The sequence below is a fragment of the Dermacentor variabilis genome, chromosome 7, assembly GCF_050947875.1.
Source record: "Dermacentor variabilis isolate Ectoservices chromosome 7, ASM5094787v1, whole genome shotgun sequence".
In the NCBI taxonomy this organism is placed as follows: Eukaryota; Metazoa; Arthropoda; class Arachnida; order Ixodida; family Ixodidae; genus Dermacentor; species Dermacentor variabilis.
Window position 1 is genome coordinate 82,588,222 of NC_134574.1, and position 144,179 is coordinate 82,732,400.

At 46.9% G+C, this 144,179-nt stretch overlaps 1 long non-coding RNA gene across 1 annotated transcript; it reads right to left on the reverse strand.

Moving 5' to 3' along the window:
- Nucleotides 1–23,375: 23,375 nt before the first annotated feature.
- LOC142586883 (uncharacterized) lies at nucleotides 23,376–86,677 on the reverse strand. The gene is made up of 5 exons (XR_012829278.1): nucleotides 86,531–86,677; nucleotides 60,905–61,053; nucleotides 60,783–60,844; nucleotides 44,815–44,910; nucleotides 23,376–23,704 (listed from the first exon to the last, which is right to left on the reverse strand). It is a non-coding gene; the product is annotated as an uncharacterized LOC142586883 (long non-coding RNA).
- Between the last annotated feature and the right edge of the window lie 57,502 nt (nucleotides 86,678–144,179).

The window sequence follows — 144,179 nt, forward strand, 5'->3', positions numbered from 1 at the left end:
AAAAATAAACAGAAAGGCTCACCAGTATACGCGCGAATTAAATTCACATATGTGGATGGTTGGCGCGATGCTTTATATCTGCGCAATTTAAGAGAACATATAATGCATGGACTGGAGAAGCACTCGATCGTGAGCTGAAAGGCACAATTGTTATTTTCCTGCAGTGACGACAAGCCGTGAATAGTTCTCACGTTGTCGTCTACGTTGTTTTCTTCGTTAGTCGTAGCAAGGAATGGAAATGATGCAAACGCAAACGTATTCCAGCACACTGCTGAGAAACTCCACCCACCGCAGGTGATTCCGCAAATACATTTGGTATATATATTACCTCTAAAATAACACCACTGGGCGTGGTGGGGCTGTGGCCAAAAGCGATGCGAAAAGCGATGATGAGACTAAATTGCAAAAAGTGGACGGATATCGGCCTATCTCCTTATGCAATGTGGATTATAAAATTTTTGCTAAGGTATTAGCTAACCGTTTGCAATTTTAATAAGATCTGTGGTCGGCGATCATCAAAAATGTGGCATCAGGGGCCGGTCCATTCAGACGAACATTCATGTTGCGAGATCGGTGCTAGAGTGCGTAGCTGAGGGGATTGGACAGGTGGCAATGGTATAGCTAGATCTGGCTAAGGCGTTCGACAGGGTGAATCACTCATTCCTGTTTACTGTACTAGAGCACATAAATATCGGATCTCTGCTCCTTAGAGGTATCAGGATATGTTATGCTAATGGATCAACGAGACTGATAGTGAATGGCTCTCTCTCCGATCCAATTAGGCTTTTATCATCAGTACGACAGGGATGCCCTTTGTCACCGCTTCTGTTCTCTTTGTATTTAGAGCCACTTTGTATGAGCATTCTTAAAGAAAAAAAATTCCAGGTGTTTAAATTACTGACTAATGAGGTTCGGGTTCTTGCGTATGCAGACGACGCGGCCTTTTTTGTACCGACAAAAAGAGTGTAGAGACTGCTCTTGCAATTACAGAAGAATTTTGTGCGGCGTCTGGTGCAAACGTTAATTTTGAAAAAAGTTCAGGTTTTTGGTTTGGATTATGGGCCACAGTGCCATCACATTACGCAGGCATTCAATGGAAAGAGGATCTTTGTTACTTAGGTGTGCCTCTCTCACAGTATAGAAATAGCAACGCTCATTGGTCGGGAGAGGTTGGCAAAATGCAACGTAAAGTGAATTCATGGCGAGGGCGGAATTTGTCAATGTTCATTCGTGCTGAAGTGTGCAACGTGTTCTGAGCTTCCCGTCTGATGTATGTGCTGCAAGTACTGAACTGCTCACGACTTCGCCTTCAGGCAATGCATCGCGTATTTGCAACATTTATTTGGAGTTTGAGCTGTGAATCGATGGGGCGCGACAATCTGTTCCTCCCCCTTGAACGTGGTGGCCTAGGATTAGTACACCTCTTTGTCAGAAAAACTGTTTCTCGCCTGTTTTTCTTTCGAGACAGTGACCATCCGTTATTGCGTGAAATTTTGCAACTCCGTTTAGTTCAGTATGTTCCTAATATAGTAGTGTCATCAAATGTAAAAGATGTCCGACGGGCTCCTTGGGGCTTTCTCAAAGAGGTTGTTGACACATTTCTTTTCTTGAAAGTTAAATTCAGCCTGAAGTATGTGTTCACTGCAAGTCGAAAAGCAATTTCTGCGGCACTGGTGGACTCTATTTTCCCAGATCCCTTGTATCGTGCACCTTATTTAAGCCGACCTTATCAGGATGTACCTAAGCGCGCCCGAAAAATGTGTGTCCCTCCTGGAGTAAAAACATTTTTCTTTAAATTACATTCAGAAACACTTCCTGTGAAAACTTGGTTAAATTCGAGGGTTTGCGTTGTGCCATGGACAACAAACTGTCGGCTCTGTCCACGTGCCGAAACCATAGATCACTGCTTCATAGACTGTAGGGGCGCTGTATTTTTTGGGACATTCTCCAACGGACGCTTAAAAAGGACATTGACATAACTCCATATTCAGTTAGGTTTCTACCGTTTAAGGTTACGGGTGGTCCTCCCTATGACATGTTCATTACACTTGGCTTATATAGCCTGTGGAGAAGTAGACTGTGTGATTGCCATGCCGAAAGCCCGCGATCTACAAAGTCCTTTTTTCGTGAAAGTGCTGCCTATGTAAGAAGTGTGTACGCTGAGCAGGAATCTCCACCAGACTGGATGCACTTGTTGGACGCATGTGTGTGTTTGCCTGAGTTTTAAGTGTGTAGTTGTGTCAGCATTGTAATACAATTTAAGTTTTGTTTTCCATGTAGTGTTGGGAACTCAGCGCTGACGCCCGTTGTTGCACCTGGGTCGCAAGCCCCAAGGGTAGCGTTGGCCTGGCGGCCTGGGGCACAACTGGAAGCATCCGAAGGTCCCGGCAAAGCATGAGTCGACTGGTAACAGAACAACTTGTTTATTCTAGCAAAGCATAAGAGCGGGCGGTCAGGTCGACCGAAGTGGAGAGACGGGAGAGCACGTTACTCAACAGAAGAAATCGGAGCCTCTCTCTTGGCATCCGGGGGCAGCTGCTTTTATACTCTCGCAGTTGAGGGCAAGAAGGAACGCCTCTATAGACGCGCACGTGACTTCGCCGCTCGGGCACGTTGGGATGAGTAGGTGGCGCATCCGCCGGGCCGGCGCCGCTCGGACACGTTGGGACGCGTAGGTGACGCATCCGCCGGGCCGGCGCCGCTCGGGCACGTTGGGATGAGTAGGTGGCGCATCCACCGGGCCGGCGCCGCTCGGGCACGTTGGGACGCGTAGGTGACGCATCCGCCGGGCCGGCGCCGATCAGACCTCCTCGCTTCACAGTTGGGGGAGCTCCTCTCCCCGGCTGCCGCGCTTCGACAAGCGTGGGCACCAACATGCACACACACACACACACACGCACACGAAGACACGTGGCATTGGAACATGCCTGGACACGCTTGGCGGGGAGGCGTAGCGGCGGCGCCGAACGGGCCAAAATGTCTGCTGCTTTCAACGAAGCCCCAGCGTCCGTTGCATCCGCGCCGGCTATACCGCGCGTCGTAGGCGAAAGGTAACAGACCGCCCCGCCGGGGGAAGGAGATCCCGATGGTCAGGGGACTGCATCCGCTGTCCGGAGGGATGTCGCCCGATGATGCTCATAACCGAAGTCGGGCGTCCCTCGACGTTTCTTGAGCGCAGCGCACAGAGAAGGCCTCGTTCTCTCGTTCAGGTTCACACAGGACACTGCAAAGTGACTTCGGGAGAGTTCACATTTTTGTTCTCGTTCCCGGCAAGCGTTAGAACTACGCTGAAACTCAACCGCTCAGTCAGCAAGCACGGCACAACCCTCACTAAGCCCTGCCAGGCTCTTTCCCCTTTTATACCACTGCCTAGTTCCTTACAGTAGTCTAGCAGCACTCAGAACGCGTCCACAAATTGGAAAATTGCACTAGAAAGCATGTCATCACTTTGAAACACTAAACAAAAGCAATATGTTAAAAATCCTGCCTCAGGAAGAAAAACATCAGTAACAAACAATTTTGTTCTGATTTTCTTCTAACTTTCCCGCATCGGGAATTTCCTCTCCAGTATCTGGTGCCTTTAACGCTACAGACTCAATTTTATTCAGTTCGGGCGTGCTCTGAATATCAGCTTGCTGCGCCTCTGACACTTTTTCATTGTTTGATAACGTCGGCCCCGCAACTACCGCCTTTGCAGTGAGCTCCCGAACCTTCGATCTGGTTAAGGCCTGAACGCTAGCCTCACCAAACAAAAGCCCCTTCTCGCGCAGGAGGTGATCGGACCTGTTCGAGAATAGGTACGGGTACTGGGGGGGCAGCATAGATGACACTGCCGCCTCCGTCTCAAGCGCTCTGAAAGGTCCTTCAATGAGCACTTTTGCTACCGGCAGACACACGCTATGAGCTTCCACAGCTTGCTTGATCCATGCGCACTCGCCCGTGAACATATGGGGTTCTACGTAAGAGGGGTGAACTACATCCATTGTAGCTGCGGAATCGTGAAGCACTCGGCACTCTTTCCCGTTCACGAGGAGGTCTCGCATGTAAGGCTCGAGAAGCTTCATGTTCTCGTCAGTGCTGCATAATGACAAAAACACAACTTTTGGTTTTGTTGCCGGACACTGCGCCGAAAAGTGACCCGGCCTCTGGAACCTATAACAAACGCGCGCTTGCCTCGTCTCGAACCGCTTTCTGCGTTCGGCTTCGGCTGCCGCCGTCTCCATACGTTCGGTCGGACTGCTTTCACTCGCATCCGCACTACGTGTGTTCCTCTTTGCTCTCATGGGTGTGAACTTTGGCCTCTCAAACTTGGAGTCAAATTCACCCTTTTGACCGTCCTTAGCTCCGCGAGCCCGACGCGTCACAAACTCCTCGGCTAGCTCGGCGGCTTTAGCCACCGTACAAACGTCTGGCCTATCCAAGACCCAGTACCGCACGTTCTCAGGTAACCGACTATAAAACTGTTCCAGCCCGAAGCACTGCAGAACTTTATCGTGGTCACCAAACGATTTCTCTTCTTTGAGCCACTCTTGCATGTTTGACATAAGCCTGTACGCAAACTCCGTATATGACTCACTTCTGCCTTTCTCATTCTCCCGAAACTTCCGACGGAACGCCTCCGCTGACAGCCTGTACTTTTTTAGCAGACTCGATTTCACTTTGTCGAAATCCTCTGCCTCCTCTCTATTCGAGCGAGCGACTACGTCGGCCGCCTCGCCGGGTAACAAAGTGAGCAAGCGCTGTGGCCACGTTTCCCGAGAGAACCCCTGCTTCTCGCACGTTCGCTCAAAGTTAACCAGGAACAAACGAATGTCCTCTCCAAGCTTAAACGGCCGCATCAGGTCAGCCCTGTTGGACAATACTCGTTCTCCTGCACCTTGTGCCTGACTTCCATTACGAGCGCGTTCCAACTCTACCTCGAGACGCTTCATTTCCAAAGCGTAGTCGCGCTCTTCTTTTTCTTTTTGTTTTTGTTCTTTTCGTTCGCGCTCCTGTTTCTCTTTTTGCTCTTTAAGTTCGCGCTCCTGTCTTTTTGCAGTCTCCCTCTCCTCAATGGTCTCAAGGCATTCCGACAGCTCGTCATCCTCAGCTTCTAACTCAAGAATAGCCCTCAGCAGTTCTGGTTTTCTGAGTTTGTCTGAGACATCCAGACCCAACTCTCTTGCAAGCTCCAGCAATTTCGGTTTGCGCAACGACTTCAAATCCATGGCTGCTCTGAATGCTGCTTTCTCTACTGCCTCCTATTGTCTTGCCGCAAACTAACCCGGCAGCAACGACAACCACAATTACCAGCTCTGTTTCTGACACTAACAAAAGCCTGGCAAAACTCAGAAGAAGAAAGTCCCGCACTCACCAAACCTCGCAGCCAAGAATTCAGCGCAGTCGTTCCGCTGCAGGCAACCAGTCATCACACAGGGCTCGTTGCACTGCTCCCGGATGGTCGTTGAGCTGCTCAGCATACAGTCAACTGCATATCTTCGCTGCTGGCCTCCGTTGTCGCGATCTCACCGCTGGCAGACAGTTGTTGGGAACTCAGCGCTGACGCCCGTTGTTGCACCTGGGTCGCAAGCCCCAAGGGTAGCGTTGGCCTGGCGGCCTGGGGCACAACTGGAAGCATCCGAAGGTCCCGGCAAAGCATGAGTCGACTGGTAACAGAACAACTTGTTTATTCTAGCAAAGCATAAGAGCGGGCGGTCAGGTCGACCGAAGTGGAGAGACGGGAGAGCACGTTACTCAACAGAAGAAATCGGAGCCTCTCTCTTGGCGTCCGGGGGCAGCTGCTTTTATACTCTCGCAGTTGAGGGCAAGAAGGAACGCCTCTATAGACGCGCACGTGACTTCGCCGCTCGGGCACGTTGGGATGAGTAGGTGGCGCATCCGCCAGGCCGGCGCCGCTCGGGCACGTTGGGACGCGTAGGTGACGCATCCGCCGGGCCGGCGCCGCTCGGGAACGTTGGGATGAGTAGGTGGCGCATCCACCGGGCCGGCGCCGCTCGGGCACGTTGGGACGCGTAGGTGACGCATCCGCCGGGCCGGCGCCGCTCAGACCTCCTCGCTTCACAGTTGGGGGAGCTCCTCTCCCCGGCTGCAGCGCTTCGACAAGCGTGGGCACCAACATGCACACACTAACACACACGCACACGAAGACACGTGGCATTGGAACATGCCTGGACGCGCTTGGCGGGGAGGCGTAGCGGCGGCGCCGAACGGGCCAAAATGTCTGCTGCTTTGAACGAAGCCCCAGCGTCCGTTGCATCCGCGCCGGCTATACCGCGCGTCGTAGGCGAAATGTAACAGTAGTAAAGAAAAAAAGAGGGGCTGTGGTGTAATGGTTAGGATGTGTGCTTTGAATTGTATAGATGCGAGTGTACTCGGGTTCGAATCTACGTGATGTACAGAGTATTGTGATTCTTCATGTGCATGTGATCGTGTTCTAATTAGGTTATATGACTCCTGATTGTGAAATTTGCCAAGATAATTGCGGGTTAAGTGTTAATTCGTTTTTTTTCTCCGCAGTGGCGTTCAGGACGCATACGCATAGGCCACCTTCAGAGCAGTCACACCTCGTGGTAGGCAGCAAATAGCCAGGAAAAATGACTCAAATCCTGCATATCTTTGCTCACGCCTATTCTGAAGGACGCTTGTAATTGGGCCGCTGTTTCTGGGAAGCCGCCCAGAGAATGGCATATCAGCGGCCGTAATTTGATGTGATTTATCTGCCTGCATGCGTGGATTCTAGCCAGGACTTGGCTAAGAGGGTATTGGGAAGAGTACTAGCACTCTGTTCTGAAGGAGTACAAGCACTCTGTTTGGGGGAGTAGAAGTACTCGGTCTGGTGGAGTACTATTACCCCTGCGGGGAGAGTATTAGCACTCTGCGGAAGAGTACTAGCACTTCCTGTGGGAAGAGTATTAGCAGTCTGCGGAAGAGTACTAGCAATCCCTTGCGGTAGAGTAACAAAACTCTGTCAGGGCGAGTTGACCTACTCTCTCTCAAAGAGGGGCGATCTACTCTCGAAAAGAAAGTGAAATATGGGACAAGCAGCTACTCCCTCAAAGAGAAAGCCCGGAACTCTCTTTGTTTTTAAACTGTGCGGTATACCCCGACATGTTGCACGACCCTGCCGCCGTCGCATGCTGAAGTCTAATGGCTTTGTGCAGACACCTACCTACGCCGACGTGCAACCTTCGCACCAAGCTTATTTTCATCAGCAGGCGCGCAGCCCACCAGCCGAGCGCCCGTTACTGGAAAGTCGTTCATTTTCCCCGCGTTGCCACTCGTTGCTTCCCATGGGTAGGCGTCCTCCACCCATGGAAGCGGAAAACTAAGGGTCGCAGTTCAGGAGGCCGGCACTGCTCCGCCATCAATCTCTAAAAATCCTGCATTGTCGCCTTCGAACGCTATCAACCTTACTGTTGTCGGCGTCCCTAGCGTTACGCGGACACTGTCGCAGTGTCCGCGTAAAAAAAAGAATACGGAGTTATGAACCCCAATGATACACCGATAATTTCCGACTCTTCTGACAACTGAGAAAAAGATTGAAGGGTGTTGTTTAAATTATTTGAATGGAATATGGCGTGGCCTTGCACAAAAGCTTGGACGGTGAAATCTTAAAATATCCGTGAGGCCTCTATTGCGGCATTCTGTAAAGAATGTTGCAATAATTAACCCGTGTAATGGCACCCGCCACAATGCGAAGATGCCTAGCACAGCCTGAAATCCACTGATTGTCCACAAGTACTAAATGCTACTTGGACTTTGGATGCGTGCTGCCAGATGACCAGACAACGTTGGAATTAAGCTTATGCCCGACTCTACAATCCTATTTCGATGTTACGAAATTCAAGGAACGTTTTGTGAACGCAATCCTAACGTCGCCCTACTTTTGTAATCAATATTCCGAGGCATGACTGTGATATCCAAGCAACCTTGTAACGGCAATCCACTATATTTATAGCAAAATTTACAGCTTGTAAATATTGTTATGTGAACGAAGGATTAAGAACTGGAGACTATTTACAAAGTGTAGTTACAAAGGATAATGCAGCGCTTAGCAGTTCAACCGACAGCTCGAGAGCCGAAAAGCGTTCGTCGTCTTTGTCGGGGTGCCCGCGTGCATCGTCCAAAAGAATCACGCAAAATGCATGTATCACTATCCTCGGTGGCAGAAGCACAGTCCCGATGCATCTAAATATATCACTACATATAGTAGGAAACACACAATTCCGGCAGTACCAGAGTCTCGATAAACGTTAATTTTCATGTAGTTAGCATTCAAATTATGTAGTAACACAAATGATTGTCACCACAAAAAAGCACCGCATATGAGCCAGGGTTATTTATCGTGCTTCTATCCAGAATCGCTACGGCATCCAAAGGCGCCGCCCTGAAGTCCGCCCGTGGTGCGTGCGTGAGTATTAATCTAGAGACAGTAGGCACAATATAGTCTAGGTAAAACTTTATAGGAGATTTTCCTGCAATTGAACGGAAACTCCCTGCACAGTATCCAATGTTCGCATGAAAGATTTTCACTAAATATCGCATACACAGTGACTCGTACTCACTGACTCTAGTTGGCGTAAAGGAGGTTCATTAAAGAATGACACATACGCATGGTCACTTTACTTACCCAGTCACCCAAGGTGGGCGCATGGTTGCTTCCAAAACCGGTTTATTGACCACTGCCAACCGGATGCTGTAAAAAATATTCTGAACCTGGTTGCGTCAGCACAGCCAGCCCGTCACTGTGTTGATTCAACTCTGAAATACCGAGTTGCCCGTTTTGATCTGGGCAGTGACACCCCCCATATATATATATATATATATATATATATATATATATATATATATAGAGAGAGAGAGAGAGAGAGAGAAAGCATATAAATAGATAGATAGATAGATAGATAGATAGATAGATAGATAGATAGATAGATAGATTGATATATAATGCCAGAACGTACGGGAATGATCTTAAGAATGCAGGTTGCATTACATAAATATGTCGCAACGCTGGATTTTTGACGAATTGGTAATAATGGGTCAGCATTCTTCACGCACTTTTCCGGTGCTGTCTATGTACGTTTGTATCTAACCCTGTCCCGCCTATGTGGGTTACTGGGTTACTAGGTGGGTTACTGTTCATCGAACAATGGACAGCACAAGCAGTCCTCCGCTGAGGTAACAGGGTTCAATCCCAACAATCGCACCAACTTGGATCATTGGGTATGCGGAAATTTGCACATACGCATCGCTATTCAACAAAGCTCTTGCACGCTGATATGGGTCGCCGTAGACCTGGTTGGCATCGCTGTCAGAAGAAACTCTTGGACGTCAACTTCGAGCACTTCGCATGTACCATACACTTTGTGCTGGTGTTCAATGAACTTCTCTGAGGCCAAATTGGGCCACTGGGTATGTGCTGATAAGTGTGTGCCGCTCTTCAATGAACGCCTTTGACGCGCATTTGGTCGACTGGATAGCAGTCGGTGGGAACTTGACGCTCTTGAATGACGAACAATATCTGTTAAATTATCAGATGATGAGTGGAATTGAACTCACATCATAGGGTATCTTCGTGTACAGCAACCACACGCACTGGGTATGTGCTGCTTTCAACGAACTCCCTTCAGACCTGTGGTTTAGCGACCTGCAACATGAAAGTACTGGGCGTGTGCTGCTCTTCAATGAATCTCTCGTCAGCTTAGGTCACCTAGCATGTGCTTCTCAATGTGCGGCAAGCAGGGAGCTATTCTCACCACTGGGCTGCACTTCAGGTTTCAGAGGCCATGCGCGGACTTCTCGGCAGTGCCACTAGATGGCGCAGCGCGTCCAGAAAGAAGTGTGCCAGAGGAGCTCAGTTGCTGCATGATTGCGTTTCTGAGCGCTCACACGCACCGGTGTGCCATGCATTTCGTGGGGCACGTGCAGGCTTTGTGACCGCAGTGTGTCTGTCGCGACAGAATAGTGGCGCTGCAGTAGGCGCGCCAGGCATAATTCAGTTTGACGGTTATAATATGTTATGTTACTATATTGATTCAAAGCTAATGCGTTACCATCGACAGTAATCGTAAGATGAATTCAGCCGTTTTCCTTTCCTTTATATGCTTAAAATGCGGTGCGACAAAATACATTCGCACCAGTATGCCGATGCAAGAGGACGAAACACCTTACCGATGGTGTACAAATTGTACACCCTTTCCTCTCATCTTTTCTCATACATTATGTTTTCTCACTGCCCAAACTCTATCAAGACATTCTATGCACTTAAATATATCTTACCGATGTAAACATTTCAGCTACAGGATGAGTCATCCTTAACTACGCTTACATCGTAAGGCTTCATGAGGACGAAAGAAGAGACTAGGACAGAGAAAGCACTAACTTCCTACTGAATCTTTAATTACCGCAAAAATACTTACTTGCCTTTTCATAATGAAGTGGAAGCACAGGTACACTGCCGCTTTCTAACCGCAATAAAGTTCGCTGCGCTTAACCCATTAAAGACCAGCGTGACCATATGGTCACGTTAGTCTGCACAGTCGATTTCGTTTAATTAAGATTAACAAAACAGCACCAAAATCGCCTTTGACATGCCGTTAGACAGATGAGAGTTCCCTTTCTGTATATCAAGTGGCAGCAGGTGTCGGTCGTTTTGTGGGAGCCCCTCGCTAAGGCGGGAATAAGTGTTGCTGTGCAAGTAGCGTCGCCATGCATCACTTCAAGGGGTAATGTGTTTTTTTTCACTAGTTGTTCAAGCAATAGTCCGATATCCTTGGCTCCATATTTCTCTTCGAATATGTGACCTTCCATGACCATTTGTGAAAGATTTATGTTTGATTTATTCATCAATGAGCGTGTTATCTTGCGCGTTGCCATATGGTCACGATGGGCCTTTAGGCTACCTAACTTTTTATTTTTTTTTAAACTGCATTCTCATCTCTTGCATGGCTGCTGGCGTATTCCCGCAGTGGTTATTCCTTATTTTATTGTCTTAATAGGTTGATGTTGGGATAAATAGCGAAGATACTCGAAGAAGACGATGACGACGTGTCAGTGATATATATCGACCCGCGAGATGCTAGCCCCTATTCGGATGAAGAGTCGGCCGATGAAGACTCGGGCCGGCCCATTGCCAATCTAATCTGGCGGCAGCTATGAGCCGGCGCTGAAGCTATTTTCTCTGACGGACGCCGCATTGGTGGACCCGACTCGGACGATGACGACCCCAGGCGGGCAAGGTGAAGGAACATGAGAGGTTTCTTCTGCCGTAGTTGATGCGGCCATTCCTGCGAAATTATCCACTGCTTCTAAGTGGACGAACGGTGATCTCCAGAAAAGCCTTGGCATATTTGCGTACCCAAACTTTGCCGCTTACAGGGGCTTTTCCGCTGTAGAGTTGTTCGAAATCTTTTTGAGGAGCTGCTAGTCGAACAAAAAAGAAAGTATGCGTTATTTTTCAATATGCCCGATCCGGAGATTACCAAAGATGAATTAGGTTTTCTTGGAGTGCTCGTTTTGTCCGGCTATAACCGCTTGCCAGGGAAAAATTGCTATCGGGACAGAGGCTTGGATATGTGCAACACGATGGCATACAATGCTATGCGGAAAAATCGCTTCGTACAGATAATGCGATTCCTGCACTGTTCGAAATGCAAGCCCAACGCTTAGTGACAAGTTGGCAAAGTTGCGTCCATTGATGGCACTGTTGCAAGCAAGGATTCTGGAGCACTTTCAACCTGTGCGTCACCTGAGCTATGACGAAAGCATGATTGAGTATTATGGTCGTCATGGCTGTACACAGCATATACGCGGAAAGCCTACCGGTTTCGGGTATAAAGTATGCTGCCTAAACGCCAAGAACGGATACCTTGTAAACTTCAAAGTGTATCAAGGCAAGCAGGGTATCCTTGAACATCTGAAAAATATGAAAAGGACTTCGAAAAAGCAGCGGCGCCACTTCTTCAAATGGTGGATGAACTCGCAGCAGAGACGCACGACCTCCTTTCTTTTTCTATTTTGATAATTTATTCACAGCATGCCGCTACGGTGACATATCAAGGCAAAGGGCTACGAAGGCAAGGGCACAGGGAAGCAGAACCGTGTTCCCAAAGAGTGCCCTATCGTTCGACCCCAATTCGTCAAGCGCCAACCTCGCGGGTAGCAAGAGCCCGTGCTGAGCGACAATGGGATAATTTTTGTCCGCTGGACGGACAATTCTGTAGTAACGATTATAAGCACCATTCACGGCGTAGAACCAATGTCATCTGCAGACAGGTACTCTCGTGTTCAGAAGAAGGAAATCGAGGTAGCCCGCAAAAACACTGTTGCTGAGTACAAGTTTTATGAGAGGTACGGACCAGATTGATGCAAATGCAGGCGCCCACAGGATTGTAATCCGTGGCAAAAAGTGGTGGTGGCCGATTTTCACTTGACTTTGTGATGTATCTATCTGCAACGCTTGTGCGCTAATTCGTATAACAGGGTTCAACGTCACGCAGGTGGAATTCCGCAAGCAAATTGCACAAAGCTACCTGATGCGATGGCACAATAAGCGTAGAGGTCCTGGTCAACACAGAATCCCAAAGACTGGTGATGTCCTGACTGGTACACGGTATGACCAAGTGGGCCACTTCGTTGCACCCATACGTAATGGCAAGAGGTGGAGGTGTGCATGAGATAATTGTAACAGCGCAGTGCACACACAATGCACAAAGTATGACGAAGACATGTGTATTCCATGATTAAAACGATATCACACTGAGTAAGTGCTCGACTATTCGCTATGTATGTTTTTTGTGATGTTTCATGGCTTGAAATAAATGTTTATCACTTCGCGTGTTTTGCTGTAGCGTAAGGGCCCAGTGTGACCATATGGTCACGGGCTATATTTCAAAAACTAATTAGGCAAGAGTAATAATTTTTTTGTATGTGAATTATTAGTACAAAGAAAAGGTTATATATTAGAGTTATTTCAAGATTAAGGACGCAGGTTATGTTCAGAAAAACGTACAAGAGCTGTTGTCACGTAGTCGTGCAAAAGGTAGTTATGCTTGATATGAAGTACATGGATTACATTCTAGTTGCCTAGCTCTACGTCGGTTCGGGCATTTGATGGCACGCTGTCACAAATGTTTCTATATTTTGCCATCTCAGCGGCCTCGATAATTGATCTGGTTGGTTTTGAGCACTTTCTACCTGCAGACCTCAAAATGAGGTCTGCAGCCAAACTCTGCACTGAATTTCCAGGTGACCTGTGACTTGGGTGATACAACATCGGTTCTGCCAACAAGAGCGGCATTTTGTAGGCAATACCTTCAGCGCATGCGACATATGATTTTATGTTTGACTTGGCTGCCACATCGGGCTATCCCTTCCTGCTCGTTAGTCTTGCATAACGGTAGCTGTTTTTGAAAAACCTAGATCAAGACTCCGATGTTCATCCTCTGACCTGAACGTTTCAGGCCATTATATAAATTCAGGATAGAATGCACAACTGCCGCCTTTTGCAGCAGTGTGTTTCGCTGGTTTGCTTGTCCTTCTGAGGTTTTGCATCGCGTTTTTGTTTTTTCTGAATATATCCGGCGAGACAGAATCCCAGCGGTGCTTCGGCTATCGGGAAATAACCTAGTGGTTGACCGGTTGTCAGAAAACGCTTTCAACCATTTGTCAACATCACTTTGTAAGTGCATTATCGAAGCACAATAGAAGTCACAATCAAAAAAAGGCACAATCTCAAAAGGACACCAATGTTAACTCCCGCTGTATTTTGAAAACGAAACTGACCCACGCAGTAGACGCTTGCATTAAGAGCAAATATATTCTTATGATGAGACACCGAGTAGCGCACCTATCTGATCTCTACTGGAACACCTGCGACTCTTCCATCGACTCATTGGCAAGGAAGAAATTACATGTGTTGAGCTTTTCACAAAGTACAGATTATCAGTGCCTAATGCATTCAATTTGTCTTGTATAAAAGAGGCCATATTCGTTCACCAACTCCTGTTTTCTTACACGATTACACGCAATGGATAATCAGTTTGTGGGTTTTTCAGCGAAAAAAATTTCGTGGGTTTTCCAGCGAAAAACATTTCGAACCAGAAATTTCTTCATGTCAATACTACGCGTCGTCCTGGTTAGGTTGAACTCGTTGCAGAGATTTTCAGCCTCAGCTTTTACATTAGATAGGGACACTTCATTTCAATGATTCGAACTCCTAAGAATGGCGTAACGCGCCTGCTAATTCTACATTAGGGAGCACCATGAACCAGCTTTCTTTGTCAGTAAGAATAAGCAGTAGTTTATTTATATCCAAAAATTCACGACTATAGGTGAGCTAGCGGAAGTGCCAACTCAAGCGGCCGTTGCTTCATTAATTACCCTACCTTCATATATGTAATTTGAAGGGATTCCCTACAACCTAGCTTAATACATCTAGACGACACGATATCCGGCGAATGTTCCTCCATGGAATACAGATCTATGATTTCCGGCATCTAGCCACATGCCCTGATCGATACTTACGATGCCTGCAGTGTCCCTCGCTATTCAATAAGTAACATATCATGCCGTCCGCACCACTGTTGTTGTCCAAGACATTATGTCATTCATCTTAACGCTTTTGCTGTTATATTATTAAAAGCACAAATGACAATAAAAAAGCCTGCAGATATCATGCGCTTTGGAGATTGGTATCATAGCAAACGGCAACTAATGCTTCATTTCAAGCCACCTGCAAGAAGTTTTTCAAGTTTTACAAGATAGATGAACGGCAATGCATATTTGCGATATGAGCTTGATCGTGACGACTGCAGCCAGACGAAGACGAGGACAACATTATGCAGGCGACGGTGCGACGTCTTGTATTTTGTTACAATGTTCCTTTATAACGTGGACCACACCCGACGTCGGTACATGTCGCCGTGCGTCAAAGTAAAAAAGGACTGGAAAAGGCGAGACAGGGCCGAGCACGGTGCCATATAATAGAGACTTTTAGCGTGTCCGCTTTTCCGGCAAACCGGGGTGGTTTGAGCGGATTACCGGATGGTCGGGCGCGTAAACGTGAGCGGCCGGAGCGGTGCAGCCGCCTGGTGTTGTACAGCTCAATAAGAAAAACACAGAGCTAAAATTGCAGTAACCTACTCTATTCTGCTTCGCTGCTGGTGCAAATTATCGGCAGCGGCGTAATTGTGTTCACAAATACGCCGCTGTCGAAAACTTACACCCCAGCTAAGAAGAATATAGTAATTGGCTCTATGTTTAGGTGGTTGAGCTCTGCACCACCAGTTGGCGCCACCAATCTGGCCGCTCACGTTTACGCCCCCGACCATCCGGTAATACGCCCAAACCGCCCCCGTTGGCCGGAATAGATGACTAGCTAAAGTCTCTAATATCATCACAAAGCGCTAGCTCTCATGACTGAAGCATTGGAAAATGTGGCATGCTGCAGAGAAAATATTTTTCCAAGCTTGAACGAAGCCCGGGATACACGCAAAATTGCCATGTGACTGGCCGCTTGCCTGTTTCGCGGGCTTCCATCAGACTCCGAAAAGCACGTTTATGTAGCACGTATTGGGGAAGAGAAAGCGGTATCGATAATTTTTCATGTTGTTCTTCAACTTCCTCATTGACACTTTCCATATAATTATAGTATCTGAGAAAATCAATAATTGTTTTGGCTAATTATGTAATGATGCGGAATGAAAAAAAAGCCTGAGTATCATAAGCGATGACAAAGCAACATTTTCTTGGTTATGTCCAGCTACGTGACATTTGCTTAATTTCAAATATTGCTGCATGGTAATGAGGACACCCTGTATACCAAGCCAGCACATTGCATGGGCTGTGTTCAATATGGGTTTTGAGTTGGTAATTGTTGTGCCTCCGAAGGCCACTTTTTCCTCTTTAATGTCATTGCTGGTAATGTCACTTCGCCATGCATCCAGCACTGTTGCTGCCTTGCCGATGAATGTCCTCTAATGGCTAAGCCGGGCGAAGCAACCGGCTATTCAAGGCCTGCTTTGCCATTATGGTACCGTTATTGTCTGCATGTCTCTAAACTGTGGTTTACAATGTCCGCTAAGTGTCATAGGCATTGCTGCGTTGTCTCTCAGTTCTAATTCACACTCCCATACCAACTTCTCAAGCACAGTGGCACGTCAATATAGTTTTCCAGTAGCACAGACTGGTAATTCCACAGTATTTGTGTAATGCACCACGCTAGATTTATTTAATTTTTGAGCGCAGCTATTAGGCGTCGTTCCTGCGTTGAGCGTAGGCGTCCCTCGGAGCAACTGTGCGAGCGTTCTCCTGCGAGTGCTTTCGCACTCATTGTCGTCCGATGCCGCTCACCATGCCAGTATTCCTACACTGCCTCTCTCTTTGGATAGGCGCCGATGGCCACTCCCAGTCGGCGCGGTCATTTCGGTCTCAAATTCCTTTCCTGAGTACACGTACGCAGCAGCGCTCAAATTTCGCATGACGAACTATCGTAATCGTCGGATATATCTTTTCACCGATCAAGCTACTACAGCTAGACCATTCTCGCCATTCTTTAGTTAACGATTTCTTATGTATATTCTGTATATTTTTTTTGGTTTTACTGCGAACGCAGTTACAACGGACGTCATTTCATGTTGTGATGCATGGTTCGATGGGAGGTTAATGACAAGTGGTGCAAGGGCACTGCATTATAAACGCCTCAATACGTGCCACGCGCTTATATGCTCGATTGGCGCGTTAACAAATTCATTCATAATTCAACAGCATTCCCAAAAAGAAGCCAAAAAACAAATTAAAGCATGGTTACTTCATCCTCAAAATACTTGACAGGCATTGTGTACGTACGTTTTTTAAGCAGTTCCTATCATTATTTGCACTACTTTCTTGTAAAAAAACTGCGATGTTTTCTATATATGTATTTCTTTACCGTTTCCCAAAGAAATAGCGGGAAATATGATTTTTTCAAATTATATTTTTTCTCACGCTACTAACACAGTAATATATTCATGTTCAGTGTTACTTATTGTGTACTTATTTACATACATCATGTTCAGTGTAAGTGTGTACTTATTTACATACATCACGCTGCATGCCAGGCCAGCTAGCGAGCCGACACAGTTTCTACCATGCCTTTGGTGCATTCCCTTGGCCATGCTGCAATGCTGCTATGCTGGTTGTCTAAGCTGGCGCGGTATGACGGCTTTGAATCTCTCGTTTGAGCCTTTGCCTGGCACATTTTTCAGCAAAGCTGCACCCGAACAAAGCAAATAGTTTTCCAGCACACCGGCAGCTATCCCGGCTGTCCTAGAATCCGCACCCACCGTCTTACCGACGGTTCCCAAGCACTATCCGACTTCTCTCTCCGCGCCCATGTCTTGCCTCACACTGGTGAGCAGGTTTTGACCAAGGGTGTTTGAGTTTGAGCTAGGATGAGTTGATCCCTGCTGGCAATCTCGAGGGGCTTGCTCAACCCAGCGAGATGCACGGGCTATTGGGGCAGTACCGGCGAGCATTTCCTTTATCCCTGGTTTCCTCAGGATGAGAGCTGATCGGCTGTCCCTCCTGTTACTCGTGACGTGACCGGCTGGTGGCAGTCATTTACCGGTGCCCATGACCTTGCATCGGTGACAACGTTCGTGGTTCCTTTCGATAGTGGACCTCGAATACGAAGTGCTGCAAGGTCAGGGCCCAACTCGCCAGCCACCCACTAGTCTCGCGGTGGTGCGTCAGCCACTTCAAGGCCTTATGATCGGTCTCAAGCGTGAACCCTTTCCCCCTTACACACGTCTCGAATTTTCGGAGCACGTAGATGACTGCCAAAAATTTCTTCTGCGTCACTGAGCAGTTGCGCTCTGCCGGTGTCAACACGCGTTTCGCGAATGCTACCGGACGCAGTTGCGTCCCTTCCGCCTGAAGGAGCACTAAATCAATTTCGAAATAGCAGGTGTCTGTCTGGACAACGAAATGAATGTTCAGGTCCAGTAAATTCAGTGAGGCTTGGTTTGGGTACGGGTTGGTTGGTATTCCATTGGAAACTTCACTCAAACACGCACATAGAAGAAGGAACGATCCCGTTAGTTTTCGGTCGGTTTGTCTGTGTACGCCCTCTAAGTGAAGTTTGAAATTTCAGTGAGGTTGTGTCTGCGATGGGGGAGGGGGGGCTTAGCCAGATGGTAGAAGCTTTTCCGTTGCTCCTGATTACCATTCCCAGCCATGTCCTTGTTTAACAGTTCTATCGAGGGGTGTGCATACGTAGGCAATTGCGAATGTACTGCTGGTTGCAACCTACGTTTGCAATAGCTTTCAAAGAGAGTTGCGCTACCGCTAGAAATGTTATCTGGCTCCTAGCACGAGAAAAGGCGAAGAAAGTGTTTGCTCTCCTCACGTCCGTAGCGTGCGCAGTAGCGCGGGAAAGTATGAACTTTATTACCTTCCTTCCCTAAAGCCACAATAGTTTCATAGTAATAATCAGTTATTGCTGGCGATAAAGAGACCGCGATGAAACCACCGTCGCCGCGTCGCGTCAATGCCGTAACAAACAAGGAAAGGAGTGAATAAAGGACAAAAGAAAAATTCAAGGTCATTCCGCTCTGCGAAGGGGGGGGGGGGGCAGCGGAGCTGTAAACATCGGGGTCCGGAAACGTGTAGTAAAGACATGACTCCCTCTTACTTAGTAACGACGGTCACCATGGTTTTACAGTCCCTGTCATATACCCTGATCGACATACTCGCATCTGCAGACAGATTCTTTGATAATGTCACATCGATGCACGTATACCGTTGGGTGGTCGGTTGGGCCGGATCGGGCTGGCATCGCAATCGATATTTTTGCGACACTATTAGCGTTACCTACTCCCTTTCCCGTAGCGACGCATTCACGTTGAAGTCACCGACAACCATCACAGTGTTAGTGTCATCGCAACTAACCCACCGAAGTGAGTAGCCATGAACCTTACGGGGCTGTGAGCTGTTCCATCTTTTTCGTGCTTGCCAGAGTATGAGCCACTGACGATAAGAGTTTTCGACTTGTTTTGTATAGTGTATGGATAATTAGAAAGAAGGTAGGCTGTGTTCGCTTTACTTTGCTGAGTGCTTATAGCCTCTGCCTTATGGGACTATGAGCCACTCCATTTTTTGCTTGCTTAAAGGGGTGTGAGTTCTTGCGGATGTATGAGCCATTGACGATGATAGTTCTTGTGCGCAGACACGAAAATTTCATGCTACCTTAACCATACACAGCTTTGCTGTAAAAAGAAACAGCTGTGCTGAAACCTTTGTGACAGCGTTCTAGCTTAGTTGATGTGATCGCCTTGTAGGGGCTATCAGCTTCCTGGCAACCCGTCTCCACACAGTATTTCATTCCTTTGGCACTGGAAATGCGACAGGTAGACATGCATAGGCTAGGAAAAGCAAGTAAGTAAAAGCGAAGAAACAGCTGAGTCAGAGAATGCTGATCCCTTAGACGACAATTCTTAGAATTTAGAATTCCATAGCATTGTCTGATACTCAAGCGCAACTAATCCAACTGCACCCCTCAGCAGTGTGTCAGTTTGGAGAAATACTTTGAGTACTTGGCTTTATTAGTATTTCTCGTAAATCTTAATAACATCCTACCGCTCATATATAACAGTGTCAACGCGTGGAAAGAAAACAGCTCATGTAACCCTATTTCTGATCATTTGAGAATATTTTTTCAAGCTATGAACAAATAATGGCCAGTTGCGTAACATCTCTTTAGGACTCACGAATGTTTAGCATGTGAGCAATCATATTCTTCCTTCTGCGTCATCACCCATGTTTTGGAATTTGCCAAAACGCATTTTCATTGGAAGTTTGAACCTATCGTGTGAATTCGTTTGATAAAAACTTTGTTGGGCTGCGTATAGAAATTCTTGAGAATGCTGCTATATAAAATGTTGTTTTCTGGAACAGCGCAGTTCCAGAAAACCAGAATTCCAGAATGTAGAATTCCATAGCATTGTCTGATACTCAAGCGCAACTAATCCAACTGCACCACTCAGCAGTGTATCAGTTTGGAGAAATATTTTGAGTACTTGGCTTTATTAGTATTTCTCGTAAATCCTAATAACATCCTACCGCTCATATGTAACAGTGTCAACGCGTGGAAAGGAAACAGCTCATGTAACCCTATTTCTGATCATTTGAGGATATTTTTTTCAAGCTATGAACAAATAATATCCACTTGCGTAACATCTCTTTAGGACTCACGAATGTTTAGTATGTGAGCAATCATATTCTTCCTTCTGCGTCATCACCCATGTTTTGGAATTCGCCAAAACGCATTTTCATTGGAAGTTTGAACCTATTGTGTGAATTCGTTTGATAAAAACTTTGTTGGGCCGCGTATAGAAATTCTTGAGAATGCTGCTATATAAAATGTTGTTTTCTGGAATAGCGCAGTGTTTGCTCTTTTCTTGGTCATCTTCGATGGGATGGTACCAAAAAAAACTTGGTTTGATTAAATAAAACATGCTATAGTTCTAAGTCACTGGTGTTTGAGCAGTCAGCTTCTGTGAGTAAGGAGTACCGATATTTTTATTTAAGAAATAATGGTTCGCAAAGGTTTTGTAGACCCGGAATATATTTAGGTACAAACCCAGCACTATTGCAACGTTGTATGCACTGTGCCAATGTCATCACTGCCTTTGCCCGTCACTACGAAAGCAATTAACGTGCTGCAATTATTTTTCGTGCAAGCGAATTTCGCAAAATGAAAATATAGTTGTGGCATGCAAAAAAATTATAAAATAATTTTACGTGAAGAAAATTAATGTCCATAATGAGCATACCATGCGGGTCTTATTTGATAACCGAAATTTATCTTAAGCCGCGCGTTATTTTCAACACTGTAGGGAAATTAAAAACAGTCATCTGTGGATGCGAGATTGATAACTCAAAGGGGTAGGCATTACGCATGAGTTATCAAAACGCATAATCACCTAATTCACAATCCTTGAAAAAGGAACTTTTTATTTGAATACCATTCTACACATATTGTCGCTCCCCGTGGCCTTCGCCTCTAATTCGTCCCGCCATGATACCGCTGCCTTTTGCCCTTTTACCTCATGGTCCGCTGCCACCCTCACTTGCCATTTGACATACTGCTTCCTTCCTCGTCGAATACTCCACCGAATACGCTCAAGACGTCTTCGCCCGCACTTGTACGGCACAACAGATTGGCAGCTCCCGGCTTAGTGAGTCTCAGGCCGCCCAGATGATCCGGTACAACAGCCGACATCGGGACGTTCTATTTCCTCCTGGATCAGTTGTCCTTCTAGGGACATCATGTCACCGTTTCTGCTTGTCTGAAAAGCTGCTGCCGCGGAACACGAGGTCCTACATCATATTGCGTCAGCTTGGCGATGTAAACTATGAGATCGCTCCATTTGACTCGCCTGTCCCCACGGACCTTCTGCATGTGTCCCGGCTGAAGCGCTACTCTGCTGCAAGTTCACGTCACTCAAAGTTAGTTATAGTTATACACGGCGCCTTTGGTGGCGGTGGTTATGTTACGGCGCAACCAAGAGTGGCGCCAGCATGATGAAGACGATTTGACGTGTAAAGGGGAAATTGGTCTCGACAGCCCTATCGTTTATGCATGGTTGTCTGTCTCGTAAATATTGTATATAGATCTTTGTACCTCGTTCCTGCAACGTAATTATATTACAACCCATGAATTACAGTTGGTAATTTTGCAAGCAGCATTCACTTGGAAGTAATTTTCAGTATGATGTCATTTTTGTGAAGTTCATGCGGAAAGTGCGCGATGAATTACATGGGCATTCCAGTTATTTTGGAGATTCAGAGCACGAAACGGCGGCTTGCACAATATAAGTAGAGAAACAATGAATGTTTACCGGAAGTAAACCCAGAAGCCGTGCGGGCCTTAGAAATAATTGTAGGTCGAGATACCTTGAAAGCTCACCTATTACAACTCATTAATGACGATATGTGCCGTAAAACGTTTGCTTAAAAATATCAGCGGATTTTTCTTAATAATCTAAGTAGCATTTCTGCTTCTCGTACAATTGATGCACGCAGTATTCCAGTCCAAGCACTGCGGTGACGCTTGCTTCAACAGAAAATTGTGACATTTCTCTGTGGTTTACAGACGCAATCACATATACGAATACACACGCGTAGCTTGATGCTGAGTTTGACGTCAATCCGTTCCGCATCCTAGCCCCTTAGCGTGCGTCCCTCGTTTACTATTTGCTGCGAGAGACATAATTTTGGGCCCATAGATAAATTATGTATGTTTTCTTGCTGCCGTAATAAAAAAAAGTTACAAAGTTATGTTCATACTCGCAAACGATATGGCCTACAATATATTGGCTGTTTCACCCGATGAGGAAATCATCGCCGTGATAACAGAGTTTAGCGTTGCGTTTAAACTGCTTGAAAAGCTTTCGCCTATTGATGTATATGACCTGTTGGTGCGACACAATCCTGTTGAGACAAAAAATAAAGAAATTTGTATAAAGAAGAATGTAGTGAGCAAAATATATCAACACATCCTACACTCTGTGAACTATCTGAATACGTTTTCGTAAAGGCGCTGTAGTATTCTTGTTAGCTACATTCGTCCACCCGTGTCTAGCGCATTTTCTTTGTGTACGCGTCTTTTGTGTTTCGCTCGTACAATGGGCCGAAGAGCTTGCGTTTATGAATATTTGTTTGAATGATAATCTTTCTGCTGAATCCTTTTTTTACTGTGCTTGCCCTACCTTTTGTATTTTCTTAGGATGGAAGTTGAATTCTCAAGCACTTTCCCTCAGAAAAGCTCTTCACCATTCGCCACGTGCTTTGGCTATGAGTATACGCAGTAAGGGCTTCCTTTTGGCGTTGCGAACAATAACATAAAACCTCTTTCGCAAACTTGGCTATACTTCTTGAGGCTCACATATACATGGGGGTACTAATTTAGAAAGTTAAGTGTATGTTGTTTTGATTGCGCTAAAATACTTTCTGGCCATGGCGTCGTTGATAGTTGCCTACAGGGCTGAATCGTACAAGCAGCACCCGGTTTAACTGACACACAGCTGCCATTTTTCTCTAACGCGATCATTACTATAATATGGTCGGTTTATTAAGGTATAATAAGCGAGCAATATAAGTTGCTTTACAACTTTATTTTCACTGAGAGCTTCACGCAGAAATAATCTTCTAATATCACTGCTGTGTGAACCACTGACACTATCGCCGTTATTTATATGACCACTGACGGAACGCTTCTCCAAGGCAAAAAGAGGAAGGCCATTCCCGTGTGCTTATTTTCTTTATGTTAATCTGAAGTAGCAACTCGTCCTCCTTCTCTTCATCCCATCCATGTGCACATGAAATGAAGATACCCATGCCTGAAGTGTATTTTATTTCAACCCAAATTTTCTACGTTCTTAAGAATTCCAATATGTGCTTTTCATTTTGAAACACCGAAATTATCACTCATTTTAAAGCCAAAGCTATCCCAAAGACTGTTATCCTTTAGGAACCGTATGTGCCTTTCCATGCAGCTGTTGCTGCATCTGCGAAGGTGCATTCAGGTTCGCAAGTATTTTCTGGCACTGGTGTTTGTAAATGACATGTCCGTGACTTTCCACACTGTGGTAGTACTTTACACATTTTCGGGATGGGCCGATGTTAATGGAAGAGTTCCAGACTCGCAGGTCGGTCCTACTACGGCCTAGAAAAAAAGAAACAACAAATAACGACGAGACAGTAATAATGTATCATAAAAAGTAAATATGTATTGTGTGCATCACTATCAGTGTCACTATTAAAGGTAAAATGAGGCATCCACACAATCGTAACAAGTGCTACAACAGAAAGCCATGCGGGTTCCCAGAAAGAAAAAGCCTCGCAGTTGAAGAAACATTCCTTCCGGTACCGTACTCGAGCCGGGAACCACCGCCTGTCCGGGGCAGCCACTCTACGATCTGAGCTCACCAGGCGGTTTGCTGATTGCAAAGTGTAGCCCAACCTATGAACAACTCAAAGTAAAGGCAAACTCTTGCTTTTGCTTCGATTTAGCAACAGAAGCACCAAGTGGACGAAGCATCTGGCCGCTTACACCACGAAAGCTTCTATGACCATGCAAAGAAAACATCACTTTACGAAAAGACGGTTGTAGAAAAAAAGGCCCATAACAGATTTCGTAGCTCCAGTGTCCACCAAGGCCATCGGGCATACATCGTCAATTAACGGTACAGCTTTGTTTCGCAGCATCGTAACTCGCAGAGGAATCTTTGTAGTACCCTTTCCAGCGACCTAGCTTCCACTGGTCACGCTGGCTAGTTTTCCGGTGGGGATGAGGGCGATAATGAATGTGGCCGCGACAAAGGAGAGTGATGCTGGCATGAAGCTAACGGAGGCAAGCTGCGGTCAGAAACAAGAGAATCACTGCGGTGATTGCGTCGTGAAACAGTGTTGGTGAAGGTTGTCCCAACCCGCCGTGGTTGCTCAATGGCTATGGTGTTGGGCTCCTGAGCACGAGGTCGCGGGATCGAATCCCGGCCACGGCGGCCGCATTTCGATGGGGGCGAAATGCGAAAACACCCGTGTGCTTAGATTTAGGTGCACGTTAAAGAACCCCAGGTGGTCAAAATTTCCGGAGTCCTCCACTACGGCGTGCCTCATAATCAGAAAGTGGTTTTGGCACGTAAAACCCCAAATATTATTATTATAAGGTTGTCCCAAATGATCTTTGAGACCACGGATGGCCGCGGTTTCGACTCTCGGGCCAAGATGGCATTCTCACGTGGTGGTGGCGTTCAAGAACATAGTAGCAATACTGTAAAAAGACAAAACTAACTTTTATTGGGCGAACCTGTGCCCACAAAACAGGCTACACTTATAGCACAACGATAGCGGCGAACATGGTCGGCGATTGTCGAAAATTTGATCAGCGGGTCAAGCGCGTCGGCTTTTATACAGCAGTCGTCGAATGTTCCAGACTAATCTTTGGGAACCGCGTGCCTTCCACAAAGTTCTACACCATTCGCGTCACAAGATGAAATCTGATAACACAAGGTTCGGCGAGCACAGACAGCCGGATGGAAGCATCGATAACTTTCCCGAAACTTCGGATACATGCAGGCGCGTCCCGCGCTGTGCGATAACATTTCTTAGGCGGCGAAACGTGGTCGCCCGATAAAGATAAGTACACGTGTCAATACCGCCCTCTTAAAAAGCATCGACTCGATGCTGCATACAAAGAAAGTATTGAACAAAAACACCCGTAGCAAAGAAAACAACAAAATAAGGAAATTCGTCTGCGTCCGTAAAAGGGTTCCAGACGCACCACGTGGACCACTTCAGATTGTGCGCGGCGCCGCTGTGAATGCCAAAATTCCGTCTGGCATGACCTCATTGCCCAGTGCGCCAATACGCCGAATGACCTTGTAGGGTCCGAAATAGCGGCGCAATAATTTCTCACTCAGTCCTCGTCGGCGTATCGGGGTCCAAACCCGAACACGATCGCCGGGATGGTACTCGACGAAGCGTCGTCGGAGGTTGTAATGCCGGCTGTCGGTCCTCTGTTGGTTCTTGATCCGTAGGCCGGCGAGCTGTCGGGCTTCTTCGGCGCGCTGGAGATAGCTGGCGACGTCAACATTCTCTTCGTCAGTGACGTGGGGCTGCATCTAAGACAAACTGCGCTTAAATTCCCTAGGCACAACGTCGGTGTTCCCTTCCAAATACTCGACGAGGCCTTTTAGCTCCGGGTCTGCTCGTTGCTGTTCAGTGAAGTCTTAGGCGCTTGTTATCCCAAGGAAGGCTCGTCGTCTTGTCGTCTTGCGGCAGGGGATCGATGGGGGCGCATGATAAGCATTCGGCGTCGGAGTGTTTTATTCCGGACTTGTATATTACCGTGACGTAATATTCTTGCAGTCTGAGGCTCCACCGCGCCGGCCGTACTGAAGGTAAGGGTGGGTAAGGGTATAAAGGTAAGGGTAGGGAAAGGTAAGGGTAAGGGTATAAAGGTAAGGGTGGAATTTAGCTGTAGCCCAAATGATGGCGAGGCACTCCTTTTCAGTCGTAGAATAATTGCTTTCGTTTTTCACAGCGACCAGCTAGCATACGATATCACCCGTTCAAGTCCTTCTTTCCTCTGGACAATGACGGCACCGAGGCGTAGGCTACTGGCGTCAGAGTGGATTTCGGTATCGGCGTCCTCTTCGAAGTGTGCAAGTACCGGCGGCGACTGCATGCTTCGTTTGAGTTCTTTAAATGCTTCGGCGTGCGGTGTTACCCACTTCAACTCGACATCACATTTGGTAAGATGTGTTAACGGCTCCGCGATGGGTGAAAAGTCCTTGACAAAGCGCCTATAGTAGGCACACATGCCAAGGAATCTGCGCACTGCCTTCTTGTCGGTTGGTTGCGGGAACTTTGCGATGGCAGCTGTCTTCTGTGGGTCGGGGCGTACTCCTGATTTGCTGATGACGTGGCCTAGGAGCAAAAGCTCATCGTAAGCGAAGCGGCACTTTTCCGGCTTCACAGTGAGCCTTGATGACTTGATGGCCTCTAACACTGTCGCAAGCCACCTAAGGTAATCGTCGAAATTTCCCGCGAAGACAACGACATCATCCAAGTAAACAAGACACGTGTGCCACTTCAATCCTGCTAACACCGTGTCCATGACGCGCTGAAACGTTGCAGGCGCCAAGCACAGTCCGAATGGCTGACCTTGAACTCGTAGAGGCCGTCTGGCGTGATGAAGGCGGTCTTTTCGCGATCTCTCTCCTCGGCTTCTATTTGCCAGTAGCCAAGCTTGAGGTCCATCGACGAGAAGTATTTAGCGTTGCAGAGCAGATCCTATGCGTCATCTATCCGTGGAAGGGGGTACACATCCTTCTTCGTGATCTTGTTCAGTCGACAATAATTGACGCAGAAGCGTAGGGTTCCGTCCTTTTTCTTCTCCAGGACTACAGGAGAGGCCCACGGGCTTTTCCATGGCTGGATGATGTCGTCGCGCCGCATTTCGTCGACTAGTTGCCTGATAGCTTCACGTTCTCGCGTCGAAATTCGGTAAGGGCTCTGGAGGAGTGGTTGAGCGCGCTCTACGGTTATTACGCGATGCTTTGCAACTAGTGTTTGTAGAATCCTCGATGACGTCGAAAAGCAGTCTTTGTATCGTCGGAGAAGGCTTCTGATCTGTTGCTGCTTACGCATAGGAAGACTTGGATTCACGTCAAAGTCTGGTTCGGGGAGTATGCTCATCGGGGTAGACGCGGCAGAATCCGAGAGGACAAGGCATTGCTGGTTTCCACAATTTCCTCAATGTATGCGATTGTCGTGCCCTTGTTGATGTGCTTGAACTCTTGGCTGAAGTTGGTTAGCATAACTTCCACTAGCCCTCCGTGGAGTCGAGCGATCCCTCTTGCGACGCAAATTTCACTGTTGAGTAGTAGATGTTGGTCGCCCTCGGTGACGCCTTCTACGTCAGCGGGTGTTTCGGTGCCGACGGAAATAATAATGCTGGAGCGCGGCGGGATGCTCCCTTGATCTTCGAGCGCACTCAAAGCATGGTGACTACAAGAGGTCTCCGGCGGTATCGCTTGATCTTGCGACAGCGTTGTCAATTTCGACTTCAGGTCGATGACTGCGCCATGTCGATTCAGGAAGTCCATGCCGAGAATGACGTCTCGTGAACACTGTTGGAGGATAACGAAGGTGGCAGGGTAAGTCCGGTCATGAATGGTTATTCTTGCCGTTAAGATTCCAGTCGGCGTGATGAGGTGTCCTGCAGCAGTCCGAATTGGAAGGCCTTCCCATGCAGTCCTAACTTTCCTCAACTGGGCGGCGGTGGGTCCACTCATGACGGAGTAATCGGTTCCTATGTCTACTAAGGTGATGACTGTGTGGCCGTCAAGAAGCACGTCGAGGTCGGTGGTTCTTAGTCTCGCGTTACAGTTGGGTCTTGGCGTCGGATCACGGCTGTGTCGCGCTGACCTGTGGCTGGTATGGGACTTCGTCAGGTCGTCTTTCGTCGTCGTATTCTTTGCTTTCACACTTCGTCGGGGCGACGGCGTGTCGTTTTGTCGTCGAGGTAGTCTATTCGGCGTCTTCGTCGGCGGCGGAGGATCTTCGTCAGTTCGACGAACAGCAACCGCACCTCCATCAGTTGCTGCTTTTGTTTTCCACATATGGGCTGACGGACCGGCCCCCGGCTGGGCCAGTGTATGGTCGGCGCTGAGGCGACAGCAAGCGGCTTGCTGATGGCGAACGGGAAGGCCGTCGAGGGCTCCACTGAGTGGCGGCGAGGTAGTCGGCGATATCGCGAGGTCGCTCGCCAATCCGTGGCCGCGGCGCGTTAACGGCGAAATCTCGCAGTCCCATCTCCCCGTATGGGCATTGGCGGTACACATGGCCGGCTTCTCCGCAGTGGTAGCAGAGCGGGCGGTGGTCGGGTGCGCGCCAAACATCAGTCTCGGTTGGAATGCGGCGTGGGTTGATGGGTTGGCGTGCTGGCGGCGGGGGTGGTGGTGGACGACGGAACTATGTCGTCACTGAGCCCGGCTGTCGGCGCGAAGAGGGAACGTGACGGCGGGCTACAAATGCGTATGTCATCGCTTCCGGCTGAGGCTGCGGCGACTCAGGGGCTACTCCAAGTTGTTGTTGGAGCTCTTCACGCACGGCGTCCGCAATCGAAGTCACTTGAGGCTGTGATAACGAGAACAGTTTCTGTAGCTCCTCCCGCACGACCGCTCGGATCGTCTTTCGCAGGTCGTTGGTGGCCAGTGACTGAACTCCCGCGTAGCTTATCGAGTTCGGGCGGCGGTCGAATTGCCGGTTTCGCATCTCGAGTGTCTTCCCGATGCTGGTGGCCTCGCGAAGAAACTCGTCGACGGTCTTCGGTGGGCTTCGTACCATTCCGGCAAAAAGTTCCTCCTTCGCACCACGCATGAGTGGGCGGATTTTCTTCTCCTCGGGCACTTCAGGGTCGGCGTGGCAAAATAGACGGCTCATTTCTTCCGTAAAGATGGCAACGTTCTCGTTTGTAGCTGCACTCGGGCGTCCAGCATAGCTTTGGCCCTTTCCTTGCGCACGACGCTTGTAAAGGTGCCCAGGAAGCCGCTACGGAAAAGGTCCCACGTTGTCAAGGTCGACTCCCTGTTCTCAAACCAAGTTCTGACGGAGAAGTAGACATGCCGCAGCTTGTCGTCGGCGTCCCAGTTGTTGAATGTCGCAATTCGTTCGTAAGTGTCCAGCCAGGATTACGAGTCTTCAGTCGCTGCTCCATGGAAGGTCGGTGGGTCCCGAGGTTGTTGTAGGGTAACGGGGGACGCTGGGGCAGCCATTGGGGTTGTCTTGACCACGATGTTCTTTGTCGTCTCAGGTAGAAGTCCGTGCTCTGGGGGCAGTCCTTGCAGTCTGCGGCTAGCACGCTGGTCTTGGGCGATGTTGGTTTTGTCTTCGGGCTTCGGGCTTGGTTCGCGGCTTTGCGGGGGCGTTCGGTACATGAACGCACAAGCACCTCCACCAGATGTCACGTGGTGGTGACGTTCATGAACACAGTAGCAATAGTGGGAAAAGGCAAAACTAACTTTTATTGGACGAACCTGTGCCCACAAAAAGAGGCTACACTTATAGCACAACAATAGCAGCGAACACGGTCGGCGATCGTCGAAAATCTGATCAGCGGGTCAAGCGCGTCGGCTTTTATACAGCAGTCCTCGAATGTTCCAGGCTAATCGTTGGGACCCGCGTGCCTTCCGCAAAGTTCTACACCATTCGCGTCACAAGATAAAATCTGATAACACAAGGTTCGGCGACAACAGACAGCCGGATAGAAGCGTCGATAACCTTCCAGAAACTTCGGATACATGCAGGCGCGTCCCGCGCTGTGCGATAACATTTCTTAGGCGGCGAAACGTGGTCGCCCGATAAAGATAAGTACACGTGTCAGTATTGATGATAGTTCGTGCCACATTGGTGTTGGGAGGATCAGACGACACAGACGAGAAATATACCCAGTGGCATCACATCTGTAACACAAAGGACGCTTCAGAACAACGTCGCACCCTCGAAAGGAGATGTTAGAATGGTCGGGACGATAAGATCACTCATTCGGGTCCGGGAGAATGATGGAGTATATCCGGTAGCATGGTGTTAGCCAGACACGTGGTAGTAGTTCGGTCTCATATTCGGTTGCGCACTTCATCGTAGCCTCGCCCGGTACTGTTCCACGCCTGTTGCAGCAATGAACAAATGAGTCAGTGTGGGAAGGCAAAGCTGCTGGGCATCATAGAAGCACATAACGTTTGTTAGTTCTTCGTGTTTACTCAGCTCCTCCCGCACAATCTGACTAACGGTCGCCGTCAGATGCAGTGATTGGCTGTTGCCCATTCTGGCATCAGTCGTAACGTCTGTGAGCAGGCCAAAGCTTGATATGATGCGCCGCGTCTTTTGCGTCTGAAAAGTGCGGGAACGTTGTATTACGTGAGTGATTGAGCTGAGGCTCTCATTGCTGATATGGAAGTTATAAACAACTTCGGAGATTCACTTAAAGAAATGGCCGACTTTGTCTTTCTCTAACGTGCCAGGATTGACCGTTCTGGGGAGCGCCAGTATGGTTCCTATATACGTAAGCACTAGTTTCGCACCCGTTTGCAGTGGGTGAGCCAGTCGTCCACCTTCTCGCCGCACTTGCCTGCAAAAATGGATGCGCTATCAGGTACTGGAGTTTCTAGGAACCCGCCGCCGCGGAAATTGGCACCGAAGAAACCGCTCTAGCTGGTACAGTCCAGGTGGCGGTTTCATCGCGTGACATTTCGACCAGAAGCCTTAGTGTAGGCAGTCCATAAAGGCGGTGGCTTTGACGATGATCAGGCAGTTCGATAACTGTACCGAAGGGGGGGGGTGTCTTGGTGCTCCGCAACCTCCACCAAAACTGTTACGCATGATTGTGTGTTGATTCACAGATGAACGCTGGCAGAGATGATCGATCGTGAAGACAGCCGTTGAAGTGCTGCTGCTCGTCACAGGGACCCTCGTCGCCCTCCTCTTCTTCAACCTCTTTTCCTCACCGCATTGCAGTATGTTTGTCTTCAATAAAGCACTGTCTTCAATAAAGCAATGATATTGCTGCGGAACAGTATTTGCCATCACGAGGAGGCGAGCGGTGTGAAGACCACGACGACGATTAGAGGCAAGCGCGGGCTGTTGCCTTTTGGCCAAACGAGGCGTATTTCCTTGTAAATATACTTGTATATAGTTTTTCGGCTGCGCCTTCCTACGTAACATAGCTGGTGCAGGTGGACGTTTCCTGTACTTCGTCACGGAGCTTCGCAGTGGCGGGTACGTCGAGCCTTCTTTAATGGCTCCCGGCGACGACAACTCGATTCCGCCGGCTCCGACACCTGCTGCCACTTCGACGACCTGCATCACTCTCCCCGCTCCCCGTCATCCTGGCGTATTCTCGGGCAAAGATGGGGAAGACGTCGAGGACTGGATCAGCCTGTACGAACACGTCAGCCGCAATAACCTGTGGGACCATACTATCATACTCGCCAACGTAGTCTTTTACCTCGGTGGCACACCTCAAGTTTGGTTTGGGACGCACGAAGATGAGCTCACCAGTCGCGATTCGCTTAAGTAAAAGCTCCGAGAGTTGCTCGGCAATCCCTACGGTCCCCAACTTGCCGCACAGAAGGCGCTTTCCGGCCGTGTGCAGATGTTAACAGAGCCCTATGTCACGTACATTCAGGACGTCTTGGCTCTGTTCCGCAAAGTTGACGCACACATGACTGAGTCAGACAAGGTTTCCCACATCCTCAATGGCATTGCCGATGCCGCCTTCGACTAGCTCGTTTTCAGCAACGTGACAACGGTGAATGCAGTTATCAAAGAGTGCCGCCGCCTGGAACTCGCTAAAAGCCGACGTATCGACCAGCAGTTTGCCCGTTTGCCCAACACCCCAGCGACATCTTCCTGTGCCGACGCTCTTCGTCCCAACAACACTGGCCATGTTACCAGGATTATCCGGCGTGAGATCGAGGCCGCCTATCCTGCTTCCTTCGTCTCCAGCGCCACCAACGCACCTGCAGCCACGGTTTGCCTGGTCCCGGCAATTTTCCGTCAGGAGTGCGAAAACATGGGTCTTGACCCCATCCTCTCGGCCCATCACCCTGATACCCACCCGGCTTCTTCGATTCCGCCCCGTCCCGCATCTTCTAACCCACCACGTTTCCGCAACCCATCTGAATGGTGCACTGCGGATGAGAAGCCCATTTGTCTTTACTGCCATCGAATCGCGCACATTTCTCGGCACACCCACAGTCGCTGGAGTTCCCCGACCCAGTCTACTTATACTGCCTACTCTCGCGCCCCAAGTGGCCCTTCTGGTCCCTATGCCGCACGCTTCGATAATGCCGCCACTGACTCTTCTGCGCCGAACCACCCCTATTCTCGATCGCCTTCGCCCCAACGACAACAGTATCGCTCTGCCCAGGCCCGTCGCTCCTATTCTCCGCTGCGACTCCCTTCGGACGCCGTTTCCAGCTGAAAAACTAGACGATGCAGCGCCTCGAGGCGACGCTGCATTGCTCCCTACGCCGCCAAATCCTCTACTGACGTTGCCCACTCATCCGAACCTTCTTGACGTGCAAGTCGACGGTGTTTCTGTGTCTGCTCTTATAGACACCGGGACGCATTTGTCGGTAATGAGCGGTGACATTCGTAACCAGCTGAAGAAAATAATCGTGCCCGCCACGACGCCTGTTGTCCGTGTCGCCGATAGCGGAACCGCCCCCATAACTTGTATGTGTGCCGCTCGCGTCTCCTTCGCCGATTGCTCCACGATCGTGCTATTCACAGTCATCGCCCACTATCCCCACGACATCGTCCTCAGCTTAGACTTCTTCTCCGGAGATTCTGCTCTCATTGATTGTTCCACCAGTACTCTCCACCTTCACCTGCCTGTTCTGGATCCCGTGAACCACACCCCAGTCATCTCAGTTCCGTAGACTTTGTTCGTTTGCCACCTTCCTCACTGACTTACGTTGACTTAGTGTCATCCCCACCAGTCCCCGGCGGTCTCTAAATCGCATCTCCTATGCAACACATACTCCTTACACATGGGATCTTAATGCCTCATAGAGTTTTATCTGTTACGGTGAATTGCGTCTGCCTGCCAACGGTCAATTTTTGCGTGACCACACAAGTGCTGCCAGGCGGGATGTCCCTGGCCCAGCTTTGCTCATTCGAGGACAACCCAGTAGCATATATTGCAGTAGACGACAATTCAGCCGGTCCTCCTCTAGTATAGCAGTCGGCTACTTGTACCCTCGCTGACTTACAGAAAATGATAGCGCCCGACATGCCGTCCAATCACGCTCGTGAGCTCTACCGCGTTCTGTTTTCCTACCACGATATTTTTTTTTTACTTTACCAATCGTCCTTTGGCCCAAACTACAGCTGTTAAACAGTGGCATTCATACCGGTGATGCCCCTCCTAATCATCGCCGCCTGTATCGAGTGTCATCAGCTGAGCGTCAAGTTATTCACGCCGAAGTTCGCAGAATGCGCGCCAAGAACATCATTGAACCATCGTGTAGTCAATGGGCGTCACCTGTTGTACTGGTAAAAAAGAAAAATGGCTCGTGGCGCTTTTGCGTGGATTATGGGCACCTTAACAGGGTTACCGAAAAGGACGTGTATCCTCTACCTCGGATTGATGCCGCCCTTGTGCGCATCCACGGTGCTCGCTATTTCTCCTCTATGACCTTCGCTCCGGCTATTGGAAGATTGCCGTGGACGATATCGACCGCGAGAAGACTGCTTTTGCAACACCCGACGGCCTTTATCAATTCAAAGTGATGCCGTTTGGTGTATGCAACCCTCCTGCCACTTTTGAGCGCATGATGCACTCCCTTCTTGAATGTTTCAAATGGTCCAAGTGCCTGTGCTACTTGGACGACGTTATGATATCGTCTCCAACATTCGCTACGCTCCTAGAGCGCCTCTGAGCAATCGCGGACGTTTTTCTTCGAGCCGGTCTGCAACTCAACACATCGAAGTGCCGATTCGGCTGTCGCCAGATTACCATCCTTGTACATCTCCTTGACGCGAACGGAGTGCAACCGGAGCCAGGCAAGATCCAGCTGTTACCCACTTCCCGATTCCGAAGTGTGTCAAGGATGTGCGCATAGCACGACCACTAACCGAGTTTTTGAAAAAACATGCCCCTTTCAAGAGGGGTGATAAGGAGGCCTCTGCGTTCCCGCATCTAATAAACGTTCTCACAAAGCCTCCCGTTCTGGCCCGTTTCGAACCTTCTGCGCCTACCGAAATCCGTACTCATTCCAGCGGTCATGGAAGTAGCGCAGTACTGGCACAACGCCAGTGCGGCCACAACTGTGTTATCACTTACGCCAGCTGGCTCCTCTAACCCGCGGAGCGCAACTATTCCTTGTTAGAGTGTGAGTGTCTGGCCGTAGCTTGGGCGGTTGCGAAATTCCACCCATACTTATATGTCCGACCCTTTCCCGTTGTCAAAGACCCTCGCCCGCTTTGCTGGTTATGCTCACTGAAAGATCCTACAGGAAGACTTGGTCGCTGGGCCTTACGCCTCCAACAACATTCGTATTGGGCTATCTACAAATCTGGTGACTGCCTGCCTGTCTCGCTACCCGGTCGACGAGCCTGACGACGCCGACAGTAGTACCACCAACGACATGTTCACTGTGTCTGCCTTCGCTAGCACCGCCGATGAGGGGTACCCAGACATATCGCTGCGAGTACTCATTGAGCGTCTGCGCTCTACACCTACCGACGCATCCGTTAGCCGATATGTCCTCCAGGACGGCATTCTGTACCGAAGGAACTTCCTCCCTGACGTCTCTGATCTTCTTCTTGTAGTGTCGAAACATCTACGACAGACTGTGCTCTTTGAGATCGATGACGCACCCACTGCAGGACATCTTGGCGTAACCCGCACGTATGACCGCGTCCACCACCGCTTCTATTGCCCTGTTCTCGCTCGCTCCGTCCGACGCTATGTTGCTGCCTGTGATCCCTGCCAGAGTGGGAGAACACCTCAGGTTCTACCTGTCGGTCATCTCTAGCCGATCACCGTCCCTGTGGAAGCGTTCTTTCGTGTTGGATTAGACTTCCTCGGTCTCTTTGCCACGTCATCTTCTGGGAACAAACGGGTAGCCGTCGCAACTGATTACGCCACTCGATACGCTATCACGCGGGCTCTGCCTACCGATGGCGCCACTGACGTCGCGGACTTTCTCTTGCGTGATATCTTGCTTCATGGCGCCCCGCGACAGCTGCTCACTGACCGCGGTCGTAACTTCCTCTCGAAAGTTATCACCGACATTTTGCGTTCCTGCTTCCATTCAACACAAGCTTACTACCTTATACCCTCGTAAAACCAATGGCCTGACAGAGTGGTTAAACCGTACACTTACCGATGTGCTGACCAAGTACATTTGCAAGGACCACCACGACAGGGACATTGCACTGCCTTACGTCACATTTGCGTATAATTCTTCCCGGGAACACAATGCCGGATTTTCTCTATTTTATCTACTGTACGATAGCGAACCGACCTTGCCCCTAGTCACGGCACTTCCTGCTGCGATCCCAACAAGCGAGCATGCGCGCGATGTCATCGTCCTCGCCGACCAAGCACGCCAGCTTGCCCGTACTCGACTGACGGCCTCGAAAACCACTCTGCAGTGTCAGTACAACGCCCGCCATCGTGACGTACAGTTTTCGCCTGGTGCGCTCGTGCTCCTGTGGTCACCCTCTCGTCACGTCGGACTTTCAGAGAAGCTCCTTTCGCGATACCGAGGGCGCTACCGCGTGCTGTGCCAGGTAATGCCTGTGACGTACGAAATTGGTCCTGTGATTTATAACTCGTCCTTCACTCTGGCATCTAGTGATGTCGTCATCTAGTGAAGCACGTCAGTAGGCTCAACGCCTACTGTACTGCTTTCGAATCTGGCCTTTAGTCGCTCCGGGACGGCGCTTTTGCTGCCGGAGGTAGTGCTACGGAACAGTATTTGCGATCACTAAGGGGCGAGCAGTGTGAAGATGGTGACGACGATTAGAGGCTAGCGCGGGCTCTTGCCTCTTGGCCAAGTTCTGCGCATTTTCTTGTAAATATACTTGTACATAGCTTTTCGTTTGCCTCTTCCTATGTAACAATATTGTTACTGTTGTATTGCTAAAAAAAGGATTGGGATTCTTCGGAGATGAATATATAGTATTTATTGGAATCGCTTCTGTGAATATCAGAGAGAACTTGATTTCAGCTGCAGTGATGCATCTAAGTGTAGCGAAGAAGGAACTTAGCTGCCGACACACATTAAGTTGTTTGCCTTCGCATAACGCACAAACAAAATCCACTAAAGTACAGGTAAAATAACAGGTCATTACTACTTAAGTTAACATTTATAAGTACCTTCACATAACGGTCACTATCAACTTTCCTTAGAACGTGCAGAATGAAGACCTATGTTGTCTGCCTTCCGCAAACTAGGTATTCTGCTGCGGAAACTTAAAAATATCCTTCTAATATTACGGTACTGAGCTACCTAACGTTGATACAACTAAAACAAGAATATGATTCCATTGCTTGGAACCCATATAGTAAACTCTGCGTTACCAACTAGACAAAAATGCAGTGTAAGCTAGGAAGTTATATTTCTTTCAAGTGTAAAATGTCTCACTACCGATGAGTATTATTGCTGAATGAGAATATTTCCTCTATTTAACTAAGAAGACAAAATTGCCGCCTAGATTTTCTACATCATCTAATCAAGTACAAGTTTGACCATGACCCTTCAATATATGAAACTTTTTCTACAAGACGTACACAGCCCATTATCGCCCCAACTCAATAACACCTTATTTGCTTGACCTGACACGTATCAGTTTTCTTTCTTTCCTCAGAGAATTTCGGAATGGGATGAAATTACCGCATGACTTACGACGGCATTTCAGAACTTATACATGTGCATGTGTAAGTATACATATAAGTTATTTTTCTTACTTTTTATTTGGTTTTCGGAAGTGTGCATTTTTTTCACCTTCTCGCCATTATGTTTGCCTGTCATGCAAGGGCCACACTGTGGCACCGTAGTATGACTTAATAAATTAAAATGAAGAACATATTTCATGCGGGCTTTTGATGGAAGGCATTCATATTATTGCGATTTACTTTATTTGCTCGCTTCAGCCGTCTCTGTCTGTCTGTCTGTCTGTCTGTCTGTCTGTCTGTCTGTCTGTCTGTCTGTCTGTCTGTCTGTCTGTCTGTCTGTCTGTCTGTCTGTCTGTCTGTCTGTCTGTCTGTCTGTCTGTCTGTCTGTCTGTCTGTCTGTCTGTCTGTCTGTCTGTCTGTCTGTCTGTCTGTCTGTCTGCCTGCCTGTCTGTCTGTCTGTCTGTCTGTCTGTCTGTCTGTCTGTCTGTCTGTCTGTCTGTCTGTCTGTCTGTCTGTCTGTCTGTCTGTCTGTCTGTCTGTCTGTCTGTCTGTCTGTCTGTCTGTCTGTCTGTCTGTCTGTCTGTCTGTCTGTCTGTCTGTCTGTCTGTCTGTCTGTCTGTCTGTCTGTCTGTCTGTCTGTCTGTCTGTCTGTCTGTCTGTCTGTCTGTCTGTCTGTCTGTCTGTCTGTCTGTCTGTCTGTCTACCTGCCGTGGTTGCTCAGTGGCTATGGTGTTGGGCTGCTGAGCACGAGGTCGCGGGACCGAATCCTGGCCATGGCGGCCGCATTTCGATGGGGGCGAAATGCGAAAACACCCATGCACTTAGATTTAGGTTCACGTTAAAGAACCCCCGGTGGTCGACATTTCCGGAGTCCTCCACTACGGCGTGTCTCATAATCAGATAGTGGTTTGGGCACGTAAAACGGCATAATTACAATTAGGAATTATTGTCTATCTGTCTCTCTGTCTGTGGGAGGTGGCGCTAGGAGCTAACTGCCATAGCCATGGTTTATTTAGGTCGGCCTGCCATGTTGCCAAGGGATCTTAGGAGCGCCCGACAGCCGGCCACTCAGGTTGATTGTGCCAACATCTCTTGTCGCACTATATGTACGTGAGCCGTCTTCTTCTTCACCCGCTCTGGAGGCGATCATGTCGCTACAGGGTTTCCCGCGTAGTGTGAAGTGTGATTGAAATTTGTGCAAAAGGCGCGCGTGTGGAAAGAAAAAAGACTGCAAACCTATAATCCTAACTGGCCATTCCTAGCAGCCGTTAGGAGGTCCAGGTTCTGTCCCTATTGCGGCGAGGTGCACAAATAGCTCTGTGGTGGACGTGGCTGAGAATGTCTGGGCACAGGGCGCATTGGCTTGCGCGTTGAGGAAAACTTCTTGCATCGTCGACGTCTACGTCCCCAGTGTCATGAAACTCAGCAAGCACCACTAAGGCGTACTGATCTGTTCTTGGCCCGTGCTGAGTGTTCAAATCGTTGAGGGGAACAATGCAGAAGGCGATGCAATCGAATGGCTTGCAACGGTGGCAGTGGCGGAGAACTGAGAGTTGCGCCGTGCCTTGTTGCCCATGGTGATTCATGCTGTAGCACCGCTTCAGGTGCGGATACGGTTGTGCAGGGCGGCCTATCTCGACGAACAGCAAGACCTCAGTCTCGATATGGCGTTATGAGTCCTGCCGCTACTCGTTCGGTGCGCAATTCGCCAAGGTTTTCTTCAGATTGGTACGGGAATGAGATGATGTCGTGTGTAGTGTTGGGTTCGTGCATTCCGTGAGTGACGTACGAGACATCACCGGCAGCGTTTACTGTAACCTATGCAGAACGACAGTAATGCAGTAGTGGAAAAGCATTTCCCGCCACCGGTTCTTGCAGATGCCCGTGCCTGGTAGAAGTCGGAGCTACAAAATAAGACCGCCTGACAGCACACGACTTGTGTGAATATTGCCCAAGTGTTGGCCACTCACGTTGCTGATGTACAAGTGATTCTAGAGCTGGAGAAACGAGATGGCGGAGCGGCTCCTGCAAAATTTTGGTAGGCGATGCATCCGCGGAAGATGCGAGTAGAAAACCGTGGAACGTTTGCCTTATGCGGGTTGCCGGGAAATCTCGAAAGGAGAAAGTATGAGGGTTGCGGTTGTAGCTGAAAGCATTGCCAGGGTTGTGCTTTTATCATCGTCGTGCCTGCGGGAGTTAAATTTGCGCTCACAGTGAAGGCGGAGGGACAGCCTCTGCACATCGATAATGATCGATAATCGATAATGAATGATCGATAACCGATAGTGAATCGATTGATCGAATGATCGATAACGAAAGAGTTAACCGTGAACGGAAATACGAAAACTCGCTGGAATATCAGAGGAAGGAGAGTAGTGGGCCATAGAGTAGCCGAACGCGCTTGCCTTTCGCCTAGTGAATTGCTCGGAAAGAGAGGTTACGCACCTGCCATTAAGGTGGGAGGAGACTTAGGGATCGAGTAGTGGTTTGACGCTGAGTAGTGATGTGTAGTGGCTGGATGATGAGGCCGGCGCGTGCTGACGATTGGCACGGGTGGACACAGGGGATGTGCGACGACGAGACGCTGAATAACGCAACGCCTCAAATAACTAGAGATGTTGTGGTTGAGATGTTGAGATTGCGTAGTGACCAAATACAGCTGCCCTCACGTCGCAGAATTCCGCACCGGGGAGGGGGGGGGCAGCAGCCGTAGTCTGGAACGTAGTGGGGGCCTGAAACTTTATAGAGATGTGACTGTCAAGCCGATGCACCATACATCCGGCATGTCGATGTAGAATTCCCGGACACCGTACAATCGCGGTACGTTTGCCGTACCCTGTGAGGCCACATCAATCTCGCCTTGGTAGAGTCCGTGCGTTGGCGTTGGCCTAACTGGCCTCGGTCATCGGGTGCCACCACTTTGTGGCAGGCAATGTGAAGAGGTACCCGTTGTAGCCATGGTTTATTTCGGCCGGCCAGCCATGGTGCCGCGAGAACTAAGGAGCGGCCGATACCGTCGCCACTCAGGTCGATCGCGCCAGCACATTCTTTTCTTCCGCTACATGCACGTGAGCCGTCTTCTTCACCGCCTCTGGATGCAATAGTCGCACCGCTAAATACTATCTATCTATCTATCTATCTATCTATCTATCTATCTATCTATCTATCTATCTATCTATCTATCTATCTATCTATCTATCTATCTATCTATCTATCTATCTATCTATCTATCTATCTATCTATCTATCTATCTATCCATCCTCTTACGGTGACCGAGTGAACCAACTTTCCTGCCAGCTGGAGGCATTGCGTAGGTGCGCGTAGTCAGGATGCCTTTGTGGTCGTTCCATCGTTGTCATTCCAGCCTCGTTTCCTGACTCTCGTCCCGCCATCGTCCCTATACCTTCTACGCCGACGCCTTGACGAAAATTGTCTATTTACTTCGACCACTAGGTATATGCTCATTATTGTGGCGGAATTGGGGCATCATCGAGCCATTGACGTCAATGTGTCATCGTGAAACAGTCTTCTTTATGAATTCTTGTGATACCGTTGTCCTGATGTCGTTATCGTGATCATCGTATCATCGTCGTCAATGTAACTTCGTCATAGGACTTCAGTGACACTATCGTCATCACACCATTGTATCCGTACAGTCCTCGCCATACGATTGTTGCCATGCCGTCCTTGCTATGCTGTGATTTTGATATTGTTATCACTTTACTACCGTTAGACCAGTGCCTTCATTCGGTCGTCTTGATACAAGAGTCATCGTTCCTTCGAATTGATTCCTTCTTCGTCACGGCAAGGTAGTTAGGTTGTCATTATGCAGTCGCGATTATGCTACAGTTCTCAATATTTCGTTTTCATTGCGTTGTCATCGCTATCATACATCCGTTGTCATACCGTCATTGTTATGTTGTCATGGTCGTGTCATCGTTCTCACTGCAGCTTCATCATCCAGTCCCCATCCTGCCGCCGTCGACAGGCTATCGTCCTCATGCAGGTTTTATAGTTTCCGTCACGCCTCGGTTGTCGTGTGCTTTGTCATCCCGTTGTTGTCATACCATTGTCATTGTCTTACTGCCGTCGTCGTTGACTCGTCATCATGCATTCGTTGTCATACAAATCTTGTTATGAGGCTGCAATAGTTCCAAAGTCGTCACGTGAACTTCGACATCCGACTATCGCCATGACGTAGTCGCTGCACCATTGTCGCCATACAGTCGACGTGACACTGTCATTTTATAATAATTTCAGTAACGCCATCCTATTGCCATCATGCCATCGTAGTCACAGCGTCTTAGTTAAACCATCGACGTCACTCTTTCTTGTCATACTATCGTAATCCTGTAATCATCATTCAATCGACGTTATCCCTCCGCTGTCATGTCATCGTCGACACAGTGTGGTCGCCTATTTATAGCGTCGTAGTTGTGCAATCGTGATCGTGATACAGTCGTAATTCCACATTAGTAATCCAGTTTTCAAGATAACATCATCGCGATGCTGGCTTCATGATTGCCTTTATGTATTTGCCAGCATCGTGTTGATTTCATGTAATTATCTTCGCGACACAGCATCATACCCTTGTCATTGTTTAAGAATCGTCATCTCAATGTCGTGAAGTCATCGCCATTAGAGTGCCTTTGTCTTTCCATCAACGTCAGTTCGCAGTCCTCGTTGCATTCTAGTTATTGCGTCGGCGTCTTGTAGTCTTCTTCCTACCACCATGCTCACGGGCGACTTCGGAAATCAGGTGCCTTAGCGAAGGGGGGCAGTACCGCAGAAGTCATATACCCGAAGGAACAGAAGTATCAGAAATACTACTACCCATGGTAAATCAACATGGCGAAAAATACGCTGTGTAGCTACCTCGCGTAAATGCTAATGGTATTACTATTGACACTCCATAGTGAGATAAGTGCTACAATAATTTTTCAAACGTTTATTCCAATTGTACATGCGAGTGCTGTTTCTTATTCCCCAGCAAATAACGTGTTGTCGGGGTCAGAGTCTCCAGCTCTAGGTGAATGAATGGTTCTAGCATCGTTTCTCATAGCCCTTGATGGCGATCTGAGAGCCGCAATACCAGTTGGGGACGCGAGAGTTGTCATTTTTCTTACTGGTTGCATCTGTTCGCAACGTAGCAGGATGCTTTGCACAACCTCACGGTAAAATGTCACAAGAGCTGCCTTTCTCTACTACCATTACATAAAGAAAAAAAACTGCAAAGGTACTAAAGTCTCCTTATGTGCATTGAATGCAAAAGCAGCATGACTATTCCACGCGATACGTTTCACTCTGTCATGTGCTCCAATTTCGCAAGGCTAATTTTCCGACAGGCAAACCAAATTGTGGCGATGGGCCAACTAATTTTAGGATTGGGCCAGGTGGGTTTTGAACGTGGTCAACTCAATTTTCGAATTGTGCAAAGTCAATTAGGCGTGTGCACCAATGAAATTTTGAGGGTGGGCCCAGTCAATTTTGGAGGTGGGCCAGGTTGGTGTTGAGCATGAACTCAATTTTCGATTGGGGCAGCGTCAATTTTTTCGCGTGTGGGTCGCGGTGTTTGACGTAAGCCGTGGTTGTTCATCCGTGGATTTCCCCGTGCGAGCCACAGCAGGTCTAACGCCAGTAACAGTACGTCATCGTCTGGGCACGTGCATTTTGATCCCATGGAATGTTAATCCAGACAGCGGATGTTGCACTTTATGGGGAATTTAATTCGTTCAAAACCAAATGAAATGTTCCATAATTACTTTTCAGCTGCGCTATGAGTACTAATTCCGTAGCGAAAAGAGCCGGGGACTGGCACATTTGTACAATTAGTAGGGTTAGTTTTAAAGCCATGAAGAAGAAGTAGAAGCAGAAGCCATAGTATTAGTACTACTAGTGGTAGTATTAGTAGTAGTAGTAGTAGTAGTAGTCGTAATAGTAGTACTAGTAGCAGTAGTAGTCAGAAGTAGCAAAAGTACCAGCAGTAGTAATAGAAAACACTTTGCAGAAAATAGCTGCAGATGAAGCGCCTTGTCGCCAACATTAAAACAGCGCCACAACCCCCACAAACCAAGAAACAACAAATAAATATGTTGTAAACATTGAAATATATATGTTGAATAAAATACTCTATTTTTCCTTCAGACGGGAACATCAAGAACCAAGGAAGGCCCCTGCCTCACATTCAACAAAACTGTGTTTTTGACAATTTAAACGCTTGTTTTGGTCTAGATGCCTAACTGTTACGGACGTTAAATGAAGAATCTGCAAGGACTCACACCAATGATATTGATTCGACACGTGAGAGGCACGAAAGCAACTCGATGAATATATACGCTCCAAACAGGAACCTTACAGGTCAATGTAAATATTCCGCAGCTCACGCGAAAGCAGTAATAGGATTATTGGAAAACGTCTGACTAAATATTTTACTGAGCAATATTCTTTAATAATAGCCGCATTATAACTTTTGCAAGGTTGTTTTTTTCTTCTGGACTCATATATGCTAGCCTCGCGAATTGTTGTTTCCATAAATCAGAATCAAATTTCATTACGATGTACATAAGGTTAATACAAAATACAATGACGAGGAGGAATTCCCGGAGCCAGAGACCGAATTGAATGTTCTATGCGTGGTATAGAAGAAAATTAAACTTAGGTATAGCAATGAGAATAGAAAAAACGCTAACTACAAAAAGAAATTAGAAAGACAATATATATAAAGACATACGAGAACACAGCTTAAAACAATTATGCAACAAGAAATCACCATGAAAAAGAAACTATTACAAAATAGAATCGGAAAACGTATTTTTAACGATTTCTCTTCAATTATAAACGTAATATATAAGCTCAATCAGTTACTAATGAGTGTGCAAATGCACATATTATTGAGTACGCACAAAACGTTTAAGTAGGTTAGATTGATTCAAACGAAACTTTTTGGATTTTGTAATAAATAATTGTGATGTCATAATTTTAGGAAAAATGTTAGTGAGTCTCATGATAAAAAGGCGCTGAAATAATTAGTTTGGCGGAGGCAGTTATTCTGAACTTTGGGCAAGGTAAGATTCTGGATATGAGAAAATCTTGTGCTGTTTATGTTGTCTATGGAAGAAGAGAGAATGAAAGAAAGGGGAGTCGATTGTTGGTATACTAAAGACAGATAGGCAGAATATGTTTTACTATGCCGCACATCGCACGTATTAAGGGCTTGTAGCAATTTTTTTGAATTGGTGTACTATGGCCTAAACGTTATAATTTTGATCGATTTGTTACGGGAAACTTGTGGTGGGAAAATTGCAGTAGTGTATGCATTACCCCATGTAATAGCACAACAGTTAGCTTGTGAATCAATGATTGCACAATACAATAATAGCGGAATGTTACGTGATAAAAAAGGCGTGCTCCAATAAGTATGCGCATACCATCGGAAATGGTTCTGAAATCTGAAATGAAGTAACGAAATTTAGGGTTCCTATCTTGCCTGACATCTGCACCTACCGTGGTTGGTTGGTGACTTTGGCACTGCGCTTTGACAAGTGAGGTCGCAGGATGAAATTCCGGCTATGGAGAAAGCATTTCGATTCAGTCGGGATGTATTACTGCCCACACACTTTGCCTTGGGTGTACATTAAAGAACCCGGATGGTTCAATATAATACAGTGTACCCCTCACGACACGTCTCATAATCGCTATGTGGTTTTTATGAGAAAACCTCGAAATTGTTTTCACCTAATTCGATGTGAGAATACATACAATCGTCACTAGACTAGATAAACTCTGAGGAAGTCCTCATGGAGGGTTTCCAAATAAATTCTCACAGTACTTGGAAAGTAGAAGAAACACTGAAAACTAACCGACAAAGCTGGACATCGGCAAAACTCGAATCACGGCACAATTGTGGCTTTCATCGAAAAAATTCAGTTCGTGCTTATATTTTATCTTTGAATGACCTGCAAGAGAAATAAAAAAAAATGATAGAAGGATGTTAGTTTGCATAGTAAAACTTAAAATGATACATGATTTCCGTACAAAGCATAAATTGGATACTTCTTGGTGTGGTCCTTGCTTTATCAATTGAATAGGTTGCGAAAGCAAAACTTTCGCCTTGTTCGGCAAATCTGTGTGCGCAATAGTTATAATACATTACTTTACGTGTCATTTATGAATCCACGCCACGTTATTTCCAAAATGGACTGCTGCTATACGTCGACGTCTCGTTAATAAGCACAATGAAAGAATACAAAGCTATAAGGAAATGCATGCTGGTTGTACTGACTAGGTTATTTAACAACCGTTTTCTTAAAGCAAAAAACAAAGGGAAAGCATTATTTTTTCGGTCGGAGAGGGCACAAAAGACGAAGAATACCACATCATTGCAAGAGTAACTGGGCTCGAGTTTGCAGTTGTGAATGGCGCGCTACAGTATACCATGGCAGAATCCGTAAATATTTCTCGAAATGTTTCAAGTTAGGTAAATAAGTGCGAGTACTTCCATGTGACCATCATCTCGAGTCTCGATAGCTGGTTTTGCGGCGCGGATATTCATGACGTCGTTCTCATTAAAGCTCAAATATGCATTTGTGCTTTTTGCTCGAGCACAAGTACGAATCGTAATATCAGATGTCGTTCGCCCTTTTTATTGGCAGTAGTAAGACATAGCCTTGCGGGAATGGCATGCATTCTATAGCTGTCTAAAATTATCTACCTGATTATGTACGCGCGCATATCGACTGAAAACGCGAACAGTAAAATGGGTGCTTTGTTTTGTTTGTCATTTATCAATCTGCAAGAATAGACAGAATGTTTTTGTTTGCGAATGTACCTACGCCGGGAAGTGCAAGAAACAATGTAATGTTGGTAATATTCATTTTATAACTTTCGAAACTGTATTCATGGCACATTGCATCACGATACGTTGTACAGTACACTGGGGCCCTTTCAAGTTTTAGTGCTGGTAAATTTTGTGGCCGGCTCTAAGAAAGCCCTAAATTACTTTTCACTGCGTTTCTAGCAAAGTCAAAGAAGCTCATTTAACACTCGACGTGCTAGCTCCCTCTTAAATGCGTTCTCTTTGTCCGCGCCTTTGAATGCCACGAATACCACGTGAACTGTTTATTCTGCATTATAATAGCTTGCACGACGCTGCTGTGAGCAAGCGTGGCAGCACCAGCGAGTGAAGTGACCTTCGTGCGGTCTATTTCTCGAACCCAAGAGCGGCGAAAACATAGCGCCTACAAAGGTATGAGCCGTCTGCAGATCAACCGCGCGCGGCCATGCAAAGAACACACTTGGTGGCGGAGTCGAATCAGTTTTGCCCCTCCCTTCTTCACTGCCTCCTCACGTTCCTCTATACATGGCGCGCGAGAATGAGCTGCGAACCTCAGTTCCCCTTGCACCCGGTCTGAAAATGCGCAGCTTGCTGCCGGAGCACAAAGCCGCCCCCTCGCTCCATCTCATCCCCCAACGGCTTTTCGCGCCAAGAAAGACGGTGCGTTTGCTCTCGGCTTTCTTCTTCGCCCGCTCCAGATTGAGCCGCGATCGCCGACTGCCGTCGCGTGCTTTCACTCGCACATACAGCATACGAGACGCGGCGACGGTGTTGTTGCCTTGGACTTAATGCGTTACATCACTGCGACAGCGGCGACAAAAATGTGTGTAGTCCATATGGTTGATATCGCAAAAATGTATATATATATATATATATATATATATATATATATATATATATATATATATATATGATCTGCATGAAACTTTGTAAACGATAGGTAGACAAATCGAAGGAAACCCTCTGAAGATTTATGTATTTTAAATACTGTATACAAAAATTTCTCCGCTGCTATGATGTTTAATATATGGCATCAAAAATAGGGCCACACAGTCCGTAGCTGAAACTGAGGTCTGCGTTCCACGCAATTCCACCCCACAGCACTATTGAGAACGGTCGCACGCTTTCTGAGAGGTTTTCGGATTGACAACCTGCAACTGGCGAGTGCCTTGGCAGTATACAAAGCGGAGGTCCTGCAGTTCACTTCCAAAACGGCCCTGTGCACCGCCTAAGTTACAAACCTGTGGCTACTTATTCTACCAGTGTGCTGCCATTGCCGTCCGGCATAGGCAGGGATGGTCGAGTATCTTTTTAATTCATTAGCGATTATCCGTTTGTCAATTTAGCCATCAATTAATTACAGTGAGCTCTCACTTGAGTGAACTTCGAATGACCCGAAGAAAATAATTCACTTAACTGAAACCTCACTAAACTGAATTTTCACTAAACTGAATATTCTTTCGAATCTGTAGCAGCATATTGCAAAGCAGATATCGAGTCAAAAGTGTGAGATGCAATTCAAGGAGTTATGTACATCAATGTATACGAAGTGCGTAACAGTTACGTTGGTGCCCATTTCATTTTGAAAAATATTTAAATTTCATTTGCACTGGTGCTCTTGAAGCGCAAGAAGTAACTCTACTGTTAAGGCGTAAAGTTGTTCTTGGACACTTTAAGAAAATAAATTAATGAAATGACATGAATGCAGGTGTCGAGAGAGTCTATGTATTTGTACAATTTCTCTGTCATAGCTTCTTGCTCAGACGCGAAGTCTCACAACTTTCCAAGGTATCTTATATCCTCGGCTAGAATTATAGGATTTAGATCTGCCTCTGTCACTGCATCTTCTTCGTAGCACTACCCTTCTTCGGCGCGAGACTGCAAACAATTTGGAAATCTGATAGTCCAGCACACGTAACCAGCTCACTGTCACACTGCACGTAGCCGCCACTGCAGGGGCAATCTGGGGGCAGCGGCCATCGGCTACACCTGCGCTGCACCGCGCAAAGCCTCGTTGAAGTGATTTCAAAAATGAACCCGGGACCACTGACCAAGTTCACTCAACTGCAATATTCTCTATTCAGAATGTCGTTTAACTGAAGTATTTTTGCGTTGAATGAATAGAAAATCGCCGGCAATTTCCGAAAAGTTGATTATACTGAAAATTTCTTAATCCGACGTGCGTACAACTGAAGGTTTACTGGAATCGATTTTGATGCGGGGTATTCAATGAATTGATCTGCTATTTTTCTTCTTTGAAAAGATTGAAACCCAGTGATCAACTCAAGCAAATCTCTATTTTAATGTATGGAGAGTGGAAGCAGGATAAGAAATAAACACGTACTAGCTTTCCTGAAAAATAATGTATAGTTTGTTAAGGGCGAGCTTTAATTGCTAGTAATGTCAAGTGAAGGAAAAAACAATAGCTGTTAAAGATAGCACTTATTCAGTTGAACACTTAAAAACTAAGCAATAGCCCAAACGCCACTTGAAATAAAATGGTTCATGTGAAAGGTGACGTGCCACAAAGGTATGCAAAAATTGAAATCTGCATAGGAAGAGAAGAAAATTAATGGTTCGTGTTATTGAACCACGTGCTCTTTTCCACAGAGCGAATGAACATTATTTGGCAGAGATGTTTAGGTGGCAACAGGGCACCTTCTTTTACTGGCCATACTACCAAGGTGCAGCGGTGACATAAAGGTAGAGCATTCGCCTCGCCTTCAAGAGGACTGCGGTTCGAATACTGGTGCCACGCAATGTCCCACCGGATTAAAAAAATCCGCGTGTTTAAAAAATTGCATAAACAGGCCTCGAGTGCGGCCTGATCACGCTGACCAGAACCGGTAACGTACTACTTCACGAGATGAGGATTGGCCACCCTGGTACAGTACTTGGCCACAACTTCCTATATGAATACAACAATCAAACCGCGGATGTCAATCTCCAGCAGCTGCGAAGCAACTGACCACGGCGGCGGTCAGACCTGTGACGCAGAAGAGGGTGCTAATAATCCCTAGGTCCGGAAAGGCCACCATTGAAATCTGAACCTGGCAACGTTTAACGCTAGAACATTATCAAGTGAGGCAAGTCTAGAAGTGCTATTGGAGAAATTAGCGGGTAGTAAATTGGATATAATAGGGCTCAGTGAGGTGAGGACAAAAGAAGCATAAACAGTGCTAAAAAGCGGGCATGTCCTGTGCTACCGGGACTTAGCGGAGAGAGGAGAAAGAGTAGGATTCCTGAATTATTAGGATATGGCTGATAACATACAGGAATTCTATAGCATTAACGAGAGGGTGGAATGTCTTGCTGTGAAACTTAACAAGAGGTACAAATTGAAGGTCGTACAGGCCCACGCGCCTACATCCAATCATGATGACCAGGATGTCGAAAACTTCTATGAAGACCTCGCATAAGCGATGGCTAAAATCAAAACAAAATACACCACACTGAGGGGCGACTGAGGGCGATCAGTGTAGGCAAGCAACATGCTGGAGACAAGTCACTGGGGGAATATGGCAGATGTTATATAAATAGCAGGGGAGAATTACTAGTGGAGTTTGCAAAGCGGAATAATTTGCGGATAATGCATACCTAATTTCGCAAGCGGGATAGCCAAAATTGGACGTGGAGGAGCCTGAATGGCGAGACTAGAAATGAAATAGACCTCATACTCTGCGCTAAGCCTGGCATCATACAAGATGTGGACGTGCTTGGCAAGGTGCGCTGCAGTGACGATAGAATGATAAGAACTCGAATTAGCCTAGACTTGACGAGGGAACAGAAGAAACTGGTACATAAGAAGCTGATCAATAATTTAGCGGTAGGAGGGAAAATATGGGAATTCTGGATTTTAAGCTACAGAACAGGTATTCGTCTTTAACTCAGGAAGAGTACCTCACTGTTGAAGCAATAAACGACAATGTTATGGGCATAATTAAGGAGTGTGCAAGAGAAATCAGTGGTAACTCCGTTACACAGGATAACAGCAAGCAATCGCAGGAGACGAAAGATCTGATAAGAAAACGCCAATGTATGAAAGCCGCTAACCGTACAGCTAGAATAGAACTCCGAGAATTTTCCATGTTAATCAAGAAGGATAAGACAGCTGACATAAGGAAGTATATTATGGTTATAATTGAACATGCTCTCAGGAATACAGGTAGCCTAAAAGCAGTGAAGAAGAAACATGGAATAGGCAAGAATCAGATGTATGCGCCAAGAGACCAACCGGCAATATCATTACTAATACTGATGAGATATTTTGAGTGGCTGAAGAGTTCTATAGGGATTTTTACGGTACCAGTGGCCACCACGACGATATTGCAAGAGGGTATAGTCTAGAAGAATTCGACATCCCGGAGGTAACGCCGGATGAGGTAAAGAAACCCTAGAGAGCTATGCGAAAGGGGAATGCAGCTGGGGAGGATCAGTTAACAGCAGATTTCTTGAAATATGGTGGTCCGATTGTTCCAGAAAAACTGGCCACCTTGCATACGCAATACCTCATGACCTTGAGCGTACCGAAATCTTGGAAAAACGTCCATATAATCTTAATCCATAAGAATGGGGAGACCAAAGACTTGAAAAATTAACGACCGATCAGCTTACTGTACGCTTCCTACAAAGTACTTGCTAAAGTATTAGCAAATAGTATGAGGAACACCGTATAGTTCTGTCAACGAAAGGACAAGGCAGGATTTCATAAAGGCTACTTAACAACAGACCATATTCACGCTATCAATCAGGGGATAGAGAAGTGTGCGGAATATAGCCAACCCTTATATATTGCTTTCATTCATTATTAGAAAGCGTTTGATTCAGTCGAAAGGTCAGCAGTCGTGAAGGCATTATGAAATCAGGCTGTAGACGAGCCGTATGTAAAAATACTGAAAGATATCTATAGCGGCTCCATAGCCACCGTATTCCTCAATAAAGAAAGCAACAAAATTCCAATAAAGGGCGTCACGCAAAGATATGATTTCTCCAATGCAATTCACAGCGTGTTTACAGGAGCCATTCACAGACCTGGATTCGGAAGCATTGGGGATAAGAGGTAATGGAGAATACCTTAGGAAATTGCGATTCGCTGATGAAATTGCCCTGCTTAGTAATTCAGGGGACAAATTGCAATGATGCTCACTGAGCGGGGCAGGCAAAGCAGAAGGGTGGGTGTAAAAATGGATCTGCAGAAAACTAATATTTAACAGACCGGGGGAACATAACAGCAGTTTACAACAGGTCGCGAGGCACTGGAAGTGGTGAGGGAATACATCTACTTAGGACAGATAAAGACCGCGAATCCTGATCATTAGACTGAAGTAATCAGAAGAATAAGAATGGGCTGGCGTGCGTTTTGCACGCATTCTTAGGTCACGAACAGCAGGTTGTCATTATTCCTCAAAAGAAAAGATTATAACAGCTTTGTCTTACCATTACTCACCCACGGGGCAGAAACCTGGAGGCTTACGAATAAACTTCTACTTAAATTGAGGAAGACGCAACGAGCTACGGAAAGGAGAATGTTGTATGTAACGTTAAGCGATAAGAAAAGATCAGATTGGGTCGGGGAACAACGCGAGGTAATGACATCTCAGTTGAAATCAAGAAAAAGGGACTGGCATCGGCAGCACATGTAATGTGGAGGGAAGAAAACCGATGATCATTAAGGTTTACGCACTTGATTCCAAGACAAGGGAAGCGTAGCAGTTGGCGGCAGAAAGTTAGTTGGGCGGATGAGATTGAGAAATTTGCAGGGACAACATGGCCACAATTAGCACATAACCGGGGTAGTTGGAGGAGTATGGGAAAGGCCTTTGCCCTGCAGTTGGGGTAGCAAGGTTGATTATCATGATGATGACTACCAGCCTCTGAGAATTGCTCATCCGACGCTACAGATGTTGACAGGGTCGACAAAAACTCTATCGCTAGCTCAAATATGCGCTTGAAATCAGCGGGAATGTTGTCCGACGTCTTCTGTGGACTGGTACTGGCATGATATTCAACGACCGGATTTTTACAACGTGCTTTCAATTGCGAAGGCATTTGGTCCACCCACTCTTGAACTATTGTACCAGTGAAATTACGGCAAACTGCCTGGTCAACGGCGATCGAGATTCCATAAAAAGGAGGCGCCATATTCCGCTTTGGAAGATCCTCTTCTAGAGCACGGCCTGCAGCAATAACCTTTTCAGCAACTTTCCCACCTACAGGGTGTTTTTGTTTGTCAACAATGTATTAAAGTTCTTCTCGTGGCTTTCTTTTACTTTAGATAAGTAAATCTTGTCATTACCATACTTAAGTTCCGCACAATTATTTATAACGCCTCAGAATCTTCCAAAACATATTTTTGTACCGTAGGTCCAAAATCGTCGTGGCAGCGTTGGGCGCAGCTACTCGATGCCACCAAATCGTGTGTTCACTTCCCAGAACAGTTCTTGCTGCAGATTGAGAGTGACGGCATGACTGGGCTGGAAGTTGCAAATACCGTATAAAAGAAAATAAATATTTACCACACTTTAAAGGCAGCGATTTTTAATATGCCACTCTGCTCTCGGCATATATACTGTTTGACAGAGTAAATTCAGCTATGCTTAATGACATTCTGACATGCGAACTTGCGGCGTTTGTGTAAGTAAAGTTAGCCACTCGAATTGTAAATTAAAGAGTAAAGATAATTCACCTGCTTTAGGCTGTACATTATGGCCTTCACATCTCTGACTGTCACGGAGCGACCCTTCGAAACCATGGGCTTGGCTTCCTCCAGTGGCTTTAGCTGGACTTTAACTTCGCCAAGGACATCAAGCTGGATACCAGACGTTAGACTGGGCGGCTTTGGCCGAGTGATTCCTCTCAACCTCTGCAGCTGTAAGAAGGTCCGGCTGACTGGCTCGCACAACTTCAAGAAGCGCTCCAATATGTTATAACAAGAATTCCTTTGGGTCCTGACTTTCTGGAATTATTTCAATACTTCATGCTCCTGCATGCTGCCCTGGAGCAGAACTTCTAGCAGTACTCGTTACGCAACGTCGTTGGTGCGAAAGAAGCGAACATTCATTTTCACTTTCATAGGAAGAGGCCGAAGGAATGCATCACCATCGTCGGGGGTGTTATCGGCATGAAGGTGTCTTCCAGCGCTGCCTAAGCATCTTCTTCATTCTCAGGGATCACCAGAATCTCACGTGGTTCAAATTATGTAGGGCCTTTGGACACTGCTAGACCAATGGTAGGTTGGCCTACATGGTTTAGAAAATAGGATGCACACGAAATGTGCATATGAGCATAAAATTCTTCGCACAGAGCTGCCAAATGTTCTGTCCACCATCTGTGATGAGAGCCGAGACCTTCTTGGGGAGGATCTTCCACTCGCCGCACGATTCGGACATTGCTCCCCTAAGATTCAAAACTTGTTTTTCTTTCAGTCATATATTTAACGCAAGATTCAACATTGAGCAGTTCGGTACCTAAAGCCTTCGTTATGAGAGGTACGCCCAGAAAATCTAGATACGCGTCATGGCAAAGGAAATGGTTTTTCTTTTGTAATATCCGTAATTTCAACCGCAAAGCCTAAGTACGACCTGCGGCCGTATAACGTAAAACTATTCCAATCTGTTTTTATTCCAATCTCCTGACGTCAAATCTGCGTAACTGCCGACGCAAGCATCGGGCGGTCACCCGCAGGGTTGTCTGAACAAACCAATCAGATGACCCTCTCGTTCATAGGAGGTCACTTTTGTTTGCTTGAAAAACGAATAACGTTGCCTGCCTGCATTGCCTGCACGCCTGCAAGTTCGTTTGTTACCCATTTCTCAATTTTGAAATGATATTGCTGATGTATAGTTTCTTCACATTTTTATATTTCTATGTTCTTGTTTGTGCATTCCATAATCAGTTTTCCTCGCATGTACACCCACTCCTGCCGTAGCCCTAACGGGCTGCAGTATGTATAGATAAAAAAATCTAATTGGCTGTAACGAGGCGGGGAGCACGCTCAAGTGGAGAGGGATTCGATAGGGCCGAGACACTATACTGAATATTGATAACAGAATGAAGAGGGTGATGCCGGCGTCGGCGATTGCTCCGCTTTCTCTTAGCTTGCGATGGCTCGTCGACAATCGCGGCAGCATGCAACGGACGCTTAAGAATGACGCTAAAACAGATCCTCAGCAAAGAGGAGCCGGCAGAACGAGGTCACAAACGTGCCGAAAGTTCTCGAAAACGTTACACCGCCACAAAAAATGTTTTATTATGCGCAAATAAACTCATGCACTCAGACAGGTGCGAGTAGTCAGTGTATCAGCGATCGGCGACAGCCATCTTTTACTCCTTTCGGAACGGGGCAGCCTGCGGCTATTCAGCAGAAAATTCAGTTTTGTTTGGCATATAATGCATCTTTAATTCATACACGTCCGTTTCACGCGGTGAGCTTTTGCGGTTTTGTGACGTCGAGTGAGAGGCAGGGGAAGTGGGAACAGCCCGGAAACTTTTGACCAATAGCCGACGGGTAATGGCGAAAAGGCGTCGAATCAGAAATAACTATTTTTGCTTTGCTCGGTCAAAATATGCATAATCAGTCTGTACACGTCATATCAGATGGGGAGCTATCGCGGTTTTCGTGTCATCGCGTGACAGACAGGGGAAGTGGGGAGTTGTCCAAAAAAGTTTTGCAGAATTGGAATAGAAAAATTTGGAATAGTTTACGTTATAACGCCCCTAATTGTGTTTTCATGCGCCCAAAGATCAGCTGTGAGCTTCAGATGACCAGCTGCTTGAATTCTCCGTCCATATTGCGCTCTGACCTCCTCGTACTTCACCTCGAGGATCTTTGTGACGGTAGGCTCAGTGGTAGAATTGTAGATGCTGCAATGCTTTCACTAACGTATTGAAGCCACCCTTCTCGGGCGTGCTGAGAGGCAAGTCTTCGTGGGTGAATATGAATCCGAGATCATCAGTAACATGTTTTTCACGAACTACCCCTCCTGAAAAACACCAACAGATAAAGTAGATAAATTCACGTTGTCCTAGGCCTTGGCAAATATCATCCTGTTGATCTGCAAAAATAATTGATTTGGAGTACAGAGACTGACTAATAAGCACCATAGCACTGGAGAGGCGCCTTTCCTCTCTGGGTCACTCTAACGAGGAAGAAGCAGATCCTCGTTGGATTGTAGCTGCGTTAATGTGCTCTCAGCACATTAACATACGGTTTGCCTTGGATACTGTTTGCCATGCCGTTTGCCTTGTGCGAGAAGGGATGAGGAGCGAGGAGAAAGTGATGGTCAACAAGGGACTGAGGGAGGGGTGCCCATTATTCCGATTGCTGTTTATGATTTACATGGTGTGGATGTAGCGGGTGCTAGAAGGAAGTAATATCAGGTTTAATCGCTCATACAAATAGCCGGGCACAGTAGCAGAGCAGCACCTTCGTGGTCTATTTTATGTGGACGACATTCCATGGCTAGCTAAAAAGCAAAGTAATTTGCAATTCAAATTGAAAATAAAATTTTTCAGAAGTTCATAATTTCAATAAAAAATACTAGTGAGAAGTTTACGATACTTTAGCTCTGACCGAACAACAGATATTGCAGGTCTGTTAACTGAATCCGTTATGTCATCCCATGTGGACAAAGTGCATACATCAATTTATATCATACGTAAGCTTGTTACATAAGTTACAAGGGTTTGCAAAAGCTTTAGCCACAAATGGCCTTTTTAGGTGCAATTTAGAGAACTTGATACCGTGTTCTTATTGCTGAGTAACAAAGTTGTAAACACGATAGTTTTCTTTTCTGAAAAAATCCGAAATTTGTCAATATTTATTAAGAAAGTGATGACTGAAATAAAAAATTCGCAATGAATAGTCAATAGATTTTACACCCTTTTCTTATAGATGTAACAAACCTCATGAAACCGGTGCAGGGGTTGCCGAGAAAAAAGATTTCTCTTTCTTTGTGCGCTTAGATAGGATACCCCTAAGTAAAGCTTCCCCTTAAACAACGAATGAATAGAAACTTACCTGGACAGGCTGATTGGCTCCCTAAGCAGAAGGAGTACAGTCGACATCGTCTTCATGGTCGCGTTTTGTTGTAGGATAACCGTTTGGCAAATTAACGAAGCGGGATTGCAGCTGATAGTGTCTCAAGGTTTCCGTCGTCGGCTTAGAATACTGCTTATCACATTTAGCGCACTTGACATTCTTTGTCTTCGCATCTTCAGTGAACAGTGCCCACACCACGCATCCCTTCCTATCACAAGGCGTTATGGATGATCAACGGTAATGTAACAATACGCCCACAAATGCAATGGAGACTTCAGAACAAAGAGCGGCCCTCACGCGTTGACGCCAACGCTAACCAGCAGGGAAATCCTTCACTCTGTGAAGAAGGATGACCAGTGGAGCTGTGTACATGGGTTCCTAAATGGCGAACTTCTCTCCATTGCACCTTCTTCGGGACAGACGCATGTATGGGGATTGTTTAACACCTGCTTCGCCTCCGCCGCAAGTCGACCCGGTATTCCACTATGTTCCGGATCGGCCCAGATATGGAGAGTGCTTAACGCCCGCCTCACCTTCGCCGCCGGTAGGCCCGGCATTGCACTATTTTCAGGATCGGACCACGTATGGGGAGTGCTTAACGACTGCGTCCCCTCTGCCGCCGGTTGGCGCGGTATTGGACTACCTTCGGGATTGGCCCACTTATGGGGAGTGCTCAATGCTTGTGTCACCTCCGCCGCGGGTCGGCCCGGCTATCTTCTGGTTCGCGCCAGGTATGGGGAGGTTTGTGTCTACATACGGCCACGATATCTTGACTGTTTTGATATTTTACACCCTGTCTTCGTGTTGACTTCTGCACATGATACTTTTTCATGCACCCGCTTTATATACCGCAAGAAGGCAGCTGCAAGGACACAAGGATGTCAAGGATCCAGCGCAGCGCGACTCCACATGGCTCAGAGCAGCACACTCCAAACAATCAATATATGTTGCCGTCCAATTTGGACGAGAAAACTCGAATGTGGGTATATTGGGTGTACCATTTGACTGAATGTTACCAAAACTTCCAAAAGAGACTATGTCACACCAAATAAATATTCTGCACTGCTCTAGGCGGTCATCTTGACATAGTATATTTTGTAATGTCTCTAATAGGAATGTCAAGATTAGGTATGATCTCTGGAGACAAACACACGGGAGCAAGTGTCATTGAAAAGTTAGAAATGTATTTTAAAGAAAAACTTATTAGTTTTGTGAGAATTCACTCCTTTTTGTCTTGCATCTGAAGAGATATATCCGTGTGAAAAAAATAGTGATACCATAACCTTGTAGATTTGCTTAGTGACATAATACCTACTTGCAATGAACATGGTGCCTCTGCTAAAAATAAAAAGCAACAGCTCATGCTTGGTTAGCTGGTGACATACTTTAACAGCACATAAATGCAACGATGCAAATGCAAACCATTGTCATTCTGTGTTTTAGACGCTGGCATAAAACAGACAGATTTTCATGCCTTTCCTTTTATCTATTTTTACACCTAATATTAGAAGTATCGCTTACTCCTAGGTTGCAGACAGAACGGGAAAGCACTGGCGGCAGAGTACCCCAGCTTTAGGAAGTCATTATTGTTTACGTACATGCTCGTAGAACCAGTTGATTACAACCGCTCGCGTCTCCCGAAGTGGGAGCAAGGAGCAAGGCATTTAACTGTGTACACCATGGTGTGCACCTTACGTCCTAATTAGAATCCACAGAGTCACTTGCAATTGAAAAACTAATTTACCACATGTAAAATTGTGGTTTGTCCTTATGTGAAACCGCCGTATGTGTGCTCCTGGCAGGTATTTCAGATTCCGATTACGGTGACTCAATCTACTTGCCAGCCAAGCGTGCTAGTGTATGCAGGGATGTGTTCAATGCAACGAACAGAGAGTATCTGCGTGGAACACATGTTCATCAAATGACGGATATGAAAATATAGTGTTAATCAAGCAAAAACCCCTTAGATTGATGGCTTCTGCAGGCATAATTTTTATAAGGGAAGATAGAGCATTTTTGCACATAGTAAATTTCTGGCCTTGAGTTAGAATGTACAGTGAGGCACTGCATTAGCCTTCCGAGACATATATACGCTTGTTTTGAGACGAATACAATATTCTGTGAATCGGGATAATTTTTCTTACTTTAGTGTCCCTTTACCGCGTCAGTAGAAAAAAACCTTTGGTTTCAGGTAGTTTGTTCATTGCGCCAGTGCATGCATAGCCGCATGCGAAATCCATGGGCATAGAAGGGATATGTAAAACAGCATGTTGCTTTTTCCAATTTCTGATTTGCTTCTTTGTTTATCTTTTTCGTGTACTGCCCTGCATGTGCTTATGCTTATGTGCACTTTGATGCAACATATTTATCACATCTGACTTTTGGTTCACAACAGAAGTCGCGCTATACATTTGTTAGATTGCATATTCAACTAGACACAATAATTTTGTGTAATTATGCAAGCTGCTCCTCAGAAGTATAGTGTTCATAGCGTATAGCGAATTGAAAAGCCATCATATATAACAACAAATTTATTGCTCGAGATTGTAATGGCAACGCTCCTGCAGTTTTAACTCGTTACTACACACCAGATAATTTTGTAAATTTAATTTCATTTACTTGTTAGAAAGTGCAACGGATCAGTTCCTACAGCACCAGGAAACTACTTTCGAGAGGACACGTACTGAATTGGAAATATGATATGCCTCCATACCGCTTTGAGAATGGCGGCATATTGCTGCAGAATCATAACACGACACATTATTAGAAACAATGGGGTGCCACGCTTACACCAATAACTTTATGTGGAATATTTAAAACCATAGCTAGTCCTGCGGCCTCACACAAAAATATACGACACAGTTCTAAGCGCACTGTACGCTAAGTCAGGAACATCCACAAGGTGTACAGGACGTTATCAAATGAACTGCTCTGATTGAATATGGCAAAGAAAATTTTGCTGCAGAATTTATGTACGTTACCAGCCCTATGCTTAACAGCTTATCTGGTAACCGCTACCATATAAGTATAGGCGTTTTGTGCTACAAATGCGTTTTCTCGGCAGAAATGTGGCGCATATCTCTCTTCAATCGTACGCTCAATACTTGTGAGTTTGCGCAACGTTTGTTCTATGTATAAGTTGCAATTGTACACCTTATTTTTTTGAAGAAGGAGCCAATTCTCATAAAGGATACTTCTACAGTGCAATATGATGAAATTTAGAGAATATACTTGTGTTTTATTACAAGGTGTGTTGTTAACTTCATGAACGTCCTCGTAACATGATTTTATGAGTGTCAATATCTTTCTCGAAATATTATTCAATTTGTCTCGTGACTGATCAATAAAGATTTTGACCTCCTAAGAGAAAAAAATGTTTCAGTTGTGTTATTTGGCGACTACAGATTGCATCAAATTCTCCAAGCATAAGTCCAGGAGCTGCTTATGAAGGAATGAAATATTCCCCACATGTAAGCATCGCGATTCCCTTCTAACGTGACCATGACTACACCGTGAGTGCGTTCACACTATTGGAAAGAGAACTAGCACTCTGTTCTTTTGGAGTACAATCTGTCTGCTAGGAATACAAACAGTGTGTGGTGCAGCAAAAACACTCAGGTTGGAGTAGAAGTACTCGATTTTGGAGGAGTAGAAACACTCTGTGTGGGGGAGTACTATTACCTTTGTGGGGAGAGTATGAGCCCTCCCTCGCGGTGGAATAATAAAGCTCTCTCAGGGGGAGTTATGCTGCCACCTCTCAAAGGGGGTCGTCTACTCTGGAAAACGGAGTAAAATATGGAACGAACAGATACACCCTCAAACAGAGTTCCCGGAACTTTCTTTAGAGTGTACTTCACATTGACCGTATAAAGCTGCGGGTAGCATTCGTTACTCATATGAGTTGGTCTGTACGTGTTGTTATGCCGACACATTTCTTAATTCTAGAGTTGCATGTTAACCTTTGCGTCAAACGGAAAACAAGAGGCGGTGCATCCGGTATACAAGAGCAACAACTGCCTCACTCAGTGTCAGCGATGACATCAACGCGTTTTCGTGCAAACAACACACATTAACAATGAGCACTTACGCGATTTGTCTAATAATGTTTTATAGCACGCGGAAACTGTAAGTATGATGGAGTTTGGAAAAAGCGAGAATCAGTATTAAACTAACAGCACATAAAGTATGTATCGGGATAACAGTTGCCGTTAGTGGTTCGACCGCTCATATTGACTAGTCTAAGAGTGGACCAACACGACACATATTTCCTGACATCTCGATTTTGCTACGCTTTGATATTATTTCATATTTGCGGTCCACCTTTTTCACAATTTTTGACGCTAACGACAATATGCGGCGTTAGATGTCAATGCAAAGTGCGGCGATTTGATAAATCCGACGCGGAAGGCTGCGCTCGAAGATATCTTGACTATGAGAAATGTCTATCTAATGTGTAAAAATAATACTAAAAGAGGGCTCCAAATGCACAAATCAGCGTCAACAAATGCCAAGGTAGCCGTATTTGCAAGATGTCAGCGCGCCTTTATCAGCCGCACTGTATGCAAAACAGCGCACTCAGGCCTGCTCACGCAGTAGTCGGGGAGTGCTAAATGGCTTCCAAGAACGACATGCTGCCCCGAAAAAGCCAATAATAATGATTCCTGATCGACAAAATGCACAACCGACGCGTGCTCGACGTGGGCTCAGATACACAAATCAACCGGCGAAAGCGCCGGCACCCTTCCAAAATGTTTTCGTTGACGTGCGGCAGCGGGCAGTACAAGAAAAGAAAAATGGCTGATTCTGTGGTAGAGACTCAGCCAGCCCATAGTTGCTATTCTTTTTTTATGAAGAAATGAATACTCAAAGCACAATTATTGTTAGGTACAAGGTGAATATGAAATCTGCACGTAGTGCGGGCTATCGAAAGGATATATTTTCAATGTCTGTGTTACCTTTTTCATGAGTGTACATGGCATCTGCTTTTTCAATATCTCCCTCCATTATGGTATATAACCTGTAAATAAAGTGATAATGTAAGTTCGATGCTGTAAGGTGTCGTGGAAATCAATAGTACTTTTTTTGTTTTCCTTGGAACATTTCGTAGCTTGAATGACTGAAGGATATTATATTTTTGGAGAAACGTTGCTTTATGTCCACCTCACAATATTCGTTGCTCCCTATGGTGGTACTGTGAGTCCATATGGGTAGAGGCGTGTCCAAAAACTGAAAAAAAAAATAAATGGCGAATTGTCAGCGATAAAGGTTTTTATTCTTTCTTTTGAGGAGTTCACGCTTACAATGTTAGGCTAGGTAAATTTTCTGGGAGTCCCAAATGTTATGCACCAAGGTTTAGAGATATGCAAAAGACACGTAGCTGGAGAGAAGGTAACGTTGTTTGCCGTCGCTTGGATATAGTCAGATTATCTTTGCATTCCACCGAATTATACAAATAGTGTACTTACTTATTCAACTCCTCAAATAATGTAATTACATAAAAGTGTCGATGAAAAAATTGTGGAGGAACATGAAAAAGTTCCCATACAGCTTCATGTTGCTCAATACGTGCTACATAAAAGCGTTTTTTTTTTTCGAACGTGAAAGAGCGCCGCGGGTACATGCAAAAATAGCGCTCGACGGGCCGCTGGAGAGACTTCGCGTGTATACGCGGGCTGCTCTCAAGCACGAAAAATCATTTTAATGTAGCACGTATTGAGCAACAGAAACCTTCATCAACGGTTTTTCCCGTTGCTCTACAATTTTCTGTACGTCATGTTTAATCTAAGTGCAATATTTACGAAGATAAATAATAATGAAGACTAATAATGTAATTAGGCGGAAGACAAAACATAATCTGAGTATCTCCAAGCAATGGCAAACCACATTAACTTGGTTCTGCCCAGCTACCAGGCTTTTTGCATATATTGTCACAGCCTAGTGGGAGACGGGAAAGCCAGTGTCGACGACGTGTAAAAGCACTTTATGAGAGCAGTCAACGAGACGTCATTGTTGCCTCTGTTTTTCTACTCGCGCGCTACTTCAGCGTCCTTCTCATCGCCTGGCACATACCGCGGCGGCCATATAGGATGTGGCATTTGCCCCTCCTTTGGAAAAAAAGGCATCGTCCCGATGCACCAACCTGCGACGGCTGTACACAGACGGTGCAAAGTTGCAGTCATGATGAAAAGTATGGCTTCATACGAAGCACGTGCACAACCTCGGGCAGATGCCGCCGGCGTTTGGAGCAGTTATGACTGCCGGGGGCAACTTCATATTTCACATCGCAGATGCGGCGCAGAACTGTGTACGGGCCGAAGCATCTTCGCAGGAGCTTCTCAGACAGCCCCCGCCGAAGAATAGGAGTCCAGACCCACACCTAGTGACCGACGTTGTATGTGACGTGTCTGTGTCGAAGACTGTAATGTCGGGCATCGTATTCCTGTTGTTATTTGATTCGCAAGCGTGCAAGCGGCCTGGCTTCCGCTGCGCGTTGCCTAATTTCCTCGGCACCAGTCTCGTTGTCACCGCACTCGTGTGGCAGCATTGCGTCCAACATTGTTGTCATTTCCCGGCCGTAAACGAGGTTGAAAGGTGCCACTCGTGTTGTCTGTTGGAGAGCCGTGTTATACGCAAACGTAACATATGGTTAAATTTCGTCCCAGTTCCTGTGGTCGACGTCGATGTACATACTCATGTCTTCCAGAGTCTTATTCAAACGTTCGGTCAGCCCATTGATTTGGGGATGATAAGCCGTGGTTTTTCGGTGAGCGGTACTACTTAGTCGCAAAACGGTATACAGAAGCGCAGCCGTGAATGCAGCTCCTCTGTCTGTTATGACCACTGCGGGAGCGCCATGCTTTAGGATTACGGCTTCGATGAAAAATCGCGCTGCTTCGGCTGCTGTTCCACGTTGGATAGCACCTGTTTCGGCGTATCGAGTAAGGTAATCTGTGACGAGGATTATCCATCTATTTCCGGCTGTGGACAGTGGAAACTGACCTTAAAGGCCCATGCCAACTTGCACGAACGGTGCTTGCGGTATCTGAACAGGATGCAGCAGTCCAGCTGGCTTGCCGGGTAGGGCTTTGCGGCGCTGGCTATCCAGGCATGCCTGTATGTAACGTTTCACGATCGACGCAAGTCTCGGGCAATAGTACTTTAGCCTAATTCTTGACAATCTCCGAGTGTAAGTGAGCAGCGGTCGGCTCGTTGTGACAGGCATGTAGGACTGCGTCGCGAAGAGATGCGGGAATGACGAGTACGGAGCTGCTGCCACTAGGTGAAAAGTCGTTTTTATAGAGAGCGTCGTGGCGTAAGCAGGATGAAGGCAGCCTTCTGGCGAATAACCTCGGCACGTTGCTTGTTCTTCCCTCAAAGTAATCGAAAAGAGGAACACGTTATGCGTCCTCGCGTTGCTGGCGTGAAACAGCCACAGTATCTAGCACGCCTAGAAAAGCCGCGTCATCATTGTCTTGCACTGCAGTCTCAGCAGGAGACCGAGAAAGGCAGTCGGCGTCGGCGTGTCGTTTCCCCGATTTGTATACAACAGTGAAGTCGAACTCTTGGAGCCGAAGGCTCCAGCGCGCAAGCCAACCAGCTGGATGTTTTAAGTTAGCCAGCAAAGTGCACGATGATCACTGACAATGGTGAAACACCAACCATACAAATATGGCCGAAATTTCAGGACCGCCCACACCAGTTCGGGACATTCTTTTTCTGTATTAGAGTAGTTAGCCACCGTTCTAGATAGCGTCCTGCTGGCGTAAGCGATCACTCTTCCGGCGCCGTCCTGCCGCTGTACAAGCACTGCGCGAAGGCCGACATTACTAGCGTCGGTATGAAGAATCGTCGGGGCGTCATCATCAACGTGTGCGAGCACGGGAGGCGTCTGCGGCCGTTGCCGTAGGTCATCAAAAGCCCGTTGCTGGTCTTCACCCCACACAAAGGGGACATCTTCTCTGGTAAGATGTGTCAACGGCCATGCGATACGCGAAAATTCCCCGATAAACCATCAGTAGTAGGCGCAAAGGCCCAGAAAACGTTGCACTGCCTTTTTATCTGATGGCGTTGGGAAATTAGCGACGGCAGAGATTTTATCAGGGTCAGGTCGGACACCTTCACGACTAACAACGTGACCGAGAAATTGAAGTTCTTCAAAACCAAAATGGCACTTTTCAGGTTTCAAAGTTAGACCAGCTGAGAGTATTGCTTCAAAGACCGTCTTTAGTCTCTGTAAGTGTTCCTCGAACGTAACGGAGAAAACAATCACGTAGTCGAGGTACACCAGACAGGTTTGCCATTTGAGGCCTGAGAGTACCGTGTCCATTAGTCGTTGAAACGTTGCCGGCGCGGAACACAAACCAAAGGGGAGCACCTGGAATTCATAAAGTCCGTCGGGCGTCACAAAAGCGGTCTTCTCATGGTCTCTCTCATCAACTTCTATTTGCCAGTAGCCGCTTTTCACGACCCTCGACGAAAAGTAATGTGCGTTTCGTAGCCTGTCCAGTGAATCGCCCATACGCGGCAGCGGATAAACGTCTTTCTCTGTGATCTGGTTGACTTTTCGATAATCGACGCAGAAGCGCAGGTTGCCGTCCTTCTTTTTCACCAATACGACAGGCGATGCCCAAGGACTCTTAGAGGGCCGAATAACTCCGTCCTCAAGCATGGTCTTCACTTGTGTTTGTATTGCCTCGCGCCCTTTAGGTGCTACACGATAAGGATTCTGCCGAATCGGTCTGGCATTGGCTTCGGTGACAATACGCTGCTTAGTGAGCGGCGTCTGGCTAACTCGTGACGTGGATGAGAAGCAGCTCTTAAACTCATCAATGAGCTCAAGAAGGCTGCGATAAGGTGGGACTGATGTCAACCACAGGGGCATGCATAACCATGGTGGACGTCGCGTGCTCCACTGAGAGGCCGTCCTGTATTGAAGTAAATTCGTCGAAGTAAGCAACAGCCGTGCCATCAACAATGTGCCGACGTTCCCTGGCAAAATTCGTCAGCAGGAGTTCAGCATGTCCGTCGTGTACGTTAATTACGGCCCTGGTGATGGAAACCCCTTGAATCAGTACCAGTGCGTCGATGTGTTCAGCGACGCCAGTCCCGGTGTTGAAGTTGTCGCAGATTACAGGTACGAGGGAACAGCTTCGCGGCGGAAGCGTGGCGTCTTCGTCGGCAATACGTAAGCGGGGTCTCTGGTGTTTCGCGAGGTCGACGTCGTCTGAGCTAGTAGAAAATATGACGACGAGGTCACGGAAATTAATCACTGCACCGTACTCTCTCAAGAAATCCATCCCCTATATAAGTTCCTTACAACACTCAAACTTAATGACGAGGGTGGCGACAAAGGTTGCACCGGCGATTACTATCCTGGCTGTGCATTTTACAATCGGCGTCATCAACTGGCCGCCGGCAGTTCTGATGTTGGGCCCGGTCCACGGGGTCTTCACTTTTCTGAGCCTATCGGCCAGCTTTATACTTATTATTGAAAAATGTGAACCAGTGTCGACGAGAGCGGCCACTTGGTGGCCGTCAATGCAAGCGACAAGATCGGCGCTGACGGCGTTGGTTACAGGGGGTGTGGTTGGAGTCGTCGGAGTTGTAGAATCGTCGATCGTCGCAGATGGGGGCTCTTCGATATCTAGCCGGTTTGAAACCTCACCCCCGGAGATCGCTGCATCTAGTTTCCCCGGCGTGGGCTAGGGGACCTGCCCCTAGAGGCGTCAGAGAAATCGCGACGGGTCGCTGGGGTGCAACAAGCCGGAGAAAGGGAACGCGATCGAGGCGTCGTTGAACCTTCTGGCCGAAAGTTTGTAGAATTTCTGTCGCTGCTACGTGCAGCATCAGACACAGCGTTTTTGCAGTTGGGAAATCTTGCATACCCAGCCCCGGGGTAGTGGCACGCGCGGTAAACATGTCCTGCTTTGCCGTAATGAAAGTATAGTGGCTTGCGGTCAGTGGTGCGCCACAAATCGGTCTTTCGAAGCGGGTAGCCGGCAGGGGATTCGCCGTAGAAACGATGCGCAGCGATGGACTGGCGGCGATACGGCATAGTTGGCGGCGCCTGTGACTGTCGAAAATAGGGCGCCAGGGGTGGTGGTGATGGCTGCGTCGTAGTGGTCGACGGTGTCAGCAGCATCGAAGTGGAGGGAGGTGGACGTCAGACAGCTTCCGCGTAGGTTAATCTTCGCGGCACCGCCTGCCAGTCGGGCGACGAAAAGGCCTCTCGAAATTCCTCCCGAACGATGTCAGCGACAGAAGCCACCGCTGGTGCCATGGGAGAGATCCCGAGCTGCCGGATCTCCTCTCGCACGATCTCTCGGATTACTTCACGCAGAGACACTCTGCAGCTCTCAGGTAGAATTGAAGCATTCACCGGCGAGCTCTTGCGGTCATATTGGCGGTACCGTTGGTGTAGTGGCCGTTCTATAGCGGTAGCCTCCTTGGTAAATACGGTCACTGTCGTCGGTGGGTTCCTCACGAGCCCGGCAAACAGTTCCTCCTTCACTCCGCGCAAGAGATAGCGCAACTTCCTTTCTTTGGCCATCTCAGGGTCTGCTCTGCGGAAAAGGCGGGCGATATCTTCTGGAAACATGGCAACGCTCTCGTTTGGTTTTTGAATACGGAATTCGAGAAGGCGCTGCGCGTCGTCTCTGGTGTCTAGCAGCTGTGTCTAGAATGTGTCTAGCAGCCGGGTGCGGAAGGCATCCTACGCCATCAAATTTCTCTACCGGTTCACAAACCACGTACGCGCACTGTCTTTAAGCGCAAAATAGACATTAGACACCTTTTGCTGAGAGCCGCAGTCATTATAACTGGCGACACGCTCAAATTGGTCCAGCCAATCTTGTACTTCTTCAAAAGCGTCACCATGGAAACTTTCTGGGACCTTGGGATTCTGCAGTGTCACCTGCGATGGAGTTGCAGTGGCCATGGCAGAAATGGGTAGACGCGTTTTTGCAGGGTCCTGCAAAGGGTTGAACTCATGCGTCAGGCCTAGCAGGCGGTGACTGTAGCGGTGAAGAGGAGTTTGGACGAACGCAGATGATACCGCGTTCAATGTATAGCTCCGCGAAGGGGTGCCGATCATGAGACAATCCTACCCAGCACCTCCACCAGTGTCACAGCCTAGTAGGAGACAGGAAAGCCGGTGTCGAGGACGTGTAAAAGCATTTTATGAGAGAAGTCAACGCCACGTCGTTGTCGTCTCTGTTTTTCTCCTCGCGCGCTAATTCAGCGTCGTTCTCATCGCCTGGCACATACCCGACGCGACCATATAGGATGTGGCAATATTTAAATCTTGGTGCATGATAGTTGGTACGCCCTGCATACCTTGTCTTCAGCAAATGTGTACGACATTGTTGGCATTTATTTATATGCGCCTATATGTTGTGCCATGCAGTGAAAAAGTAACCCAATACACATTGCCCTGCCATAAGGACAATGTGTATTCTCGCAGTAGCAATCACCAGCAATATTCATAGTGACGGCATGTGTTCTAAAGAGTTCATTCTGTTTACTGTTTAATTCGCTATATTGCCTGCCGTTCGGATTAGCGTGTACATTGGCGGGCGTTTTATAGCGAAGCTGTATATGGCTAGGATGTCGGGAATCTTTCGCGTCCGTCGACAGAAAACTATCAATATCAATGGCTCATACACCCATGGGCACTCGTATCCCCGTAAGCAAGCAAAAAATGCAATGGCTCATAACTGCGTTAGGCAGAAGCCACAAGCGCCAAGCACACTGGAGCAAACAGTGCTTACAATCTTTGCAATCACGCATACAACATACTGAACAGCACGTCGCAAACTATCACCATGAATAGTTCATGCCTCCGTAAGCAAGCAAAAAAAAGCCCTTGCTCATAACGCTGTAAGGCAGAGGCTACAGGCACTCATAAAAGTGAAGCGAACAGTGCATACATTCTTTAGAATCACGCATACAACATACAGAACAGCATACGTTTCAATAAAGACCAAGCACAAAAGAAGCATCCTAAGCACATCATTGATGATAAGCCGCTCGCGATAGCAATGAAAAGCCTATGGCGCTTCCAGAACACCTTTTCCGGTAAAGATTATTGATGCGCAAGCTGCCTCGGTGACGCCATATGGTGACGTGGAGGGTAAAGTCTTTAGACATTGGTATAAAAAATAATAAACCTATCAGCAGTTTTCAATGTTGTCTCAGCACCCCTATAGGGGGCGGCGTGCCTTCCAAAATTAATATTACTCCCATTCGTACCACTACTATAACGCCATAAAGCATTGCATACCCGTCTCAGCATTTGTAGTGGTGCCTTTTAACAGCTTCGCTTGACATCCACGTTCGCAAGGCTGGGAGGGTGAGCTTTCTTTTTCAACTCGGGATATAGGGAAGTATGACAATGAGACTGGTTTTGGGTGAGCCAGGGCAGCCAGTAGCCGCGATGGCTACCGCGTCAAACGATGTTCTGTTTATGTGGGACGAAAGTTTGGAGGAAATAAGCAAAAAGTTAAGGAAAGCACGGAAAAAATTTTGCCCTAAATTGTCCTAAATGTAGTAGCGTCGTTGCTTTTCGGCTGCAGGAGCACAACCATATTAATATAATGAACGATTGGTTGCGTCTGAAATTGTTTCATCAGTTGAAGCTTTGTCTTTTTTTTGGCATCTGTTCTGCAGGGCACGTTTCTGGAAAAAAAGAAACGGCTTGAAAATGTTCGCACTGTCAGCCAAACTTAGAAGAAATGCTGCAAAGGCATCGCACGTAAGAATACAAGTTCGCCTTTACAGAAGTTTTACGCAGAATAAACTGCGTGTGCCCACCTAATGTCCATTATGTAAGGCAGACATGTCGCGCCTTCATTTCTTGCCGTCTTGTGCATCCACTTTGGTTCGAATTGGTTGTGAAGATATTGCCTGTAGAGGCGCTTACTGAGAATTTAGCGCGAAAGTTCAGTGCTTGGTAAATAGCCAATATATTGGGGTCATGTTACATTTGCGAATAAATTGTGTAACATGCTTTGGTAAAATAATTTCGACATCGCAGAACCGAGAAAATAAAAGAACGTGTTGGCAGATTTACCATATTTAAAGCGGCCAGGGATCGAAGCGGCCAAGGAAGGTTTGGACCAGCTCTGGGAGCAGCAAATTTTACACTCTGGTGCAGCTTTGGAAGATGAATTGTCCATTTTGGAGCAGTAAACATGCGTTTTGCAGCAGCTTGGTAATGGTCGATATGAGTGAAATACATGCATACGAAGAAAATGTGTTCCTTATTTGACTTGCAAAACACTATTAGGTTTGGCAGATCAGTTCTGGTAAGGCGAGTAAAATTCATGAGAGGGAGAAATTGTCATCCACACGGCTGTAGCATGAAGCTACAAAGAAACCTGCACTCTTTCTTAGAAACCACCATAATATTACATAACGGATGTGCCAGCTAAATGCGGCCAAGAAAGAAATAATCAAGGGCTTTTCTTTCGTAGGCTTGCGTTATGCTAGCGGAGTGTTCTTGTGAGTGTGAACATGCAACTAATATTAAATTTTATTGAACTAACCTTTATTAGTTTACGTATAGAATAAGGTGCAATACAAAGGTTGTGGAACACGCCAAGAAATTACCGATAACAACGCATATCGCGACCTATCCCTTTTAAGTCCTTTTCTGACGCAATAAAGGCAACCAAGAAAGGCCTACGAAATTTTTTGATCCACGTGATAACCTTTTGTCGCGCCAGAATATAAGTGGGCTCAGACGAAAATATCACCAGTTCATTGCGCATATTATAAACGTGCACACTGGGTCTCACTCTTGTAACGGTTTTGAAAGCCAACAGACAGACAGACAGACAGACGGACAAGAAACTTTAGTGGTTCCTAAGGAACTACGTTGTCTAGTCGTGGGCCTCACCCGCGCCGGGGGCTGAAGACCGTGATCTTCAGCCCTGTCGCAGGCCCTTTGGACAGCCCGAAGCTGGACTTGAAGGTCATCACTCTTGACGGCTTGTTCCCAGTCTTCTTGCCTGTTGAAAGGCGAGTGGTGCAACGCAGAACATTGCCACAGCATGTGGTTCAAGGTGGACAGTTCCTCGCCGCAGTCGGGGCAGCGGCGATCCACACCCGGAGTGTGGTGGCTCAGCCTCGATCGAGACGGAAAACACCAGTCTGCACCATTCTCAGCACCGAGACCTGCGGTGTGCCTAGCTTCTGATGACGAGCCGGAAACTGCCTGCATCCCAGCTGGTAGCAAGCAGTGATCTCGTGGAAAGTAAGCAGCGTGACCGTGGTTCGGTCGATTTCCTGCGAAGCCGGGCCCCTCGCACCGGCGTGGTTGACGAGACCTCGCGCCTGGTCGTGAGCCAGCTCATTGGGGTTGATCGATCCGGGGGAGACGTTCTGGCCCATGTGAGCTGGGAATCAAGTGATGACGTGACGGTCCGTGCCTGTATTGCGGGTCCTCAGCACCGCCGCAGCCTCGGCCAAGACCGAACCGGCGAGAAAGGCCATCGCCGCCGACCTGGAGTCCGTGAACATCTGCGTGCGCCCGGGATCGCACAGAGCCAACGCCACTGCGACTAGCTCTGCGACGGACGCCATCGAGTATTGGATAGACGCTGCATTCAGGATCTTGCCCTGGGGGTCAGCCACCGTGGCCGCGTAGAATCTTGATCTGGTATACTGCGCCACACCGACAAAGGACGCGATCTCTAGGTTCTGCAGGGCAGTCTCCATGAGTTATTGGGCTCTGGCTGTGCGCACCGGGACTCGTTGTGTTGTGGGTGAACTTTCCTGGGGAAGGGGTAGACTTTAAAGGCGTCCCTATCACCCTGGTAGAGCAGGACGGCGTACGACTCCTCAGCCATGGCTGCCAGACGCGCCATCTCGAGAATTAGGCGGCCGGCCTTTGTGGTGGACAGGCGAATGAGCTGAGCCGTATTTCGGTGCTTTTATGACTTCACTCAGGATGTTGTGGACACCGAGTTGGGTCAACTTCTCCGTGCTGGTAACCACGGGGATGTCGAGTACTCGTTTATGCTCTTCCTGATGAGTGCGTCGACTTTGTTTTTCTCCGACCGCCACCAGTTTAGAACGGAAGCCACGTAGTTGATATGGCTCATGAGCAAGGCGTGGTAGATCCGTAGGAGGTCGGTTTCGCTGACGCCCCCCTTCTCCTGCTCGTCACTCCCGAAACGAGTCTGAGCATGTGCTCCGTCTTCGCGCTCAGGTGCGCGATCCTTTGCGCATTGCTGCCCTTTGCATTGCGGACCAGTCCGAGCACCCTGAAAAAATGCATCCTCTGGATGCGCTGACCCGTCTTCGATCTGAGTTCGATCGGCACTTGGTCCACTGTCGTGTCGAACTTGCGGCTCCTTCTGTCGTGCCGATACAGCAAGAGTTTCGACTTGGTGGGCGACAGGAGCAGTCCCGTGCCCTCGAGGAATTCTTCCGTGACGTGGAAGGCATCTTGCAGGGCGCGCTCCACCACTGTGTCCAACCCACCACCGCACCAGACGGGGATGCCCAGTTGAATAAGAGAACAGGAATTCCTGTCACAACTACAGAATTTTTTCTCGCGTCTACAGAAATGTCTTTTGGGCGACAGAAGTTCCTGACGTTTCAGTAGTTGTGATTACGGCAGAAATTCTGATGTCGCACCAGAAACATTCTGTCGCGTAGACAAAAAGTTCTGAAGTCGCAACAGAAACATTCTGTTGCGACAACAAGAGTTCTGAAGTCGTGACAACAGCTTCCTATGACGACAGCGATTGTGACGTTACGACAGAAATTCTGTCATCGCAACAGAAAGATACTATCGCGACGACGAAGGCTCCTCAACTCGCCAGAGAAACGTTCTGTCGCGACAAGAGTTCGGAAGTCGCAACAACAGCTTTCTGTTGGGACAGCGATGACGTTACGACAGCAATTCTGACGTCGCAACAGAAACATTCGGTCGCAACGACCAAGCGTTCTGAAGTCGCAAGAGAAAGGCTCTGTAGCTACAACAAGAGTTTATGAAGTCGCAACAACTTTCTATCGCAACAGCGATTCTGACGTCGCAACAGGAAGTCTCTGTCAGGACTGCACATTTATATCCTGGCGTTAGAAATGTGCCACTTTCTGTCGCAGCGGCATAAGTTGTGACGCCGCGACAGAAGCGCTTTCCGTCACCACGCTTTAGAATTGTATGTCAGTTTCGCATCGGTGGTGTACAGTGTATTTTTCTCTTGCGCGATATAGAATCGTGCTTCTCTGAAGCCGGAAAGCTGATAGCACCGAGACGGGTATTAAAGTCGACGTGGCCAATTTTTACAATTGTGCCGCGACGACTAGGCACCAACAAGAACCTACCCGCCTCCTTAAAATTGGCTGCTAATAAAAATCATACCATCTGGTGGAATGGCTACGTAGCCGTTTTGTTTTATTTGGTAAGATGTGGCAAACAGGCCTATGGGCTTACATGTGCCCTTATGCTGACACATTAGTTAATTGTCCAGAAATATTGCGTAAGCTTTTGCGAAGCGAAAAAGAAGTTTTGGGTTATTCCACAAAGTTGCTTGAAAATCTGTCTCGCTCGGGTCTCATTAATCAGGTACAGCGCTGCCGTGAGCAGCCAGTATGCTGTCGGAATGAACACTCATCCACGAATGTTTATGTAGCGATTTCGCATTGAACATACAAATTATATGCGTGCTCAAAAGCGTAAAGAGTGGGAGGCAACTGCCTAAATTAGCTCTAACAACCCTAACAGCGTCCCCGGTCACCATAGTCTATTTCTGAATTTCTTATTTAATATGGATATCGTACAGCAAATCGATGTTCTAGCACTCCACGATGTACCTGTCGATGGTAACACTCTTGCTCTTCTAGAGATGCGGCAGTTGACGCGGTGGAGTGAAAGCGCCTCTTGGTTCTTAAAAGGCAAGTGTAAACATCAACGTAGACAGAGGTTCTTACTGTTGACATAGCCAATATGTACAATTGGAGACATGTTCGGCGTCGTGCAGTCATAAGATGCTCAGCTCGGGTTCGAATTCCCGGCGTGGAAGTGTATTTATTTTTTTGTACTAACAAATTTAAATAGCCTTAAAGAGGTCTCTGGCAATTTTCTATTAAATGTCTGTCAAGAATTACAGAGCTTACAAATACAGGACCTCACACTACAGACAACAGAATGTTAGACAACAGAACGACCGACAACAGAACGACCGAAACAACGTCCCAAAATACGAGACTGAAATTTCCTGTTGTGTTTTTCAAGTGGGTGTCGCCCGCGTAAAGAGCGTGATTGAGATTGATGCCCGCGATTCGGTCGAGTCGGACTGATAGGTCTTTCATGGCGATGTTGAATAGCAGTGGGGATAATACCGCGCCAAGCAGCGTACGGCGGGCTTCCAAGCGCGTATTCGTCCGACTTCATCTGGCCCAAGTTGATCGCGGCCTTGAAATCCCTGAGGAAATAGCTCAAGTACTCGTGAAAGCGTTCGCATAGGTTCAAGCTCGTGACAGAGTAAAGGACGTGCTTGTGTTTGACCGTATCGAAGGCCTTGGGGATGTCCAGTGCCAAGATGCCTCAAACGCCTTTCGTGACCACTTCGACTATCTGCCTCTTGATGAGCACCATTACCTATTGAGTGGACAGCGAGGGTCTAAAGCCGATCATATTCGGCGGGAGGAGGTGTCGTTCCTCAACATGCCTCGATATTCTGTTGTGGATGACCTGCTACGCCACCTTGCCCACGCAAGATGTGAGCAAAACGGGTCGCAGACTGTCTATGGCTGGTGTCTTGTGCAGCCACGGAATTAGGATCACTGTGACTTCTTTGCAGGGACCCGGTACGATGACGGCCTCCCACACCTCGTTGATTTCTTTCATGAGCAGTTCGACGAAGCCGTTGTCCAAATTTCGAAGGTGTGTGTTCGAGATTCCATCCGCCCCAGGCGGCGCCTTTCCGTAGAGGCCTGGAAGGGTCACTCTTACTTCCGAGAAGAAGAAAGGGCCGCCTAGCTACTCGTCAGCCTTGCCGCCATAGGCCCGGTAATCTACCAGCCCGCACTGCCCGATGAGGAGGTGACGACTCGCGACTCCGTCCAGCACTTCGTTTGTAGATGTGCCTTCGCTAGTGACCTTGTGGACCTGCCTATCGATGGCCAGAGTGTCGTTCCTCTTGGTTTGCGTGTCATCCAATAAATATTTGAGGAGGTTCCACTTGCATCGGGCGTACATCTGGCCGTCGACAAACGCGCATACTTCGTTCCATTGCTGCTGGTCGAGCTCCTTGCAGTGCGATTCGATCTTGTGATTGAGGGCCGCGATCCTCCTCCGGAGGTTGCGATTCAGCTTCTACGTATTCCATGTGACCCTGAGGGAATCCTAGGCTTCGAGCAGGTGCGCCAATTGAGCGTCCATGCGGTCCAGCTTTAGGTCCGTTTCGATGGTCTTGGTGACCGCAGCTACGCCCTTCTTGAGCTGCGCTGCAAGGTCCGCAAACGACTCGTAGTCTTCGGGGTCGTACTTCCTTCTCTTGCGGAAGGCGTCCCAGTCGACCATTTCGAAGGCCCTCTGTGATGCCGCGCTGACAGGCATAGAGAATTCCATGCTGTAGTGGTCACCACCGAGGTGCGTTCCCGCTCCCGGTGCGTTCTTGACGAAGGCCAGGTCTAGGGTGGTGTCTCTCGAGACCGAGTTTCCCAAGCGCGTGGGGTAATGGGAGTCGGTGATAAGTTCTAGGGAGATGTCAGTCGCTGCCTGTAGGAGCCTGCAGCCTTTGGGAATGCTTCTCACCTAGCCATAGGCTTCGCGCGGCGCGTTGAAATCTCCGGCCGTAACAAATGGCGTCTCTCTGGCTTCGACGATGCCTTGGTCGTTAGGCTGTAGAGTGTCTGCCGGTTGTCCCTAGGAGAACAGTACACATTGATAATGCAGACTCTGTTCTTGAGGCAACTCTTCGCTATGGTCTCGACGAGCAACGCTTCCAGCTTGGTGCCGCCAAGACGGAGATTGTGCCCCTGGAAGGTGCAGTTATTTGCCATGAGTATGGCAATGTCTAGCCCTTTCTCCGCCAACAATGAGACAGCTCTGTACCCTTGGGTGGACATCGTTCCATTCCCGTTTCCTGTAAAAAAATGAAGTGGGCCCTCTCTCGCGGTTCCCGGGCCTTGATCAACTGCATCAGTTGAGATGGGCGCTTCCTGAAACTGGCGCAGTTCCGCTCCCAGACGTTGATCTTACTATCTGGTCTGGCCATGGTTGGGCATGTTCGACCGGAGGTGGATTGGAATGCCATCTTGCTCGTCAGCCCTCGACTGCTGTTTGTCTTGTAGAATTTCACTGGACACCGCCTCTGGCCTGGCCGCGTCGTCGTAGTGTACGTCAGATCGCTTGGCAAGCTCACTCTCAAGCACATGGACTCGGAGGAGAAGGGTCTGGTTACTCTGTACCAGCTCGGCAAATGATTTTTGCATGCGGTCCACGGACGTCTGCATGGCAGCCTCCGCCACGCTCACGTCATCAACCGTACCCTGGCCGGAGGTGGCTCGGCGCTTGACCGTCCTTTTCTGTGGCCCCTTCTTCCGTAGACGTTTGCCTTGCCGCGGTCGCTTGGACGGCGCTGGTGTTTCGGAAGGCCTCAAAGACGACCTTCATTCTCTACATTTCCTCCTTGAGACTGGTAGTGTTCCAGGTACCACTCCAAGCGGGCAAGGATCATTTTTCCATTATCTTTCCTACACAGCTGGCCAGCGCTCTTGGGTGGCATGAGGTGAGTTCAATTGGGGATTTACCTTGCTTGAGTACAGGGACCAAGCGGCTTGTCTTCCATTCTTCGGGAACCATGCCATCTTGCCAAGATACGTTGTATAGACGTAATAGTTCTGTCCGCGCGCCATCACTCAGGTCGTTCAAGGCACGGTAGGATATTCCATCTGGTTCCGGGGATGAAGAATGCCTGATTATAGCAAGAGCCGCTTCTAGTTCCTCCATTGTGAAAGGAAGATTCATGCGGCAGTCACGTGAAACAGGGATGTGACTGGGCGCTGGAAATCCTGGACCGGTTGCTTGGCCAGTGATCCTTGCACAAGAGTATTCTGCAACATCAGCATCAAGTAGCCTCTGAAAGAGAGCCAGCCCTTTGAATGGGAAGCGTTGTTCAGGGAGGGAACGCAGACCACGTATGTCTCTCCAGATATGGGAAAGTGGCTTTCGGGGGTCTAGTGACTGGCAAAACATTGTCCAACGTTGACATGCCAATCTATTCATGTGACGTTGAATTTTCTTTTCTAGTAGTCTGGCTGTCCCAAGGTCATTGATGGATTTTGTACGCCCACAACGCCGCTCCGCACGACGACGGAGTGTACGAAGTCGCTCCAACTCTATATCCAATTCCGTGTGCTTCGACCAAACCGTTACCGTGCGCGTGGCGTCTCGCATTGCAGACTTCATTGTTTCCTCTAATCTAGAGGACAAGCCCTCTCGACAAGCATCGTTCATAGTGGAAGTAAAATTAGTCCAGTCAATTAATCGAGTGGTGTTCCGTGGGAAGAACAAGGACATTCCTTTGATCACGAGGTGCGTGGGAATGTGATCACTCTCGTGTGTCTCGATATCCGAAAACCATTTAACACATCTTGTGAAAGAGCTGGAGACAAAAGCTAGGTCAAGACAGCTGCCATAATTCACGCCTCGTATAACCGTTGGGCTGCCGTCATTCAGGAGTGAAAGGTCATGGTTGCAGGCGAAGTTTGCAAGTATTTGCCCTCTGGCATTTGTCCATGAGCTTCCGCATACCATATGGTGCACATTAAAATCTCCGATGATGACATATGGAGCAGGGCACATCGACAAGGTGTTCGTTAATATTTTGGGATCAAACTTACTTTAAGGTAATGTATGAACGCCTACATGTGTAAACGTGACTTTGCCCTGTTTAATTGCTGGGCAAACATATTTGTTGTTACCATGAGGCGGAATTGGCTGGCAAACATAGGTGAGCTCTCGACGAATTAAAACGCTGAATTTGCTGCATGCATCAGTTGTTGCGGATATCACAGCTTCGTATCCCGATAATCGAACTGGTTCTGTCATGTTAGACTCACATAAGACAATGACTGGGAACAAGTTAGTATATATATACTGGCAAAAGTCTCGAAGGCGTGACTTTAGTCCTCTTGCGTTCCACTGGATGATTTACGCTGCTTTGACTTTTTCTCGAAAGGATTGGCGATGGTTGGCCATGTCTCTATTCGAGAGACTCAAGCATTGGGCTTAAGGCGCCAAGTACTTTCAATGCACTTTGAGCAGACCTGGTTCCAACGTTCGACAGAATCACTCGAACGGCATCTCTGAGGGGATGCAGCATTTAAATGACTTGACAATCTGCGTAGGGCGTGTCATCAGCGGCAGCAGTAGGCTCCCGAGCGTGCTTGAGAATCTGTGGTTCTGTAGGAACTCGGAAGCGCAGGCCATTCTTCCTGAGAAGAATTCCTTTCAGCTGACTTTCTTGCGCTGTTCAGCACATTTTTGGCCTGATTGGAGAATGGGTGCTGCAATGGAAGGGCCCCTCTCCTTTTGTGTCTCTGCCTTTTTTTGAGGAGGTTCGGTGACGACGACGCCAGATCGTTTCAGCAGCCTCTCTGTGTGTCGAATTGTCCCGAACCATTTGGTTGAGAACAGCGACCTTTTTCTTTATGTGAGGGCATTCGCTAGACGAGGCAGCATGGCAACCATTACAGTAGCCCGGCACGTGTCCTCCGCGTGAATTCCAGCACACCGGGAACACAGTAAGGAGTTCGGACAGGCCCTTTTGACATGTCCAAGCCTAAAGCACTGATAGAATTGAAGAGGCTTTTGTATGAAGAGCCAAAGAAGTGTCGGAAGTGACCGACTTTGACGTGAGACGGTAGACGATCTTCTTTGAAGATCATTTTGACGCAGCGCGAAGTTCCAAGGCGGCTCACACGCGTGAGGACAACACCCTAACTTGGTGGTTTGGCGAAGATAGGCAAGTCCGCGTTGGGAATGGCGACATTAATGTCATAAATTATACTTGCTATAGATGCATCGTCCACCGGGATATAGGAACGCACTTTGATTCATCCTAGCTCCGAGATTTACTTTTCGAGAGCACTGCCGTTGGAAACATCGATTGCGAGGACATTTTTGCATGTGTTTATCCTGATATCCTTGATTTCATTCGGTACGACCCCTTCCAAGAAAACAGCAATCGGAGGTTGCTTGAGGCTTCCTCATGTACGAACACGACGGCGTGAGGCCAGGCTTCGGAGTCCCCGTGCTCGTTTGCATTGATGTATTCGCGTTGACAATCCTCCTTCTGTCCCTCTTTCTGCGGGAAGAGATGAAGCTATCATCCGATGAGTATTCATCCGACAAGGTGTACAGCTCAGTGTCCTCGGTGTCACTGATCACGCTTCCTCTCTTCCTTGTGAAGGACAGCCTTGATGACCTCTGGCCAGGAGGGCCTCTGGAAGGCTCCGCGTACACGGCCGCCAAGACCGGGAGCAGAGGCACCAGGAAATTTGGAAGAGTTCGCCAGAAACCAGACAACACAGATAGAAGCGTTCTACAAAGAAGACCCTTCATCGTGTTACCAAATTGCATGGCGAGTTTTCGTCGAGATCGCTCATCAGTAGATAGTGTTGTTGATCCCTCTACGTATGTCCAGCATCAACAGTGACGCAAAAGATTATCTGTAGCTTTGTTCTTGGATGTCAAGGGGGCATAAGATGGAGGTGGTCACGTTTTCCAATGAATTTCTCATTATCTTTTTCTGAGATCGTTCTTTGCGTGTGCAGGCGATGGTGAAACCGCGCGACAATACACATATTGAGGTGTTCCTCAAGGCAGTGTATTAAGCCTGACCCTATTCAAACTCGCGCTCATTGGTCTCGTTGATCATCTGTCAGCAGGGATGAAGGTATCAATGTACGCAGATGACATATGTCTATGTACTTCAGGTGTGACACGTCCCCAGATGCCTGCAAGACTGCAAAAAGCTGCAACTTTGACAGCTATATACCTCCTCAATCAAGGTCTTGAAATCTCCTCAGAAAAATGTGCACTGAAGGCATTCACACACAAACCAATGACACCCTACGCCATGTCAATAAATGGCTAGACAATTTCGTATGAGAAGACTCACAGATTTCTTGGCATAATCATTGATAGAGACTCTCAAGGAGCCCCCACGTGACCTACTCGAAACAGCGTCTGACGGCAATCTCCCAGGTTTTCAAGTTTCTGGGCTGAAAGACATGGGGAATGTCACTGCATGCAATGTTGGAATTGTACAGGACTCTTTTTCTGGACTTCTTCAGATACAGTTTGCCAAAATGCACATAGACAGTAACGACTATTGCGATCGCGCGGGACCAACCCATACAAACCCACATTGCGGTGGAAGGGCTTAGAGTGCACATAAGGCACTTTTTCCGTGCCCATTCCCATCATTTGGTAATACTACCGTCAGAAAGTCCGCTGCTATCATTTTGTACTACGATTTTGGATTATTACACTTGCATTCCATCAGGCTTCACCCCCGCAACTAAGCCACCGATTCCTCCGTGGTGTTTGGTTCGACCTGCAGGGCACCTCACCGTACCAGGAATCAGGAAAAAGTCCGAGGTGTCATCACCTGATCCCAAACAACTAACTGTGCTCCTTTTGCAGGAGAGGTACGCCGACCATGTAAATATTTATACTGATAGATCGGCCCCTCCCCAGTGCTCCTCTGGAGCCGTGGTTTGCCCAGCGAAAGCCACCACCATCAGTTTCAAGACATGTCACACAACGACACCGATGGCTGCGCAACTTGCAGCTCTTAGCGCTGCACTTCATCTCGTCAGCCAAGAACAACCTCGAAGATGACCAATACTCAGCGACTCGAAGGCAGCACGGCAGTCTTTGCTGTCAGCCCTACGGTGTGGACCAACCGAACAAGTGGTATTGGAGATTAGAGAAATAATATATACCTTGACTGAGAAAGGACATCACGTGACATTTCAGTGGCTTCCAAGTCACTGAGGCGGCATAGAGAACGAGCACACCGACAACGCTGCTCGGTCGGCCCTTCAAGGCGGCCAAGAGCAGCCATTATGAAAGACAGATGCCGCTAGGAAACTTCGAATGCTGATCCATGATATCACGTTCTCCTTGTGGAACGCAGGACATTTTCAAAATAACCGGATGCTCAACCTTGATTCCTCTCTACACCTTTGGATTCTAGCTGGACTCTGCTGTCGCGAAGCTAGCCGCCTTTGACGTATATGGCTAGGGGTGGCTTTACCAAATCTTTCGCTTTCCGAATAGGATGGGCCTACGACGCCTAAGGTGATGACTGTGGTAACGAGGAGACTCTTCAACACATCTGTGACTGACTTCGCTATAATTTACAAATTTACAGAGACGATCGCTCGACATCGCGGCAGCGCGCTTTCAACGAAGACCTCTAACAGAGGAACTTTATTTTAAAATGCCGCCATCACAAGGGGGGGGGGCATCGCAGCAGAGGGCGACGAGGACGCTGTTGCAGTTTTTAAATGCAACAGAATTGGACAAGCGGCTGTAGCCTGAATAGATATTTAGAGTGCTCCAAGTCCTACTGTAATGTGGGGGGACAGTAGGCGGTATGTATGTACCGCGCTTGTATGTCTATGCTTCTTTTTTATCTCTACTTTGTTATAACTTTACCTCCAACTCCCCTCTCTCCCCAGCGTAGGGAAGCAAAGCGGATTTTCCCCTCTTGTTCACCTCCCTGCCTTTCCCCTTTCCTCTGTCTCTCTCTCTCTCCTAGAGACTGGCGTTTTCGTTCATCAACTGTGCGATCCTGGGATCGTGTGCCCGCTCGCTCTCCTGTGTGGGGGCGTGTTTCCTCCGGCCTGTCGGCTTCGTCTGTTTCACTTTGTCGGCCCAGGTGGGACCTCCTGGGATGCGCACCTCGGATATGGAACGAGCGGGAGCGGGAGCGCGTTCTAATGCGGAAAAGCCCGCGCGAGCGGAAGCGCCCCCTCGAAGAACTACTTTTCCGTAGCGCTGACGTCAGTGCCTGGCTCAGCTCGTGTGCCGCGTTGGCGCCCTTCTTGGCGCCGCTGTGGGGTAGCGTTGGGTCGGAAAATTGAACCAGGCCGCGCCGGTAACACCCATGTGTGGTCGAATTTCAAAAACGGGCCAGTAAGGACAGTAAGGCCAGCCCCAGCAAGTCAAAATTAACTGGACTACGGATGTCCCATTGTGACATTGTGGATTCCTCGCCCGTAAAACTTCATAACTAAACTTTCCTCTAATAGTGCTCGTCCTTGGTAAATTAGCCTTAGTCTTATTCATGCCGTTTCGTTTCAGCATCGATCACTGCTGCTAAGAAACTAAATACTTACACGAAAAAGTGACGTTATATAAATCTACGAAATACGACTCCGCGTATTTTAGTAGGAATGTAACACGTGAGGTTTGCGTTATTACGGAACTGTACAAACTCATTTATGTCCTTGTTGCCTTCATCGCCACACAGCAAAATATGGTGACCCACAATCTTCGCAGTGTCAGTGTCAGTAGTTTCAAGATCATGATAATACAATATTTCATAAGATCTCCCAGTGGTCTTGGATAGAAAGACTTCTGTATCTATTTGTGTACTTTTCAGAAGCTGCAGAACAAGCGATCACGCCGGTTGACTAGAACTACGACATTTAAAAAGCATCTTATTCATAAACCACAGCGGTCATTAAAAAATTATGCCAATCAACATTTTTACAAACGTCTAGTGTCCTAGCTAGCTATCAATTGACAGGAATAATTGGAGCTTAGCCAGCTGGACATTATATCGCAATTTTTTAAACATGCGTTAGAAGTCCTCAAGTAGCGATTCATCAATGTAGTTCTTTGCTCAATCGCTGTCGTGATGAAGTGCGCAACAAAAAAGCTACCAAGCTTGTTCCGGCGTAAGCTGGAAAATGCTAACCAGGGGCGCCTATAACGTAAACCTGTTCCAAACATTTCTATTTTAATCCTGCAATCAGCCCTCCGCGATTAGTCAAAAACTTCTTTGGATCACCCACGCTCCAGCTGTCCATCACGCGACGTCAGGAAAACAGCGATAGCTCCCATCTGATGTGACGTGCGCACACTGATTATGCATGATTTCACCAAACCAAAAAGAAATATTGTTTCTGATTCGACACCTCTTCGCCATTAGCGCTCAGGTATTGGGCAAAAATTATCGGACTGCACCCACTTCACCTGCCTGTCACGTGACGTTGCAAAACTGCAAGAACTCACCGCGTCTAAATGACGTGTACGCTTCAACGATGCATTATTATGCCGAACAAAAGTGAATTGTCTTCTGGGGCGCTCTAACGTAAAACTATTCCAAGGCTTTCTATTCCAATCCTGCAATCAGCCCACCGCGATAGGGCAAAATTCTTTTGGACCACCCCCACTTCACCTGTCTGTCACGCGACGTCACGAAAACTGCGATAGTTCCCCATCTGATATGACGTGCAGCCACTGATTATGTATAACTTGACAGAACAAAAAAATAGTTATTTCTGATTCGACGCTTTTTGCCATTAGCACTCGGCTCTTGGTCAAAAGTTTTCGGGCTGCGCCCACTTCACCTGCCTCTCACGCGAGGTCACAAAACCACAATAACTTAATGCGTCAAAGTAACGCGTACGCGTCAAAGATGCATTAATATACCGAAAAAAACTGAATTTTCTTCTGAGTAGCCGCAGGCTGCCCCATTCCGAAAGAAATAAAAGATGGCTGCCCGATCGCTCCGGCACTAGCTACTCGCCCCTACCAAAGAGCGTAGGTTTACTTGCGTGTAATAAAACTTTTGGCGTGGCCATGTAACGTTTTCGAGAACATTCCACGCGTTTACAGCCTGGTTCTGCCAACTATTCTTCGCTGAGAATCCGCTTTAGCGTCATTCTGAAGCTTCCGTTGCATGCCGCCGTGATTGTCGACGACTCACCGCAAGCTAAGAAAGAGAAAGGAGACCAATCGCAGACGCCGGCACCACACTCTTCCTCCGGTTATCGACATTCAGTGCAGTGGCTCGGCCCAATTTAATCCGTCTCCACTTAAGCATGCTCCTCGCCTCTTCTCGGCCAATTAGATAAGACAAGCAAACAAAAGTGACCTCCTATGAACAAAGAGAGCATCTGATTGGTCTGTTCAGAGAACCCTGTACGTGACCACCCGATGCTTGCGTCGGCGGCTACGCGAATTTGACGTCCGTGGATTGGAATGAAAAGATTTTGGAATAATGTTACATCATAGGGCCCCAGAATTCCTAAATCCCGTTCACGATGCCTGAAGCAGGATCAGAGCTGGAAAATAATTGTGTTCTTGAAACTCCATTCGAGCTGCAGGGGAAGGCTTGCAAGTTGGCATCCCAAGCCCACCATTACCCTGTGGATGCTCATAGTGAGCTTTATTTACACCAGTGTCGGTTTAGCCGTACACTCCATCTTGCCCATTGGACCATAATGCGCAATGCATTTTGCTCCTATAACTGCAAAACACAATTAGGTCGATTGATTCTGCAGAGCACCCCAGTGATTCACTTGTAGATAAAGAAGGCATCCTCATTTTACAACATTTTGAGACTTATTGAAACCACCTTTAAGGCTATGTATGCATGGTATCACAGCCCACATTACATTATAGGGTTTTACATGCCAAAACCACTTTCTGATTATGAGGCACGCCGTATTGGAGGACTTCGGAAATTTCGACCACCTGGGGGTCTTTAACGTGCACCTAAATCTAAGTACACGGGTGTTTTCGCCTTTCGCCCCCATCGAAATGCGTCCGCCATGGCTGGGATTCGATCCCGCGACCTAGTGCTCAGCAGCCCAACACCATAGCCACTGAGCAACAACGGCGGGTTATCACTACCCAGATTAATGCTACAGAGTCATTTGCACAGAAGATTTCTAGCGCTTTTATTGGTAATATTCAAACGAATGATTTCGCAGTTCTTATTCGAAAGGTTTTGGATGCATGTTTGAAACAACCAAGGGGATCTTACTTCATGTACAGCTAGACAGCACCATTCAGGGCTATTTCATACCTATCGTTATTGACAAGGTTATGTAGTGATGAGCACTCGATACCAATGAGCTATCGTCAGTGACGTTAGAAAGGTAAACGCTCTAATCTTACTTGCCTTTTGGAGGCACATTGGTGACATTTCAAGATCAATTTCACAACACCACTGTCACACTTTATTCTCTAGAAGTATTTCAGGTCTGCTCGGCGAGTAGTCTTCTTATAAAGAGTAACGTGCTTCAACTTCTGTTCGCCGAATACTTTGACGCTGTTGATCGCATCCACCGGAAACTTTGCAGCCGGAAAACTTCAACATCTTGATTGATGTTGATATTGACTTCCAAGTAAGATGTGGACAGAAAAGAACCATCGTAGAACTTCATAGCGACTTTACTAGAGCCAAAATTACACAGCTAAACTAGCAGGTCTTTTGCCTTAAGCGAAGTACTGCGTCCGCTGTTTGCCAAAATTTTATCCCATTTACATGCTTTATATATGGAATAATTTTAGCTCCTGTTGTCGGTGACCTTTTAGTAACCTCAAGCCAAAATCCAGAGTCGTTACCCGGACAAGTAGCGAGAACAAAACGATATCATCCGGGAAACCAGCCAAAACTTAAGAAAATGCAGTATCCGGCCTTTAAGCTTTCGCACATGGCCGCATTACATAAGCCAGTTACTGCTCATACAAGTTACAAAAATATTGATTCTGAGTTCTTCCTAATCTTTTTTCACAATATCACTCAATGTGCCACTTACTGTAGCTAAAGTTGTATTTGTTGTTTCCAGTAGCGACGTTCAAAATGTAGATACAAGGCACCAAATACTTCACTGCCATCTTTTGGCATTGAGAAAGAGTTAGCAGCGCTCTTTATTACGGCAGTGGTGCTTGAGTTCAGCGGCGCGGTTTTCGCATCGGCTGAAGAGACGGGGCCACGCTGCGTTATCTCCATAAAATAAAATAAGTAAAAGCGCCTCCTTCAGGCATTTTCATTCTTCAAGCTCGGCAGCGTCCATATGTGCCAATGCATAGTATGGCGCGCGCTGTAGTGTGCTAGGGCGTGCTGCTGGGAACGTGCACTACACCCATTTTAAGATCATGACAAGTATCAACTCCAACCAGTCTGCTGGGTCGGTTGCCTTTTCATGCTTACAACTACTCTCGATTACGGGAGTGCCAGCAATTTTTTTTATTTGTCTGCCGATGTGATCACCATAATCCCCCCAATCTGTGGTCACTCAGTGGAACACGTAGCTTACTAACAACGAAAGCAACACCAACACCGACAACTTGCCACTTAAAGTTAGTGGCCTTCTCGGGCTATCAGTAGAGTTAGGTTCTTGAAACAAACCGCTATTGTTGCGGCTCTATTTTTTGATTTCGCGTGCTGCCAGTAAAGCGTTCTCAGCGTGCACGATATAGCACGCTGAGAACGACTAAATTTGAGGCTTTACGACTCATGAACAACTTTCTCTTCGTAACTTAAGGCATTAATTAGATAATTTAGCAGTTTAGTAATGATTCTTCTATATTTACGAAATGATCCCGCTAGGAGAAAAGGACATGTAACCGAAAAATATAGGTCGGATAAATGCATGTTGTTGCAATTTTTCGGAGCTTTTTTTCAGAACAGCTTGGCATAAATATTAAGGAAGACTAAATCTTTTCCCTACGGAAATACAATGCAGCATTTCAGCAGCTCAGCTATTATCGCTTGTTTGACAAATAAAGCAAGTGCAATATGACAATGATTGGCATGGAATACCAATCGACAACTACGGAAACTGTTTGGAATTGATCGCCAGAACTGCAGAGAGATAATCACCAATGATAGCTTTCTGATAGCACGGTATTAGGTATTGATGCTCTTGGGCACATATGTGGGCGCCAGTAATACCACTATAAATCTAATGTTTAAGTAATGCTACTTGAGCTATGATTTCGAGCTAAAAGCGAACCATCGAAGGCGAGTTCATCCAGCTAACAGCTGACCAAATTATAGTTCTCTGAGTATAGCGCTAGCTCTACAAACTCACAAATGAATTTCTCCCTAACTCCTGGTTCTTCTAGGCGCCCGCGTTGGATATTATAACGCAGAAGACAGGACGGCACACAGGTGCCATCCTCGGGCGATCGCTGATGAGCATGGCTAAGTCACATACGGTAGCTTACATACGCATTCACACCCCTATACGTCTTTCTGAAAACGGACAGGCGGCAATTGCTAACGTGTCCCGATCTTGCTACTGATTGCGATCTTGCTACTGCTGCTTGTCGATGAATGGCACCTTTGCCAAGTGTTAACTCAAAATGTTTACCTTAGGCTCACTGTGGAAAGAGGGAAAAGAAAGAAAAGGACGATATGCAAGTCGCTGCAATTAGTGGCACCCCAGGCAGGAAGAAGTAATAACGCCAGCGATGAAATATGCATACTAATTTTATAAGTCTATTCACAATAAGTCATTTCAAATATATATTTCGGAATGTATTTGTTCGTGGGCTACACCACTCAGTACAATTTTGTAGTCACCTTTCAGTAAGCAGTATCAGGAGCCGTATCATAGAACTCATACAGTATTATTAACCCTTCCCAAAGCATGAAGCTCACTTGATCAAGACAAACTAGGTATATGTAAAGAAGATCTACGTTACCTTGCGGAAGTCGTTTTTTTTCCCATAACCGAGAACGGGTAACTGACATTCCAATGTGATGAAATAGATAGGAAATAAAGATGCAAAAATGAACTTTTTGTCTGTCATGCTTCCCTCCAATAGCAGCATGTGAAATAGTATGAGGCCTACAGGGGCAACCAAATGAGGAATCTCTCTCTCTCTCTCTCTCTCTCTCTCTCACTATATATATATATATATATATATATATATATATATATATATATATATATATATATATATATATATGACAATTCGTAGCACAATAATCTGGAGCGGTCATATTTTACTTGTCTCTACCTTGTGCTTTGTTCTGTAGAAGCAACTTCGCGCACTGGTCACATGATCCGCCTCAGGTAAAAATAAGATGAGAAAATAAAGGTATCCTTTGTTCAATTTTCTGAAAAACAAAATGTGGTGCATTCTATTAGAGTATATTCCTCGCATTTGGACAAAAGAAACGTTCTCTCGAGCCGACGTCTTCCAGGCTTGAAGCAAAGCTTGCAAGACAGAAAGGTCGTGCAGTTGTCCCTAAACTTAATGCGCTAGGAAAAAAAAGCACAATAACGCTGTCAGCTATCCAACACGTAGCTAAGCTACAGTTGTGCACAAAGGGAGAAGTTGAAAGAGTCACAGTGCGAAAATAGCGAAGAAAATGTTGTTCAGGAGACTGGCTTGGCATAAAAAAAGCGGTGCAATTGGATGTTAACTGAAGTGGACAATGCATGCCGCACATAAATATACCTTAGCGATCTGCACTTCCTCGTCTCAAAATCAACAAACTTGGTTTCATAATGCCAAGTTCGTAGCTTCAAGCAACACCTTGCACAGTTTGTGGTGAACTGTAACAAGTTTGGCTCTCTTGCTTTTCAGGATGCATTCATGTACTAACATTAGGAGAGCAATATATTTCTATACCGTGCAAAGTGAGTCGGTGACATCTAATGCATGCTGTGACGTAGGAACTACATATTTGCATTTACATGAACAAGCGTTTAATGAAGTGTATAAATAACCGTTATTATTTCGATTTTTCTAAAATATAGCACATATAGGAGAACTACGACCGGAAATTGCTTAAAGATAAAATTACTCAATGTTTCTTCACCAATATTGCATTATCTGTTCTTAAACCGGCGAGGTACTTAAGGAGCCATGGCGTTGCGCCGTTCAGCTTGTGATCGCAGGCGCAGCTCTGTGCCGCAGCGGCCGTAGATAAATGGGTGCCAAATTCGGAAAAGACTCCTGCACATACATTGTGTTGTAGGGTAAAAAAATCCTCAGCGCTTAGAATTATTCCAGTGTCTGTATAGTGAAGCAATGCGTTGCGACTTGCAACGATACCACAGTGTTGGCACGCGTTATTCAGGCACATATATAATTTTCTTTTCACCTCGTGTTTAGCATCACAGAATAGGCGCAAAAAACGCAATGAACAAAGCCGAGAGCTTGACCCACATATATAAATTGCGATTACCTGTACTTGACCAGAAGCGGTCGAAGAAAAGTTGGCCCAAGCAGAAGCTGACCCTTCGACATTGGAATTTATTAGTCTTCATGTCGAAGAAAAATTCTTAGTAGCAAAGATCAGAAGTCCTTTGTAGCAGCCTTCGTTCCTGCAACTGCTGATAAAGTGCTGCAACTGCTCAGCAAACACATCTAGCAATTCTGGACACCTACCAACTTCAGGCACTACGCGTCAGCGGCGCGAAGATAGCGCTCCCTCAGTTAAAGGAGTGCATTTTTCGCGAATAATTCAAACTACAAGTTCCATATTGAAAAAGTCAGATGAGAGACAGATTCATGAAGACAAGCAACACGACTCAAATGCAGTGAATGTGGTGTGTAATGCTAAAGTTTTCTTCAGGAGCGGTTAAAGCTTGAGCTAGGGAAGCCTCTGGAATTGACGAACACTTGTAATTGATTTGCGAGACAAAGTTGCTCATATAAAACTACGGCTCCAACTATATGTCTATTGCATGTTTATGCAGTCCGAAGACTCAGGTTTTGATTCATGCCCAGATTGACTTTCTGCACATGGCGTAACATTGTTCCCAAAAGCAATTTATGAAACAGAGTCATCCAAACTTATGTGTCATAAAACCCAATCGTATGATTGCGGATTCTTTAGAAGCCGTGCTGAGTGATTTATTCGCACGCACCCATCGTCACACGCCATGTCAGCTGCGGTTGAATACCGTACTCCGAGATATTTTTTAAGCCACATAGGAGTTAGTTGCACACTCTCCCACCCCATGGCAGAAACACAGAACTGAAGATTTGGTTTAGGTTTTGGTATTTCAGTGCAGCGTTCACATGTAATTTTATGTTGTTCACTCCTAAAACGTAGCAATGTGTCGCTCGTTGGTTAAATCATATCCGCTAACTACGGTGTGCACCTGTCTTATCCTGAAGTAATACTTGCTTGCTGTTGAAAAACAAAATCAGAGAATTACCAGTCCCGCATCTGTGTTAATATTGCTATGATAGCTTATACGCTACTCATTTATAACCAGCTTTTCCGAAGTGCAATATAGCTGAAGCAGGACATTATAGCGTTATTTCATAGAGCGTCATTCCAGTTTGAGTATTTCGAAGCACTCTCGACTCCTCAGGCAGGACAGTGTGGGAGCCACAGCTGTCTAGAGTCGCGCAAGCACTTGCGGAAGTTTTCCGCAGGCACGCAGGTGTACAGTCACGCGCAATATGATCTGCAGCACAGGTGGCCGTGGTCGAAGGGCTCCAAGACAGCGCAGACACAGGACAAATTAGACCTAAGCACACCTTCAATTAGTGGTAGTTACTAAACCGCAATTTCGCATGTCAGAGCCATCCCGCAGCCCTGGAGCCCCTTCAGCCACGAACAAGGGTGCTCGCTCTACATATCCTTATGCGGGAACATATTGCGGAGCTGTGTTTCTTGGTTGCTGCCACGACTAATAAGCACAAGAATCAGCTGGGTAAAATTTAGTATGCGGCCTAGAAGAACAAAACGGCTGTTTTTATTGCGTTCCTCCGGGCGGCGGCTTTTCTCTTACTGTCGCCTCAACCTCAGTAGGCACAGAGGGTGCTCTGTGCCGGTACCTGGTGAGATCATGAAATATCGGCCACCACAGCATGGTGGCAATTATATCGTCAGTGTAGTCTTTGCATGAACCTTTGACACAACGGAACACAGTGGCAAAGACGTGTTTACAGGTTTTTTCCTGAACCGCAAAAGAAATTTTCTGTGAATGCTCTATGACAAAAACATCTTTAAAAAAAACTGGTATTTTCGGTTCTTCTTGATCTCTAGCTTATAAATCGAATCAAACTTAAAATGTAACCGTTTTAATTATTGTATCTACCTAAAAAATGTAACATAAAAGATAAGAGCTTTTTCATTTCATACACACTGTTTTTTTGCATGTACAACGCACGCCGCGCTGTTTTCAGTACTGCTTTGACGCCTTTTGCCATAATCAATATGGCTGCTCTTGATTCAACGCATGTCGGCAATGCTCCGTTCCTGCTATCGAAAATCTTAAGAGGTGAGTGGTCTTCTTTCATGTACATTACAAAGAGTGCACGACGTATTCCTTTACGCAACATTTTCCCCATGCTTATGACATAGAACGGGGCTACGATGTGGCCCACAAAGAAAATTCAGGTTGACTGCGACAAAACTTGGCAATCACGTTTTTCAGTGCATGCTGCGCTTTGCGAAGTCACGTCGGATTTGAGCATTAAATTTAGCTTTAGTCTTTTGTTATAGCACACGCAAGGACTAGCCAGTGGGCTTGAGAAAAGTATTATTGTCTATTCTTGCCTTTTTGGAATGTACTTGGTTTTACTGTCGCTGGGAGAAAAAAGAAAGCATGCGCGAGCTCTCAACGAAGCTCGCTAAGCGACGTTAGCTCTTAGCTACGATCAACTGTTTAGTTTATTGCAGCGAACGCAAAGTGTGCCTTTTCTTCTGTTGTGTAATATTTTATTTGTTTTGATGCTGGCATATGAACACGCAGCATATGGGGGCACATGGTATCCAGAAATGATTTTGTCTCTTCGTTAGCTGCGGTTCGAGTGTTTCTATGCGTTACCGCCAGGAAGTGATTTTGCCTGGCCATCAACTAAGTCGCTTCGTTTTAAAAACAGTTAGCGGGAACTCTGGACTGCGGGGCTTTGTGTACTGCCCGCGCATTTTAAAAGCGTAGCGCGGAGGTTGCTCGTATCCGAGCCGCGAAGATATGCTGTCGTCCCGCTCGTGGACACGAAGAATTGCTCGCAAGCCTCACTTCCCGACTCTCACAGAGAATAACTAAATGCAGGAATTCTAGACTGCAAAAATAAGAAACAAATGCTCGAAATTTGCATTAATTCAACGGCAGTAAAACATTCACTAAAAAAGCAGCATGTATCACTGTTTGACGCAACTAATAATACAAAGTTAACGCAATGTGTCCACCGCTTTAAATTATCGGGACTATTTTCTACCTTGTGCCATTCTGCTAGACATTGTTACAGAAATAGCTGACGTGTACTTTGTTTGCGACTGCACATTTTGTGATCAAGCGCAAGGGGAACTGACGGAGGCAACGCGGGAGGGACTTGGACTCCGTGAACAGGTGCGTACTTCGCGCGCGCGACCGCGCGAGGTATCTTGAAATTTACACGCAGATGGCTCATGCCTTTGTGCGCGCTCTGTTTTCGCCGCTCTTGCGTTGAACCGATAGATTACACCAAGGTCACTTCGCTCGGGGCTCCTGCTGCGCTTGCTCGTACCAGTGTTCTGACAACGAGTGTCCATGCTCATCAAGTGTGTCGTGTTCCCGTTTGCTTGTGCGCACTCACACCACGCTCGTTAATTCGGTTACTAAGCGAATGTTTCGACGTGTATACTGCCGACAAAACTAGCAACCTTACTTCGTATAGATGTCTACTAATTTGCAGTCGTAAGGGATGCTTCGCCTTTCCAGCGAAAATTGTACTTTTCTTTAGTTCGAAACAGAAAACGTGCATGGAGCATATAGCACCATCCGGCCTATTGATATGAATTGCGTGAAGAAGAGAACTTAATTTGAGCGACATATTGCAATGTTCAGGTTGCTAGTCAAAACAATTCACTGATTAACTTCCTAAATATTCTATTCGAAGCATATGAACAGATTCCGAAATTGAGGCCAAGAAGTAATCAAGTCGTCACATTACTTCTCGACTGATCGGCTTTATTTCCGCCGTTTCAACACGTGCCCTCAAGTGAATAGCAAGGTTAGTTTATAAGAGTTATCAAAAAGGAAGTTATAAGATAATGCGCATATTCGTTTTTGATATCGCGTTCTGACTGGCTACATGGTTTAAAAAAATATGTTTGAGCCATAGTTGCACAAACGATATGTTAATATCGTCATGAATAGGTGGCACGCATAAAAAGAAACAACAAAATGGCGAAGATGGTGGTAGGGTGGTAATTACACTTGTAGCGGAACCGGTGGAGACAATATCTGAGATCTTTTTTTTCCCTTGTCATCACTGACTGTTGTTCCTTTAAAATGAATAAATAGTCATTGTGAACCTGTCGCCTTTTGTATGCTTAACTGTACTTATAAAAGGAAACCACAGACGCCTCAATTAACCTGAGGTTTACACCTTCGCTAGCTTAGTGAATATTGGCAATAATAAAATAAACCTTGTGAGCACAATGTTCTGTATATGCTTCGACACCTTTGAAAGAAACACCGACCGTCAACATGGAATTGTGTGTGCGCCAGCTGTTTGTGTGTGATGTGCGTGTGTGTTTGTAAGGAGGGGGGAGGTCGTGTACAATATGGTCCCATGGTGAGTGCTGTTTGTTTAAAAGCGTATATGGTGCCACTGACCGGCCAGGTACTAAAATTTTACAGTTACCTGAAACGCAGTAGTTGCCTGGCAGGAAGACAGATAATTTGGAAGTGGCCTTCCACACGGCACTCACACACGCAAACACTGCAGGGCTTTCTTGAACACAGTTAAAAAAGTATTGTGCTTCACTGAGTTCTGTACAATCAATATACTGCCATATGTATATCAAAGTACCACTGTTGTTTCAGGTCAGTCGCAGCATGACACCCTGATTGAGGAACCGAGGTACAGCTTCCCCATAAGTTTCCCATAAAGTTCCCCTAAGTTCCTCGATAAGTGTTTCTCCATAATGAGGTGTCTTCAGGATTGAGTTTTAAAGCAAAAGTTTTCGTCAACCTAATGTTGAGACCAATTTGAGTTTTTTTTTTCAGCACCAATATGCTTTGATATATAAGCTGGTTCTCTTGCACTGTGGTGAGAAGTTCGCTGTTTCTATTGTGTTTTCATGTGACCTATTTAGTTGTCAGTTTTTCGTGCTTTAACATAAAACACTTTTCTATTTTTGTACAATTGATTGAAAACTTTATTATGCCACTGAGATGGGGTGCCCGCCTTTTACCCTACACGCAGGTACGGGCTGGAGGACGAAGCAGTCCCCGCAGGTTGAGGATGGTGAGCCTTCACGGCCTCATCGGCCAGGCTGATTGCTGAACGCTGGGCTTCTTCGGCCTCGCTGGAGCACGAAACAAACTGTAGCCTGGTTCTTCCTTGTAGCATCATTTACCACAGTGTCAGTGGTGCCACGCTCTCTTTGTCACGCATGACTCGTATGATTCCATGAAATATCTGGTTCCTTGGTTTACCGAGAAAAAAAAAGACACCCATGGCGGTGGATAGTGGGTCCTGTTCTGAAACCGTGTTATTTTTCATAAAGAAGGTTATTATTTTGTTAAGTGGGAGATAACGGCTTTAAAACAATCTGTTACATCAGTTTGCAGCTTGTGCAAGTTAACGATGTTGGTCAATAGGTATTTGGTACAGTTTTAGAACCAGATTTATGTATTGGAATTACTTTCTCACAGCTCGAGTCATTCGATATTGCTAGTGTTTGTAAAGACCTTGTGTAGATTCGCTGCCTAGTTCACGTTGAAGCGATAGGCGGAATGAAGGTATATTCCCACCCTGCTGTTGCCGTGCTTCCTCCCTGGAGCGTTTTCTTAACGAGGTTCCGCTGCCAACGAGTGAGATGTATTCATGCTTGCTTGTGTGCGCGTGACACATGCTTATTATTTAGTTACTAAGCGAACGCTTACAACCTTACACGGCGGATTCAGGTACATCTTTTCTTCGGATGTATGTCTACTGGCTTACTATCACAATGGCTACTTTGCCTTTCGAGATAAATTTTGACTATGTTTTAGAATTATTTGTATTATTGCGCTGAAGTCAGTGAACACATATGATAGGAAAAACTTTATTAAAATGCCCGCAACTGATGGTTTAACACGTCGTGACGTTTCCCAAGCATCGACCCGGCGTTATGCTCAACTCTGCAATACCCCAGTTAAGCCCGTTCGTTGTGCATCCTGAGGCTTGTGCTTTTCGAGCGCACCCCGGGCCTGCTGGACGGCCCATAGTTCAGTGTTTTTGTATGTAGACTACACTGCACATTGACGTTCGGGTGGGTTTGTCCTGGATTTAGCGTCGGTCGGAAATCTGGCACAATCCCAAATTATAGGCCATTGGTCCGCCAGACTCACTGCACGGACACCGCATACCTCACTCGGATAGAGTTCTGGGTGAAGCACGTGGAGCACTGCCGGGGCGAGGAGTGACCCGGATGTACCTGCCTTAGGATGGCGGCCTCCTCCCGACTGAGTTCCAGGTGGGGAGGTGGCATGGCCCGTCGAGCTAAGGGGTAACACTTCGTAACTTCGCCATAACTGATTACTCGGTCCTTGATTTCGAGCCATCACACGGAACGATCACTCTCGGGGGTGCGAAGGGTAAGCGCACGAACCACCGAATGGGCCCTCTCGTTGTGGTTAGGTGTGCACACTCGCCGGCGTGCCCGGAACCACTTGATACGGATGGTGCTGCCGCGGTCTTGTAGCTGGAGCTTGCCGATGACTGTGGCAGGCGCTCATACTCATCACTTGGAAAAAGTGTGCACGGCGTTTCTCTCGGCCTCGTAGATCGCTAGAGCGATGGCAACCTCCTCAGCATCTGTGGCGTCCATGCACCGCACGCTCGCTGCCGTCGTCTTGGTGCCGCTTTCCGCCGCAACGACCACTGCGGCGAAGCATTCCCGCTTGTATTCCGCTGCTTCCACGTACCGAGCGTGTGGGTTTTGGCCGCGTTGTTCTGTGAGTGCCTTGGCCCACGCCTCACGCCGTTCTTGGTTGTACTCTGGGTGCAACTTCTTCGGGACGGGGCCCACGTGAATATGGGCCGGCGCCTCCTCGTTGATCTCGCACGGTTGCCGGCTGAGAGCTAGAGGGTAGTAAGCCACGGACGTCAGTATACTGCGGCCCGTCTTGGTGCCAGAGAGGCGCTCCGTTTGTGTGACGAGCTGCGCTTCCGCTATTTCTTCTAGGGTGTTATGGATGCCGAGCTGCAGTAGCCGAGCCGTACTTGTGGTCTCCACTAAGCCCAGCGCCGTCTTGTAAGCCCGTCTGATCAGCCTGATGATCTTGATCCTGTCAGTGACCTGCCAGTTAAGGAAGGCCGCAACGTCGGCGATGTGACTGATCACGAACAACTGGACAAGGCGCACGAGAGTGTCCTCACGCATGCCCGCCCGTCGTTTCGGGATTCGGTGTATGAGCCGGATGGCGTCTATTGCCTTGGTGGTATGATTGTTGATGGTCTCGTCGTTCTGGCCGCTCTTGTTTAGTAGCAGACCCAGGACCCTGATTTTTGAAACATCGGGGATGCGTTGCCCGATACAGTAACGATCTTGAAGTGATTGTACTCCCGAGGGGGAGCGCGTTTCCGCCCCGTTCATAGCGGTGTGAGGACGAACAGCTCGGATTTGGCCGGCGAGCACAATAGGCCGCTGGCGTCAAAGTGCTGCTCCATGGCGATAACCACCACTTGAAGCTGTTGCTTGATGCTGGCGTCGGAGCCGCCGGCCGCCCACAGGGTAATGTCGTTCGCGTAGATCGTATGCCAAACACCGGTCCCCAATACTGCCCTCGCTACGCCGATCGTGACTAGGTTGAAGAACAACGGCGAGATGACCGAACCCTGCGGGTCACTCGTGGTGGCGAGCTGGCATTCGGGGAGCTTGAGGTCTCCGGCTTGCCCTTCCTCCGTGCGGTTGGTCAAGAAGTGTTGAATGTAATTGTAGCTCGAGACCGCCATGTTGAGCGTTGATACTTGTGCTCACATGGTGAAGTGCTTGTCTTTGGGGAATGTGTTTGTAAATTGAGCCCCAGAATTACTTTGCTCTCTTGTTTCTTGTCAATGATTTCTTGTTTGAGTTGTAGTATGGCATCTTGTGTGCTGAGTATGTGGCGGAAACCGATCATTATGTCCAGATAAAGGCCTTCCTTCTCCAGGTATTCATGCCACCGGTTGGCTACCACGTGCTCCAGCAACTTGCCCATGCAGGAAGTGAGCGAGATGAACGCAGGTTGCCGATGTCCGGTGGTTTGCCCGGTTTCGGGTTCAAGATCGTTCTTTCCGTTTTCCACTGTCGGGAGAGCCTGCCCGAATGCCAGGACATTCGTTGAAGTAATGGGTTAAGGCCTCGATCGATGCATATTGGAGGTTGCGTACAATCTCGTTGGTACTGAGATCGGGGCCGGCTGCTCATTATAATGAAAGTAATTCAGTGGAGGAAGAGGACTGAGGACATCTGCGCATCGGTCGCTCATTCTAAATAAGATCATACATCCGCCGCCGTAAGCTCTGCACCGCAGACCTTATTCTTGGCGCTGTGATAACTTTTACTTCATACACATGAATTACAAATCTTCAAAGTAGCAGGGTAATCGCTGCCGCGCTACGCAACGGGGCTGAATTTTTCTTTCGGTCTTGTCCTGCAAGGTTAGTCTAGTGTGTGTGTGTGTTTTTAAACCGTCGTAGTTGCTTAGTGGCTGTGGTGTTGGGCTGCTGAGCTCGAGGTCACGGGTTCGAATCCCGGCCACGGCGGCCGCATTTCGATGGGGACCAAATGCGATAACACCGCGTACTTAGATTGCGGTGCACGTTAGAGGACCCTAGGTAGTCTAAATTTCCGGAGTCCTCTACTATGGCTTGCCTCGTAATTAGAAATTGTTTTTGCACGTAAAATCCTTTAATTTCATTTTTTTATTTATTTGCAGAGCTCAGCACTTAGGTGCGCCCTCTGGCGGCGAGCATCGGCGTCCCTGGTATCCGATCGAACAAACAAAGCAAAGGATGAACGAGCGAACGCAGAGTGAAGCGCGGGATCAAATACTGCGAGAGCGAAGACAGCACGATGACGAAAGTGGAGGAGCAGGGTATGGCGAAAGCGCGAGAAGGAAAAGCGTTTGTTCGAGCAGACGGACTCTGCGGCGGCAGTGGCTACGAGATGGCGCCCGAGTAGCGCACGTCATCTGTTCACATATGAGGCCATCGATACCATACATGCAACGAAATTGCTGCGTGAGCGGAGGTTTGACTGCGGCAGCTGTTGGCAATCGCGCCGGTGCGTTACCCTCGCACTGCCTATCGCGATCTCCCGATTAGCGATGCATTCGCGCCACACTTAGGTCCACATATACAGCTGCACTCAAATTTCGCATTAGGGAGTATCGTAACTGCCGGTGCCTTTTCGCCGCACGTTGTAGGCTGGCAAACATTGACTACCTGATTACAATGTGGCTTTTCCTTGTGCTTGTTTGTGATAGGCATCACTGTGGAATCGGGTAAACGCTATTGTTGCACACTGACCTTAATATACCGCGCCTTTTTGACAGCGAAGCTGGGAGGCCTGATTTATTTGGCATTTTCCTCGCCGTCACCTAGATGGAAAATAACAAACCTTCAAAAATTAGAGCGAAACGTACATGCATTCTTTATCACGTTTAGAACATACAGCACAGCATTCGTTTCAATAAATCTTCGCGAGAACAACTCACTGTCGCAAACAGTTTGTTTTTCATCATGTGGATGTTGCTGATGGCCGGCTTAAAGGAAGTGTTTTTGACTCTCTGATTTTGCTAAACGTTAATTGTCTCTCTACAGTATCATGCAGTTTCTTCTGTAAATGACTGTATTTCTTATTGCGCTGTCAATAGCTCTGAAGGCCACGTAGCCCTTGATAAAGCAGCTCACTTCAATTTCTAAGTGGTGAAAAAATTAACAAATAAATCGCAAGTCATCTTAATGTCAAATGATTTATTTCTACGTACGTTCGCAAACTGCTACTTCCGCTGCGCTGTCATAAATTAAGGAGTATGCATGACAAATTTGTACAGTTATGTCAACGTATAACTAAAGCCAATTTCGCGCGATCTGATAGTATCAATGCTATTTGCGACACAGCACCGAAAATGCCAGGGTATATGCTCCGCAATCTCCAAAACGCAACAACCTATATGGAAATATTTGCCTACCAACTGTTTGTCCACACACAGCTGCTATTCGCGTCCCCAGTTGGGTAACCCTATCAATATATATAAATACACATGAATGAGTTGATTCAAGATCGAGCCTTGTGTTTCATTGTTCACCATTCTGATCGTAATACCAGCACATTAGCGAAAATTCGGGAAGTACAGATACAGCTATCAGAATCCCGCCAAAATATACGCCTTGTGTACTTCATGTGAATATCTATTCTATGAGATGTCCACATTGCCCTTACATACACTGTTGCGCATGTGAACGCATGCAAAATAAAAATTCCATTTGAAAGGCATCTGTCGCAATACAACTGCCCTCAACTCATCTGGATGATCATGCGCCATGAAACTTTGGAGTGCTCTTCCCAAAGGCATCAGTTAATTGCAGACTCTAACTGTGATTTTTGCAAAAATGTATTTATATGTTCTACAACTAAAAAAGTTGTTGTATACGCATATGAAGGTACCGTATGTATAGTACTCAAAATATACTCAAAATACTTCCTTTGTCTTTCGAAAGCAAGAAAAGTAGTTTGTATAATATTTTGTGACAATCGACGCACATTTTCGTGAAAAAAGTGTAGTCACATATACCCATAACTGTCTATTCTCGCCTTATTTGCTGGTCGTTCTGAAGCTCTCCCAGGAGATGTATATTCTTTTGGCGAGCGTGAGGCTTCAGTAGCAACACCCACTCTAGAGCTATTGAGGTGCTATAAATAATTATTTACTGCATTCTTACTAGTTCAGTAGGTTTGCAGAATTTACCATGTGACCTTTGTTATAATTCATGGTGTATCTAGGGCAATTTCGTACAAAATGCAAAAACACTGCTTCAGATATGCCGCTTTTATCTCTGTTTTCTTTACAGTGTATATCATTAGGATAGTGCAAAAATGGCTTAGAGCGTGTGGAGCTTAATATTATCTGCAGTATAAATCGTTCACGTGAATTGTCGCTCTGCAAAATTTTAGTAAAATGCGGCATCAGAGAGTTTATTTAAAAATGTGTGTTTATGTATACATATCTTTATATATGTATATATCCCATATTCATACACGCTTACAGTAAATTCTCGTGGAATTCAAATTCTCATTCAGCCTAGCGTTAGGAAATCGGCCAGCTTGGCCAACATATGTTTTCCCACAGCCAAAGGTTTTCTTTTGTGGGAAAACATGCGTGGGTCAAGCCGGCCAATCCCCTAACACTAAGCTGAATGAATATTTGAATTCGACAAAAGGGATGGCGTACACATAGCTTACTATATACGTAAGAGACTGTAATTTATAGTATAATGCACACCCCAGTTGGAAATACAGTCCTTTATAAGCACAAAGGTTGAACAAGGGAATTTTTAGAGGCCTACGAAATAAAGAAAAAAAGGGCAGGGTATGTAAGTCATGGTTCTATAGCACTTCATCACACTAAAATATATGTTGGCCAAGGCGGCCGCATTTCGATGAGGTCGAAATGGGAACACACCCGTGTACTTCGATTTAGGCGCACGTTAAAAAACCCCGGGTGGTCGAAATTTCTAGAGTCCTCTACTACGGCGTGCCTCATGTCGAGAAAGTGATTTTGGCACGTAAAACGATATATATATATATATATATATATATATATATATATATTTGTTGCAGATGTGACATAATACGTGACAATTTTTGGTGCGCATACACCGATTATTGGCCATCATGTTTTGGGTTTCTTGCTGTTTTTGTGACGTTTCATGACCTGCAATGAAGCAGGACATGTCGGGTTTAGAACCTGCTTAACCGTTCGAATAAGCTTTCAGTTGCGAGTAGCGCCGTGTCCTGTCTTATCTTGTGCTTCAGGTTGTGTCAGAATAGTTGACGCTCTGAATTTCGCAAGGGTCTCCTTGGATGTTGCCTCGAGGACAGGGCCACACAACCGGGAGTCTACCCTTAGAACGTGGAACCTGTTCCATAGGAACTTCCAAAAACCTTCATGAGAATTGTCCGGAAAAAAGGGCGGAAGTTCAATTTGAATCCCGAATGGAGGTACCTAACGAGACCGTTGTCATCTTAACGGAAGCGCCGTCTAGTCTTCCAAGCCGATCCGGCTATGTCCGAGAAGGAAGATTTCCCACCCATGCGTGGTGTCAAGCAAGAACGTTTCACCGGAATGTTACGAAACCCCCTGAATACCGTCGAAGAGTTTCTTCCTGAGACTACCAGCACCGAAAAACTCTGGAAATGTGCAACCGGCCATTCGACTGCTGGACGATCCCTACAAACTACGTGGAAGTTCAATTATTGGGCCCCAACGACCGGCGCGAGAACATTAGAGTGGTAGATCGGGAGGAGCTTCAGAGGTTGTTCCCTTGATCACAACGTAATGTGCCTCGGATACCCCCTCAGTTCTCTTTCGCCGCCCAGGACAGGGCCCGGTAACACCACAGTTCCGTCGTCCACCACCGCCGCCCTCAGCCTGCAAACCCGTCGCCTCTCACAGCATTACAAGGAAGAGTGATGTTTCGCGCACCCCCGACCACCGACCGCTCTTCTCACTGCAGGCAAGTGGGGCACATCCACAGCCGCGGCTCGCCGTCAACGTGCCGCGTCCACAGCTTGCCGAGCGGCCACGTTATATCGCCGACTATATTGCCGCAACGCACTGGAGACCCCCAGGACCCTCACATTCGCCGTCGCTAGGACGCTACCTCTCGCCGCAGCACCGGTCATACACTGGCTCAGCCCTGGACTGGTTCTGTACGTCAGTGTGCGGAAACCTAAAAACAGCAACTGATTGAGGTACGGCTGCTGTACGTTGAGGCGCTGAAGATCCCCCACCGTCGACGACCGCACTTCAAGACCTTCCGCTTCCGGCTGGAAGCCAATAATACACCGTAAAAAGAAGACCTGACGACGTAACGCTCCAGCCACCGGTAAACACTGCGTAGCGACGATCAGACGCCAAGAGCAAACTGCAACGCAAAAAAACATCGACACCGCTTAACTGTCACCGCTTTATTTAGCACAGGAGCCGACTACTCCGTCGTGGGCGGGCCTATCGCTACCCAACTGAGGAAAGTTAAGACCGCATGACAAGACCCTGCTATTTGGAAAGCTGGAGGACACCTATTAACGCTCACTGGAATCTGCACGGCAAGAATTACCCTTTCATGATTGGACTTACCGCCTTCGTTATCCTCGAAAAATTTTCACGAGACGTCATTCTCTTCACAGACTGCCTCAGCCAATGCCGCGAAATATTCTACGTGAAGTAGAAGTCGATAACGGTATCCGAAGATCAAGCAATATCGCGGGAGTGCGCTGGTAGACACCATGTCTTCAGTGTGTTAGAAGATCAAGTATGCATCCGCCTCCCTCCAGCACTGTCATTTCTATTGGCACTGAAACAACCACATACGTAGAAGGTGTCGACGAGGGTCGCCAACGTCTGCTGCTCGACCATGACCTTTGTATCGCAAGAGCAATAAGTAAGCAGCAACAGCTCAAACGTTTACTCCGAGGAAACAAAGACTGCTTTAAAACGTCGTCAAAGATTCGACACTTACCAGTGGCAGAGCATCGCATAATAAACGAAGAGTGTGTTCGACCTCTCTGGCAGGGTCCTTAGCGAGTTTCGACATGAGACCATGAAGCCATGGGGCAACAAATCGATGAAGTGCTGCACGACGACATCATCGAGCCGTCGAAAAGCCCGTAGGCATCTCTTGTAGTGTCGCAGAATTAAAAAGACGGAACTCTACGTTTTTGCCTCTATTATCGTCAACTTAAGTAGATCAGAAAGAACGACATATAGCCATTCACAGAGGTGCACTATGCATTGCATCGGCTGTGCAATCCTAAATACTTCTCGAATGATCTCAAGACTGAATACTGGCAAATAGAAGTGGACGAGAGGTATCGCGAAAAGACCGTCTTCATTAAGCCTGAATGTTTAAAGAGCCGGGCGCAAAGATCAGGACAGAAGAAGAACACAAATGACCGGAACACAAACGATAAACGACGACGGATGGCCCCTCTGATGTCAAGGTCATGCAGTCTGCACTAGGCTGTGTCCTGCAAGGATCCAGCACGTGAAGGACATAGGGTTAGCAGAGTTGAAGTGGCAGACCTGCTTCGTCTGCTTAGATGACGTCGTCATGTTGGCCGCGACTTTCGAAGATTATCTTAGGCGTCTTGGGATAGTACTGGAGGCCGTCAACTCATCAGGGCTCCCTCTGAAGCTGGAATAGTGCCGCTTTGCTTACGACGAGCTTCTTTCTCTTTCTCGGCCCCGTCACCAACAAATCTGGAGTCGGATATGACGCGCAGAAAATATCTGCCATCACTACTTTCTCTCAGTGCACCGACAAGCCGGAAGTGCGCAGATGTCTTGACTTGTCCGCCTATTACAGGTGCTTCGTCAAGGACATTGCTCGCATCGCCGAGCCATTTACCTCTTTCGCGAAGTCAGCTGTTTATTTCAAGTGGCAGGCGCCACAACCCGATGCCATCCAAGAGCTGAAACTGCGCCTCCAGTCACCACCAGTGCTCTGAAGTTCGATGAAGACGCCGGCACCAAAATCCACCCCGAAGCCAGTAGCGTAAGCCTCGGCACCGTCCCAGTTCTAAGGAAAGGCGGACTCGAAGAGGCCATTTCTTGCGCTAACCGGTTGCTGTCGGAAGTGGAGGCCCATTTTCTACCATAGAGCAATAATATCTTGCCATCATTTCGGCTACTGCGAAATTCCGCCCTTACCTATAGGCAAGCCCTTAAAGTCGTAAGCGACTGGCATGCCTTGTTTCGGTTGGCAAGCTTAAACGACATTTCAGAACGTCTCGCACGATCGCGTCTGAGAGCCGGAAATTTGACGTCACCGTCGTCAATAAATCGGGATGGAAGCACTGATGCTGACTGGCTATCACGCGCCCCATTGACCCGCCACCCCAAGACAACGAGGATGACGTTGCCTTCCCAGGAACAATAGGTGCGGTAGACTTTGCTGAATGGCAATGAGCCGACCCGGCGATAAGGAGCCTTGCCGACTATTTGGAAGGCAACGACGACACTGTTCGTCATATATTTAGCTGATGATTGTCTTCGTTTTCGCTGCCAGACGATGTCCTCGTAAAGAACTTCTCACCAGTTTTCGCCAACTACCTTCTTGTTGGTGCCTCAGCACGGCGTCCAGAGGTACTGCACGCCGTACTTGACGATCCTACCGCTGAGCACTTCGGCTTCTTCTGGACGCTATCGAGGATACCCGAAACGCATTACTGGCCGCGACTGACCACCGACGTCGCCTGTTATGTCAAGACGTGCCTGGACTGTCAGCGACGCAAGACACCACCGACAAGGCCAGCGGTATAACAACTGATGGAATCATTTTGCCGACCATTTAAGCAGATCAAAAATGTATTTGTTGGGAGCCTTTGAACGTCAACATCTGGCAGTAAGTGGATCGTTGTGTCTTCTGAATACCTTACCTGCTACGCCAAAACGAAAGCTCTGCCTAAAGCTAGTGCGGCAGAAGGTGCAAATTCTTCGTCGAGAACATCCAGATGCGACATGGTGCCTCGAAAGGTCTGATCTCCGGCAGGTGAATGTCCTTAAGTGCAGAGTTCACCCAAGCCATTCCGCAATACAGCCAAACAGGAGGACATCTGCTTACCACCCGCAGCCGAATGGTGTTACTGAGCAGCTGAATAAGACCTTCGCCGACATGCTTTTAATGTACGTCGACGTCGAGCGCAAGACATTGGATTTCGTCCTCCCGTACGTACCCTTCGCTTACAGCGCACTCGTGCAAAACATCTAGTGCCCTTCCACTCTCTGAAGGTTAACCAGCGAGGCTTTACTGCATTATAACTATATTGATTGCACATAACTTCGTTGTGATTCGCGCATTTTATTTCTCGTACTTAGGCACAATGCGACCAGTTCTTTGCGGTCACTGTGATATACTGCAATCGGTTGCACTTTCTCTCTAGCGACGTTCTTACCGAATGTCAGATGGATACACCACCCGTGACACGCGGTCAGCATATACACTTGAATGTAACACCTCACTCCAAACCTTTCTTATATGATCGAGATTAACCCCTTTCCATCTGGTCTTGTTAGGTCTACTTTGAAATCGCCTACAATGGCGATGGGTACAGCGTCAACGCGAGTCACCCAAAGAAACACATCCGTCAGAAACGTTTTAACGTCACTCTTGGACGTAGCTGGAGGGATGTAGATTGCCGATACCACGGTGTCATCTTGCATCCTGACAGAACAATCGTCGGGAGAATCGGAGACGGTGGCTTCATTGATGACAGCCAGTGTATACGGTGTAGCGCCCACGTAGTAATTCTTTGCGTAAATCGCGATGCCGCCAGCACGGTATTGCACGCTCTTGGCTCCTGTTCTCGTTGCCGCTCCTTGAGGGTACGTTCTTCTTCGGAGCGAGCAATACGCGCTGTGCTCATAGCGCAGCCGGAACATCACTGATGATAACATCGCTAGTTGATGTTGGTGTCACAATAAAAAGGCGTACATATAAAGTGGGAATATCAACGCACCTTTCGCGCTTACAGACCGACGTAATCCGCGCGCGGACGAGCGCGCCTGGATGCCAATCGGCGTGGAGACAAATAGATATCGCCTAAGGAAGAATTCTCATTCTGCACGGCTCAGAGACGCAAGCAATTTCTTTCCAGAACCTAGCAATATATAGCTTCGCTGTCAAAACAACGCAAATCACGCCATTCAAGCTTGTCTATGCGAGGAACCCGGCGACGACTATAGACTCCATGCTGTGGCACGTCACTAACGAAGGGGATCTATACATCGCCACCTATCTCCAGCGCGCCGAAGAAGCTCGACGGCTCGCCTGTCTGCGCATCAAGAACCAGCAGAGCACCAACAGAGAAAACTACTATCTTCGACGACACTATGTCGAATACCAGCGTGGCGACTGTTTTCGGTTTGGACGTTAATACGCCTACGAGGACTTAGTGAGAAACATTTTCGACGATATTTCGGACCCTACACCATTATCCAACGTATTAGCGCACTGGAATATGGGGTCGTGCCAGATGGAATTTCGCAATGCCAGTGGCGCCGCTCATGACATCAAATAGTCTATAGTGCGCGCGTTAAGCCCTTCGATTAGCGCTAATTCTGAGACTTTATTTCCTTTATGTTGCTTTAAAGTGCAGGTGCTTTGCTTTCTGGCGCTCATGGTCGTACCTTCGGGATAATGGTTTTTAAGAGCATGACACCTGTACTTATTGATCCTTTTCTCGAGGACAGCATTTCACTACCGAACCAGTTAAAGTTATCGTTCAGATCAAGACGCGACGGTAGGATTGGAACTCTTAGATACGGACCATTGATTACAATCACTGCAATTTTCATAACAGATCCACTCGCCATCGCATTCCAATTATGGCGCGCAGGTGCACGTTGACCATGCTACCGGACCCACTAGGCAGGCTGGTCATCCCGTCCTTCTGTATTGCGCGTAGAGCTTGTGGCCCCCCCTTTCTAACGTTTCCTGAAATAGCGACTGGATGCCTCACGATTCCGGGTAGTTGACCCTTACATCACTACCCTACAGACCCTACAGGTCGTTCAAGGATGACCCGTTGCCTCCAGCGGAGCGCCTTCTCGGCAGAGAGGCAATGACGCGGGGTGGCAGCCATAGGAGGATAGAGCCCACGGATGGGCTCACGCCACTTGCACAAGCTCTACGTTGGGATTAAAATGACGACACCTGCCTGGGCTAGCCGATTGGATGAAAATGGCGACACCTGCACTGGCTACACGATTTGCTAAAAACGACAAGACCCCGACAAACTAGACAGGTTATAAGAGAGAACCATTGGAAAGAAATGTTTTCTTTTGCTGCGGGCCAACTCGTAAGCTTTCTGCCCGTTGTGGATGACTTTTTACTATTTTGCTTAGATCTATTATTGTACACAACGTAAACAAACCTTCCATTCTCAAAGCCAACTCAACTTCGGCGAACACCCGCACTCAATGGCGAGATTCAAATAGAACTTGCTGGAAATATCGATGATGCTATCCCTTGCCTGTTGTTACCGAAGCTTGGGTAATCTGAGGGCGCGCGCGCCGCGAATTGTGTAGTACTTTCTGGAAGATACGCGAGTACCAGCGATTACCCTAGAGCTATCGGTGACTCATGCATAAAAGCCGACGCGCTTGAAGGGCACATCAGGCTTCCACAATAGCCGTGTATGTTCGCCGCTATGGTTGTGCTTCGAGTCTCACTAGTTTGGTGGGCACAGGTTCATTCAATACATGTCACTTTAGTCATTTAGTTTTGCTGCCGTGTTCGTGATGGTCGCTACAATCTGAGAATATGCTCATTTTTATGTGGGGCAAATTTGGCATTATATTATTTCATTACCTTTAATGTATCACCGACTAAAAAGTTAGTTGCATGGCAGTCGTTGGTAGCGTACATACCGCAGTCCTGCTCCATTGTTATTCAAGGCAATTCTGAAAGTGCGATAACAGCACTTTCTTATAGTTCAGTCGCAAGTGTTGACTCAGGCACACCATGAGCATGTTTAGTTCACGTTAGCTGGTGTTGGAAGATACGAAATTGCCTCCACCAATCATATCCCATCGGCAAACGAGTCGGGAACTGTAATAACCAAGAGAAAGTCAAAACGTTCACACGCGCCAACAGCACGAACATATGTATTTCATCTTTTTATTCCACTCACATGGAATCATTTCACCTAATTGTCGCACTGCTTAAGTGTTTTGATTGTTTTCTTAATTCTCCCGGCTTTGTCGGAACTTCACTCTACCATGATTCCAACGACGAGCCTTGTTGATGAAACATCAGGAACTGACATGCAGTTTTACGGTTACTGCTTTGTTCGTCTAATATTTCATTAAAGCAAATGACATGCAACCTGGGCCAAAAGTAAATTTAGAGTGAAGCAGAAGTGTTTTTAAATCTTGTACACTGACAATATGTACCGTTATAGTGTTTCAAATGATAGCGTTTACTCATTTGAATAACTATTTCCGCTGGTTATTCACAACATTCGCCGGAGACAGTAATCACTTCATAATAGGACTTCTGGTCAGGCGATGTTATTGCCACCATTGTATGCAAAACTGTCCCGAAGTCTTCGATGCCATGTCTTCTGAACAAAAACAACATATTGTATGCGAACAATTGCAATATAGGCTCAACAGATTGCCGCTTCCGCGTCATATACCGTGCTTCGATATAGTGGCAAAGAATAATATGTTTACAGCAGCTCAAGCAGACTGTCGTAATACTTTCTGCCCGAGAAACCTTCGATGTACAGATTTCTAAATATTGTCCACACGACGCTGAAAAATTTCCATTTTCCAGGACAATGAAGGCGTTTTTCTTGCTTTACGTTTATAAAGTTCGACAGCAGATTTACCAAAAACTATGAAGAATAAACTCAAGTGAAACAGCACAATGCCTCCATTGTTAAAATTACCTTTTCTTTTCCCCATACTTTTCAGTTTCTGCTGCTTAAGCATACTCAGATAAACTCCGAGCTCAGGCCTCGCACAGTTGATATTCGGCACGTATGTTATAAAGTCACACAAAATGTAAACACGCGGGTATATTTGACATATTTTACCGCAGTTTTCTTTCACTGTTTATCACTTGAATTCTACCGAATATGGTTTGAGCTTTGGTAATCTACCAATAATGCGGACCATCACACTACAAATCGAGCAAGAAAATCCTACACTTTTGATGTGTTAGCAATTTTAGGGTACTTCTTTTTAATTCACGATAGGCTAACTATCTCTCTAGGCATGGTAGTGTACTTTATAAACTTTCCGGGAGCTATGTATCTAAGTTTTTGTCCATGTACCTGTATAGAGGTTTCCCACCTATCTGGGCCACACCGTAGTCCATGGTCAAATGGTTAGCGCAGCGGGCTGCTGTGCTGAGATAATAGGGTTCGAAAGCAAATGTACGACCAGCTTGCATCACTGAGTATATTGGAATGTGTACATGTTGTGACACGCTGATAAAAAAGACGTTTAAGGCTTGTCCGGAAGAAGGCGACGCTCTGGACTTCGCGCACTGTCTGCTATCTCGTCAGGTGCTATAATTATAGTAAATATTTTGTTGATATTGGCACGCACTAGTTACGCTAGAGGTCGAGGAAGAAGAAGTGTGCGTGGTAGCTGCTGCAAACATGATCTGTAAACGGCTGTTCGCTTAGAACTGACTGGCTGGCTATTCCTCTCGTGACAAACTGGTGGATGTGCTGGGTACGCATCCGTCGTATGCCTACGGGTCCTGAACCAGAAGCTACCGACGCCAGTACCTCGGGGACGGCAGAAATCTATCGAAGCAGCCGTCGCCTCCAAGGTCTTCCACCGCAATACAGTCCCCTGGCAAGCTCCGTGAGGAAGATGTCAACAACTACCGCAAGCCAAACCGAGGTGATCCCAAATGCTCCCCTACCATGCATTCTCAATGCGCCTCGCACGCCTAACCCGTTCCATGGCGACGCCTTTGAGGACGTTGAAGACTGGTTGGACCATTTCGACCGGGTCGCCGCCTTTAACGACTGGGACGATCGCCGTAAGTTGAAGAACGTCTACTTTTCCCTTTTAGACGCGGCGAGAGTATGGTACGGAACCACGAAGCCTCATTTACCAGCTGGCAGGAGTTTTACCGACTGCTATGCGAAGCCTTCTGCACTACCGAAAGGAAAAAAAGAGCCGAACAGGCACTGTCATCGAGGTTCCAAATGCCAAACGAAACCGTCGCCATGTTCGTCGACGACATGACGCGATTGTTCCGTCGGGCGGACCCACTAATGCCAGAAGACAAGAAGGTGCGTCTGTTAATGCGAGGCGTAAAGGAACAGCTTTTCGCGGGCCTCGTGCGTAATCCTCCTGCAACAGTCTCTCAGTTCGTTCGTGAGGCAACAGTCATGGAACGTATGCTTCGGCAGCGGCTCTCGCAGTATGAACGCCAGACCACCATGACTGCCGCATGCTCTCTCGTACCTGCAAATGATGACAGGGAGTCACTTACCGAGCTAATACGACAAATTGTTCGAGAAGAACTGCAAAAGTCCTATGCATCGGCTTCGACACCTCCTAGTGCCGCGGTTCTTACGGATGTCATTCGAGAAGAAATCGGCAAAGTGGTTCATCCCTCGCCACCAACACGACCCGAACCTCCCACGTTCTCGTACGCGGATGCTCTTCGGGCTTGCGCGCCGTCGACAGGCCGTTTTTCGCAGCCGCCTGCTGGGATTTCTCGACGCTCCCAAAGTCCAATCCACCGCACGAATCCGCCAGCACCCTTTCATCCTGGTCCGCGCAAATCTACAGTATGGCGCGCCCCCGACAACAGTCCGTTGTGCTATTACTGCGGGGAGGCTGGTCACATGTATCGCGATTGCCAGTACCGACGGATTGGTCTGCGGGGATACCATCCGGACGCCCGTTGCCCGCGCTATGGCGAACGCCCGCACGAAATCGAGAAATACTTAGAAAGTAACCGGCTTCCTCCTGCCCAACAGCGAAGACAGTCACGGTCGCCTTCACCTCGTCGGTACGCGTCACCGAACCGTGCTCGACCCGCCTTTGATTCCGCTGGAGTCAACGGTGGAAGCCCGCGCCGGGGAAACTGAAAACGGCGACCTCCGGAGGTGAGGCCGCTGTCATGCGAACCGTCAAATATCCTCCGCCGACGCCATCCCCTCGCGACGTACCACTGACGCCTTCATTCGCAACTGCAAAAAAAAAAAAACTTCTGCTGCTATTACTGCTTCAATCGACGGTTATCCAGTAACTGCACTTGTAGATACGGGAGCTGACTACTCGGTTATGAGTGCCTCACTGGCGACTCGGCTACGCAAGGTGCTGACAGCGTGGGACGGCCCACATCTGATTACGGCCGGAGGACACCTCGTGTCACCCATTGGACGATGCACCGTCAGACTTGCAATTTCTACTTCGACTTTCGTAGCGTCTTTCCTTGTGCTGCCCAAGTGTTCTCGGCTAGTTATACTGGGCATGGATTTTCTCCAGGAATATGGGGCGATCATTAACCTTCGTGACTTGTTCGTGAATTTTTCTAACTATGTTTCTTCGGATTCGAATGTCGCGGATGAACATCACCGCGCGGCCTTACGCGTGGTCGATGACTGCGTGACGTTACCGCCTCGAAGTAGCATCTTCGTCCTCGTTGAATGCCCTCAAGAACAACTAGGAATAGGCATCGCCGAAGGTAACCTCACCATATTGCTGGATCGCGAAGTCGGCGTCGCACGAGGTCTCGTAGAGCTCCAACATAGGCAAACCACGATTCTAGTTACGAACTTCAGTGGCGAATACAAACACTTTGCGAGGCATACCACCATGGCCTACTTTGAAACGGTGGCCGAGTCCAACGCCTGTGCTTCGGTAACCACAATCTCGATTCCGGAACCCAGCGATGTAGACTTGACCAGTCACATCAACGTCAACCCACAGCTCGACCAGACGAGAAGGAGAGGCTCCTTACTCTGCTATCGTCATTTAGCGACTGTTTCGCCACCACGTCGAAGGTCAAACAGACTTCTTTAATCAAACACAGAATCATCACTGAACCGACCGTCCAACCTGTTCGCCAACACGCTTATCGCGTGTCGCAAAGAGAACAGGATGCTATTCGCCATCAAGTGAAACAAATGCTCGACGATGATGTCATTCAACCATCGACAAGTCCTTGGGCTTCACCTGTTGTATTAGTTAAAAAGAAAGACGGTTCACTAAGATTCTGTGTCGATTATCGCAAACTGAACAAGGTCACAAAAAAAGACGTTTACCCACTTCCTCGAATTGACGACTCCTTGGATCGCCTGCGACATGCCCGTTACTTTTCTTCAATGGATCTACGTAGTGGGTACTGGCAAATTGAAGTTGACGAACGGGACCAGGAAAAAACGGCCTTTATAACACCCGACGGTCTCTATCAATTTAAGGTCCTCCCTTTTGGATTGTGTTCCGCTCCGCCCACATTTCAACGCATGATGGACACAGTTTTATCTGACCTCAAGTGGAACTCGTGTTTAGTCTACTTAGACGATGTAGTTGTTTTTTCCACCACGTTTGAACAACACATCCAGCGGCTTGAGGCGGTTCTTCAAGCTATCCGCGCCGCCGGCCTCTCCCTGAAGCCCAAAAAATGTCACTTTGGCTACGAGGAGCTCAAATTTCTAGGTCATATTGTCAGCAGCACCGGTGTGCGCCCTGACCCTGACAAAGCCCTGGCAGTTGCTCTGTTCCCGATACCGAAGACAAAACACGATGTCCGCCGATTTTTAGGGCTTTGCGCGTATTACCGCCGTTTTGTACCCAATTTTTGTGAAATTGCCGAACATTTGCAACGACTCATCAAGAACGACGTCACATTTGTTTGGGGCCCAGCACCATCCGACGCCTTCCACGACCTTCAGCGACGTCTACAGACACCACCCATCCTTGGTCACTTTGACACCGAGGCTGACACAGAAGTGCATACTGATGCTAGTAACGTTGGTATCGGAGCGACACTCGTTCAGTTTCAAGCTGGTGTTGAGCGCGTTATTGCGTATGCCAGCCGAACCTTGTCCGCTGCTGAAAAAAACTACTCAGCAACTAAAAAAGAATGTCTGGCAGTCATATGGGCTATCCAGAAGTTCCGCCCATACCTGTACGGACGCCCCTTCCGTGTCGTCAGCGACCACCACTCTCTCTGCTGGCTGGCGAATCTCAAAGATCCTTCAGGCCGTCTCGCAAGATGGCGCCTTCGGTTACAGGAATTTGATGTGACCATCGTCTATAAGTCTGGCCAGAAACACACTGACGCCGACTGTCTCTCCCGCGCCCCCGTCGAACCCGCACCACTAGATACTGACGACGATTCTGGTTTTCTTTGCACTCTTCCGTCTTTAAACCTTGCTCAACAGCAACGCCAAGATTCCGAGCTCCAGCCCTTGATTGAAAACCTTGAAGGACGCCGCCCACAACCCCCACGGCTGTTCGCGCGCCACTTGTCCTCTTTCTGCCTACGTGGCGACATCCTATACAAGCGGAATTTTCACCCTACGGCAGCCGTTTTCCTGCTCGTTGTTCCCGCTACTCTCCGCGACGACGTTCTACGTACATGCCATGACGAACCAACGTCCGGGCATCTTGGTTTCACGCGTACTCTCGCGAGGATCAAGCAGAAGTACTATTGGCGAAAACTCACAAAAACCGTGAAGCAGTACGCCAGAAGTTGTCGAGATTGCCAGCGCCGCAAAGTTCCACCACTAAAACCAGCCGGTCTGCTTCAGCCTGTCCGACCTCCTTGCTCACCTTTTGAACAAGTCGGGATGGATTTACTTGGCCCATTTCCCAAGTCTTCGGCTGATAACCGCTGGATCGTCGTCGGCACCGATTACCTCACTCGATACTGCGAAACACAAGCCGTTCAGCGAGCTACTGCTTCAGATGTTGCTAACTTCTTTATCAAAAATATCGTCCTTCGGCATGGTGCTCCCGCTGTCGTCATCACAGACCGTGGTACGGCCTTCACTGCCCAGTTGGTCCGAGACATTCTGCAGCTGAGCGGAACAACGCACCGTACGGCAACTGCGTATCACCCGCAGACTAACGGTTCAACAGAGCGTCTCACCAAAACGATTGCGGATATGCTTTCCGTGTATGTTGCCACGGATCATAAAAATTGGGCCGAACTGCTCCCGTATGTGACATTCGCGTACAACACTGCCTTACAAGAAACCACGGGGTTTCCTCCTTTTCGTCTGGTCTACGGACGCGACGTCACCACTAGGCTCGACGTGATGCTCCTACCAACTTCGTCTCAACCTACCACAACCTATACAGACGCCTTTGTTCAGCGTGCCGAAGCGGCGCGGCACCTTGCGTGGCAACGAATTCTATCCCGACAAAGTCAAGATGTCGTCGATACAACATGTGCCATCGAGACGTCACATACAACCCGGGAGATCTTGTATGGGTTTGGACCCCTATACGTCAACGAGGCCGGTCAGAAAAATTATTGCGCCGATACTTTGGACCCTACCTAGTTTTGCGTCGTCTAAGTCCTGTCAACTACGAAGTTATTCCAGCCGACACTTCGCACCACTCCCGTAGACCACGTTCCTCTGACATTGTTCATGTTACCAGGATGAAGCCTTACCTTTCGCGCTGACTCTCATCCACAAACTTTGTGATGCGGCCCCTGTCGTCTCGTCCGTTGTCTTTCTCATTTCTTTTATTTTTCCTTGTGGCATTTAACATCTCCCCAACTTTATTTATTTATTTCTTCTTTGTTTTGGAGGGATGGGTAATGGCACGCACTAGTTACGCTAGAGGCCGAGGAAGAAGAAGTGTGCGTGGTAGCTGCTGCAAACACGAGTAATCCTAGCTTTACGTAAATTAGACCCAATTATTACAACGGCTGCCATTCTGACTGACTCCCTTTCAGTATGCTCTTGCCTTACCGCTACCAATGAGTCACCCATGCTAAAACTATTCCGCTTACTAGTTCCTGCCCATGTGCGATGTGTTCATTTGATTTGGGTGCCAGGGCATAAAGGTTTGTTTTTTAATAATGAAACTGCTGATTCACTGGCAAATGCATCACTATCCGGCCCTGTTCTTCCTATTCTACCAGTGACAGCACAGATCACGGCGACAAGATTTCGGATGCGATCAATAAGATTAGCCTTATCAAACCCACATTTGACTGCTTCTCCAGAGTATAAGCACCTGGCATTTCCCTGGCATAGCGAATCCTGTGACAAAAAGATGCTGGAGGTCTGCCTCACCAAATTACGCTGCCGCATACCCTCGCTGAATTTCTACTTACACAGGTCGGGTTTGGTTCCCTCCCCCCTCTGTTCTTTTTGTAATGAGGAAGAGACGATACACCACTTTCTTCTATCTTGTCGCCGCTTTACTGCGCTTAGAAAAAGATGGTTGGAAATACCTTTTCGAAGAATTGGCCTGGACTTGACAGAACCTGCAATTCTTTCGTTCGGAGTGTCCACTTTGGGATTCAGCCACACGAATGCATGCTTCGCTGTCCGAACATTCCTTATGGAATCTAAACGAATGCCGTGCTAAATTCCTTTATTTTTGTTTTTACTTTTAAGTTAATTATTACCAATTCAATATTACCTTCCTGATGTTATTTAACAGGCAATTCTGCGCTATTCAATGCTATTTCAATAACTATTAGGAAATTTATGCTCCATAATAATTTCGAATAATCCACCCATCTCTTGGCCAATCCCCCATCGTGGGTAGGAGCCACACGCATCACAGGCCACAACAACAACAACAACGAACTGTAAACGGCTGTTCGCTTAGAACTGACTGGCTGGCTTTTCCTCTCGTGACAATATATTTTGACAATCTGAGCCGGTAACATTTTTAGTGGAGGTTGCAGGTTCATTATCAAGACGGATTTTACGCAGTGGACGTTTCTTGGCTGCATCTGCAATGCCAGCTCAACGCGAGGCCCCGCGACCCAGTAACCTGTTCCACCTCCTTGTGTTCAAGAATCCTTCCACTGTGCAAACCGATATTGCTGAATGTCGGTAGTTTGAAGGAGCGAAGAGTCTCCGCATTGCCTACCCATTTGCCTGCCTTCCCAGCACGGCCGCTACATCCACCTGCGAAGACCTCCGCAGTCCGCCCATGCCCAATCGCACTAATGACATCGTACATATCATCCGGCGTGCAATAGAAGCCGCATCTCCTGCTACGACCCCAAGCCGTAGCCCCGACAATTGCCCGGTGACCGTCTCATTGATACAGTCCGTCATGCGCCAGAAATTGGCCAACTTTGGCTTGACCAACGTATGTTCAATTAATCGTCCTAACTACAGTCTGTCCAGCGCTATCCTACGCAACCGCAGCCTGAATGCTCCTACGCGTTATCGCAACCTGACCGAATGGTGCACTCCAGAAGACAGGCCTATATGCTTTACTTGTGGTCGTATCGGCCATATTTCACGTCACGGCCACTTTTCGTGGAACTCGATGCCCTGGCCCTACCTTCCATCCCACAGCACTCCTGCTGCTCCTCGCTTTCCTCCTCAAACGCAGTCGCTAAATTCTGGCGACACTTCTCTGCCTGCCCGCTCTAGCCGCTCTCTTTCGCCCCGTCGCCGCTTCTGCCGATCGCCTCCATCTCATCGATCACCGTCCCGAATCCTTCCGGCGCATGCTTCCGGAATACTAACATGTGTAAGAAAACCGACCCGACGCAAGAATCCTCTTCTGACCTGGCCCACACATCAGAACCTCATCAAAGTCAACATGAATGGTGTACCTGTTACTGCTCTGATTGATACTGGCGCACACGTATCTGTGATGAATGCTAAACTTCGGAATTGTCTCAAGAAAGCCCTCACTCCTGCCCCGTCGCCTGTGGTCCGAGTCGCCGGTGGTGGAACACCTGCGGTTATTGGCATGTGTCTGACTCGCGTTAGTGTCGCTGGACATCATACTTCTGTTTTATTTTATGTTCTAGAGCACTCGGCCCTTACGACCTAATGCTGGGACTTGACTTTCTGTCTACACATTCCGCATTGATAGACTTCTGCTGGTGTTGTGCAACTCGCTCTACCTGCTGCGGTTTAACCTGGCGATAGTGCTCCGATATGGCTATGTTCCACAGAGCATATTCGCCTCCCTAACAATGCCATTACCTACATAGGTGTTCCACCCGTTCCACCTGTACCAGATGGTGACTACATCATATCTCCCAAACCGGATGACCTGCTCTCGCAAAACGTCGATTTTCTTCATATCATCATTACTGTTTCGGACAACACGTCCTGCCTACCGCTTGTGATCTTTGGACTTTGTACAAAAGTACTCCGGCGCGGAATATCCCTGGGGCAAATCACGCCTGCCCGAGACTACCACATTTCGGCTTTAACGTGTGACAGCTCCTAATGCAGCTGTTGCTTCGCCTCCTGCCTGTTCAGACTTCAATGCCCTCACGAAAATGATTGCTCCCGACCTTCCGCTCTAGCGTCCTCACGAAATCCGTTGCCTCCTTGCCTCGTACTGGGACATATTCGAGCTTGGAGAGCGCCCTGTAGGACAAACATCTGTCGTCAAGCATCGTATAAGCACGGGTGATGCTAGCCCGCTCGGTCAGGGACCCTACCGTGCCTCGCCTACTGAGCGACACATCATCCAACATGAACTCGTTAAGATACTTTCTCGTAACATTATTGAATCTTCTTGCAGCCCATGGGCACCTACTCTTGTGACTAGTTAGAAAGAAGGACAACAGTTGGCAAATTTTGCGTGGATTATCGACACCTCAACAAGATAAGAAAGAGGGACGTCTATCCGCTACCAAGCATTGACGATGCCCTTGATTACATGCATGTAGCACAATATTTTTTGTCCATCGACCTTCGCTCCGGCTACTGGCAAATTGCCGTCGATGACATGGTCCGCGAGAAGACCGCTTTTATTACTCCCTATGGTCTTTATCAGTTCAAAATGATGCCATTAGGTTTATGTATTGCCCCGGCCAGATTTTAACTAATGATGGACGCCCTCCTACACGGTTTCAAGTGGTCTATCTGCCTCTGGTACCTGGACGACGTGATTGTTTTTTCTCGGACTTTTGCGACGCACCTCAAGCACCTATCGACGATCCTATCAGTTTTCCGTTAGGAGTGGCTACAACTAAATTGGTCCAATGTGACTTTAGTCGTCTTGAAATTTCTGTGCTCGGGCATTTCCTCTGTTCTTCTGGTGTACGTCCTGATCAGGATAAGATACGGGCAGTGAAGGACTTTCCCGTACCAACATGTACCAAGGACGCTCGCAGCTTCTTAGACCTTTGCTCCTACTTCCGTCGGTTTGTCCGAAATTTGGGGGAGGTTGCGCGCCCTCTTAATCAATTACTCAAGAAAGACGATGTTTATTTGGGGCCCTACGCAAGCTGGAGCACCGAGCTGATAGGCCTACTTACCTCCACGCCCATTATCGCTCATTTTAATGCGTCAGTTCCATTAGAAGTCCGTACCAATTCCAGTAGCCACGGTATTGGAGCTATCTTGCCACAGAAACAACAAGGGCGACAAGGTGTTATTGCCTATGCCAGACGCCTTATTTCCCCTGCTGAGCGCAAGTGTTCTCTCACCGAACGCAAGTGTGTGGCTCTCGTTTGGCAGTGGGCAAATTCCGCCTCTATTTGTACGATCGGCAATTCACATTCATCACAGATCACCACGCTCTGCGTTGGCTTTCTTCCCTGAAAGATCCTTCAGGGTGTCTTGGCAGCTGGGCTCTGCGCTTTTAAGGATATAACTATTCAGTTGTATACAAGACTTGCCGGTTACTTCAAGATGCTCACTGCTTGTCGCGCCATCCTGTCGACCCAGATGACGTTTCAGCGACCGCTATCCCTGTCACCGTTGACCTTCTGGCTGCTTTTTGCGATATTCGAATGGAACAACGCCGGGACGCCTCCTTACAAGACGTCATTCCACGGCTCACTTTAACGACGCCCGATGCTTCCCTTCGCATGTTTGTACTTAACGATGGCATATTGTATTGCTCTAGCATGCGCCCGGACGGCCCTGACCGACCTTCGTTGTGCCTGAGCATCTGCGTCAGACTGTTCTCGCCCAGCTTCATGATGAACCGACTGCTGGTCGCCTTGGCGTGTCACTGAGTTATGCCGGGTTCACCGGCGCTTTTTTGCGCCTGGTCTCTACCGTGACGTCTGCCGTTATATCGCTGCGTGTGACCTTTGTCAACGATGCAAGAAGCCGACCACACGCCCTGCTGGTCGTCTTCAACCACTTGACGTACCATCCCAACCATTCTTCCGTGTAGATGTTGATCTTTCAGGCCCTTCTCCTTTGATTTTCCTTTAATTCGTGTTCAGAGAAAGAAATGGAGCACGGCAGGCCATATAATGCTTAAGTTAAAGGATGGCCCATAAGTGTTACAGAATGGGTGCCAGGAGAAGGGAAGCTAAGTCGAGGACGGCAAAAGACTAGGTTGGGGATGAAATTTGGAAATTCGCGGACGCTATTGGGAATTGGTTGGCGCAGGAGAGGGGTAATTGGAGAAATCAGGGAGAGGCCTTAGTCCTGCAGTGTACATGAAATAGAATGATGATGATGATGATGATGATGATGATGATGAAATTTCTAGCATACCAGTGGAGACTCCTGCAATATGTAGAATGGCATATGCGGTATACAAGCATTTGCTAATAGTTGATTTACACGTCCCCACCATCACCCTAAGAGAAAGTGCAGCTTCACCCTGGTTTAGCAACACGTTAAAGCAAATAAGAAACAAGATGAAAATACTATTTCTTTCGACAAAACAATCATACACACATTCCAAATGGGGTAAGAATCACATCATGTAAAATGAATTTGACACCCCTGCTGCCGCAATTAAATGCTCCTTCCTATCATGCACATGACCGGCTTCGCTACGAAGCATTACTAAACAAATCTGGCAAGTTTTCAACCTTAAACCTTTCCAGCCTGTATAAGTGTGTGATGACGTCAACTTTCCAGTGCGAAGCGAGGACCTCGCTGAAATACTAAACTCTACCTTCTCTTCAGTTTTACAGAGGGGCCCGTAGGCGATTTCCCATGTTATCCCTACACTGATCACATAAGGTGTCTGGCATAATGTTTGAACCGAACAACGTAACGGTGTAATAAACATATTCGAGTACTTAAAGCTAACATCGTCAGTTGGAATTCAATGCATCAATTTAAAGTTCCCGAAAATAGAAAATGCATTTCCGGCGCTCTTTTATTGCACGTTTTCCAACAGTACCTCGTGACTGGCATTGCACCTCATTGTAGCCAAACAATCGCAACAAATCTATCGCCATATATCGATTCCAATGTCCCTTCAAAGATAACGGGCTACATAATTTATTCACACATCGTGAAATTTTTCTTATCAGTAAATTTTTTTACCCTGCCAGCATAGATTCCTGAAAGATCGCTCATGCTCTGCCCGACTAGCCCTATTTATCACCGATATTGGCTCCAGGCTAGACGTTAACGTCTCTTTACAATGAAAAATTTTTTGACAAAGAGGCTTACCAAAGCCTTTTTAAAACTCTCACATTTGAACTTTAACCCTCTTATCCTAAACAGTGTGCATGACTTCCTTACTAGTCATCATCAGTTTGTTTGAGCTAACAACCGTGCATCTCGTGACCCACCCACTGCATCAGGCAAGCCTCAGGAGACGGTTATGGGTCCCTCAATTTTTCTAATTTATATAAAGGACCGTACAAGTTATTTCTCCTATAATGTTCTGACGGCAAATAAACATTCGTTTATTTGCCGACAATTGAGGCTTGCATTTGTAATGCTCCATTTTGTTATACAGGGAACACGCATAAGAGCATATTTCATACAGTTTGATTTCAGCGTTTGTCTACCTTTCACGATAGAAGCCGGTTCGGGAGACCCCATCGCGACTACAACGGGCAGCTGCGTTCAGTGTACGTATTCGGTAAAGAGATAGCGTCTCTAAACGATTTTGTGCTTTCAGTTTGCTGAATATTATTATTTTCAAAGTAAAGAATTTACTGCCTTTTCAGAGTACTTACATAGATGTCCAGGTGGGCTGCCGCGTGGTGTTTTTATCGAGCGCCGTAAGCCGAACGTATGAGGAGGCGCGCGTTATGCCTCATACTACGCAGGGAGGCGCTTCCGACAGATGGCGACTCTGCGAGTCCTTGCCCCCAATACTGGGCGGATGATGGTTACAATGATGGTGGGATGCATTGGTGACATACATACTGGATGACTTCTCTCAATGGTGCCAATGCTGAGTGAATGGTGGGTGTGCTGGATGGACGATGTGATAGATACTTGGTGGCCTGTGTAAACGGTTGGTGAATGATGAATATGCTTGGTGAACGACGGGTGTACTGGGTGGATGGCGGGATACATATCGGATTGTTTGGGTAAATGATCTGTGAATGGTGGGCCTACTTAGTGGATGGTGGAAGGCATTCTGGAAAGACAATGGGGGAGTGTATACAACAGCGAGAACATAATAGATGGCTTATGAAATGGCATCGACACAGTTACGACGGCGGGTTCAGGATGTAATGGTATTCATTGATTTCCCAAATAGTATCACTGTAGTCCATTTTTTTGCATATGTTTGCCTACGTGTACATGCACGTTTTTAAGATTTCTTGAAATATATCGTGATGTTAAATTATTATCGGTTGTTCCCTGCTAAATTTGCGTGTAGTAATATTGCGTTTTATTATTGTAATGATTGCAATAGTTTCCATTGGTTTTCATTCAGAATAAGATGTCGATGCTTTGCTATATTTTGCTGGCCATGGCAGGTCGTCAAAATACTTCGCTGCAGATTTTTCTCCCACTGTATGGCGTCTGCGGCACGTTAAAGTTAATGTTCAACTTAAGAACACTGATGGGACCGTAGAGTATGCTAGACAGGTATGTGCTACTACACTGCACTGGCTATGGTAAGGTGCATGCCCGGCGGCTTGTGGGAAGCACCACAGGCTTTCTCTGAATGGGTGTTTGGAGACCAATATCATCATGTGGCAAACTGGAAATTAAAAAAAATAATTTGCTATGTGTTATGGGTAAAAATAACAATCAAACACGTGGCACATCAAGAGAGAATAAGATATTAAATAAGTTTCGAGAGGGATAACGCAAAACGCCCAGCTAAAATTGCGAAATAACTGAAGGACAATATTTTTAGAGGCACCCACTATATCATGTGCACTGTTGCAAAACCGTTCTGCAGGCGCTAGATGATCAGCTAAAACTGCATAAATTAGGTTGTTTACAACACTTTCTTTCAATGCGTTGGCTGTAGCGCAGTATCTATTTTTGCAGTTTCAAGATGCCCCCAGTTGAGAAATACACCAGACCTGCCTTGCGTATTCTGGTGTTTTCTAGTGTAAACACCAGCACAAACTGAAGCTACCTGAAATGCACTTGAGTAATCTAGTGTCATATAGTGTGCACAGCAGCATAGTGTAGTGCTACCTGGTTTGCCCGCCACAGTAGTCGAACGTTGGTTGGTGTGCACCTAACTGTTGTGCGGTGCTTGTCAGACGTGCCTGCCTGTGCGTTATGGTGCAAACTTAGTTTGTGCACACCAACTGGTGCTTTGCATTATAGAGGTGTTTTCTGGTTTGTACATGCTTGCGCGTTATTGTTAATGTACTGATTTCAGGTTAGCATAGCTAACAGATTGAAATGTATTTCTTTTATTTATTTCAACATAGTGTAGCCCCAAAGGGCTATCGCAGGAATGGAGATTACAGAATACAAATTAAGCATTGAAATAAAGCGAAACCGAAAGAATTTGCAATGAAAGACCAGTGGCCAAATACAAAATAGGAAGTCAGCAGGTGACAAAGTATGAACATGACAACGTGAAGTATTTCACGGTTCTGTAGTGTGGAAAATAACCATATTTAAATGTTTCGGTGCAGTGTTGAGGAGACATAATCAGTCATCCTGGTGTTAACAGTGCAGAACGTACACGAGACACGAGACGAGCAGACGACACCACAAGCGCTCACTTTCTACAACGTTTATTTGAAAGAAACATGGCTTCTTAACCATTGCCCACACGTGTCGCAGTCACGTGATTGCACATCATGTGAAACACGCACTTTTTTTGCACTCAAGATAGTGGTTGCTCGTGCAAAAGCTGCAGTTCTTTTTTGTCAATAACAAGGACGGCGGGCTAAAGCATTGATCACGCAGACTGGCAATCTCGGCTGCCTCAATGATCTCCCGAACCACTTGGTCATTGCGTTTTTTCAGCCCTTCACAGCGTCAGAATTCTGTGGCGCAAGCTTTAGAGGGCCAATACCTAACATGGATACCTAGATTCCTGTTAGCCTGCATGACGCCAAATTTATGTTCCTTTAGTCTTTCGTTTGTGCATCTTGAAGTTTGCCCTATATACATTTTTAAACATTCCAAAGTATTGAATACACCACGGCTTCTGTGCAACCCACCAAACGGTTCTGGTGACTTATCGTGCACCCTTGTTGATTTATCGGCTCTTCAGCATTGATGCGCCGGCAAAGGCTTTTCAGCTTTTCCGGGGCAGTAAGCACTACATTAACTCCAGCTTCGCGCCCATTCTTTTTCAAGCGGAGAGATAAGGTGTGCATGTATAGCAGGGCCAGAATTGTTTGCTTTTCTTTCATTTTTGGCGTCTCGCCACCTTGTTCGCCATGGACACGCCCGAGATTTAGGTTCTTGCTCATTTGTTCTGCAACAGACACAGGAAGGGGCGGCGGGTAACCAGCCTTAGTAAGGCGGCCAGCCTGCCGACGAAACCCTTCTTCCATCGCGTGGATGCATGGATTTTTGAGTGCAGTTGTTAGACAAAGGTTTGCAATGGTTCGGTTTATCAGTTTTGAAAGCGCTCATTGGAATGGCAGTGGCACCTTGTCGCCTCTGGGTTGATAGGCCAAGCAGACCTTCCCCCTGCAAAGCTGGAATCTGAGATCAAGAAATCTCAAAGACCCTAGCTTGGGGACCTCGAGAGTAAGAGCAAGCGGCTGAAGTACATGACTAAAGCACGTTATTTCCTCCGAAAGTTCGTCATCTGAATTCGCGCCACAGCCATCACAGAGAACTAAGTAATCGTCAACGTAAGGAAAGACTTTCCGGACGCTTGTTCTGGTTAGGGCATTCTGAAGTAATCTATCTTTCTGGGCAAGATACAAATCACTAAGTGCTGGCGCAATACATGACCCTATCCAGACGCCGCGTTTATGGAGGTACACATTCCCCTCCCACATAAGATGAGTGGACTTCAAATATACAGAAAGCATTTCCAGCAACCCACCAGCTGAAACCCCACAGGTATTCTGAAAAGCGACAGCACCGTGTGCATATATACATTTTTGCACGCCCTCCAAAATCTGATCTTGGGGGATCGAATAATATGAATCGGCAACATCTACAGGGCATGCTCTAAGGTCAGTGCTAGAATTGCCTTTTAAAAACTTATTACAGCGTCTGAGGATTCCACCTGGAAATGATCGTCAACAGTTAGTAGTTTTAGTCTTTCCTGCAAGAACAGGGCAGTTGTTTTCTGTCATGTGCCTGTCTCAGATACTAAAACCCGTACGGACCACTCTGGTTTATGCGTTTTTACAGTGAGAAACATGTCAAGGTATCATTTTTTGCTAACTTCGATGCTACGCACAAGGCGGTCGAGCTTGATGTTTCCGCGTAGCTTCCTTGCAGCTGATTTCTTTTCGCAGAACTGACTTTTCATGAATGTTAAAAACGAAACTTATGGCCTCTAACGCGTTATATTGGCCGACGTCTTTTGTGATCACAGCGAATAATTCCCGCTTCTTTGTCCGGAGTAAGCAACGAGAGGGAATGTTCTTTCAAATACGTCAACACTTGTCGCAAAGGTAGGCTCTGCGTGCGCATTCTGCAGCGGGCGACCACGTCGACTCCGTCGGACGCGCACCTGGCACTATCAGACTCTGCTCCCGCGCGCGCAATTCGTCGCCAAATTGCCTGTAGTTCCGGTGTAGAAGTCCTCGGCTCGACGACAAATTTCGGTCCATGACGTAGAGTATCGAGGATCGAGTGAGGAAGAGCCTAAACACCGCTTGTATAGACACTGCTTCCAGGCGTCCGTGTTTCGGCTGCTCTTATTTTCAGTGTAGTTTTGGCGCGGAGCTTCCCCAAGGAGATGTTCCATAGAGCCTCGGTAGACCTGTCGTTGATGCGCTACGTATCTCATGCACCGACGCTACCCTGAAAAGAGGAGCAGCAGAACAATTAACTGTTATTCATATATTTTGTTGCATTGTTGATAGGACCTGTCAAATAATGTAATACATTTAGCTTTCAGAATAGTGTTTGATCTCGTATCACATGGCAAACAAATTACTAAACTAGAATCAATTACCCTCCCAACCTACTTAGTGAATTCGGTGGCTGCTTATCTTACTAACCGCATGCTGTTTGTTTCAATTATTGATAACCCATTCAACAAACTTTCAGTGTCGTCTGAAGTGCCCAGGGCAGTGTACCGGCCCTTTAATATTCTTGATATACATTAATGACATTACAAATGGAATTAATTCTACCGTACAAATTAGACTATTGGCGACGATTGTGTACTGTAAAATGAAATTAACTGCCATGAAGATAAAAGAGTATTAAACTCTAATCTCCAAAGCATTATTTCGTGGTGTTGTCGGTGGAGCATAGCATTAAATACCAGTAAAATCTTGTACATGTCAAAAACTAAAAAGAAAACATGAAAAAGAACTGCCGTTTTTCTAAGAACTAGGTTCCGAACTGCTTGTGTAAGTCAGCGAGTACACGTAGCTGGGAATCAGTATAGCCAACACCCTCAGCTAGAATACTCACATCTCTAACATATGTAACTCTTCGTTCAGGAAACATTGCTTTCTTAGATATAAGCTAAAACATGCACCTCCTAGAACTAGGTTAACAGCTCAAATATCTCTAATTCAACCTATATTCAAATACGCCAGCATTGAGTGGGGTCCCTACAAAAGCTGACATTGATGCTCTTGCGTAAAGCTGACAGGTTCATTTATTCTAAATATCGTACAAGTGACTCTCCCTATAGTCTAATAACGCAGCATAACATTCAGACTCTACAATTACGAAGAAAAATGCAGACTAAAATTGATGTTTTCGCTCAAGAATAAGCTCTTTTCTGTGAATAATCTCCGGGTCCTTATTTAAGAGGAAGCTTTAGCTCGGATGCTCCTATCTAAGTACATGTAAAAGGAGGATTCGTTTTTCTCGGCTACTCGCTCACCAAATTTCCCGTGTTTTGTTGCATTTAAAAGAAAAACTTAATATCTAGTCACTGTTTGTATTGAAGTTACCATTTAGGTAGTCAGTATTTTATTAGTAATTGGCGAATAGCAAAAATTTTCTGAGAACGAAACTATCAAGCTTACAGCTCTGTAACTCAGCAAAGAAAAATCATATAACAATTATGTGAATTGCATCTGACAGTACATGTAGAGAGGACGAAATTGATGTGTTAAACCTCAATCTAAAAAAAACTAGTAATATATATATATATATATATATATATATATATATTCAGATTTGGCAGAGCCCATGCACACAACGTAACAAATTCACGCTAGATACAAAATGACATATCGAATTTGTCCGGTTTGAATTACGTAATGAATGTCGTTTACAGAACCGCGATATCTGTTATTGACGCAGAGCTATTAATTTATAACTTTTGTGCTTCATTTTTTTCAGACTACCGAATTTTTGAAAATACCTTTCATAAAGTTCAGGCACTAAATTGAATTTATGCTTCTAAGAGCGACAATAATTTAATTTTCTCTCTCAAACGCAACACATTTAATTAAAATCGGTCCAGGGGTTATCTCAGGAAAGCGTTTTAGCGTTTTACATGTATTTAAGTCGGCCGCGTCGGAGTTTGGCTCGAGCTAAAGCTTCCTCTTAATACCTCTTACAGCACGTACAGAACGGCATCGTCAGGGTGACTCTTTAACACCTTATAGCATCCGAACTCACCTTTTTAAGTAAACTTTCTTTCCAATCTCCATAAGATATTGGAACAACCTACCTTTTTCACAGCTATCTAATGCTGATTTTTTAGAACATATAAGTATTTGGTATAGCCGGCAATATTCTACTGCGAACTTATACCTAGACTTATCTGTGTCCTTGTGTTCATTACCGTGTGTCTCGTTAGCTGCACTAATGGCCTCCTAAATTTTTTTCTTCTTTTTTTTCTGGTTGTGTGTATCTGCGTGCGTGACATGCCTTTGGCAATTTGGTTCCGTTTCATGTGCGTAAAAACTTTAAATATCATTGTGTTGCTACGCTTCATTACCCTGCACTTGATGTTGCTATATGCTAACATTTATAGGGTTCGTGCCTTTTTCTTTTAATTTTTCTGCTTTTACAATTACTGCTCCTCTTTGTCACTAGGTATATGATCTTGTTATATACTAATATTTGTACGCGTTGCTTGGATATATTTATGTACTTTTCCCCCTCCTGCTTGGCCACTCGTTCGGCCCTGCAGTATTTTGTAAATGAATAACTAAAAATGAGATGCAGAGAGATTTGGGGCTCTGATGTGCGGAAAAACTGAAGTCCTGAAAACGAATTATTTTAGTTGTTCCGTGTGGCACAACTCGCAGGCAGTGCACCCTCCAACGGGGGTTGTGCACAATCCTTCACTGCTATCTTGCGCCTGCATTAGATACAGAATGTATTAGATACAGAATGTATTAGTAGATACAGAATGTATTAGTAGATATTAGTAGAATGTATTAGTAGATACAGAATGTATTAATTTCTGATTGGGGTAATCGAGTTGTTTGTCAACAACACCGCTCATCCATACATTGCGATGCACTGCAAAAAACGTGAGTTCGTTCCTGTTTTCCACAAATACCGTAGACAGAAATTATGTCTAGACAGCACATAACATAATTAGGTTTTGGCAGATTCACAACGAAAATGCCAAATGGATCAGCCATTCTAAGTTACATTGCTCGAATAATTTGTTCTTGAATGAATGACGTCCCTTCATGTCACCACGTGTTATATATTGTATCTTTTCTTTTATTAAAGCTATAGTTAAGAAAAGGTGCTTGGGTCCAACGTGTCTTTGACTTCCTTTTCTTTTTTGTGTGGTGACATTACGCCGGAATAAATCCATGAGAAGAGCCGCCAATCCGTGTAGCTATACACTGTGCGCAGTACGGCTGCCAGCCTGAATTTGTTAAGTGCGAAATAGCCATAAGATGGTCAGAAGAGTACAATTATGGGCCAGTTGGTGACGCATACTGCTGTATGGCAAAGCGCAATATATGGGACAATGTGAAGCGAGACCGACAGGAGAAACTGTACTGGCAACGGTGAAGGCTTATTGGAAAATTTCGCTACAGTAGGACAAAGTGCGCATGTGCTAAGACACCACGAAACCAGCAACAAAGAGAGCCGGCACAAAAAAAGGAAGTATGGAAAAAGTTGCAAGAAATGCACGGACTATCTCTTTATAAAACGCGATAATAGGGAAGCATGTGTATGCTGTTAACTGCCCATAACTGGCAGAAGAGGCATGAAGGACAAAACAGAAGCAGAACTACCTGATCTCTGGTTACCTGTCAATCGCGCTTCTTTGTTCAAAGTGCCACCGAGGCCATGCTACGCGCCTATAAGGACCAGACTTTTCGACTAACGTTACTCCTGAAAGCTCAAGTTCTAATTTTGGTTTTCCATGATCTACAACTTGCTCATTCTTCAACCAGAATAGCAACCGCAACTTTTTGAGTGTAATGCAAAATTGGACCCATCTCCCAATTTCAAACACCTAAAGTTCTGTCGAAGTCCGTCGTTCAGGAACTGGCCAGTCTGTCCTAAGTAAACACGAGCGAAGCTTAAAATAATTTTGTACACGATAGAAGTAGCACATGGGGCACATTGACACTCGTGTTTGATTGTACAGTAAGATTCACCCATACTCCCTGGCTACTTTGCTTAAGTAGTGTGAAACCATAAGCACATATTGCGCAACATTGAAAAAAACTCCTGTGGGGGTACCTACAACGTCTACCGCAGGCTTCTTACGCAGCTAATTAAGCAGTGTTTCTCCAACAGCTTGAAGGCGCAGACAGCCAAACCAGCCTGCTGGAACCTTGATACTTGGTAATTGAAGCTTTTCTTTATCCTGTCTAGGCCGGACTTCAAATAATAGCACAATTCCTTTCCAGGAGAACGCTCTGAGAGGGACTGGAAGAGACGACGACAGAGGCCTCTTCCTGCCCCTGTCAGAATGTTCTGGTGGAAACCAATTGTACTATGGACAACCAACCAGCTCAGGCAAAGACTGTTCTGAAATTCAAATAAGCCGACTCTAAATGTGATTCTGTTTTCTCCTGGTAATTAGTTTCGGATGCGTGGAATCGAAAAGTAGAACGGCTTTCTTAGATCTTGGCATGTAAGCCCAGGAGATGTGGTCACTTTCAATAAAAGATCTGTGAAGGTCTAGAAACTGAATAGAGTGGACCTTCTCGAGCTCAAACGTCAAGCTCTGTGAGGAACACCTGCTAAATAATAATAATATATGACTGTATTTCCATAAACGTACAATCTATGGGGGATTTAAGGAAAAAGTTGCTCGCAGCAACTTTGCGGGCCTTAAACCCGGTCTGAGGGCAGCAGCAGAAGGCACAGGCACTGATTTAGAACCGTCAAAACAAATACATAAGCGAAACAAACAATAACAAATTGGCTTAGGCAGTATGCCAGCAAACAGAAGTGCAATGAAAAAAAAGAAAGAAAACATTACAAATCATAAAAACTACGCGAATCCACAGTGTACAGTATTGTACAAAAGAATCAGCAATAGAACAAAGTAATCATTGTACGAAAGAATCAGACATGATTTGACAGAGGCTAATATCAAATTGAGATGTGCGACGACAGTCTACTTCAGAAAACAGTCACAAACAACCCATTAAATCGTCTTCAAATGTCACTGAAATGCTCATATAAGAGCGATACAGGACAGGAAGTGGCATCTATGTTATTACATTTAGGCGTGTTTAATAGGCGTGGTAAGCGATGGTACAACATTTGAAGAGCATAGTTAGTGCGAAGGTGCGGCACATACCAGTGTTCAGTTGACCGTGTACTGTATTCTGTTCTGTTTCTAGTTAGTTGTGCTAACGATGTGATGTATTACTGGCTTTGTTTTGCTTCTTTACGATAGGCTAGTAACAGCCTCACCTGCAACAGAGAATGCAGTGTGAGTAAATTCAACTGTTTGAATAGAGGTGCAGTGTGAGCGTCTACTGGAGCATGGCAGATACTACGTATTGCCTTTTTTTGAAGCAAGAATAACCGGTTTATGTTTGTAGCAGACGTCGTACTCCACAAGAGGCAGCAGTAGTGTACGTGACTCAGGAAGAGAGCGTTCTACAAAAGAAGTTTGCCCTTGCGTCGCAGCGGTCTTAAGCTGAAGAGCGCCCCAGCTACAGTCTACTTCAGAAAACAGTCACAAACAACCCATTAAATCGTCTTCAAATGTCACTGAAATGCTCATATAAAAGCGATACAGGACAGGAAGTGACATCTATGTTATTACATTTAGGCGTGTTTAATAGGCGTGGTAAGCGATGGTACAACATTTGAAGAGCATAGTTAGTGCGAAGGTGCGGCACATACCAGTGTTCAGTTGACCGTGAACTGTATTCTGTTCTGTTTCTAGTTAGTTGTGCTAACGATGTGATGTATGACTGGCTTTGTTTTGCTTCTTTACGATAGGCTAGTAACAGCCTCAACTGCAACAGAGAATGCAGTGTGAGTAAATTCAACAGTTTGAATAGAGGTGCAGTGTGAGCGTCTACTGGAGCATGGCAGATACTACGTATTGCCTTTTTTTGAAGCAAGAATAACCGGTTTATGTTTGTAGCAGACGTCGTACTCCACACGAGGCAGCAGTAGTGTACGTGACTCAGGAAGAGAGCGTTCTACAAAAGAAGTTTGCCCTTGCGTGGCAGCGGTCTTAAGCTGAAGAGCGCCCCAGCTACTTGTGCAAGTTTGCCTCCAAGAAAGTCGATGTGATTAGTCCATAACATATGGCTGTCAAAAAAGACACCTAACGTCTTCGCAGACTGAACAAGCTGAATTCTTGAAGAACCTATTATAATGTCGGTCTCTAAGCTCACACCTTTATTTTTTGGTTGAAATAAAATAGCTTTTGTTTTAAGCGATTATCCTGTGACCATCTGTGTATTTTTTCAAGAACAGAGTTTGCAGTTGAAACCATACTTTCAACGTTGTTCGATGAAAAAAGCAGCGTAGTGTCATCTGCATAGATGGTGTATTTAGGTTCACTATCGACACGAACAAGGTCCTTAACGTATATGTTGAAAAGCAGGGGGCCCAATATGCTTCCTTGGGGAACACCAACTGTTACTTCCTTGAGTTGGAACAGATGCCATTAATTTCAACAAGTTGATTCCGCTGATTTAGATAAGATTCCACTATGTGCAAAGCAATACCACGAATATCGTAGTACTCTAGCTTCTTTAACAAAAGTTCATGGTTAATAGAGTCAAACGCTTTACTGAAGTCCATAAGAACCCCGAGCGTGAGCAGCTTGTTTTCAAAATTTCGCAATATTTGTTCCTTTTGTGTTAGTAACGCAAGCTGGGCTGACCGTCCCTTTCGAAAAGCATATTGACAGTCAGTGAACAGGTTATGTTTTTCAAGGAAATCTTAAGTACGCCGAAATATTATTTTCTCAAGTCCTTTTGAAAATACTGGAAGTATTGAAATGGGTCTGTAATTAGATATCACAGTTTTATTGCCTTTTTTAAACAGTGCAAGTACTTTAGCTGTGTGCATTTTGGCAGGAAATACCCCAGATGTCAGGCAGAGGTTGTAAATGTATGTTAAAACAGGCGATATAATGTTCAAGACGTGCTTTACAGGTGTAATCTGTATGCCGTCAATGTCACATGACGTGGTATTACGTAACTCAGAAAATAAATGGACTAGCTCAGACTCGGTAGTAGGATATAAGAATATACTATCGGGGCACCTGACCTGAACATAGCGGGTGGCATTTCTGTGCACGCATGAACCAGCTGCATTAACAAAGAAATTATTAAAGTAATCAGGAAGCACTTCATCCGGGATGATAATGCCGTTTTTAAAAATCTCAATATTTGCAGGCGACGACAGCGCTCGGTTTAACAGAACATTTAGTTTTTTCCAAGTTTTGCGACTATCATTTTGACTAGACATGAAGTATTCATATTCATAAGAGGCCTTTGCTTTCCGAAGCTCATTTGTTAGCTTATTGCGGTAGCGTTTAAATATGTGTAGATCGGTTATATTACGAGACTTAACAAACTGGTTACAGAGCTTGTTTTTAAACTTTATTTTGCGAAAGAGGTCGTCCGTGATCCACGGTTTGCGAATGTGCGATGATCGCTTGCGTCTAGTTCGCAGAGGAAAGTTTTCCTGGTAACACGTGATGAAAATACGCAGAAATTCCTGATATGCTGATTGTGCACATTGTGTGGCATATACATCGCTCCAGTCAAGTAACTGAATCTGTCTGCGAAACGTTTCGAGACGGTTTGGTGTAATCACTTGGCTGGGGAAAAGACACTGTCCGTTTTTTTCAGTGCATCGTTTGAGACAGAAAAAAACGGGCATATGGTCGCTCAGGCTACACGAAAGAACGCCGGCTTTTATGATAGGCGTTGAAACATTGGTGATAAACAAATCCAGGCAAGTTGACGCGGCATAGGTTACTCGCGTTGGAACAGAGATAACGGTTGAGTAACCATGCGACCGAAGCAGGATATGAAATTCCCGAGTTGAGCACGTGTCAGCTAGGAGATCAATGTTAAATTCACCACCCCAGAAAACGTCATACTTATACGTACAGACATATGCAAAGAAGTTTTCGAGAAAACTAAAGAAACGTGGAATATTGCCTCCAGGTGGACGATAAACACCGAGTAAACGCTACTGCCGCTGAAGAAGGATAGAACTTCGTAGTCATCTGTGACGCATGAGAATTCTTCGATGTAGTCGACATTAATATTGTCACGAACAAGCAAGCTAACACCGCCACCTCGAGAGGTAGTCCTAAATTCGTTGAAACACTGATAGGCCGGTAGATGCCAAACAAGAGAACTGTGGTTGTACCATGTCTCAGATTACATAACGAAATTGAATTTAAAATTAAGACCACCGAAAAACACATCTAGCTCATTATGCTTGTTTCGAGCAGATTGGCAGTTTAAATGAAAACATTTAGTGGATAGCCAGTGTTCCGAACCGATGAAGTCGAGTAATTCTTTAGGCGATACCCAATCTCCGCTTGACATGGTGAACTGACGACATGCAGATTAACTCATCATTTGAGACTATTTAGATCAGATACATTCTTTACCACATGGGCGCTATCTCCTTCTTCCTTCCTAATAAAGATCTTGCCACCACGGTGCCAGACAAAACGAAATTCATTCGCTTTCGCCCATTCCTTAGCCTTCTTAAGTAGAGCCCTATTTTGCGTTGTCAAGTTTTCCATCACATGTGGGCCAGATTGAAGAGCCGGAAACGCTTTCCTTTTCTCTAACCACTTATCTCTAACCGACTTATTCGCAAAACGTATCAAGACGGCTGGAATTTTATCCGCTCTAGCTGGCAGCCTGTGGATTGCCGAAACTAACTGATCATTCAGCATGTCTAACTTGAGTTTGGATGCGAGAGCGTTTATTTCTGTAAGCAGGCATTCGTCTCGAACGTGCTTAAGACCATGAACCTTGAGGTTCAGCTTTCTGCTCTGGTACTCAATGTCATTTACAGAAGAAGCAATGCTCTGCAGTTCCGCACCAGAGCCGTCTGTTTTTTCGAGCTTTGAAACCATAGCGGTAAGACATTTAATCTCGCTTTCATGCCTGGTTACGTCACCAAGAATAGCATCGTATTTGTCAGACATGAGCTTGACCGAGGCCCCTAGCTCGTGAACCATCTTCTTCAAGGGAAGCAGCTCGTCAAGCTTTCTGTTCATCTCAAGAAGCAGGGCAGCAACAGAAGTATCTTTAGTATCTTTGGGACGGGAAACATTTGGCTCAGACTTTCGGCACTGTGTACGTTTCCACGATTTCTGATAGTCGTCGCCTTTCGACTTAAAAGTTTTCTCTGAGACTCCGGAGCAAGAGCCCAAATGGAAAAGGCCTAAGCATTCACAGCACACCATGTGCCGGATATCAGATGATATATCTCTCGCGCAGTTCGCACAGGTTGTATCGCTGAGATCGCTCATTGTAATTTAAGAGCACGGCTATCTGGTACAGAGGAAAATACTCCTCGGAAGGGTAACTGACAAAAGCTTGGAGCACTTGGAACATAAAAAATGCAGAAGAACCAGCGTGGCAGCAGCAGCGGCAGAGTACGTTAACATGAGTGTTTGCTAAATAAGTCAGCAAATACTTCTGCAACCGACATAAGCGTGTCGGTGCATCTAAATCAAAACTGACGAAAAATCATTTCTCTATCTAAACACGTTTACTATGCCTAGTTCAGCTGCGTCAAGCTGTTTGAATTGAGCGTCAAAGTTTACGAGACAATTTTCACAGAGGGCAGGAGGTAATGCAAGAGCGTATAGAGTTACCCTGCGTACAGACTTTAGTAGCGTCCATGATACCGCGGACCAGTACGTGGGCCTTGAGTATGACACAATCGCCGATTGAGACATGCTTCTCCTACATTTATTGTATCTAAAAAATGCGCTATTTGTTCTTATTGTCTTGGAACTGTGCCATTTATGCCTAGATGACTGTAGAAGAAACGAAATGCATGATAAATTTTAAGAAACATGTGAAATATACTCGCGATGAATTTAGAATTGATACCTTCTTCGCAATGTTAGAGATGTGGATAAAACTCTAGCGGTCTCACATCTTGTAGTGCGAAACAAAAGCACATCTGAAATAGGGCAATACCTAATTTCAATATAAATTCCTGGATATTTATCGGCACTGCAGCACAATGGGGGCTATGCTGAAAATTGACCAGGACGAGTTTCCTAATCGTGTGCGAAAAAGGTGTGTCTGCTGCCCTTGATAATCTTTCGATTATTCACAAATAGCTATTCCGACAACAAATGTTTGGAAGTGTTGGGCTGTGCACAAGCTGGACCCTTGTAGCAATTTTCTGTCTATGAGATATTGCAGGAAGCTGTTTTACACATGCATGATCGTATTACAGAATGCGCTGATTTGTACTGCCTAATCAGATACTCAGCTCTACATTATTGTGTTGTGCAATGAATGTCTCGCTTTGCGATAGGTTGCTCGAAAAATTGTGAACAAACCACACAGCCGCGTGGCATGTCATGGTATCTCGCGCATCTTCAAGCGGAAAAATAAATTAGAAGCCTGAGGCCCTTCGAAACAAACTATGAAAGAAGGAAACAATCGGGAAAAAATTATTGAAGAAGCGTTGGTTTCCGTCCGTGCCTGCTGAGGAAGTTGTGTGCTCGTCGAATGCATAGCAGACGACAAGTGCCACGGCGTTTCCCCCTCACTCAACAAAACCTTTGCCATGGAAGCAGGCTTCGGTTTTTTTTTCTTTTTTCCTCAGGGAGTTTGGCCAACCAAGAACCAAATTGGCTCTCGGGACGCAATTTCCGCTTACTTGGGGAAGTATGCCAGCTGACCCAGCCTTGTCCGCGGCTCTTCGTACTCGTAACGCTTCGGCTTCACGCTACCTGACGGCGAGGTCGGCCCTTCAACGACGAGCCCTTTCCTGAGCGAATTCCCGTAGGCGTTTATTAACGCTGCCTGTTCTTCGACCGAACACACGACGCGCGGATCGGTCCCGCTAGCGGTCCTTCAACGCAGGCCGGTTTTCAGTAAACGAAACAGACGCGGCCTGCCTATCTGACTGCTGGGTCTGAAATGGCGGGAACTCCCGAGGCGTGCGAACACGCGATCACCCCCTTTCCCGCCTCCGGGTTGAGGAGATGCCTGTGCCTGGCTCGCGCCTTGCCCTGCGCCCACTTCTTCATGCACATAAAATCCTGCATGTGATGAACCGAGAGCGGCTGAGTCGGCTAGCATGATGGTCTCGCAACCCGTAGGTTGGTAGTTTGAATCCGCAGCCTGAAAAGCGAGTTTTCTTTTCGCGCGGCTTCACCACTTTCCTACTACGACACCTACGCCGAGGCGAGTGAAGCAATAGTTTTGCTTGAATAATGCAGCGCCAATGCATTCCATGAAGGTTCATGCCCAACGAAGCCGTGCATGTGGGCCCCTTAATGGCGAACTGTCAAATGTCGTGCGTCAAACGCCGTATGCACATAAATAGACGCCTCTGGCGATTGCATGTGCGACAGGTATTTTTCTTTATTTTAGCAGACTCAGTTTTAAGAGTCATGGATTGGCGCACTGGAATTGTTTCCTAGAGCAAGTTTACATGTAGGACAGCAAAGTGAATTTTTGGTGTCATCTTTTATCATAATAAAGGACCTAGCAGTGATGCTGCTACATTTTCGGACACGAAAGTCACCACTGCAATGAAATTCATTTATGGCGACATCATCATGGCTAATCGCGGAGTGAGAAAACGAACAAGCCTCTGCATTCATTCTTGCTCGAGACAACAAATATACATTTGACAACTGTCAAAGCTGCCGTCGAAGCACCAGCAGCATCGGGACTGGCAGTCAAAAAATCTGTAAAATACAATATTGCAAACAATTTTGGCTAACGACTGAAAAATTTCAGTTGCGAATTAATTTAGACGCCATTCCGTCAACCACGCCAACCAGCACTGTTGCTGCCCGAAGAATGCTCACGCATTCTCCGTCACAACGGGTCACAACGGCCGCTACGTAACACACGTGCTGTAGTGCACGCGCCTTGTCCAGTGGTAAGATCTCGCGCGCATGCACGCCCGCTACTTTACATTAACTCAGAGACTTTGCACTGTATATACCGTGCACCAATAGTAGAAGTGCGCCAGATTTTTTCTTTCATTCTGATGTTGTCCCACCTAATCTTTGATGACGCCCTACTATGCTGAAAGCCCCACCTTCCTGATCTGCCTCCATTCTCCAATCTATTTTTCTTTGCAGGTAACGGTACCGAAACGCCGTGCGACTATGTATCACCATCGGGATTGGCCATGTTGCAGCTAATCAGGCTGCAACACTGCTTCGTCAGGGGAAAAAGAATACTTCGACATGCTTTTATCGTCATTCTATAGTAGTTGCCGTCGTCTTGTTTCTGCTGCCGTGCTAAAGTGTCAAACAAATTTCCTTGCTTCAAAATAATACGCTGCTTTCGAGAAACACGCCCGAAGAAGAGGCCCAAGAAGTAACGTCATTCATAGATGGTCCTCAACACATGATTGGTCGTTTGAGCTCTTCGACTCTTCAGTTTTGCTTTTCTGGACGAAACTGGTCTGAGCTGATTGTGCGGTAAACTTTGCAGCATATTTCTTTCATTTATAGAAACGATTATGAACTCCTTGCATAGCTCGAATATTCCATAGGGATCAATTGCGTGTCTATTTTGCTTAGAAGGCAATTTATTCTGTTTCGCAGACTTGTTTGTCTAATTAATAAATTAAAATTTGTGTGAGAAATGTAACCCAAAGAAAATAATTTTATTACTTCAGCTTCCTTTGTTTGAAGAATTGCGCGCCCATATTTTGTGACACCGAGTGCAGCGCGGCCGTAGAATAGTCAGCCCACAATATTCTACTAGAATATATTTGTTTAAAGTAGCCTAATCGAGAAAGATTACGAGATAACGAGAAAGCGTTTGATTCAGTCGAAACCTCAGCAGTCATGGAGGCATTATGGAATCAGGGTGTAGATGAGCCATATGTAAAAATACTGGAAAATATCTATAGCGGCTCTACAGCCACCGTAGTCCTTTATAAAGCAAGCAACAAAATCCCAATAAAGAAAGGCGTCAGGCAGGGAGATACGATATCTCCAATGCTATTCACAGCGTGTTTACAGGAGGTATTCAGGGACCTGGATTGCGAAGAATTGGGGATAAAGGTTAATGGAGAATACCTTAGTAACTTGCGATTCGCTGATGATATTGCATTGCTTAGTAACTCAGGGGACCAATTGCAATGCATGCTCACTGACCTGGAGAGGCAAAGCAGAAGAGTGGGTCTAAAAATTAATCTGCAGAAAACTAAAGTAATGCTTAACAGTTTCGGGAGAGAACAGCAATTTACAATAGGCAGCGAGGCACTGGAAGTCGTAAGGGAATACATCTACTTAGGGCAGCTATTGACGGCGGATCCGGATCATGAGACGGAAATAATCAGAAGAATAAGAATGGGCTGGGGTGCGTTTGGCAGGCATTCCGAAATCATGAACAGCAGGTTGCCATTATCCCTCAAGAGAAAAGTATATAATAGCTGTGTCTTACCAGTACTCACCTACGGGGCAGAAACCTGGAGGCTTACTAAAAGGGTTCTACTCAAATTGAGGGCGACACAACGAGCTATGGAAAGAAGAATGATAGGTGTAACGTTAAGGGATAAGAAAAGAGCAGGTTGGGTGAGGGAACAAACGCGAGTTAATGACATCGTAGTTGAAATCAAGAAAAAGAAATGGGCATGGGCAGGACATGTAATGAGGAGGGAAGATAACCGATGGTCATTAAGGGTTACGGACTGGATCCCAAGGGAAGGGAAGCGTAGCAGGGGGCGGCAGAAAGTTAGGTGGGCGGATGAGATTAAGAAGTTTGCAGGGACGGCATGGCCACAATTAGTACATGACCGGGGTTGTTGGAGAAGGATGGGAGAGGCCTTTGCCCTGCAGTGGGCGTAACCAGGCTGATGATGATGATGATGATGATGAATCTGCAAATACAGTGCAAATATAGCACAGCTTCAGTGTGCTCTGGATAAAAATAAATGTTATTTTTCATTACCGGGAAGGCGGGCAACCATGGCATTCTTTTTATGCAAAAATGCAGCCAGTTTCTGGTGTCTCCTGTAAAAGATGTATATTCATGTCAGATCTGCAATTTAAACTGTTGTACAAGGCCACAGTACCTTTGTTGATGCTTGTCAAAATAGTTGTGAATGAAAGTAATGTCCTTTTCGCTCATAGATTGCATTACGTCCACTTGACACAAGCATTCTCTGCTATCTGTTGTAAGATACGTCCATACGGGGTTTTTTGTCCATATAAACTGAAAAATATATGACAACATTCTTCAAAGCTCAACAATATATCACTGACAATGGGGGTGTTCGCCTACCAGCACAACTTCTAGGTTGTAGCGGTAGGCTTAAACAGGTGAGTGCTATATCGAAACGCGGAAGCAAGCAATTCTTGCCATCTTCTCTTTCACCAGCACTATGCCCACTGCCCAGTGCCTTCACTACAATCACTCCTCACTCAAAGAGTAGCCATCCTGGCGACCTAAGGGCAGGAGAACAAAGGGGGTCATGGGAGACGTTGACATTGAGCCGGGAGCCGTTGACAATTTCCTGGCCGCGACAACGCTGGTCGGTAGGCGCTTCTATTGGCTCGATGAGGTAGTTGACCGCAGATGTATGTTTCAGTACCCGATAAGGACCTTGGTACTTGAAGAGCAGCTTGGAGGAAAGGCCCCGAGGAGTAGAGGGCACCCGCGACCAGACTAGCGAGCCAAGAGCAAAGCACGTAGCCGTAGTGGATGAATCGTGGCGATGATTTTGGTGCCACTGGTCCTGGCATGTGAGCGAACGAGCCAGCTGGCGACATTCTTCAGCATAAGCAGCCACTCTAGAAACAGTCACCCACTCCGAAGTATCTGGCCGGTAAGGTAGAATCGTGTCCGTAAATGAGGAAAAAAGGGCAGAACCCAGTGGTGATTTGCGTGGCAGTACTCTAAGCGTAGGTGACGAAAGGCAGAATGCGATTGCAATGCGAGTGGTCAGATGAAACATAAATGACCAACATGTCGCCAAGGGTGCGGTTGAATCGTTCCGTCACCCCATTAGTTTGAGGATGATATGCCATTGTAGTACGGTGAATGATACGGCACTTCTTTAGGAATGCTGAAATGACGTGGGAGAGGAAAACGCGACTGCAGTCGCTCATTAGTTCTCGAGATGCTCCGCGGCATAAAACCAGGTTTTGAAGGATATACCTGGCGACATCATTTGCTGTGGCAGACGCTGGGGCCATTAGTACCGCGCGAGGTGGCCGAAAGCAACAATAACCCAGTGGTTGCCGCTTGGAGTGTTGGGATGAGGCCCGTATAGGTCAATGCCGAAGCGGTCGAACGCGCGCGCGGAGCATTGTAAAGGTTGCAAGTGGCCGGTGGAATTTTGAGGTGGCGTCTTGCGTCGTTGGCATATGTGGCATGACCGGACATACTGGCGAACGAAACGGTACAAACCGCGCCGGTAGTACCGAAGTTGGAGACGAGAGTATGTCTTTAATACACCAGCGTGACCGCATTTTAGGTCATCGAGGAAAGTGGCGCAGATGTCCGAGCGGATGTGTTGGGGTATAACAAGCAACCACATGCGACCGCTCGAATTGTAGTTGCGGTGGTACAGCAGGTTATTCCGTATGATGAAATGCGTGGCTTGACGACGGAGCGTCCGAGAGATCGGCGCTGGCTAGACAGGAAGTCAATAAGCGAAGAGATCCATGGATCTTTGCGCTGCTCTGATGGCATGTCCGAAATGTCAGGTCGAAGGCACCGCAGTTGGAAATACACTAGTGGACAGGACCAGAATGCAGTGGTGACCGGTATAGAGCGTCTCCGTTTGAATGCTTTCGGACTGAGCAATAAACAACGAGGATGTCGTACTCTTGCAGGTGCAATGGCCAAGGGGTGAGCCGACCAGTTCGATCTTTTAGTGAAGATAGCCAGCATAGGGCTTGATGGTCGGTCATGATGTCAAATGGACGCCCGTACACACACGGACGAGAATTTCCGATAGCCCAAAAGATGGCCAGACATTCCTTCGCAGGGACCGAGAGTTCGCCTCAGCTTTGATAAGGGTGCGGCTGGCATGCGCGACGACGTACTCTTCAAAGCCATCCTTGCGTTGTGCAAGTACAGCGCCGAGTCCGGCACCACTAGCGTCTGTATGGATCTCAGTTGGAGCAGAGGGCTCGAAGTGTCGCAGTACTGGAGGAGAGGTGAGAACGCGTCGCAGTTCAATTGCGTCGTCGCACGCCGGGACCAGTTTGATAGGTCAGAACTGCCGCAGAGAAGCGGCGTCAAGGGGGCGATGTTAGAGGCAAAGTTACGGATGAAGCATAGGAGATATGAGCACAGGCCGATTAAGCTGGTGGTTGGTTTAGGGAACTGGGATACGGCGCTAAGTTTTGTGGGGTCCGGGAGGACACCGCCTTTTGAAACTACATGGCCGAGGATAGGGAGCGTGCCAGCGCGGAAGTGGCATTTCTTCAAACTTAGTTGCAGTCCTGTAGTTCGAGGCAGATGCGGTACGACGTAAAGCCGGTGGAAAAAACCACAATGTCATCTAAATAACAGAAGCACGTTTTCCACTTGAGCCCTCAAAGAATGGTGTCCATCATTCGCTCGAAAGCAGCAGGCGCGTAGCAGACGCCGAACAGCATGACAGTAAATTAATATAGCCCATCAGGTGTTACAAAGGCTGTCTTCTCGCGATCAGCCTGTGCCATTGGCACTTGCCAATACACGGAGCGCAGATCCAGCGAGGAAAAGAACTCCGTTCCCGGCAGACTGTCCAAGGCATCGTGGATGCGCGACAGAGGATAGACATTTTTGCGCGTCATTCGATTAAGGTGGCGATAGTCGACGCAGAACCGAATGAGGCCATCTTTTTTTTAACGAGGACAACCGGAGAGGCGCAGGGACTGTAAAATGGCTGGATGACTGCACACACCAGCATGTCGTGAACGTGCAGGTCAATGATACAGCGTTGAACGGCCGACACACGCTACAGACGCTGGCGCAATGGTGATTGTTGACTGGTGTCGATACGGTGAACGACTGCGGACGCTCGGCCCTTGGATGGTTGGTCAATGTCAGATGAGGCAAGAAAACGTTGGCGGAGCTTGATTATTTCTTTAGGCTGTGCAGTTCTGCGTCGACGGCACGAGCGAAGACGTCTGCATGGGCATCGGTTGTGGCGAAAGGAGTGACAGCACAAATCGCAAGTGATGCCGTATCAACAAACATGGTGGCCGGCAGAACGCAATCGGAAGTTTCAGAAGTACCCAGGCACTCGCCGCGGAGTAGTGATGATGGGTAGGCGGACGTATTGCACAGGTAAAGGGCAGCATAACCATCGCAAAAAGTGTCGACAGCAAATGGAAGCTGAAAGTTCCGGTGGCGCGCACGAGTGGCCGACAGCGTAAACACAACGGATGAGTTCGCAGCAGAGTTACATGACACAGGGACCAGAGCGGCGGAGAAAGGTGCGATATCGATGTCAGAGGCGGCAACAAATTTAGGAGAATAGCTGTCGTCAGGCTCAAAGCACGGCACTGATAACATAACTTCGACAAGAGTGCAGTCGATAAGAGTTTGATAGACAGGTAGAAAATTCCATCCAAGAATAATGTCGTGCGAGGAGCGATAGGACGACAAATTCGATGACATACATAACGCTTTGAATGACGGCCCGGGCTGTACGTGGCGCTGAAGGCTGAATGCGATGCGAGGTTGCCGTACGTAGAGAAAGAGAGGTAAGGGGAAGGGTCACGTTGTTCAAATTGCGGCAAAGCTTCTTACTAATAATAGAAACAGCGGCTCCGGTGTCGGTAAGTGCATGTACGGTGATGCCGTCTACGCACAGTTAAATTCCGTTCGCCGGGGCAAAATAAGGGCTTGAAATGATCGACGTAAACGCAGTTCTTTCCTCTGGAACTGCGACTGTTAGTTTCCCTCTCGGGCTGGGCTGGGTCGGCTGGCAATTGGGGAAATGGATCGGCGACGTGGGGAAGGCGACTGGCGTGAATCGAAGGGGTGGCGACTGTGAGACGAGTGTGGAGGAAGGTTAAATGGGTCCTGACACGGAAGTAGAGGAGGCCTGTAGCTTGAGGCGCCCCCACTGTAAGGTAAATGGTGGCTGCGACGGCGTTAGAATCGTGCTACTTGGCCCGGAAAATGCCAGGAAAAGCATATTGGCCGGTTATCAGCTGTACGCCACGGGTTGACGACATGGGCTCCAGCGTCCGAGTAAGGGACGACAATCGGACGCGAAGGTGGCGGCGGCACATGGAAGGTGGCGGGGGCCCGATAGGCATCAGGAACCGGAGGAGCGTAAAGCTGCGCGACCACGTCATCGTAAGCAAGCGGGTCTAGCCGCACGCTGCGGAGGAGGGGAAGATGGAAGCGCCGCGGCAAGATGCGTCTGAATGACGTGACGAAGCGAAGGAGCCCAGGTTGTCGACGGCTAGGGTGTGCTATTCGCCAGAGAGAGTTGGCGTGCGATTTCCCAACGGATAAACTTCTTTATCTCCGGCATTAAAGCAGAGATGTCGGCACCGTCGCGACCGAAACCCAACGGAAGTAGATCCGCGATGTCCTGCTGAGCAGCGCGTGTTGATGCGCGCTGCTTGCGCAGCTCGTCGTACTGCTGACAAAGTTGTATGACCTCGGCAATCGTCCGGAGACTCTTCGCGACGAGCATCTGAAAGGCATGGTCATCGATGCATTTAATGACGTGCTTGATCTTATCAGCTTGGTCCATAGATGAGTTGACGCACTTGCGGAGCGACAGCACGTCCTTAATATAACTGGTGAAGGTCTCGTCCTGGCATTGAGCTCGACCACGCAAGCGCTGCTCAGCGCGAAGCCGGTGAACGGCGGAACGGCCGAATACTTCTGCCAAAGTTGTCGTGAAAGCCTACCAGGTGGTAAAATCGGCCTCATGATTGCGGAACCATAGGTTTGCCACGTCAGTCAAGTAAAATATGATATTTGTGAGCTTGGCGCGGTTGTCACCACTTATTATAGGCGCTTACACGGTCATATTGCGCGAGCCAGACTTCCACATTATGGTCGCCTGTGCCGCTAAACGTAGCCGGATCGCGCTGCTGGAAGACGCCAGAGTAGACGATGTCCGGGGGCACGGGAGCAGCAGCCTGGGACGGTCCTTGTTCATCCATTGCAATAGCTGGCGGTAGCGTCCGACTGTGAAATTCTAGGATGTCGAAGAGAAACCCAGCAGCTCCACCTAATACAACGAGGGTGTTCGCCTAGCAGCACTAGTTCTAGGTTGTAGCGCTAGGCTTAAACAGGTAGGTGGTGATGATTGTGATGATGATGATGATGAAGCCTCAATTAATGGCACAACCTCACTATGGGGGATAGGCCACGAATGAGGTGGTAATATGATAGAAAAAGAATAAATAAATTAGGCAATAAATAAATAACACAAAAAGGAAAATAAATATACAATACAAGATGAAAAATACACTGCGAATACGAGATAAAGTAGTGATCAATATTATAGTAAGCCTTGCGTTTTTAGGAATACTAAAAAAATAAAAAAGTTACTGAAATACATAACACAAAGGATATACTTAAACATGAGCATGTGCTATATCGGAACACGGAAGCAAGCAATTTTCGTCGTTTTCTTTATCACCAGCACTATGCCCACTGCCCAGTGCCTTCAGTACACATGGTAGATTTCTCAAGGTACAATTAATAGCTAGCACATTATCAAGAGCAGCAGTCTTTACTGAAATACATAACACAAAAGATATACTTAAACATGAGTATGTGCTGTATCGGAACGGGGAAGCAAGCAATTCTCGTCGTTTTCTTTATCACCAGCACTATGCCCACTGCCCAGTGCCTTCAGTACACATTGTAGATTTCTCAAGGTACAATTAATAGCTAGCACATTATCAAGAGCAGTAATCTTCACTGTCTTTTCCAGAATAGTAATCGCAAACATTATTCGCAACGGTAACATTTATTCGGTTGCTTTGTAGAGAATAGCAGCTGTAGTGATGTCAGGTATAGTGACTTGTTTATGGGCGAGCCACCTAGAGTTTGACTGGTTGATTAACCACTCACATGCAAGAGTACACAATGCATTTCTTAATCTGAAGATCCCCCGTAAACTCAATCGTGAAGGTAAATATGATGCTAGGTCATTTGCACCACGCTTGTGGCAGCATATGCGAATGTTCAAAACCATATCTGCTCTACCAGAAAACAGAATACAACCAGAAATCAGAATGCGCCGAATGATATGATTTTAATAAACACGTGTGGCAATTAGAAGTCTGATCAAGTCGTTTTATGTATGTACGCATCAATACCATACACCGTGCTGCTCAGGAAACGGCCTGCTTAAAGCACTGGGATTCCTGCCAAATTTCGAAGCTTCAGCACAAACAATTCCAGGTTATATATAAAATGATTTTGGTAAACGCGATGTATGCTATTCTTGTTTACTCTTTAGCCCAAACAATTTAGTGATTGTAATGCAGGATGTGAGAAGTAGTTCCTCTGACATGGACACTTCACATAAGTAGTACATTAGAGAAAAAAACTACTTGCACATTTTTAAGCCATAGAAATGCATACGGAAAACACATAGATCGGATTTAGATGTATTTGTAGCAAAGAGCCCGAAAAACTTTTGCAGTGC